The sequence below is a fragment of the Malaclemys terrapin genome, chromosome 2, assembly GCF_027887155.1.
Source record: "Malaclemys terrapin pileata isolate rMalTer1 chromosome 2, rMalTer1.hap1, whole genome shotgun sequence".
Classification (NCBI taxonomy): Eukaryota; Metazoa; Chordata; order Testudines; family Emydidae; genus Malaclemys; species Malaclemys terrapin.
This window is the reverse complement of record NC_071506.1, coordinates 18,318,817-18,462,995: the sequence shown is the minus strand read 5'-3', so window position 1 is coordinate 18,462,995 and position 144,179 is coordinate 18,318,817. Positions and strand designations below refer to the sequence as shown.

General features: G+C 43.0%; 1 protein-coding gene across 4 annotated transcripts; it reads right to left on the bottom strand.

Moving 5' to 3' along the window:
• Window positions 1-57,302: 57,302 nt before the first annotated feature.
• CYRIB (CYFIP related Rac1 interactor B) lies at window positions 57,303-143,473 on the bottom strand. 4 transcript variants are annotated; one of them, XM_054018588.1, is made up of 12 exons: window positions 143,423-143,473; window positions 125,396-125,432; window positions 105,888-105,970; window positions 91,808-91,929; window positions 88,420-88,525; window positions 83,463-83,599; window positions 66,541-66,618; window positions 65,893-66,009; window positions 64,119-64,198; window positions 62,584-62,710; window positions 61,178-61,248; window positions 57,303-58,097 (listed from the first exon to the last, which is right to left on the bottom strand). In XM_054018588.1, exons 3-12 carry the CDS (start codon window positions 105,958-105,960, stop codon window positions 58,034-58,036), a joined length of 975 nt encoding a protein of 324 aa, XP_053874563.1. In that variant the 5' UTR covers window positions 105,961-105,970; window positions 125,396-125,432; window positions 143,423-143,473; the 3' UTR covers window positions 57,303-58,033. The 4 variants fall into 4 exon arrangements, with proteins under 4 accessions (XP_053874563.1, XP_053874564.1, XP_053874565.1 ...); XM_054018589.1 differs by lacking the exon at window positions 105,888-105,970 and adding an exon at window positions 106,976-107,058 and having other exon boundaries at window positions 143,423-143,443; XM_054018590.1 differs by lacking the exon at window positions 143,423-143,473 and having other exon boundaries at window positions 125,400-125,432.
• Between the last annotated feature and the right edge of the window lie 706 nt (window positions 143,474-144,179).

The window sequence follows — 144,179 nt, the reverse complement described above, 5'->3', positions numbered from 1 at the left end:
TGACAACACGCAAAGAAGGTACCAGGGTGAGATTTCTAAAGACAGCTACAGCACGCGACCCAAGGTTTAGGAATCTGAAGTGCCTTCCAAAATCTGAGAGTGACAAGGTGTGGAGCATGCTTTCAGAAGTCTTAAAAGAGCAACACTCCAACACGGAAACTACAGAACCAAACCACCAAAAAAGAAAATCAATCTTCCACTCGTGGCATCTGACTCAGATGATGAAAATGAACATGCGTCGGTCCGCACTGCTTTGGATTGTTATCAAGCAGAACTCATCATTAGCATGGACGCATGTCCCCTGAAATGGTGGTTGAAACATGAAGGGACATACGAATCTTTAGCGCATCTGGCACGTAAATATCTTGCGATGCCGGCTACAACAGTGCCATGAGAACATCTGTTCTCACTTTCAGGTGACATTGTAAACAAGAAGCGGGCAGCATTATCTCCTGCAAATGTAAACAAACTTGTTTGTGTGAGCAATTGGCTAAACAATAAGTGGGACTAAGTAGACTTGCAGGCTCTAAAATATTACATTGTTTTATTTTTGAATGCAGGGGTTTTTGGTTTTTTTTACATAACTCTACATTTGTAAGTTCAACTTTCATGATAAAGAGATTGCTCTACAGTATTTGTGTTAGGTGGATTGAAAAATACTATTTCCTTTGTTTTTTTACAGTGCATGCCCCCCCCCCCCAACTTTTTAACGTGGGCATACTTGGGAGGGGCAAAGTGTGGTATTGCCCCCCTAAACTACAAGCCTCAGGCAAGCGTGGAGCGGTGCCGGGAGCACCCCCACTGCAAAGTGCAGCCCCTGCCAGCGCTGCTCCAGGCTTGCAGTTTTGGGGGCGGAGGGCAACATCATTCTTGAATTGTGGACACCAGAACTGGGCATGGGATTCAGCAGTAGTCACATCAGTGCCAAATACAGAAGTAAAATAACCTCTCTACTCCTACTTAAGATGCACCTATGCACACTGTTTATGTACCCATGGATCGCATTAGTCTTTTTGGTCATTGAGTTGCACTGGGAGCTCATGTTCAGCAGATTATCCACCGTGACCTCCAAATCTTTTTCAGAGTCATTGCTTCCCAGGATACATGAACCCTATCCTGTAAGTATGGCCTACATTCTTTGTTCCTAGATGTATACATTTACATTTAGCTATTTTAAAATGCATATCGCTTGCTTATGACTGGCTTTCCAAGCGATCCAGATCACTCTGTAACAGTGACCAGTCCGCTTCATTATTTACCACTCCCCCAAATTTTGTGTCACTGGCAAACTTTATCAGTGATGATTTTCTGTTTCCTTCCACGTCATTGATAAAAATGTTTAATAGCGTAGGACCAGGTCCTTACAGGACCCCACTAGAAATACACGTACTCAGTGATGATTCCCTGTTTACAGTTACACTTTAAGACCTATCAGTTAGACAACTTTGAATCCATTTAATGTGTGCGTATAATCCTGATTTTATATCTTTCTAGTTTTTTTATTCAAAATGTTGTGAGGTACCAATCCAAACATCTTACAGAAGTCTAAGTATATTAGATAAACACTATTATCTTTATCAACCAAACTTGTAATCTCATCAAAAAAATATATCAAGTTAGTTTGACAGGATCTATTTTCCACAACCCCATGGTGAATGGCATTCATTATATTACCCTTCCTTAATTATTCATTAATCAACTACATATCAGCCACTCCATTAGCTTGCCCATGATTGATGTCAGACTGACAGGCCTATAATTTCCTGAGTCAGCCCATTTACTCTTTTTAAATATTGGCACAACATTAGCATTTATCCAGTCTTCTGGAACTTCCCTATTGTTCCATGTTCCAAGACATATTGAAAATCAACCTTAATGGACAGGGAGCTCCTCACCCAGCTATTTTTAAACTCTTGGATGCAAGTTATCAGGACCCACTGATTTAAAAAATGTCTAATTTTAGCACCTACTGTTTAACATCCTCCTGAGACACTAATGGAATGGAAAGAGTGTTATCATCTTCATATGATATAACTACATCATATTTTTCCTAACTACAACTTTTCTGGATTATTATTGACAATTCTACCATTTCTGTCTAGTAATGGACCAGTACCATTGTTAGGATTATTTTTGTTCTTAATATACTTCAAAGACTCATCCTTATTGTCCTTAACTCTGCTGGCGATACATTTCTCCTTGTGTCCCTTTGCTTCCTTTATCAATTTTCTACAATTCCTAGCTTCTGATTTATATTCATTTCTATCCATTTCCCCTTTCTTCCATTTGTTATATTTTATTTTATTTTTATTTTTCATAGCTGTCTTCACCTCCCTTCTACATCAGATCATCTTTTTGGCATCTAGTAGTGTTCTGAAATAATTCTCAATTATCATTCACATTTTTCTGATTAAATTCTTCCTCCCAGGTGATTTGGCTCATAAGTGTTTTCAGCTTTTTAAATTGGCACTTTAAGAGCACCAGTTTATACATATTACTTATTTGGACTTTATTCTGTTTTCACATTATAAATGTGATTGAGACATGATCACTTGTATCTAAGCTACCATTAATCTTTAGTTCTGAGATCAGTTCCTCTTTATCTGTCATGTGAAAGGAATGGTTTCAAAGAATTTTTTAACTCAAAAATATTCGAAAAGATGTTTCAAAATTGTAAAGACATTTCATTTCAACATTTCAACACACAAAAAACAGTTTTCCTGTTCAAAAATACTTTTTGTAACAAAAATGTAAATTAATTAATAGTAAAAAAATAAAATATATTTTAAAATGGACAAAATTGACACAAAATATTTTGATTAACCCAAACCAATTCTTTCCCCCTTCCTGGATCACAGAAATTTGAGATTTTGACTTTTTCCCAGTTGAGAATGGGAAGATTTTTTGTGATGTCTCAAAAATTCTCACAGGACAGGAAAACCATTTCCTGCCAGCTCTAGTCCTTCTGTGCAGGCAACTCTCCAACTATCCCAACTTATCGACATATTTAAAGACCTTTATGCTTTGTCTACACTAAAGATAATTTATATGTTCCTCTAACATACCTATAACATAACACATGTCCATAAAAGTGCTCCAGAATGCCAGGATTTCCCTACACCGCCCAATGGGGTGTAATTCCCCCCCGCCCCCGAATTTCCCCAAAACCCTCCCCCCCCAGTGGTCAACTAGTTACATGCAGTGTTGCCAATTTATTCATTGTTTGGAAATTTGAATTGAAATTGAAACATTAATACATACTTTAAAAGCATATAAAGTGTATGATAAAATATTTGTACCTGAAAAAAGTATAATAGGTTTGAAAAGTATGAACAATGAATAGTTTCTCCACACAGCTGTTGTTTTTTCTGCCAATGTTGGCTCATTCATTTCGGCAATGTTGGCCAACCTTATAATTTCAAATGATGATTTGTAAGCAAGGTCTGAATGAGCTCTCCCCTGATAGCTAGTGATGAGCCAGGGGAAGGGGGAAGGCTTCAGGACCAGACTGTATTTACATGAACTCACCTACTCTGCCTAGGTATACAGCCGACAGAGCTGGGTTGCCCAAGTGACCAATTTTGGCTAGTGTTGGGTTACAAATCACTTTAGTCTTGAATGTGGGGCTCATGAAACGTTGTTATCCTTATTGTATGAGTAAAGGGCAGCAGAACTGTACTTAGCCTGTCCTGATTGAGGGGGCACCCTCAATGCATCATTTCTGCCACAGCTGAGCCCTGGTACCTCTAGGCTCGGCCGTTCATAGCCCTGGGACCTCTGGACTTGCCACATCAGTTATGAAAGTAACAAACTTGCTTGAGCCCTTACACCTCCTTCATTACAAATTAAGCACTGGTCACCCTCAACTGAACTGCACTCGCTAAGCAAGGGATTTGGATGGCAGATCCCACTGGAGGAGGGGCGGGGGGACAGAGGTTTTGCTTGGTGGTATAGGCTATGCCTAAGAGACACATGCACTATTTGACTTGCCCCTCTCCCCTATTTAAAGATAGAGTTTATTAGGCTCCATAGAGAGTCTTTTGTTTTGTTAAGTGACCACTAGAGCTGAAATAATTAATAATCTGGTCTAAGTGTTTAGACCTGCTGCAGCTCAGCATTTCTGTGGAAAAGCCAACCCAGCCTGCACTCACTGTGAGGTTCTCCCACTGAGAGCTGAAATCACTGAGAGCTGGGTGGAACGTCAAGAGACTGGCTCGCAGGGGTCACAGTGGCAGGTGGCAGCAGAAGGTGATGGCGCAGGGCCACCAGCGATGGAGTGGTAGAGCAAATGGTGGCGTGACAAACAACAGAGCCCAGAGTGAGCGGCCAAAGTGAGTGGTGAGCAGCTGCAGGAATGAGCGAGGTGCTTTTTCCCCTGCACCCTCCCAGGATGGGAGGTGAACTCATGCGAAAGCACCTCTGAACTCTGGGTCTTCACTGACCAAAGACAACAACTATGAGTGGGGTGCGGTAGAGGGAGAAGGGAGGGGCACATTAAAGGAACATTTGTTTATTGGACTACGTTTTAGTGACTTTGCTCCAGAATGCTAGATTTGTGACTGAGAAACTTATGTAAATATACATTTCCTAGTAGGCCAAGATTTTTAAAACACATTACTTGCCAAGGTCAATATCTCACATTGTTCCTATCTTGAGAGGTCGTTAGCTTGTGGAGTTTCTGTACTAAACATTTTTATTATATTACAATTAATTTTTACATAAGAACGCCCATATTGGGTCAGACCAATGGTCCATCTACCCTGTCTTCCCGCAGTGGCCAATGCCAGGTGCTTCAAAGGGAATTAACCGAACAGGGCAATTATCGAGTGATCTATTCCCTGTCGTCCACTCCCAGCTTCTGGCAAGCAGAGGCTCTCAGAGTGTGTTGTTGCATCTCTGCCCATCCTGGCTATAGCCATTGATGGACATATCCTCCATGAACTGATCTAGTTCTTTTTTGAACCCGTTAGAGTTTTGGACTTCACAACATCCCCTGGCAAAAAGTTCCACAGGTTGACTCTGTTGTGTGAAGAAGTACTTCCTTTTGTTTGTTTTAAACCTGTGGCCTATTAATTTCATTGTGTGACCCCTAGTTCTTGTGGTATGTGAAGGCGCTTATTCACTTTCTCCACACCAGTCAAGATTTTATAGACCTCTATCATATCCCCTCTTGGTTCTCTCTTTTCCAAGCTGAAAAGTCCCAGTCTTTTTAATGTCTCCTCATATGGAAGCTGTTCCATACCCCTAATCATTTTAGTTGCCCTTCTCTGTACCTTTTCCAACTCCAATATATCTTTTTTGAAATGGGGCAACCAAAACTGCACGCACTATTCAATAAGTGAGCAAACCCTGAATTTATATAATAAAAGTGGAGGAGCTTGGTTTGCCAGACAAATCAGCAAAGCCAATGCTGACAAACTACATGAAAAGGCTGCAAAACACCAATCCTCTGGACTGCATCGACATGCAGAAAACCTTATAAGCCAGTCATTGTCAAAGCCAAGTTTAGAAGTACTTAACGAGGATGTGAAAAATGCTGGAGACACAACACAGTTTATTCAAACAAACATGGCTGTGGCATCATACTTTCTATTTAAGCAAGAGATACCACACACTACAAACTGGAGGCCAATGTTAAGTGCATTGTCATTTGTTAATCCTGAAGTTGGACACTGGTTCTGACCAAGACCCGCAAATGCTCACTATCTTTCTGCAAGAAATTCAACTGACTGGTTAGAAGCATGCAGTGCAACACTGAAAGACTCAGCAGGTGAAAAAGTGAAGAACTCTCTCACCACATTCAGAAAATGTGCATATATGGCTGATGAATGAACTGATGCAAATGGGTATCATGTTATCTTGATGTCAGTGGTAGGCCAGTAGATGAATTTCTAGATGTTCAGGTTATAGAAGACACATCAGCTGCATCTCTGACAACCCACCTGTTAGAAGAATTAAATGCTTGTAAACTGAGTCCCAAAGAGATGGCTGCTTGTGCATTTGATGGAGCTGCAAACTTCTCTGGAAGACATAGAGGAGTACAAGCTTTGCTCATTTAAAAGTGTAACTCTAAACTCTCCTATACACACTGCAGAGGTCATCTACTCCAACTAGCACTAGTACAAGCAGCAGGATCTTCAAAAGGCATTTAAAAAGCTATAAATTTAATGTCTTCATTTTACTTTTTTTTTCAGCAAGAGTCCAAAAGGACTGAACATCTTGGAAAATATAGACGATACACTGGGACTGAAATTAGTCCATCCTGAGAAAACCTGCTGGCTTTCTAGTGAGCAATCCTTGGCAGTTGTCTTAAAATTACTGCAACCATTATTATTGGCTTTGGAAAATATCGACCACAATGGGACAGATCTAAGTAGTGAGGCTGGTGGACTACTTTTGCTACTAAGTTCAGAGACGACAATCACCATTCTCTCATGTAAGTCTACTGTTGAAACCACTTGGGCCATTAAACAATGCCATCCTGGCATCTGCTCCAACAGTAGCAGAACTCTGTCCAGCAATGGAACCTACACTTGGATCAATCAGAGAGATATCCATTGAAAACGTACTGAAAGAAGCAAAGACTTCAATTCAGAAGTTGACTAATTGGGGCACTTATATTGACTTCTTAAATGAAGAGGGCAAGAAGTGTTAGTTAAGCCAGCTGAAAAAGTAAAGTACACGGACTTGATTCTTACATCTCTACAACAGCAACTTCGGTGTTCTATCAACCTCTACGTAGTTTTTATAGATGCCTGTCTTATAAAACACCTTCAGTTGAGTGGAGTGAGGCACTACCAGCAATGGGGCTGCCATGTGATCAGGAAAGAATAGAGAATTTGAACACAGAGTGGAATATCATACGATGAATGAATGAAGATTTAACTTCAACTTCTTCTTTATCATCACTAGTGGTTCGACCCATTTTTTGTGCTATGTTTCCTGGGATGAAAGAAGTAGGAATTCATCTCTTTCTAGTCCCAGTCACAACAGCTACAGCTGAGCAACGCATTCTTTTTCCTCATTGAATAGGAATTTTGTGTTCTGAAAGAAGTCACCTTCTGCCTGATCATGAGCATATCATGAAGGACTGGAAGTACTGGACACATGAGAAGCCACCAAAAATGAATGCACTGCATTCAAAAAGTTCTTTAACAGAGTTGTGCAAAGTTACAACAAGAAACCAAGAAGGATGTAGATATAGTGCTTCATAGTAGTTGTGTGTAGCCAACTTTAATTTGTGTGATGATTTAAAAACATGAGTTAAATCTAATAAAATGGTCGTGAAACGTTTTTCAGCTGTACTATGGTGCCATACAGCCCCCCTTCACCCTCACGGTCTCTCCCCTCATCGGTCCTCATACATACACACCCCGTATTTTTCAACACCCCCCCTAGTTTCCATTCCTGGGGAAAACACGGGACAGGTGGTCACACCAGTACTATGAGTAACCTTGTTTAGCACAAAGCTAAGCACCTTGTGGTCTTCCACTTTACCAACCTGAACCGGCACAGTGCCAGTACAGAAGACAAATGCTGGCCTAACAGCCCCAGAAGTGCAAATAGTTTTCCCATTGCTATCCCACAGTGCCCCAGGCCAGTCCACTTTCTACAGCATCACAACACCGCCATGAGCTAGATTAATACCAAATTATCTTCCCAGTTTTAGAGATAACCTCCTTGTGCCACTGTTGAACTAAGTGACAGAGCCAAGGCCACATAATCAGTATCAAAAAAGGAGACAGCATCAAAGCTAGGAATAGAATCCAGGAGTCCTGACACCAGACCATTACTTTCCCACTGCCTACGGAGAAGAAACCCATGAAGATTCTCTGCTCTCTTTATTTTATACTTCTGCAGCCTCTTAGTATACTGACCATCACAGGGCTACTGCAGAAAACAAAACACAAATAAAATTACTTCCCCATGCAATACAGCTTGCAGCAATTTTTCATGAATTATGAGTGTCTATGAACCTTCCTCTTCCCATGGGAAACATAATAACCTTGACCATCAAGATGTCTACAGAATCACCCAGAGGCTTTATATACCCTGGATATAGGAGGTCCCTTGAGATTTTGTTTCTTGCAGAACTTCCTCAATGCCTTTTGGCAACACAAAAAGTTCTAATGCTATACATCTCCGTGTCTTTGATCATCCTCAAATTCTAAGACGGTTTAAAAGGAATCAACAGCATCTGCATGCATCCATTTGTGGATGAAGAACGCGAGCAGCGGACAGTGCAATTTATTGTGGGAGGGGCCAGAGGGGTTGAATTCATGAATGACCCTCCACGACGTCAGAGGCGTCTCAAAACGTTGTTAAAGAGAGACTAATTCATCTCATTCTGCAATAATGGCTGTGCCTGTGCAATCACAGTGCCATTTTACAATGACCCAAACATTCTATTTTGCTCATCTTAAAGCATGCAGTTTGTACTCTGTTCACTTGTAATATATTTGACTTAAAAAGAGAAGCTCATTTTCTGAAGTGTCCATCATACCAGTACCGTGTTTGCCAGGTATGTTGGGGCTGCTCTGGTTTCATATGGTGAATAATAAGGAAAAGTAATAAATGGTTTTGAGGGGGGGGTTGGTTTAATATCTTCAGGGGGGGGGTTTCACATTAGCCTGCATGTAGTAACAAATGTCAGTTACACCCTACAGACTCAGACCAAGAAAGAGATGCAGAGAGGCAAAATCCATAGAATCATAGAATAGAATCATAGAATATCAGAGTTGGAAGGGACCTCAAGAGGTCATCTAGTCCAACCCCCTGCTCAAAGCAGGACCAATTCCCAGCTAAATCATCCAAGTACATATTAGCTTTCTATGCACATCAAAATATGCAAAGACAGCAAAATTTAGGGTGGAGTAGGACGAGGAGGACTGTTCAGTTTGTGGGTTCCTGTTTGCAATAATGACAATGTGTGTGTGATTTTCTTTTCTTCTCTTGAGTTTGAATACACAGTTAGCAGATGCTTATTTAACTCACTTCAAGATCTTGGCAGAGAGCCTTAAGTTTTTTCAGATGATAAGTGTAGTTAGAGTGGATCTACTTAATCACTTCAGTAAGGACAGAATGACCCACACTCAGCTTCTGATCTGATTTATAAAACAATTACCTGAAATAGAATAAAGTAGTGGGCTGATACGATGGTGGTCCACATAATGTTCAAGCACAAGACTCAGAAGAGAGACAATGCAGCCTAACTGGACGGCACAGAGTAAGGATCCTGCCTTCCCTGTAACATCAAACCTGTATGTTAAAGTCTCAACATTAAATTTACAACTGTAGAAAGCAGTTCAAGCAGGGAAGGATGGGGTAAAATGGAGCCCAGCTGGGGCCATCCTTGCCTCCAGTCCCAGAACTATGCAGGGGAGACCCTCACAAAACTATGGGGACACTCGGACTCATACAGCGTCCATCCACCCCTCCCAAATCATTGTAGTTCACTCTGGGTGTGTGCTTCTCCCCTTTCCCCTACCCTGTGTCTGTGTAGTCCATCTGGGCTGTAATATCTTTCAGGCAGGAACTGTCTCTTATTCTATGTTTGAACAGTACCCAGCACAAAGGGGGTTCGTTCTCAGCTGGCCACTAGACACCGCCATAATACACACGATTAATCAGTTCATTTCACGCTTCCTTTTTGACAGGCCTATGTGACCAGTTTCTCTTCCTGCTGACTCGGAGACTGGTTGCTCAAAGAGCGGAGCTTCCTTAATTCCCACTCACTTCAGTAGGCATTGAGAGCCCTCAAACACTTCCGGGAGGCACTTAGTACTTTGTAGTATTGGCCCCCTACTAAACGTATTGTTGACATTATTCCACTAGGCTAATGCATTCATCCAACCACAGCAGGGTGTCTCCCAGGCAACGCTGAGGATCTAGTTTTAAACAGGCCTATGCAGATCAAGTGCTTGGTCTTTAGCAGAGAGACAGGAATATTTAATAAAGGTGATTTTCATGTCTTTTGTTACCATCCTTTAAGGAATCCATGGCCACATACATATGAGGCCACACTCCTCAGCAAAACAATCTCTTTGGGTGTGTCTACACTGCAATTGGGCCAACTGCAGGTGTTTATGTCAGCTCACTCGGGTTCATGGGGCTTGAACTGTGGGGATGTTTAACTGCAGTGTAGATGTCTGGGCTCGGGCTGGAGCCTAGGGTCTGTAACCCCACGGGTAGGGAGGATTACAGAACCTGGGCTCCAGTCCAAGCCCAAACATCTACACCGCAAATAAACAGCCCGGCAGCCGGAGCCAGCTGACACAGGCCAGTCGTGGGTGTTTAACCACAGTGTAGATGTATCCTTGATGCCTCAGTTCCTCATCTGTAAAATGGAGATAATATAATACTTCCCATGTCTGTCTTATCTATTTAGACTGCAAGCTCTCTGTGGCAAGGAATGTATTTGTACAGAACCTAGCACAATGGGCCTCCAATATTGGTTGGAGATTCCAGGTACTGCTATAATATCAATAATTAATGATACTACTAGGAACAAGGGGAGGAGATTGAATATATAGGCCCAAATTCAGGAAAACACTTAAGCACGTGCTTAACTCTAAACATGCACATGAATCCAATTAAATTAAGCACATGCTTAAGTGCTTTGCAGATAGGGATTACTCTCTGGAATAGGAGCTATAATTAGGAGGATAAAACACAAATAGCATGTGCATTGCACCTGCCCAGTGAAAGGAAACAAAAGGGGCTTTCTGCGTGAATGGGCTCTGCTGCCCATCAGACACCAGATGATGAGCACAGTACAAGAACCAGAACTGAACTCAATTCAGTGAAAACAACTACATTTACTAAGCTTTTGCTTTTCAAAAATGACAGTCACAAATATTTACCAGCAGCAGGGGTGTTCTCCTACAAGCTCTTACTGAAAACCTGATCTTCCTATCTCTGGAATAACATCCCTGATTCATGCACTGAATGCTGCTTCCGAGCCTAAATCCATTGATCCTTGACTAACCGGAGAGAATGTGGCTGAGCAACACACAGCACGCTCTCTCCAGCCTGATCCAATGCACACTGAAGCCAATGGAAATATTCTCATGGACCACAATGGATGCTGCATCAGACCTTTATAGTCCAAGGGGTGAGCCCCAAAAGCTGGGAATTTAACCCATGTTTCTAACATGTCACAGTGCACAGCATTGCTAGCCAATTTTTCTGGTTTCTTCTTTATCTGGTTATTTACTTCTGAACTGTGGTAATAATCCCATCTACAAATTCTTTTATATAGGTTCATAGGTTTTAAAGCCAGAAGGGGCTATTAGATTATCTAGTCTGAACCCCTGTATACCACAGCCCATCCCATTTCACCCCGTCACTCCTGTCCTGAGCCCGCTGTGCGGGATGAAGGAGAAAATGTTGGGTTTTCTTCCATGTAGCTAAAACCAATGAAACTCCTTGTTCCTAAATTCCAGATGATCCCTTTAGGTGCTTTCATTATTGAATCGCCAGCTCATTTACCAGGACAAACCGTGCGTTTTGGTCCCTGCACAAAAGAGCAGCATCTCCAACCAAACCTTGCATCCCAAGCGCAGTATAATTAATTCAATCTTCCACTACTCAAATGTTCTCCTGACTGAAAAATCAATTCTAATAAGGAGCCTTGGGGGAAAAGTGTGTTGCTGTCTGATGTCAAATGGACTAATTTTAACCTGCTATCTAATGACTTTCAGACTAACAGGCTTTAAAGAACCTACAAAGCCAACAAAGAGGTTTTTAAGTGTCCCTTTCCCAAACAGCATTCTCGGCTGATGAAGGCATCTAAATGCATGAGGATGCATTTTTATTCCAGCTCAGTCTCTCCATCAAGAATACTGGGTGCAAAGACTGAAGTGCCAATTGTATTTTAACTTTGTCAGCCATTAGACCCGGGTGCAGGGAAGAGCCAGGTAATGCAGATTTGAAAGACCAATCTCAGCCACTCAGAAACACTAACAGGTTCTGAATTCATTGCAACCTGTGAGGAAATTGAGCTTGGTGTCAATGTGTGCTCAGTGAATAGATCTGCTCCCTGCACAGTTGCAGCCCAAAGTGCACATAAAGTGTTAGGCTATATTTAAAAGAGGGTGAATAACAACATGACTTTTATCCACAACACCATTGCTTAGCATCCCTCTACTAGCTCCCCCATCTCCACGGCATCAAACAAAAGCTCCTTGTCTTCGCCTTTAAAGCCCAGCATGATTTGCCCCCCCCCCCCATCAGATCCACTAGCTTACCAAGTCCCAGTCCTGCTTAGCCACTTCTCACTCGAGCACCTTTGTGCTTCTTCTCCTGCTGCCTGCCCAAGTGTGAGGCAAACTCCCCTGGCAAAATCTGTGAAGCAGCCACATTTTATCCTCTTTCAAATCATTCTTTAAAGCCCACTGTTGTTGTGATGCCCACAGATCACTCCAGCCTGCCATCGGTTAGGCACGTGGCAAGCGGTGCCATTTTGTTCTCTGCTAAACTCTATTCATTTTATTGTTACCTGAGTCTTCCAACCCATTGGTTTGGTTTTTCCACCCCTGTTGTGAGCTCTCTGGGGTAGGGACTGTCTTCTTTGTTACATGTCTGAAGAGTGCCTTGCACAATGGGGCCTTCATTGTCAAGGGAGGCTCCCCGTACCATTAGACTATAAATAAATAACTATTACTGTTATTACAGTCTATCCTCACTTTGAATACTGCCTTCATGTTTGGTCACTTCATCGCTAAAAAGGGCCTAGCTAAAAAAGTCCAGATAAAAGTAATAACAACAATTAGATGCATGGGAGAGAGGGAGTCATTAATTTACTCCTGCGCGGTAGATATCATCCTCATTTTATTACATGAAAAAACTGGGGCACAGAGAGATTAAGCAATGTGCCCAAGTTCCCACAAGAAGTGTGTGGCAGAACTAAAAAACAGCACTCCAGTCTCTTGGCTCCTAATGCTGTGTGCGAAGTGGGAATTTTCTGTAATATTTTTATGAAGCCTGTTTGTGCCTCAGTTTCCCCTATACAGAGTAATGTTACCCAGTGGGTGGGAAAGGACTCTTTGCTCTCAGGGCAGGCTAAGAGTCATAGGTATGAATGTCACCTTACTGTCTGGGTCACTGGGAAAAAACTAGCCAAGGCCGACCTCATATTAATGCAGAATCCGTGAAGACAACGGCAAAGCCAGTCACCAAAACACTGAGACCTAGCAACCAACAATCCAGAGGGAGATGGCATTCCCCAAGTCTCAGCAGGGAAGCTGAGTGACATTCCCCAGCTCAGGAACAAAGAACTAGAGAGGAGTGAGGTAGGGGGGATAAGTGTTGGCTGATGGCAGGAGTCAGGGCTCTAACCTGGGATCTGACAAAGGAAGTCAGACCGAGAGACAGACAGAGATTGAACAATGGAGATCACTACGGGTTGACCGGGCTCTTCACTAAGCAGAATACACCTAGGCTATACTTTAACCTTCCTTTCTCTATGCTCGCTTAAGGACTTCCTATGCTGTGTTCCAGTCGACTAATAAATCCTACATTTTGACAACTCTGTTTGAGTGTCACTGCAAATGCTTGCTTCCATCTCCAGAACGAACTGAAGTGAAATGAGACCCCCAGCTGAAATATTGTGAACCTTGTTTTATTGTGTAATTGTGAAAGTGTACTTGTGTTTTAAGACTTGAAGAGTGTAAGTAGCGATTAATAAAGGACATATTTAAGGAGACGCCAGAGATATCTATTGAACCCCTATCTATGCACCAATATAAAAGAAATACTGTTACTTCTTTTGCCATGCTTAACACATAATGTTTGATGACTTTCTACAACTGCGGAACATAGATTTTTGCTCTCCCTACTACTGTTTGTTTTCCCCTGTAGAAAATAAAGGATGCCCCCAAAGAAGCCTGCAGGAGCTCAGTATTGCAATCTAGTTTGCAGCAAGGGGCAAATTTGATGGGAAAATATCTGTAATAGAACAGACTTGTTGAACTAAAGGACTAGGGTTAACGTTCTAAGGCTGTCACCTACTGTAACACAATTTAATACTGGTCCACCCAATGTTGTTGCAGAGTTCAAGTTTCTTGATAATACATTTCAGTTATTTTTAAAATTTAAAAGTTTCTATACGGTTAGAGGATATGATTTTTTGATTTGCTTATATAGGGCATGAATAAATACAGATTTATAGATCATAGCGTGCCAATTTATCGTCTTAGATAACAGGGATAAATCATGTGTGCAAATTGTGCATCAAAGTCGTGAAATGGGCTACAAATGCAATAAAAATAAGGTATTCAAAAGTTTAACAAATGGAGGGGGGTGCTGAAGATGCTCCTCGCCTATGGAGCCATTTGGTCTAGGTCTGGCCCTGCCAAGCAGTCACACCTAAATGCAAGCTAGAACAGATTGTTTAGCATAAGAAGTTAGTATGTTTTAAAATGGACCATTCAAGGTAGAGTGCCTACAACGGCACTGCATATACTCAGGACAGGCAGCTGTGTTCCTTCTTTTTGCCGGAGGGGAAGGCTAAACCTGTGCATATGGACTTTACTTCGCCCTTCACAGATTCAAACACAGCTCATTGGTGCTGCCAATTTTCTCCACTGCATAAAATCTCCTCCTGATAAGCTTTTCTGAGTGGTCTCTCATGCTGGCACAAACAGGGCATGTATGGTATTTTGGTTTGTCTGAAGATCTGAGGTTATGGTTAACTTCTGACAACAGTGAGGTTTAAAACATTGTAAAAGAACAAGTTAGATTTTTCCTCTTGGCAAAGTCACATGATGGGATTATGATGTAGCAGATACTCATTGCATAATGGTTGTAGAGTGCAGCCATATTTCAAATCAGAACTGTTTGGTTTTATTCCACCTATGGTAATAAACTGACCAGTGTGTGTGTGTTTTCACACTGCCGTCTCCTAGTTATTAAGCTGAACTTCCTAGTTATTTGTCACAGGTCCTATCCCATTAATACTTAGCAAAGATATTCCTCAAGCAGTGAAGGCTGTGTTCATAGAGCGGAAGGATTAGATTTGAGTAGAGCTGGCTGGGAAATGGTTTCACATCCCATGAGAATATTTGAAATTTTGAAAAAAATATGTACCACCCGGAATCGGGACAAAAAACAAAAATCTTAAAAATTTTTGCAAACCAAATATCAGCTCAGATCAACTGAAATATTTTGTTTCAACAATGCAGAAAGATTTCATTTTGATTTCAAACTTTTTTATTTTTTTTACTATAAATTAACTTAAATTTCAAAACAAAGTTGTATCAATTCCAAAAAATTAGAACTTCTTCGTTTAGAAAATGTTGAAAGTCAAGGGTCTTGTGATAATTTTGAAAATATATTTAAAATTTTTTGTTTAAGAGGGAAATTTGTTCCAACCATTCTTTTCCCGCGAACAGCTTCAGTTTCAACGCATCTGCATTTTCCAAGGGAAAAGCCTTTCATCAAGAAATTCCCACCCCGCTCTAGATCTGAGGTTTAGCCCCACTGCTGCTGTGAAGCTCCAAGTGTCCAGGACACAACAAGTATGAGCTCAACTATGAGCTCCAAGGTGACCTCTGGCCAGGGCCGGCTCTACTGTTTTTGCTGCCCCAAGCAGTGCGCCAAATTGCCGCCACGGACGGACGGGGCAGTCCGTGTGCCGTTAGGGCGGCATGCGCATTTCTGCGGCGGCGGCAATTCGGCGTCAGTTTCTGTCTTCAGCTGGAAGACAGAAGCCGCTGAATTGCCCCCGTGGGCAGCTGAACATAGAAGCTGCCGCCGAATTGCCACCGCGGGCAGCTGAAGACAGAAGTTGGCGCCGCCACGGAAACATGCGTGCCGCCCTAATGGCACACACACTGCCCCCGCTGTCCGCGGCGGCAATTCGGCGCGCTGGTTGGGAGCAAAAACACATGGACTGCCGCCCCTTGCAGATTGCTGCCCCAAGCACCTGCTTGGAACGCTGGTGCCTGGAGCCGGCCCTGCCTCTGGCTACTTGCTTAATACAATCCCACTAAAAGGCTAGAATGTTGACTGCAGATCATGGCAGTGTCTGTATCCAATCAGTCTCTTTCAATCTCTCCTGTTGGAGCCATTCCACTTTGTATAAATATTAATTGAGCCAGAAATGAAGATTGACTTTATAACCTGGTGGGTAGGAGCCCTGCGCTGACTGATTCAGTTCAGAGACCTGAGCTGGGTTCTCCCACATCCAAGAAGACTGTCCCAACTACTGGTTATTCTGGGGCCTCTGTCTCTCTTGTTTTTTCACAACAAATTTCAAAAGGCCTCATTTTCCTTCTGCATTGGAATGAAAACAAACTTCAAAACCTAGCACACTTTTGCAAAACAGAATTGTTGTTTTCCAGCCAACCCCAGCTACTGCCCCTAATGCACGTTGTGGGTCATGGAGAAAAACAAATACATATTCTATGGCAGCCACTTCTTATGCCTGATGGCCTTACAATGCCTAGCCCATCATGACAGAGTGGGAAGAGGGTTAGGCAGGGGCACCACACAGCCTCACAGTTCAATTCTCTCTGAGCGAAACCATAAAATACCTTTTCTTCTCCAACAGGAAGCAGCTCTTTCTGTAGCATTGGGCTTTGCATTGTAAAATCACTGCTGGTCATGCAGCACTCTAGACTATTCTAGCTATTTCTTCATCAACAAAAAAATAAAATAAAAGGGGGGGGGTTGTTATTACCACATGAGAACTAATGCGTGTTAGCTCGCCCACACTAAAAACACAGCAGGCACAAGTCGCTGCAGTTTTTACCCTGAGGTAGACGAGGCAAGGTCAGCCCTGGGCAGAAGGATAACGCTGAGCTTGCTTAGTTACCTCATATTAAACACTGCAGGTTTCTTGTCTCGACTTCCGATTTTACAAAGAAACAACTATCACACATTAGGTATCCTGGTGTACGAACTCCGTCGTTTTGTCAGTGAAGACAAAGACTTGGACATAATGAACCAAACCTTTTCTCCAGTGCAAACATCAAAGGGGGCTGGACACAATCCAGCCCATGGTACAACTGACTGGTTGGGCCTGATTCTGAGTTCCCTTGCACTGGTGTCAGTCAGAAGTCAAGAGAGTTATGCCTGATAGGAAAGCAGCATAGGATGGGAATCATGCAGTGTGTCTGTACCTTTCCGTAGGTATAAATGGAAATGCACCAGCTGCTGTTACTAACCGGACCCTAGTGCTGCTTCTTTCAGTGACGTTACATCTCAGAGCTTCAGGTTTCTCGACAACCCATCTTTGCGGGATAAGCCTTGTGTCCTTTTGTACTTGGCTTTGAAAAGGCCAAGGAGGGAGAGTGGGGCATTTTCTCCGCTCAGTGCCAGCACTGCTTTCTCTGGACCAGTATTGCTGACAGAATCCTGCTGGGGTGAAGGAAGGAAGGAGAGGGAGAGACAACAGAATAGCACGAAAGGAGAATAGTGGAGCAGAAACGGCAGCAGAACCTCACATTAACAAAGGTACCTGCTATATACCTGGCTGCAATGGCGAGACTCTGACTGCTAAGCCCAGGCCAACGCATACAGAGACCATGAGGTAATGTAAACAGGTTTGAGGGAGGTGGTAGACTAATGTCAGATACCTTCCTATACCGCAGCTTACTGTTCTGCTGTGGTACACACCAGAGTTGAGACTTTATATGCACACACACACACACACACACACACACACACACACACACACACACAAGTTTAAGCTGATAAGCGAGTCACACAAAAACTCTAAATCTATATTTTTATCTCTGTATGTGTGTGTGTACATACATGCATAAAATTTACCTATAACCCTTGAAACAAATTTAAATGTTGTCAATAGCAACTCTTTTTAAAGACAACACTTCAGTAGCTTTCCCTCCAGGTTAGTACTTGTTACTTTCACAAGTTCAAATATAAAATATAATTAGGTGCACAAATGTACATGCACTCCCCTAGGGCTCGTCTCTGGGTGATTTACCCTTGCCAGGCTCTGTGGAATGGTGTCCAACCCCTCTGTAGAGCACACAAGCTTCTTAAAGTTGAGAACAAATGATAATCCCACAGTTTCCTTCAAACTTCCTTTGAGTGTCTGCAAGGACAGGCTGCAGCAAAGCCTTGTCCTTTTCATTTCCAGTGGGTGAGGGAGCCTGCTGTCTAAATCCCACAAACTGGTAAGCCCTTGGTACACAATCATTACAGCAGACCTTTGTCATCCTCACCCTGCTTCACCTTACTCCCACTCCTATTTATGAACTCTTCCTCCTCCCCTTGAGCACCCAGGGGTTCCACTATCAGGGACTGGCTCTGAGTGTGCCCTTCCAGGCTGCTTGCCCACAATGGAAATCATCCACGTAGTTTCAAACAGCTCATGAGCAGGTTTAGGATTTGCCACACCCAATTTCTGAATGATTCTGGCTCATCCAGTGGAGTGGCCTCACCTAGCTCTGGCAGTTTGCATACACAGAGTCCTTAAAACAAAATAAGAAACTGTATCTTCCATACTGTTTTTTCCCCTTATTTACACTACTAACTCCTGAAATGCAAGCGTATGGGTTATAGTAACACAGCATGCTGCAGGCAGTTCTAGGCATTCTGTTGGGTAGGGAGCCTGGAAGATACTATTAGGTCATAGTATAAACTCAGCAGGCAGAATATTGCAGTAAATACCTATTGGTTTGTTACAGTGGACTTTTACCTCTTCTGTACCCTGCTAGAACAAGACAATGGCCCAGACTCTATGAATACATTATTGGGGGCACTTTTCCTGGCCTATTTATCTCAATTTTTATTTGGGTTTCCCCATCAATGAATTTTCACTGATGTTGAACAGAGGGAAAACCCAGGGGAATTTTAAATGAAACTGTATTAGTGCCATTCAACCCGTCCTCCCTACTCCGTAAGATATGTTAGCAAATTCAGAGACAGGAAGAGCATGTAAACAGTATTTCTAAGGCCTGGCAAAGGACTATGGAGGAGATTTTCAAAAGGACCTTAAGAGAGTTCAGCACCCAATTCCCATTGATTGAGATTTAGGCATTGGAGTTGCTTGAATATCTCAGCATGCATAGAATCATCTAATTGTAGGACTGGAAGGGACCTCAAGAGGTCATCTAGTCCAGGCCCCTGCACTCAAGGCAGGACTAAGTATTATCTAGACCAGGGGTAGGCAACCTATGGCACGCGTGCCGATTTTCAGTGGCACTCACACTGCCCGGGTCCTGGCCACTGATCCCGGGGGCTCTGCATTTTAATTTAATTTTAAATGAAACTTCTTAAACATTTTTAAACCCGTATTTACTTTACATACAACAATAGTTTAATTATATATTATAGACTTATAGAAAGAGACCTTCTAAAAACGTTAAAATGTATTACTGGCATGTGAAACCTTAAATTAGAGTGAATAAATGAAGACTTGGCTTCACTTCTGAAAGGTTGCCAACCCCTGATCTAGACCATCCCTGATGGGTGTTTGGAGACTTTTAAGAGCAGGTTAGACAATGACAGAGATTCCACAACCTCCTTGGGCAATTTATTCCAGTGCTCAACTACCCTGACTGTTAAGAAGTTTTTCTAATGTGTCCAACCTAAACCGCCCTTGCTTCTTGTCCTATCCTCAATGGTTAAAGAGAACAATTTTTCTCCCTCCTCCTTGTAACAACCTTTTATGTACTTGAAAACTGTTATCATGACCCCTCCAGTCTTCTCTTCTGCAGACTAAACAACCCACTTTTTTCAAGCTTCCCTCATAGGTCATGTTTTCTAGACCTTTAATCATTTTTGTTGCTCTTCCCTAGACTTTCTTCAATTTGTCCACATCTTTCCTGAAATGTGGCGCCCAAAACTGGACACAATCCTCCAGTTGAGGCCTAATCAGTGTGGAGTAGAATGGAAGAATTACTTCTCGTGTCTTGCTTACAACATTCCTGCTAATACATCCAAGAAGGTTTGCTTTTTTTGCAACAGTGTTATGCTGTTGACTCATGAGTAGGGCTCTACCAAATTCACAGTCCATTTTAGTCAATTTCACGATCACAGGATTTTAAAAATCATAAATTTCATGATTTCAGCCATTTAAATCTAAAATTTCACAGTGTTGGGGTCCTGACCCAAAAGGAGTTGTGCGGAGGGTTTTTTGCAAGGTTATTGTAGGGGTGATTGTGGTACTGCTACCCTTACTTCTACACCACTGCTGCTGCTTCCTTCAGAGCTGGGCAGCTGGAGGGTGGCGGCTGCTGGGCGGGAGCCCAGCTCTGAAGGTAGAGCCGCCGCCAGCAGCAGAGCAGAAGTAAGAATGGCCTGGTATGGTATTGTCACCCTTACATTTGCGCTGCTGCCTGCAGAGCTGGGCCTTCAGTCAGCAGCCGCCACTCTCCAGCCGCCCAGCTCTGAAGGCAGCAGCGCAGAAGGAAGTGTGACATGATATGGTATTGCCACGCTTACTTCTGTACTGCTGTTGGTGGGGCGCTGCCTTCGGAGCTGGGCACCTGGCGAACAGCTGCCACTCTGTGGCTGCCCAGCTCTGAAGGCAGCACCAAAGTGAGGGTGGCAATACTGCCACACCCCTAAAATAACCTTGCAATCCCTCCTGCAACTCCCTTTTGGGTCAGCACCCCCAATTTGAGAAACACTGGTCTCCCCCATGAAATCTATATAGTATAGGGTAAAAGCACACAAAAGACCAGATTTCACACAGGGAGACCAGATTTCATGGTCCGTGACGCAGTTTTCATGGCTGTGAATTTGGTAGGGCCCTATTCATGTGGACAGCTGTAAGGCCTTCTATCCACCAAACACAGGACAGCAGCAAAACCTTTTCATACTTTTATTAAAACCAGCTCGCAGAGGTCTTCCCGGGGGTATGTCAACTCATCTAGATACTTGCCAAGACAATGACTTGTTTATACTGCTCCATATACTAGATCAGTGTTTCTCAACCTGGGAGTCGTGATTTATTTGATCATTATATGGTAAAATGAGAAAGTAAGCAATTTTTCAGTAATAGTGTGCTGTGACACTTATGTATTTTTTACGTCTGATTTTGTAGGCAAGTAATTTTTAAGTGAAGTAAAACTTGGGCATGCAAGACAAATCAGCCTCCTGAAGTAGGTATAGTAGTGTTGAGAACCACTGTTCTAAAGAATATGCAGATAGGCAGAACTCTCTCCCGTCACTCACACATACATAAGATGGATATCAATCACTGATTTGGCAATGTTGCAATATTGTATTGACAAGACACCCATTTAATTTAACGAGCTATTTCAATGTTGGATTGTAGCTCTTTTTCCTGCATAAGTTTGGGTTCTATTCCAGCCTCCAGCTCTTTTGAGGTTAGCCCATCATTAACAATCTAAAAGTCCCATTGACAGTGTCCCCCTCATTCAGGGATGGAAGAGATCCCATGTAACGAATTTTGACAGGAATTGCAGAGAGTTAGGCCCAGATCCTTCAGGGGCATTTAGGCACCTAAGTCATATTGAAACCAACAGGGGCTTGTAAGAGGATGAGGGAGGGGTATCCTACCCACTCAACCCTACCATCTCCCCTCCCAGAAGAGTCTATGGAGGTGGTTTTCCGTAATAAGAATCCAAAAAATGTCAAGGAAGATTTGTTTCATCAACACAGAGCCTGTTTGGGCTCCTCCCTTAGGGGAGAAGGGGACCCAAAAACAAACTTAAAAGGGGAAATTCCCCAATCATTCAGAGTCCCAAAAAGCCTGTCCCAGGGCGTGGCTCTTACCTCAGAGCCTGGGTGAGAAAAAAGATTTCTTCACAGAGTCTCTCATATCACTTCTTTTGAGATGACCCGTGCTGGGTTTGACTTGCAGCTGCCTTGCTCACAGCTGAGTCCCTTGCAGCTTCTCAGAATCAGTCTTCCCTACCCCCCACTCCAAAACCACTTCAGCTCTCCTATGAGGAACCTTCCCCAGGTGTCTCTGGCTGGCTCATTTAGCAAGCCTGCTCCAGGCTTCAAGTCTTCTGCAGCAGCTCTTTCATTTCTTTGCTTTGAGGATTTGGGCCCTCGGCACCCAATTCTCACTGAATGCCAGAGGGAGCTTGACATTGAGCTCCCATAAACTCTTCTGAAAACCCCAGACATTAAGTTCATCTTGGAGAACTTCAGTGTCCATTGACTGACCTTTGTAACACATACCTGCCACCCTCTGCTACTGGAGTTAGTGGTTAACTTATTTTGGACAGAAGAGATCACGCTTTCCAGCGATGCTTGATTATCTTCAGGTGACATTACCTGAGAAAAGTATAAATAATTTTGAGCTAATGTTGAAATGCCAGACTATATTGACATTTTGGGCATCCTATGGTCTGCAATTAAATTAACAGAGTGTTTGGATGTAGCCTTAATGATTAAGCATTTGGGGGCCAAATTCAGAGGTTAACCGATTACATTAATTGTTAAATTGTGTGACTGACATATTGAATGGGCTGAAAAAATGTGAAATTATACCAATTTAGGCTCCTTTAATTTCATTGTGGCTTAGTCTATGCTAGAAAACCTTTTCTAATATAGCTGTACCAGCATATCCTCCTAGTGTAGACATAATTTATACTGACAAAAGAGGGCCAGTATAACTTATACCAGTTTCTTGAGTGAAATAAATTCTAACATCAAAAGGACTTTTTGCAGTATAACTGCATCTACACTAGGGCTTTTGCTGGTATAGAAATATTAAAAATAAAAAAAGAATCACACATCTAACCAACATTTCTTTACCAGCAGAAGTTTCTTCTGTGGATCTGGCCTTAGAATCACCTTTAAATCTGGCCTTTTGTGTGTAACAATTTCCAGCTCATGGAGAAGACGTGTATTCCCATATTGTGTGACTGAATTATCCCAGTGTGGCTACAAACCCTTTGTTCCTGTGGCATGGAGTAAATTATTTACTCCACTTAACTGTTCATTAAGGAGTAGTTGAAAAGGTATCTGTATTTGCCACACTGAATTACCAGCATCAGAAAATTAAATGATTCCGTATCACAGATTCAGGGTATTCTTGTTCATTTAAGTTAAACCACTCGTCGAACACGTTTGGGCAATGGCACTGCTTCTGCAGCAGAATAATTACTATAATTGTCACAAATTGGTAACTCAGTGGGTGACAGGGTATAGCACCATTCGTTCAAAAATGAGCTACACAATCCATGCAGCCCTTTAAAATCATCTCCTTTGCTTTGCTGAATAAATGTAACTGGAAGTCTTACACTTTATCCTACTTGCTGCGAAGCTTAACTTCTTGTTGTTCCCAGAGCACTTTGGTACCCACTGAGGGAAGGTGCTCCAAAAGTGCAAAGGATTATTCATTCTTATGACTATTCTCTCTTCAGTTTGTTTCATAGAATTCTCACCCTGCTAAATCTGAAGACCTTAAAAGCAACCTGTCATGGGGCGCACCACTCACCGCTATCTGGCACCTCCTCCTCGCCACTTTGGGGATTAGCCTGAGGTAGAGGACTTCCTTCCACGGTTGCTTTCCCCCATCTTGACTGCTGTTCCACTCTCTCCTGGATCTGCAGTTCTCGCCTCCTGACTGGGCCCTCCAGCCAGGTCACTTAAGTCCTCGCCTTCCAGGGAATCACAATCTTTCCTGACCCTGCTGTCTTTTTGGTGTCTCCCACATCCTTAACCACTACCCAATGGCTGTTGGGGTGGATGGGACCTAGGCCCATCCACTGCTAAGGGTCCCTGCCCAGGGACCCTCTGAACCACAGTCACCTACTGCGTTCCTTTACCTTGACTACCACTGCATTTCTCTAGGCCATTCCCCTGTGACCACAGCACCCTACTCAATCCCAGCAGTGCATCCGGATCTCCTTCTCTACTCCCCAGGTCCCTGCCTGCACTGCTCTGTCCAAGGTACTACAGGGTTGCAGCTTACTAAGGACACAAGTTCCCAGCAGCCATTGATCCTACTCTGCCCTGCAGCTCTGCTTATATGGGCCTGCTGGGCCTGGATCGGCTGCTTCTCACAGCCCCCCCTCCTATTGGTCGCTTCCCTGCCCGGTCTCCCTAGGCCTCTTAACCCCTTGCCAGTGTGGGGTGGACGCCCCATTACACAACCATCAGGCATATTCAGCAGGCTGGTTTGCATCACTGTATCCCAACTCTCATCTGAGCTGTGTTTTCCTTGCGTAGCTCAGGGTTCAGTATGCACAGCAGGCCTCTGGCAGATATTTACTATATTTTAAAAAACAGTCTATTATAGCCTGCGCTGATGAATTTTCTGCTACCGGTGAGTTGGGAATTCAGTTACCCAGAGTTTCCCTGCTGGTTGCAAAACATAATGGGCAGATTTCCACAGAAGCAATGGATGAGTCAGGCAGAAGGGGACAAAATGTTCCGCAACCCTTCCCTGCTACTATACACAACAGCGCCTAAGCTGCCACTGCAATTAATCATAAAGCTATCAGCACCTGGAGCAACTTCTCCAGTGAGCCATTACAATTCTGGAGGCAGATAATAATACCAGTGAAAACACACAGGAACAATGTACTACAGATGAGTAAGAGAGCCTGCCTGGGACTAGCTTAGCATGTCAGCCCTTTTCTTGTTGTGAAACTTAGGAATCAGATTAATTTCATTACAAGCAAAAAGCTATGACTAGAAAAGCAGCATGGTCTACTGGGTAAAGCCATGGCCAAGCACTCAGGAAACTTGGGTGATATTCCCAGCTCTGACACTGACCAGCTAAATGACCTTGACTGAGTCCCTTCTGCCCTCTGTGCTGCTGTTTACCTTTCCACTTTCTGCCTATTTATTTAGATTGTTTAAGCACCTTGAGGCAGCAACTGTCTCTTACTGTGTGTACGTACAGTGCCTAGCACAATTGGACCTTGATCTTTGTTGGCATTTATAGGTGCTACTGAAATGCAAATCAATAGTAATAAAAGTCACACAATAACTTTTTGATACTCATTTAAAAGTTTTTGTATCAGTATTTTTAATTTTTTCCTACCAGCAACCATTCCACATTGGCTAGTCACATTGTTACACCTTTGGCTCCATTCAAATGCTTTGGCTTCTGTTCCTGGATTTCAAAGTAATTAAAGGATATTCATGAATTAATCCTCACACTATTAGAAGTGAAACACGACTGTCCGACTTTTCCATCTGGGGGAAACCAAGGAACAGAGTCTGGGACTTGCTAAAGGCAACAGAAGAAGTTAGTTAGTTTCAGAGCAAAGATTAGAACTCAAGGGGTCCTGGTGCCCAGTTGAGTGTTCAGACCATTAGATCATCTTAAATTCTGTAAACCAAGGTAGATAGGATCCTGAACCTGCACCGGGATCCACATGGGCAGATCCCTGAAGCAAGGAACTACGCCCAGGTCCTCAAAGGTATTTAAGTGCCTGACTCCCTTGATTTCAATGGGAATTAGATGCCTTTATACCTCTGAGGATCTAAAGAACATTCCATCAGAACAATTTAACTTCCAGACAGAGGACTGGAAAAAAGGAAGACGGATGCTCCCTCCCCCCAAGTACTTAGCACAGGATGTTACTGGAGATGATGGCAACAACTTGGTGCAACCTTTATTCCAAAACTTGTGTCAAAACTGGCTGTAGAATAATGGGCTGTGCAAGCAGTCGCTATACTTTATTCTCTTTGCTTATTAATTTGGTAATGCATAAGGACAGTCCTACTTCAAGCTATACTTAGACAGCAGCATGCCAGCAATCAACTATTTATGCTTCAGACATGCATAAATAACACACTATGAAGCATTTATCAGCCAAACTGATTTTTCATGAGTATACGCATCTGCCCATAGGTATCTGTGTCTATACACTGGTTGCATTAAAAGTTGTGTTTTGATTGTGCCTAGTTTGCCTACCGAATCGGATCACACCTCCTCCGTGATCTGTTCTCATCGTTATTTACCACCCCACCAACCTTTGGGTCATCTGCCAACTTTGTTGGTAAATATTTTATATTTTCTTCCAGGTCATTGAATATTGAAAAATATCGAATAGCACTGGGCCAAGAACCAATCCCTGCAGGAGTCCATTGTAAACACCCTCACTCATTGATGACTCGTCCATCCGGGTGGATATTTGGAATATGAAAAACTTTCCTGAGAGTCTACAACCACTTCCATGGAAGTTATGGGAAATGATCTGCTGTTAACAGAGTCCTACAAAATGTATACAATCCAATGTCCCCACAAAAGAAAGGGTCTTCAGCCAACCTCTGGTCTCCTGTGAGTGGCACATCTTTGGCTCAGGACTTATAATTTCTCTACCCTCTCCTCCTTTCCAAGGGAGGGAAAAGGGGTCTATGTCCCTTCCATGAAATAGGTTGTTAGTACAGGTGCCCAGGCCCTCCCTCTCCACTGGACGATCAAATGCCTCACCCATGATCAAAGGGTATTAAATCAAAGGAGTCTAGTCTTAGGGAAAGGCTGGCCTCTCCTCTCAGGCCTGGGGTAGTTGCTGCTAGCAGAATCTCTCTGCAGCCTGGACTCCTGTTGCAGCCTTATTCAGGATCTCCTGAGGTTAGTCTCTTGTTCTCTGCTGTCTCTCCCCGTTCTGAGCTGTCTGGCTCTGTGAGTGGTGTGTCAGTGCAAAAGTGTCTGCTCTATCCAAATGGGGACGGGAGCATGGCTCCGACTCACTCAGCTGAGCAGGGCTGTCAGTCCACTCTCCTGGTGTCCAGTAACCTGGACATCTTCTCTGTTCTCTGTTGGTAGGGGAACATAGGCCTACCCCCTCCACCGGTTCCAACTCAAGGCCCTCAAGCTAGACAAGGAGGGCTTGCTGACTCTGACAGTCCCCTGAGCATCTTCCTACTTTCCCTCAGGCCTCTGTAGGCTCTTCAGTCAGTTGGCCTGTTTGCCCCTTTCTGGGGTGTTGTCCCTGGGCAGCTCTCTAGCAGTCTGCTGACAGGAGTTCCTTTCTCCTGCCTGCTCACTCGTCTTTAGCCGCCCTGCCCGTTTGCTTCCCAGCCCTTTTCTCTTCCCATCTGCTGTTAGCCGGGCCAAACACCCCCCCCACACCCCATTGTAGGGCGAGCTCCTGCCTCCATTCCCTCAGTCTTCCTATGACAGCTGTTCCTTGGCAGCTTCTCTTTGTCAGGTTTCTCTTTCTTGTTTCAGTGCCGGTATTCTTCCATTCCCATTGGTGGCTACACAGTGGGAGGAACCCTCGCTGCACCTCTGGTCCAACAGAATAGCAGGGCTCCCTCCGGTGGGTGGAGTATCTTGGGTGCCAAGGCAGGGTGGTTGATCCTAAATTAGGTTGGGGGAGAAGGAGAGAGAGAGAGACTCATCCAGATGGGATCAATCTCAGAGGAGTTGGCGAGTTTCAGCAGGGGCCCCTTTACCAACTGAGGTCAGTCTCAAATGGGAGGAGGCTCATTTCTTCCAGGAGCCCCTTGCCCAGCTTCTATCAGTGTCACTCTTCTATTGGGTCCCACTTCCCAGCTGGGTTTCCTTACCTTTCTGATGTAGCAGCAGTTGGTAGAGCCAGTAAATCCCCTCTCTGGCTGCCAGTTGATGTCCTTGCCTGGGTCACTGATGAACAGAGCCAGATGAGCCACGAGGTTCCCCATCTTGGGGAACTGTGCTAAGTTCCAATGGAAGAGAGAGGAGAGGGGGCTGGAAGAGAGAGGAGAGGGGGCTGCATCAGCATTCTACCATCAGCTCCCAGTCTCACCCCACTCAATGACTGTTGAGTCTGTGGGTCAACCTGGCAGCACAGTAAAGCATCAGAGACTGCTCCCCATGCCACACTCAGTTTTTCACAAATGAGAAGATTTTAAGGCCAGAAGGGACCATTAGAGCATCTAATCTGACCTCCTGTATGTCACACTAGCTAGTTTTTGACCAAAGCACGTATCCAGAAAGGCATCTAGTCTTCACTAGAAGACATCAAGAAATAGAGAATCCACTATTTCCCTTGGCAGTTTGTTCCAATGGTGATTCATCCTCACTGTTAAATATTTGTTTCTTATTTCTCATCTGAATTTGTGAGGTTTCGCCTTCCAGACACCGGGTCTTGTTATGCCTTTCTCTGTGAGATTAAAGATTGAGTTCTTTCAATAGCTCACAAGAAGGCATTTTTCTCCAGCCCTCAAAACATTTTATGGCTCTTTGCTGCCTCATCTCCACTTTTTCAATGTCTTTTAAAAGTCTGGACACCAAAACTGGATGCAGTATCATCTCCCTCCTGCACTCACTATTCTGTTCATATGTCTAAGGATGGCTTTAGCCCTATTGGCTACGGCACAGCTCAGGGAGTTCACATGGAGTGGCTTGCCCCGTATTGCAGCCTTCAACTACCTGAAGTGGGGTTCCAAAGTGGATGGAACTCAGCTGTTCTCAGTGGTGGCAGATGACAGAACAAGGAGCAATGGTCTCAAGTTGCAGTGGAGGAGGTATAGGTTGGATATTAGGAAACACTCTTTCAGTAGGATGGTAGTGAAGCACTGGAATGGGTTACCTAGGGAGGTGGTGGAATCTCCATCCTTAGAGGTTTTTAAGGCCCAGCTTGAGAAATCCCTGGCTGGGATGATTTAGTTGGGAATTGGTCCTGCTTTGAGCAGGGGGTTGGACTAGATGACCTCCTGAGGTCTCTTCCCACCCTAATCTTCTATGAGTCTATGACCCCTACATCCTTGTCAGAGTCACTGCTTGCCTGGATACAGTTCCCCATTCTGTAGGTGTGAGCTGCATGTTTTGTTGCTGGGTAGATGACCTTGCATTTGGTGCTGTTAAAGCTTGTTTTGTTTGAATGGGTCCAGTTTACCAAGTGATCCAGATCGCTCTGTATGACTGCCTTGGCCTCATCATTATTTACCACTCTGCCAGTATTTTGTCACCCACACATTTTAACAACAGTGATTTTACGTTTTCTTCCAATTCATTGATAATAATTATTTTTAAAAATTAGTTCTTGAGAGCCTTTTCAGGCCCTTAGTACCAAGGACCTTCTCCCTACAGCACAACGGGGAAAGCCCATCCAGCCCTGCTGTTACATAGGGGCTAAGCATAGAACAAACAGATGCTTAGGAGCTGTGTTCTCCATAGGCTCTGAACAACTCATGGTGGTCTTGTAGTGTAGACATGCTCCAACTGTGTCTCAGTCTCTCACCCTGTAAAATGGGGATAATAAATGAAACCTTGATTATCTCTCTTTTATAGTTGGAGAAACAGAGGCACACAGAGGTGAAGAGACTTGCTCATGGACACACCACCAGGAATAGAAAATGGCAGCTCTTCTCCATATCCTTTAACTTCACATCACTGCAGAAGAAAGATATTCTGTTAGCCATCTGGCTCGAATGCATGTGGATGTCTTTCCAAAAGTCGTGGTTTGGCTCAGTCACATGTTATGGGTTTGATGGAGGAACCACTTGGTGATAGTCTGTGGCCAGGTCAGACTAGATGGACATAATGCACCTTTCTGACCGTAAAATTTATGCATCTATACATTTTCCTGCTGCTAGTAAGGTAACTCTGGTCATATTTTCTATCATTCACTTTCAGTTGGAATAATAAAGCAATATTCACAAGCAAACTCTACGCAGGGAAGTTTATCCAGCATTGGCTCCTAATACATAACACCAAATTAGCCTTCTTCCTGCCTCCTTTACCACCTCCTCCCCCACTCTCTCTTCTAATGAACTACCAGCAATTTGCATTAGTACAAGGTAGAAGCAGGCAGAGTTATATAAAGACAGCGTGGGAGAGAAAGGGTGAGTTAGCAGCAGCTACAGACTGATTATAGCGGCCTCTGTTTCTCTTTATTAATGAACAATCTCACAGAGGGTTGCATATATGTAGCCCTGGAAGAGCAATTCCATGTTGTCTGCATCCATAGAGTAGTGTGCTATTGTAATATTTCACAGGCTAAACAGCGTCAGGGTGGATTGGTGCTTGGATAAGTGACCGCTGAAGAGAACAGTGTGCTGTTAGGAGTACTGTGTATGTTTTAGTAGGAAGCAATTCTGATGAGTTAGTTTGAAATAATTGTGCCAGCAGGGTGCTGTTAGACATGCAGCTTTTTGGAAGAGATGGAAAACGATGCTACTGACCTCGCTGGTGATCAAAAATCCTAATCCCAGTCTCCTGGCCAGATGCCAATGTAAGAAAGCTACAATCTGCCTACCCAAACCCCCTTTGAATATAGTATGCTTTGTTAAATACCTGTCTTCAACAGTTTTTCAACAGCTCATGTTAATGCTGCACAACTATCAGCTTCCACCCAAGAGGTAGCTGCATTTCAATAGAAGATAAAATGGTTCCTCTTTTATTAATCTGATTCCAAACCCAGTGAAGTCAGTGAAGTTGACAGAAAGACTCCCAGTGAGCGTTACCACAGGTCCTATATGCATTAAGGAGCGCCTTATGAGATCACAACCTGATCAGACCTTTCCAAGAGTTACTTTGTATATGAAGAGCCTACTCTAAAGGCTAATCCTATGGTAAGGCATTTATCAGCCTTCTGAAGCTCCCTTGATTATGTCTGGAATGGATTTCAAGGCAGCGAAAAAAGCAAAGGATTCTGGAGTTTAGACACTTCTATGAAGGGCTTCATTGTAAAACAGGAAAGAGAATGTAAAGAATATCCTACTCCTTTAAGGGGCGAACACAAATACAACTGGCCTTCTCTAAGGTGTATAAAGCCAAGAGCAGAGCAAAAGTCTAAAGTGCGTGTGGCCCTGGTCCCTTCTCTTGCCTATTTCCTAGAGATTCTACCACCATCATTTTTCACTGCCAGATCACCGTACAGCACGTTCTTCTTACAGCGCGGGGCGGGGAGAAGGGAAGAGGATAGAAGAATTAAATCCCCACAGCTGGCCAAGCTTTGCAACCCTACAAATCAAGTCATTCAGGACATTAGATAGTCATGGTGGGGGAGGTAATATCTTTTATTGGACCAACTTTCGGTGGTAAGAGAGACAAGCTTTCAAGCCACACAGAGGTCTTGAGGAAAGATATGCCAAGTAGCAGGGCCGAATTTAGGGGCAGGTTCTAGACCTCTGTAGGATCACATGGAACCTTCCAGACTTTCTGAGAACCTCCTAGAATGTTGTCAGCCATGATCTCGTGGGTATATAAGGGGCAGGGTGTCGCCCGTCAGTCAGTGAGATATAGGAACGAACTGAAGTGAGAGCCCCGCTGCGATATTGTGAACTTTGTTTTATTGTATAATTGTGAAAGTGTACTTGTGTTTTAAGACTTGAAGATTGTAAGTAGCAACTAACAAAGGACATATGTAATGAGAAGCTGGAGATAGCTATCAAACCCCTATCTATACAACACTATAAAAGAAATACTGTTACTTCTTTTTCCAGGCTTAACACATAGATGTTTGATGACTTTCTATGACTGCGGAATATAGACTTTTACTCTCCCTAATACTGTCTGTTTTCCCCCATAGAAAATAAAAGATGTCCCCAAAGAAGCCTGCAGGAGCTCAGTATAGGAAGTGAAAAGCTCAATTGCAATCTAGTTTGCAGCAAGCCGCAAATTTGATGGGAAAATATCTGAAACAGAACACCACAGACCTTTTGAACTAAAGGACTACGGTTAACATTCTAAGGCTGTCACCTACTGTAACACTATTTAATGCTGGTCCACCCAGTGTTGGTGCAGAGTTCAATTTATTGATGTTAGTACGTTTCAGTTATTCTTAAAATTTAAAAGTTTCTATAAGCTTAGAGGAAATGATTTTTTTATTTGTTTATGTATGGCATGAATAAATACAGATTTACAGATCCTAGTGTGCCAAATTTATCATCTTAGATGACAGGGATAAATCACGCATGCAAATTGTACATCAAAGTTGTGAAATGGGCTACAAATGCAATAAAAAATAAGGTATACAAAGTTTAATAAATAGAGGGGGGCACCAAAGACACTCCTCGCCTGTGGCACCATTTGGTCAAGGGCCAGCTCCCAGATAGTGGCAACTGTTGTGTAGAGAGGAAGTAGACTGTTTACCAGTGTGTCATCTCAAAATAGGAATAAATGATGTGATAGTAAAAGAAAAAAAAAAAAAAAAGACTGTCTCTTTCTACACTGCAGCTCTACCAATGGTAGTATCAGTGTGCAGGAAAATGCACACAAATCTTCCTACCGCATACAAGATGCATGAGCAACCTGTCTATCATCTGCACTGACACCCGAAGCAATCCCTAGTACACACCTTCCTTTGAAGCTTCTGGCTTTGACCACTGTTGGAGACAAGTTACCAGAATAGGTGGACTGATGGACTGTTCTATTTGTTCCTACAGTTGCTTCCAATTGTTTACAAGCAATGTGATATCTAATTACATGATTTCTCTACTGTCATGTTAACATTTTAATTGATATTAGTACAAGCAAATGCAGTGAAGTTTCTTTTAAGGAACCCACAAATCAGGTGGTTTTGAATCAAAACGTTGAACAAATTGTGCTTGAATTTTTATGGTTAGTTAAGTGGTCATTTCAGACATGAAAAGAAAGTGTTTTTCCCCAAACCAAACCACCAAAGGAAAATTGCTGCCACAAAAAGAGAGGGAGGGAAGAAAGAAATATGGTGGAAAATGCAAAATGTTAAAGCTAAATTAATTTTCATTTCTTTCAAGAAATATACTTACCTTTTCCCAACCAACTCCACTCTCAGCAGTGACATGCATTATCCTCATTTGACCTTAACACAGCGCCCCAGTGTCCCCCATGACAGCTCTTGTCCACAGATCCATCCCTTGTACAGCTGCACTCCCATCTCATGGCCCTCCAAAGAGCCCTACTCTCCTTATGGCCCCGGTGTACAGTCCAGATTGCCACGATCCTCCCACACTCCACAGCATGCCTGCCAAATTCATTTTTAAATGTATATGTAGATCAGCGCAGGTCCCAGGTTAGTGCAGTTTACACAGCACCTGTTTTCAGAGCTGTGCCTAACATCACAATCTAGCCTCAATGAATAGTAAGACAGTGTGGAATAAAATGGCAGCGCGGGGGGGGGGGGGGAGGGGAGAGAATCCACCCACCGCACAGTATCCTGGGTTTTAATTTTACCTTTCAGTATGTATCTGTGAACTTCTGTGGATGACTAATTACCCAATTTCTTCAAAAATGCCAGTTAAAAGCACTGATGAATTGATGTGATGCCCAACATTTAGAACAAGTTAAAAACTTTGCAAGAACACAGCAGTAGAATTTCCCCCATCAAAACTTTTGGGGGTTTACTTCGCGGCCATATCCCTTTGCGGAAAGGGTGAAAGAAACCAAGCTTCTGTCCGTCAAATCCGTTTTAAACTCAGAGAGCCAGACTAATAATATCCGTATCTAGTTTATCAGCTAGATCTTTTGCCTTATAAACCTTAAACACAGAGCCTATTGCCATGTGAACATCCCACAGGAATACTATTTCATTCTGCGTGTGCCTTGCTATCACACAAATAATGCTGCGTTTGACAGAGCGACTCATGCCAGAGCTTGTGAGTCTAATCCCAGAGGAACTGAGGCCTCTTGCAACAGTTCTGTCTACCAAAGAATTGATAATTAAAGTTTCGCTCTCTTACAAGACTCTTCATTTCGTGACTTGATGCTTTATGTTGCCTTCAAGTGACTTCTGAGAAGCTGAGCTCAGACATTTGGAGAACAATTCAATTGTCTCCTTTGAAAATCCTGCTGATGTAAGAAACTACAAACATACAACATCCCAGCTGCAGGAATTTCCGTCCCTGAATTCTGAATTAACCCACGTTCTTTGTTTGTGGCTTGAGGTGACACTCCTGGTGCACAAGGGAACCCCCTTTTTATCTGAAATGGTCTCCAGAACCAAGGATTTAGATTACTAAGAAATCATTATTTCTGACTTCTTTACCTACTTGTAGCATTTAACAGAGATTGGTTTGGTAATGCAAAAATTACAGCACAGGTTCGATTTCATTTTGTGTCCCAGTTTGGTATTGAGAGCTGCCAAGATTTTAAGCTCGTGGTGATGCAGCTTAATCTAGTTGATAGGACCCTAGACTGACCACGGGCAAGTCACTTCTCCTTTCTGTGCTTCTGTTGCCCCACACACCCTTTGTATGTTTAGAATCTAAGCATTTTGGGGCATGGGCTCTCTTTCACAACGGGTTCTCTAGGTACTTCTGCAAGACAAATAATACTACTGGCATATTGACTGATGAGAGTCAGTACTACACAAACATATATATCAAAGACTCACCCTATCCCTTATTGGTGAGTCTCCATCCAGGCCCTGGCATGCTGCCACGGCTCTTCCCTCTTTCTCTGCACAGTGAGGCCTGCCCTCATGACAGAGGTTTATTGTAACCCCAGCTTCACTGGAGAGCAGAGACTGTGAAACTGGAGGATCAGTGAGCTTTTTACAGAGGCGGTCTTGGCCGGGTAAATTGGTACAGTTACCTAAAAGCAGAGCTGGATCCAGGCACTAGCGTTCCACGCAGGTGCTTGGGGCGGCAATCTGCAAGGGGCGGCAGTCCATGTGTTTTTGTCCCCAAGCAGCACACCGAATTGCTACTGCTGGCGGCGGGGGCAGTCCGTGTGCCATTAGGGCGGCACGTGCGTTTCCGCGGCGGCGGCAATTCGGCGGCAGTTTCTATGTTCAGCTGCCCACGGCGGCAATTCGATGGCAGCTTCTGTCTTCAGCTGGAAGACAGAAGCTGCCGCCGAATTGCCGCCACCGTGGAAACGCGCATGCCGCCCTAACGGTGCACGGACTGCCCTGGCCATCCGCAGCGGCAATTCGGTGCACTGCTTGGGGCGGCAAAAACAGTGGAGCCGGCCCTGTCTAAAAGCGGTGATTCAGTGCCATATCGAAACCCCAGTCAGGAAGACCGGGATCCGCACAACATTCTTCTGTATTTTCATCAATGCCAAGAGGCACATTTGGAACACCATCATCCAGAGTCCAATAGGTCCTATTTATCCTATGAAGGCCACAGTTATGTTGTAATTCCATTACAGTCAGCAACATCATATGGAAAATATACATATGGGGATCTTTTTAATTTTCTGTTAATTTCCCACTTCCCTTTCCCAATTACTTTAGCAAACTAAAAACTGGGTTCTATCAGCCATGTTTAGATTCTAGCCCCACAGAAGCATCCCATGAAACTGAAAGACGGCAAACGCAAAACTGATACAAGGACATTTTTTTCCACACAACGTTCAGTGATCCTGTGGAACTCATTGCCACAGAATATCACTGACACCAAGAGCTTAGCAGATTCCTAAAAGGATTAGCCATTTAGATAAATAACAAGAATGTCCAGAGTTGGTATAGTAAATATTTTTAAAATAAAGTGGAGGGGATATAAATGCTCATGATTCATGCCTACCTCTAACTATTGGGCATTAGAAGGAAATGTACCCTGGCTACAGGTTATCCCTTAATTGCTTACTGCAGGATTTCTTGCACCTTCTTCTGTAGCATCTGGCACTCACCACTCAAACACTGATCCAGTATGACAGTTCCTATGTTATTAGAAAAGTAATTGTAACTAATCATTGTCTGCTCCAAACATCTGAATAGATTCAGTCTATTGTACAAGTGAGGTGTGTGTATTTTATATATATTATGTGTAGTCTCTAGTGCCCTCTACTGGAGAATGACAGACTGTCTTAGCTAGCATAGGAATGTTCCTGCACAGAAGTCTGCAATTCAAATCCTTTAATGGTGCTGCATAAAAGTGGAATGTTTAAAGCCCATAATGCAATAGTGCAAGTGACCAACCACAACCTATTACAATACACTGAGACCTCCACTTATTGTATGATAACTTGCTTACTTTATTATTGCTTTATCTCATCCTCCTCCATTTCTTTATCTGATTCACCTAGTGCATCTTGTCATTACCAGAATGGTGTGCTCTTTTCTTAATGCATGGCTGTAGAGAGACCAGAACAACGGGGCCCCATATGGTTGGGACTTTTAAGTGATACTTTAATACAGATAATAATAATAATGAGACCCTGAGGCGTAACTGATGTCTCCTAGGAACTACTGCAATGCAAATAAATAATAAAAGTAATTTTACATTTTCTTCATTCACAGTCCCCCAGGTGCTTGTCTGCATGTGCATTACCCAAACTCAAAAATCAAGATACAAAATGTTTCTTAGAAGTATTTCCTAGAGAAGTTGTGCAGATGTTGCTGGGGTTTCTGAGCTCGACGCGCTAACATTTGTTCTGAATTCCTGGCTTTATCAAAGCTTCAGATGCTGCCGGTATCAGAACTCCACTCGCCTGCTATCAGGTTTCATCTTCTATTATATCCCCTTGAGTGGGGTGGACCTCATTTCTAAATGTCTGGAATCTTCATTCTGAACAGGAAACAGCACAGACCGACCAAATTCCAATCCCATGATATAACATTTCTGAGCCACTCCTGGTACGGGTTAGCGGAGCACTGAGCTGCTCGCTGTAAATGTAAAAATACTGCTAGGATTAAGGATTCCAAACTACTTGTATACAATCAAAATCCAGTGTCACTTACTGTCAGGATACTCCTAGCACCCAGGCAGCATGAACCCAAACTGGACATGTTGCATCAGGCTATGTGCAGTGATTAATGATTTTTGAAGGGCTCCGGATGGAAAAGAATGCAGGCCGAATCCCAGAGCAGAATGTAGGCCCTCAGCAGTACAGAGTTACACAGTCTGGCGAGGGTAGTTCTGAAGAATGCATCTCCACAGCACCTGAGATCATCCTATCACTTAAATTCTACATGGATGGGCACCACAGGACACTTTAAGATAGCTGGAGAGTATCTGAATGCCGAACGGAGTCACTTAGTTTCCCATAGTACTCCCCAAGATGACATCATAGCTGATTCTTCCTTCTCCCAGCTCATAGAAAAGGGCCTTCTGTGATTTGGGCCTGAAGGTCTTGGTCTCCCATTGGCTGGGGCTCAGGCTTTCAGACTTGAGCCTCCCATTCGACCAGTTCTTCACCTTCATCTTAATAGTAAATGGAATTCAACTGGTCCTGAATGTGTATAAATTATTTCTGAGCATAAAATACCTTTTAAATGGCATTACACAAAATCAGCACCCTAAAAAGTTTCCTTAGACCAAAAGCATATCAGAATCTGAGCTCTGCCGGCACCTTGTCAGCAGTATCAGCAAAGAGGTCAGGGATGAGTGGGCAAAAAAAGATTGCCCCTCCAGGTCAGGGTGGAGGCCTTTAGGCAGCGTACTTTGGGGTTGTCTATCCAGCACCTTTCATAACAACAAAATCCACTAGATAAAAACTAAGTAACATATCCGCTTAACAGAACACTTCCAAATGACTTACAGATCTGTAGATGCTGACACAGAGATATTTGATTTTTTTTAATAATATGATTATTTTAAATGGTCTTGTCACTTTACAATACAGACCTGGAATTTGTCTGCAGCACCAAGAGCTCCTCATTTGCAGAATCAGAGAATGAAGCAAGTTGTGGCACTGTGTTGAAATGAGGAGGAAATAAAGACAGTGATGGATCACGGAGCCTTTGAAAGGAAAAGTTGCACTATAGTAATTTATGGGAGGGAGAATTCGTAGGTGGGACAGCCACTAACAGAATGGTGGCATTTAGCCAGTAAAAGATCGCTCACTTCAATAGAACTCTACTGCCATCTTCAGGACAGTCAGTTTCTCTCCACTGAGAAATAGAAATTTATTGAAACTTTGAGTTTTGTTTTTTTTTTAAGCTATTTTTATAGGCTGGAGAAAGCTTTTATTCCAACACTATAATTATTCCTGTTGCATGTTATCAACGTTTGTTAGATCATGCTTTTGTTCAACACTCTCCAACCTCTGAACTCTAACTGCCAGAAACTAGTTAGGAATCTTTTGACTTAAATTGAATCACAGATTCCCAGAAATCTGAGATGGGAAAGACCTATTTACGTCATCTAATCCATCCCATCCCATGATGCACTGTCCTCCCTCCCTCATATCAACAGCAAACAACCCAGTGTTTTTCAGGCTGTGACGTTGCACTCCATATGTTTTATGGAAATATGCTTATGAGTGTGAATATGATGTAACTGGAATATGCTTTATGCAAAAGGTCTCTTGTAAGGTATCATTACAAAGCTTATAATCTACTGAGTGTGTTCATCCTATTTATATTCATGTATCATTCTTGTATCTGAAACTAGAAATATAAAGTGTAACTTTGCAGATATGGGATGACGAGCAGTGGCTGCAGAACTTTTGAATGCAGAAGGCCACCTTCCAGAAACTTTGTGCAGAGCTTTCCCCTGCCCTGCAGTTCAGCAACACAAAAATGAGAGCTGCTCTGACGGTGAAGAAGCTAGTTGCAATAGCTATTTGGAAGCTTGCAACGCCAGACAGATACCGGTCAGTGGGGAATCTATTTGGAGTTGATGTGCTCCAAGTGTTCAGGGCCATTAATCGACTTTTGCTACGAAGGGTAGTGAGTCTGAGAAATGTGCAGGGCATAGTGGATGGTTTTGCCATGATAGGGTTCCCTAATTGTGGTGGGGTGATAGATGGCATGCATATCCCCATCTTAGCATAAGAACATAAGAAAGGCCGTACTGGGTCAGACCAAAAGTCCATCTAGCCCAGTATCCTGTCTACCGACAGTGGCCAAAGCCAGGTGCCCCAGAGGGAGTGAACCTAACAGGCAATGATCAAGTGATCTCTCTCCTGCCATCCATCTCCATCCTCTGACAGACAGAGGCTAGGGACACCATTCCTTACCCATCCTGGCTAATAGCCATTAATGGACTTAACCACCATGAATTTATCCAGTTCTCTTTTAAACTCTGTTATAGTCCTAGCCTTCACAACCTCCTCAGGTAAGGAGTTCCACAAGTTGATTGTGCGCTGCGTGAAGAAGAACTTCCTTTTATTAGTTTTAAACCTGCTGCCGATTAATTTCATTTGATGACCCCTAGTTCTTGTATTATGGGAATAAGTAAATAACTTTTCCTTATCCACTTTCTCCACATCACTCATGATTTTATATACCTCTATCATACCCCCCCCTTAGTCTCCTCTTTTCCAAGCTGAAGAGTCCTAGCCTCTTTAATTGTTCCTCATATGGGACCCGTTCCAAACCCCTAATCATTTTAGTTGCCCTTCTCTGAACCTTTTTTAATGCCAGTATATCTTTTTTGAGATGAGGAGACCACATCTGTACACAGTATTCGAGATGAGGGCGTACCATCAATTTATATAAGGGCAATAATATATTCTCAGTCTTATTCTCTATCCCCTTTCTAATGATTTCTAACCTCCTGTTTGCTTTTTTGACCGCCTCTGCACACTGCGTGGACATTTTCAGAGAACTATCCACGATGACTCCAAGATCTTTTTCCTGACTTGTTGTAGCTAAATTAGCCCCCATCATATTGTATGTATAGTTGGGGTTATTTTTTCCAATGTGCATTACTTTACATTTATCCACATTAAATTTCATTTGCCATTTTGTTGCCCAATCACTTAGTTTTGTGAGATCTTTTTGAAGTTCATCACAGTCTGCTTTGGACTTAACTATCTTTACCAGTTTAGTATAATCTGCAAACTTTGCCACCTCACTGTTTACCCCTTTCTCCAGATCATTTATGAATAAGTTGAATAGGATCGGTCCGAGGACTGACCCTTGGGGAACACCACTAGTTACCCCTCTCCATTCTGAGAATTTACCATTTATTCCTACCCTTTGTTCCCTGTCTTTTAACCAGTTCTCAATCCATGAAAGGACCTTCTCTTTTATCCCATGGCAGCTTAATTTACATAAGAGCCTTTGGTGAGGGACCTTGTCAAAGGCTTTCTGGAAATCTAAGTACACTATGTCCACTGGATCCCCCTGGTCCACATGTTTGTTGACCCCCTCCAAAGAATTCTAATAGATTAGTAAGACACGATTTCCCTTTACAGAAACCATGTTGACTATTGCTCAACAGTTTATGTTTTTCTATGTGTCGGACAATTTTATTCTTAAATATTGTTTCGACTAATTTGCCCAGTACAGACGTTAGACTTACCGGTCGGTAATTGCCGGGATCACCTCTAGAGCCCTTTTTAAATATTGGCGTTACATTAGCTAACTTCCAGTCATTGGGTACAGAAGCCGATTTAAAGGACAGGTTACAAACCTAAGGCTAGGTCTACACTACCCGTCTGAATCAGCGGGTAAAAATCGACCTCTCGGGGATCGATTTATCGCGTCCCAACGGGACGCGACAATCGATCCCCGAATCGACGCTCTTACTCCACCAGCAGAGATGGGAGTAAGCGCCGTCGATGGGAAGCCGCAGAGGTCGATTTTGCCGCCGTCCCTACAGCGGGGTAAGTCGGCTGCGATACGTCGAATTCAGCTACGCTATTCGCGTAGCTGAATTTGCATATCTTAAATCGACCCCCCCCCTTGTAGTGAAGACCTGCCCTTAGTTAACAGTTCCACAACTTCACATTTGAGTTCTTTCAGAACTCTTGGGTGAATGCCATCTGGTCCCCGTGACTTGTTAATGTTAAGTTTATCAATTAATTCCAAAACCTCCTCTCGTGACACTTCAATCCGTGACAGTTCCTCAGATTTGTCACCTACAAAAGCCAGCTCAGGTTTGGGAATCTCCCTAACATCCTCAGCCGTGAAGACTGAAGCAAAGAATCCATTTAGTTTCTCCGCAATGACTTTATCGTCTGGCACCAGACCACCTTGCCAAAGAGTACATAAACTGAAAGGGATACTTTTCAATGGTGCTGGTGGATCACTGCGGGCATTTCACCAACATCAACATAGGATAGTTGGGAAAGGGTCATGACGCACGCATCTTTAGGAATTCGGGTCTGTTCAAAAAACTGCAATCCGGGACTTTCTTTCCGGACCACAAAATTAACATTGATGATGTTGAAATACCTATAGTTATCCTGGGGGACCCAGCCTACCCCTTGCTCCCATGGCTCATGAAGCCATACACTGGCTGTCTGGACAGCAGTATGGAACAGTTCAACTATAGGCGCAGCAAGTACAGAATGGTGGTTGAATGTGCCTTTGGTCATTTAAAAGGGCGCTGGAGAAGTTTACTAACAAGGTTGAACCTTCATGAAGAGACTATCGCATAGTTCTAGCTGCCTGCAGTGTGCTCCATTATATTTGTGAAAAAAGGGGGAAATTTTCCGCAGGGGTGGGCAGTTGAGGCAGATTGCATGGCAGCCATTTTTGAGCAGCCAGACACCCAGGAAATAAGAAGAGCACAGCAAGGGGCGCTGCGAGGCTTTGAAAAGCCATTTCAATAATGAAGCACAGTAATGTGAGCTGCTTGTCTGCATTGTGCTTTCCAAAACCTTCACCTGCCTTGTATCACTGTCCCTGTAAAGCCAATGCCCCACCCAAGCCCCCTGCTTCTACTCAATAAAGAACATTTACTTCTCAAATCCATTTACTTTATTTAACAAACATAAGTAAAGAGGTAGAACAGAAAAGTTGCAGGAGAGTCCCGTACCAATGTTGACTGGCCCAATCCGGGGCTATGAGGATAATCCACGCCCCGTCTGCCTTTACCTTCTGTAGGACCCTGCCTATCAGGGGGAAGGGCGGGAAGGCGTAGAACAGGCGGCCCAACCATGGAATTAGGAACACGTCCGATATCACCCCTTCGCCCTCTCCCACACTGGAGCAGAATCGTGGGCATAGGCAATTCAGGACAGTGGCGAACAGATCTACCTGGGGAGTGCCCCAGTCTAGGAAGAGCCGCTTGGCCATCTCCCTGTGTAGAGACCACTCGTGTTGTTGGGAGAAAAACCTGCTTAAGTGATCCGCGAGCGTATTGCGCTTGCCGGGCAGGTGAAAAGCCCTCAAAAGGATGTTGTGGGCTACAAAGAACTCCCACAGGAGCTGGGCTTCCTGGCACAAGGCCACGGAACGCGTGCCACCTTGCCTGTTGACATAATACATCGTGGTCGTATTGTCTGTGAGGACTCTGACCACCTTCCCCACTAGGTGCTGACTGAAGGCTACGCACGCCAGGCGCACCACCCTGAGCTCCCTGACATTTATGTGCAGGGACAATTCCAGGGGCGACCATCTGCCTTGGGTTTTGAAGCTCCCCACATGGGCTCCCCATCCCAGGTCCAAGGCGTTGGACACCAGATCTAGTGAGGAAGGGGGTTCCCTGAAGGGGATACCCTGAAGCATGTTGCTCGGAGGGACCCCCATTGCAGGTCAGCCACTACATTGGGTGGCAACGTGACAACCTTGTCCAGGTCGTCCCTGGCCTGGGAATACTGGGAGGCCAGCCAGAGTTGGAGGGGCCTGATCCTGAGCCTGGCATGTCGTACCACGGAGGTGCATGCTGCCATATGGCCTAGGATTTGAAGGCACACCCGTGCCATCATCACCAGGAAGGCCATGACCGAGGCGATGAGACCTTTGAGTGTCTCGAACCAGTCCCGGGGGAGGGAGGCCGTGGCCCCCAGGGAGTCTAACAGCGCCCCTATGAAGTGTATGTGCTGAACTGGGACCAACGTGGACTTTTCCTCGTTTACCACCAGGCCTAGACCCGTGCAGGTGTCTAGCAGGAAGGCCATCTGCATCTGCACCTGAGACTGAGACTTGCCCTTGAGCAGCCAATCGTACAGGTAGGGGAAGATCTGCAGCCCGTTCCTTCTGAGGTGGGCTGCAACCACCGCCATGCATTTGGTGAAAACCCTGGGGGCCGTAGAAAGACCAAAGGGACGGACCGTAAACTGGTATTGGTCTGTCCCCACTAGGAAGTGGAGGAAGCGCCTGTGGCCCTCGAAAATGTGGATATGGAAGTACGCATCCTGGATGTTCAGGGCTGCGAACCAATCTCCCGGGTCTAGGGAGGGAACAATAGAGGTCCGGGACACCATGCAGAATTTGCAGCGAACCAGAAACTGGTTGAGATTCCGGAGGTTGAGGATGGACCCAAGCCCATCTTTCGCCTTTGGGATCAGGAAATACCGGGAGTAACTCTTTGCCCTGGAATTCCCGAGGTACCCTCTCCACCGCATCCAGGGTGAGGAGGGGAGTCACCTCCTGAAGTAAAAGGAGGGCATGTTCCGGGTCCCCCGGGGCATCCCAGGACAGAGGATGGGGCGGTGAGATTGAGTCGAACTGCAGTCTGTAACCCTCAGAGATGGTACTGAGGACCCACCGGTCCAATGTTATATGGGACCAATGCACTCTGAAGGCCGATAAACAGTTGCCAAAAACCAACTTTATTAACTGGGGGGTTTCCCTGGCAACAGACCAGGTGGCCCCCCCACAAAGAGTCAAAAACGCCTTTTGCCCTGCCTCTTGCCCTTCGAAGGTCCAGGGCGCGGACTCCACCACCAGTGAGTTCGGGGTAGGGTGAGTGTACAAATACTCATGCCCCTTTGTTGGCACAAAGTATTTCCGCTCCGCCTTCTTGGAAATGGGCGGCAGAGAGGCCAGGATTTGCCATAGTCCAATAGAAATGTTGGCTACCCCGTGGTGAAGTGGTAGAGCCACGTGGCCCGGTGCCGAGGAAGTCAGGATATTAAACAAATTGTCCGACGGCTCCTCCATCTCCTCCGCCTGGAGCTGGAGGTTGGTGGCTACACGCCGGAGGAGCTCCTGATGAGCCTTGAAATCCTCCTCAGAAGGAGGGGGCGCTATGGACTCGTTTGGAGCCGACAAAACGATTGGCACGGCCCTGAAGGCATCGGGTGGTGCCGGTAGGCCGCACTCCGCGTCTGGGCCCGTGTGTGGTGCCGGTGGTTTGGTACCTGAGGACTGCTCTCGGTGCCGAGGGCGCTTGGGGTGCCCCAGCCACGCAGCGGGGGTCTCAGCGGTGTGGGCGCCTGGAGCCACAGTGCCCACTGGCACCACTGTCCTTGCCATGGTGCCCCTTGCCACTGAGCCGTCTGAGGTCCTACCGGGGTTACATGTTCGTGGGGGACAGTGCGGCCCGGGGAAGGACGGCTGGGAGCCAAGGCGGAAGTGACTGAAGAGCGCACGGTGCCGTAGGAGCGGCTCGATTGATCCCGGCCATGTCGGGTCCGGCCCCGGGATTTAGACCTTGACGATGATGAGACATACACGTCGGAGGTGCTATCTCTGGAGTCCCCTCAGTGACCGTGGCTACAACGCCTTGGTGCCGGTGATTGTCGGGATGCACTCTGAGCATGGCGTGCTCCGTGGTATGATCGGTGATGCCAATGGCGTTGAGACCTGCTATCACTGCAGCTGGACGAGGAGCATTGACGTTTTCTGTCCCGGCGCCTGCGGTCCCCATGGGCCAAGGAAGACTTCGGCGACTCGGTCCCAGGTGACCCCGACAATGGAGTGGAGGTCTGTCGCGGGCTACGGGAAGGCCCCGCGGATCGAGCAGGGACCTCAACCTCCGACCTGGCCGGTGAGGGCTGGTGGGCGCCCAACGGTGGCTTCCCTCAGGACCGGGGCCCCAACTCAGGCGGCCCGCTCGGTACCAGCATGACGAGGATGTCGCGCGCTGCCTGGGCTGCCTCCGGCATCGACGGAATCCTCAGCGTCGGGGAGGCATGCGCGGACGGGGCTGAACTACTCCGCTCCACACAAGTCGGAGGTCTGGGTCCCGAGGGGGATCATGGGCTGCCCAACTCGGGTCCGGCCTCACCCCTGTCCTTGTCTCGGCGCCGCTGGATCTTGCCCTGTTTTTTGGCAGGGGAGCGGTGCCGACTGGTGGATGGGGCTTCACTCCGCACCGAGGATGCGGTGCCCGGCGCCGGGGCGGGGCGCCAGCTCGGGTCAGCACGCTGGTGCTGGGGCCAGTGCTGGAGTCGGATCTAACGTTCATGCTTAGTCCGGGGCTTGAAGGACTTGCACAATTTGCGGTGCTCACTTATGTGAGCCTCGCCCAGACAGCGAAGACACTCGGAGTGTGGATTGCTTCTGGGCATGGAATTGCGACAGGAGTCGCATGACCTGAAGCCTGGGGCTTGGGGCATGCCCCGAGCCAGGCCACTAACTGTAGAACTACTAACTGTCGAAGATCGTACCTAGGGTTACCATATTTAAAAAATAAAAAAAGAGGACACTCCACAGGCCCTAGCCCCGCCCCTTTCCCACCCCCGGCCCCGCCCCAACTCTGCCCTTTCCCCAAAGTCTCCGCCCTAACTCCCCCTCCTCCCTCCCAGCCACGCGAAAAGGGCTGCCCGAGCGCTACCGGCTTTACGGTTTGCCGGGCAGCCTCCAGACCCTGCGCCCCCGGCCGGCGCTTCCCCAGCGCAGCTGGAGCCCGGGAGGGGAAGCGCCCAGCCGGGGGCGCAGGGTCTGGAGGCTGCCCGGCAAACCATGAAGCCGGTAGCACTCGGGCTTCGGGCAGCTCCTATGCCTCCAGACCCTGCGCCCCCGGCCAGGCACTTCTCCTCCCCGGCTCCAGCTGCTCTGCTCCGGCGGCGCAGGGTCCGGAGGCACGGGGGCTGCCCAAAGCCAGTAGTGCTGGCTCGGGCAGCTTGGCTCTTAAACAGAGCCGAGGTCTGAGTCAGGGGCGGAGCAGAGCAGCTGGAGCCCGGGAGAGGAAGTGCCTGGCCGGTATTTTTCCCAGACACGTTCGGCTTTTTGGCAATTCCCCCCGGACGGGGGTTTGATTGCTGAAAAGCCTGACATGTCCGGGGAAAACCGGACGTATGGTAACCCTATCATACCACTAAGGAAAGACGCTGCAGCAATGCTGGAGCACAAGTTCCGACTACCTTCACTGGCGGCAAGAAGGAACTGAGGGTGGGGGGAGCACGCAGCCCCCTTTATGGCATGATATAGAGGTGCCACTCCAGAGGTCAGAGCGGAGCTCCCCCACTACGGGTACTGCTAAGGGAAAAACTTCCGGCACCGGTGCACATGGCAAGCACGCACACCTCCTGTGGAATACACATGAGCAATCACTCGAAGAAGAACAAGGACTACATCTTATGATTCAGCAAGACATGTAGGAGCCTGCCTATGGACAGAGCTCTAAGGGCTAGTCTACACTTGCAATGCTAAAGCGCTGCCACGGCAGTGCTTTAACGTGCCTTGTGTAGTTGTGGCAGACAACTAAAAAACCCACCTCCACAAGAGGCGTGGCTTCCAGCGCTGGGGCACGGTCTACACTGGTGCTTTCCAGCGCTGAAACTTGCTGCGCTCAGGAGGGTGTTTTTTCACACCCCTGAGTGAGAAAGTTGCAGTGCTGTAAATTGCCATTATAGACAAGCCCTCAGGCTTCCAGACCATGTGCTGGGCAGCTTGTGTTTGGAACAAAGGAAATATAAGCTGTCAAAGTCAAGCTGTGTGGCAAAAGACTATAAAATGCAACTGCATCTTCTCCATATTGTCTTCAGTCCGGCTTCTTGTCTTCATTCTTGCTTATCTCTGGCATAACCTTTCTACAGAGGAAGCTCTGAACAAAGGACTGAATGACCCATCCAAGCTGTGGGTGTACCAGAGGGACTTTCAAGCCAGCAAACTCACCCATACTTCTAGGAACCTGATATATGGACTTTGAAGTGTTTGTATGCATGTGACTGTTTTACAATTTAACAACTCTCTTCTTGTTTTTTCTTTATAATAAACCTTTAGTTTTAGACACTAAAGGATTGGCTGGCAGCCTGGTAGTTTGGGTAAGACCCAAACCTATACTGACCTGGCAATGTGGCCGAGCCTTTGGGGACAGAAGAACATTTTGTATAGTGAGCAGAGTTTTTTAAATAACTTCTCACTGTACTGGACCTAGGTGCTGACTGGGAGCCGAAGAACTGGAATGCAATAAAGGGGCTGTGTGATTTCTTTTTTGCTTCTTGACAACCAGTGTGGGGGGATCAGAAGCACAGCTTGGTGACTGGTTGGGGAGTTTAGCTTCAGTGTTGTCCACAAGTTTGGGGAGTATCTGCTCTCCCTTTTGCAGCCTGTCCTGCCCTAGGCACCCTGGGTCACACCATTGACTTAAATTGTAGCTGTGAGTGCTTAGAACTTCTACAAATCTGTCTCCACGTATCTCGCATTAGGCACCCAAAAAAGGAGAAACATACAATTAGATTATTTATTGACATTAGAAAATGAATGAAAAGTTTGGTTTAAATGATTTGCCCAGCATCACACAGGAACTCTGTGACAGAAGTGGAGATAGAATTCACTTCTTCAGGGTGTCATAAAATAATCTTATTTATAGGTTCAGAGATTTCAAGGCCAGAAGGGACCATTGGGATCATCTAGTCTGAACTGTATAACACGGGCCATAACAATTCCCCAACTTCACTAGTTCATCCCTTTAATGCACCCAACATTTTCTGGTAAATAAAATCCTGATGTGGTTTATGAGCAACAGAACAAAACAGATGAACATTTGTTTTTCAATAGCATTACTGGGAACAAATGATCCCAAAATAAAAACTAAGGGCCAAAACATTTTTAACCCAGCCTCCTTTTCTACACACACACTATTGTGTTTTTAGCACATTTTTAAGCACTATCACTTGCAGTCACATAAAATAGTCTTAAAAACACATGCAGAAGTGTTTTCCTGTGCAGAGGTGCAGCTGTAACAACCCACTGTATGTGTCACTGGGGCAGCGGTGGCTCCAGGCACCAGCGCTCCAAGTGCCTGCCTGGGGCGGCAAGCCGCGGGGGGCGCCCTGCCAGTCCCTGCAAGGGTGGCAGTCAGGCAGCCTTCAGCGGCTTGCCTGCGGGAGGTCCACCGGTCCCACGGATTCGGCGGCAATTCAGCAGTGGGTATGCCGAAGCCGTGGGACTGGCGGACCTCCTGCAGGCATGCCGCCGAAGCCGCAGGACTGGGGACTTCCCGCAGGCATGCTGTCGAAGGTTGCCTGCCTGCCGTGCTTGGGGCAGCAAAAAACCTAGAGCCGCCCCTGCACTGTGGAGGTGTGAACTCTGGTTCTTTGGCACTAAAAAACATGGACCCATGCCACTTGAACCAAAGGAGTAACTCTAGTGGCTGGCAGACGTAGAAATCTGTAATCCTATCATGTGGACTAAGCCACATAATAGAGGGAGAGAGGCCACATACTGTACCGGTTATTCATGCATGCAAATGGAAAGCATGCGATAACAATTTAAATGCTGGTAGTTGCAGTCTGCTTGCCCCCTGTTCCAAAGTCAGTGAAATACACCTCAGATAGCTCTAGGATTAACAGGAACAACTTAGTTGCATAAAGAAAATATCATTTGCAAGAGGCTGGCAGCAAAGTGCTGGGTGCCGAACCTGTAACTCAGAGACACCAACATGCCTCCAGTTCAGAAGCTGAACAGCTGAGACAGGCCTGCCAGATGGGAGAGGGACTAGCAAAATCAAAAGCATGCCAGTGGTAATCTGTCTTCCCAGCTGCATATGCCAAGAGCAATCACAGACCAGAAAGGTTGGAAAGAGAAAGGAAAGCTCTAATTATTCTCAGGCTGCAAAGGAATGATGTTTAAAGGCAGAGATTGGAGGGAGAGCAGAAACTAAGAGCTGTCCAAAGCAGTCAGATTTAAAAGGCCTCATTGTTTTAGTCAGTACTCTTTCAGGCAGCACAGAAAGAAAAACCTGATACACTTAAATCCTTAAACCATAGCTTCCCTGCTGGATTTACTCTCTTCTAATGTCTCAAGCCCTCTATAATGAGATCTTAAATGGGGCTGACAAATTACACTTTAAAACATGCTCTCCAAAGAGGGGTTTCCTCAAATATGCCTTATTTCCAGTAATAACACGAAGCAACAAAGCACACCAGGGAGTGGGATTGTGTCTCCTGAGATCATTACTGGGTAACATTCATTGTGACAAGGCAAGAGGCAAAACTAATTGCTGCTGATCCTTGATGGTGGTGAAATCATCAGGATGGCAAGCTTTCAGGTACCCACGATGCGATTTCAGCTGTGCTGTCAGGAGGGCCCATGCACACATCACACAGAAAAGCTCCGGGTGACAAGCTAAAGGAGTAGAAACCAGGGGTCAAATCCATCTGTGGGGTAAGCAGTCAGTGTAGTGGATTGGATTTGATCTATCAGCTCCTCAGCAGGTGTCAGTCAGTTCAGCGCCACTAAGGCTGCCTACAGAAATACTGTTCTGCTCTTCTATAAACCCTTTCCCATGTATCATGTATGTAGTGTAGCAGAGACAGTTCCCTACCTGTGCTGTAAATGTAGTTCTTCCACTCTTCCAGATGTGAGTGAAGCCATGTATACCACTCGGGTGCATGCACACCCCGCTCATCAAAGCCAGAGAACTTTGCTTAGAAGTACCCTTATGGGAAGAGCTCACACCCTCCAGGCTTCAAGCCCCTCCCTATTTAAGCGAGCACCACCCCAATCTCCCTCAGTTCCTTAGCACCGAACATTAGGAGTTGGGACTGATACAGAGGGGATGGAAGGTGGGTTGAGGAATAAGTCTGCACTCCCATCTCAAAGAACAGGTGCCCGTCTTTTCTTCTTTGAATAGTTGCAGAAGTGTATTCCACTCAGGTGACTCACAAGCAGTATTGGTAGGAGGTGGGGCTTGGAGTCTACTTAAAGAACAACTGCAGAGCTGCTTTCCCAAAATTTGCATCTGATCTAGATGCTGTCATAACAGCATAATACTTGGTAAAAATATGTATGGAAGACCACGTAGCAGCCCTGCTGCAAATCCTCAATGTTGAAAAGTCACTGAGAAATGCAATCAATGTCACTTGGGCCCTCGTGGAATGAGCTCGTAACCTCTGTGGAGGCGAAGTCCAAGCTATCCCATACCCCATTGTAACAGAAGAAATCATTTGCGTGGAGACCGCTTGACCGTTCATAAGAACATAAGAATGGCCCTACTGACAGTGGCCAATGCCAGGTGCCCAGGAGGGAATGAGAAGAACAGGTAATCATCAAGTGATCCATCCTGTGTTGCTCATTCCCAGCTTCTGGCAAACAGAAACTAGGGACACCATTCCTGCCCATCCGGGCTAATAGCCATTGATTGACCTATCCTCCATGAATTTATCTAGTTCTTTTTTGAACCCTGCTATGGTCTTGGCCTTCGCAACATCCTCTGGCAAGGAGTTCCACAAGTTGACTGTGCGTTGTGTGAAGAAATGCTTCCTTTTAATTTGCTTTAAACCTGCTGCCTATTAATTTCATTTGGTGACCCCTAGTTCTCGTGTATTGAGAAGTAGTAAACAACACTTCCTTATCTACTTTCCCTACACCAGTCATGATTTTCTAGACCTCAATCATATCTCCCCTTAGCCGTCTCTTTTCCAAGCTGAGAAGTCCCAGTCTGATTAATCTCTCCTCATATGGAAGCCGTTCCAGACCCCTAATCATTTTTGTTGCCCTTCTCTGAAACTTTTCCAATTCCAATATATCTTTTTTGAGATGGGGCAACCACATCTTCATACAGTATTCAAGATGTGGGCGTATCATGGATTTATATAGAGGCAAAATGATACTTTCTGTCCTATTATCTATCCCTTTCTTAATTATTCCCAGCACTCTGTTTGCTTTTTCGACTGCCGCTGCATATTGAGTGGATGTTTTCAGAGAACTATCCACAATGACTCCAAGATCTCTTTCTTGGGTGGTAACAGCTAATTTAGACCCCATTATTTTATATGTATAGTTGGGATGTTTTCCAATGTGCAGTACTTTGCATTTATCAACATTAAATTTCATCTACCATTTTATTGCCCAGTCACCCAGTTTTGAGATCTCCTTTGGTAGCTCTTCACAGTCTGCCTGGGTCTTAACTATCTTTAGTAATTTTGTATCATCTGCAAATTTTGCTACCTCACTGTTTACCCCTTTTTCCAGATCATGAATATGTTGAATAGGACGTGTCATCTGATCTGTAAAGGAAACAAAGTTGAGGCAATGAGCAAAATTGCTTAGTTCTTTCATATAAAACATCAAGCAAAATCTCACCTCCAAGGAAAGAAGACGTTGTTCATCGTATATTGTCTGGTTATGATGAAATTGTTCTCTCACTTTAGGCAAAAGCTTAGGAAGAGGCCACAAGACCACCTTATCTTTAAAAAGCTAAAAATACAGAGGGTCCGCGATTAGGGCCTGCAGCACATTAACTCTACTCGCAGAAGTCACGGCCACAAGAAATGCTGTCTTTTGGCACAGGAGACACAGAGAACAAGTTGCCAAGAGCTCAAATGGAGGACCCAGGAGGACACAACCCAGTGTTAAGATCCCACTGAGGAATCACTTCCTTCACAGGTGGAAAGAGACGAATGACCCCTCTCAGAAATCTGATTGCCAGCATGGAGGGGGGGGGAATAGCTCAGTGGTTTGAGCATTGACCTGCTAAACTCAGGGTTGTGAGTTCAATCCTTGAGGGGGCCACTTAGGGATCTGGGGCAAAATCAGTACTTGGTCCTGCTAGTGAAGGCAGGAGGCTGGACTTGATGACCTTTCAGGGTCCCTTCCAGTTCTATGAGGTAGGATTGCCGTGGAGTTTGAGGAAACTGATTTCCCTTGGACCAGAGGATGAAACATTGAAATTGCCACCAAGTGACAGGCCAGAGGACTGAAGGTGTAACAGGTACTACAAAATGTCCCAAATGCAAGCTTGCATTGGTTGAATTCACTGGGCTAGGGGTGAAATAGAAAAAAACTTTCCATTTAGCCAAACAGGTAGCCCTAGGGCTTGCTACTATTAAGTAGGACCTATCGAACAGCTTCTCAACACCACTCCTTTTCCTTATTTAACTGCAGCATCCATGCTGTGAGGCACAGAATGTTCAGGGCTGGATTTGAAATCTAACCATGATACTGAGCCAGTCAATCAGGATAAGAAAGAAGAATGGTTGGATGAACAAAAAGACTCAGGTCAGAAAAACATTGCCTTGGACAACCATGTGTGATCAGAATCAGTCTGGTATGATCCATCCTCAACTTGAGACTGACCAGAGGGATGATTGGGGTTTTTTTTTTTTTTTTTTTGGGGGGGGGGGGGGAGGGGAAGCATACATCAGCATCAATCCCCAATTCAGATGAAACATCAGTAAAGAAACCTGGACTGAGACCATTTTGAGAGCAAAATTGATAGCACTTTGTGTTGTCCTTTGTTGCAAACAGGTTGATAGCAGGAATGCCCCATTCTCTGAAAATGGACCTCACCGTGCTGGTCTTCAGAGACCACTCGTGATTCTGGGAGAAATTCCTGCTAAGATAATCGGCCAAGTGATTCTGTAACCCTGGGAAACAAGCAGCTGTGGGAATGATGTTCTCTTTGATGCAGACCTGCCAGAACTTTATTGCCTCCTACCTAAGTTGGATGGATCAGGCACCTCCCTGCTTGTTCACATAAAACATTTCAGTGGTGTTACTGGTGAGTATATGAATTGTACCCTTGATCTGTGCTCAAAAAGTCCTGAACACATTGTAAATGGCTGGCAGGATGTCTATATGAAAGGTGCTTCCCGCTCTGTCCATAAACCTTGAACCTTCAATTCCCCCAGATGGGCTCCCCAGCCTGTGGTGGAAGCATTGGTAACTATTGTCCTGGTTGGAGGAGGACAAACAAAGGGAACACCTTTGCAACGTTGACCTGATCCATCCACCAGTCTAAGCAGTCTTGACCTGCTGAAGGAGCAATGGGCTTGTGAGAAGGGATGTGGGAGGGGAGGTGGGAAATGAGGGATGTGCAGAAATTGTATGGCATAACCCAATCTCATGGTGCTTGGGACCCAATTGTCCATAATTACTGTGTCCCAAACACTATACAAGTGAGACAGCCTGTCCCTGAACTGAGGAGATTGGGATGGGGAGGTCACAACTGGAATGCTGTCCAGGAAATGACAATCAAAATGGCTACTTGCTTAACATTGCTAGAGGTCAGGTTGGCTGGTTAAAATGGACCCAGAAGGTCTTCTCCTCTGTGACCTATCACTCTTCCTGGAGAAATCTTGCTGCCCAACAAAAAATGGAGAACGCCCAGAAGAACTGCTGTGAGCAGTATTGCTGCTGTTGTTCCTGACCTCCATAATCATGTCTGTTTGGGGCTAGGGAATAAACTCCCAATTAATGTAATGTAGGATGGGAGTCTTTAAAAGAATGTAAAGTCTCAGCAGTTTTGTCAGAAAACAAAACCCAACCAAGTCTATGCTCTGCTGACCCTCATGAGCAACACCGGAATTCTATAACAATGAGGCCCTTCTCATAGTCACAGCTGATGCCATAATATTGGAGAAAGCATCTGCCACAACCAGAGCTGATTGCACTGATATTTTGGCCACCAGATGGCCGTTTGCAATGAACACCTTAAACGTTTTCCCGGAGTATTCTGGCAACTTATCAGTGAATTTGGACCCAGCATCCCAACTGATGAAGTCATATTTAGATAACAATGCTTGCTGATTTGCAGTGAGCATCTGTAATGATGTAGTTGAATACATTTTTCTGCACATCAGCTCCAGCCTCTTAAGAGTCCCTGTCCTTACGCGTGGACTTGCTTCTCCCCCGCTATGATCTATTGTTTGCTGCTGCTACAAGAGTTAGGGGATGCCTGGGTATAGAAGCACTTGAAACCCTGCATAGGGACATATCATCGTTTATCAGTACACATTGCTGTAGGTGGCAATGAGGGACTAGGCTCCAAAAGAGCTTCATCTATCTGGAGAGCTACACACTAACATGAAAATCAATGTGGGGATGGAAGAACAGTCAAAGACTTAAGTACCAAAAGAGACATCACACTTCCACTCAGCAGCGGAGCAGATAGTGATACTGAAGCTGGAATCAGTACCGATCCTGAGGATGAGGTCTGCACTGAAAGTATCGTTGATCCTGACGATATCGCCCTCAACAACAGATCCCTCAGTTCTGAAAAGAAGGCAGACCTGAATGCTGCATGCTGCACCTCTGGTGGTGCAGAATATGGTACCGGCAAACAAGACAATTCTGTGACCAGGTCAGATAGTGCTGAGGACACAGCCAATGCAGAAGCAGCCATGGCAGCTGAGTGCTCCTGAATTATTGGAGAATCAGTAATGGATAGGCAGAGCAGGTCTGATACTATCTGGTATACCAATGACGCAGAGACAGTCTGTGCTGACACCAATGTCACCAGTACCAGACTCAACAGATGCCCCATGGCTAGTACTAGAACCAACAATACAGTGTCCAACTGATCTTGATGCAGTAATGGGGAGCAGTTAGATGGCTTAGCTCCATCCCAAGTATCTGAGGAATCATGGTGTCGGTCACCACTCCTCTTAGAAGACAAGGAGGAATCTCTTTGAATCCTAGAATGGTCTCAGTCTTGACACTTCTTCCTTGGAGAACCAGAAGGAAAGCAATCCCTCTCTTCCTCCTAAGGGAATTATCAAAGCCAGGGCCTGGAACAACATCTCATATTGCTTTTGAAGGGCTCTGCAAGTCTACATAACCTGTGGAGGTTCCCAGTGACAATGTGGGTCTCGAGGCCTGCTCCAGAAAGTACTGCTTGAGGTGCAAGTCCCTCCAACTTGCATTTTCTTCTTGAATGACTTGCAGATGGAGCACCTTTTTTTTTTTTTTTTAAATGTGCCCCCTCCCAGGTGAAATAAGTACCCAGTGTGGGGGTCGCTATGAGGAATAACCACCCCACATGGCAGGCAATATTTAAAACTTAGTGAGGTCATTACACCAGGCTAAAAACTGCTGCTGACTCCCATTAATGAATAAAAACTTAAGGGTATTACTAAACTGACTTACTATATACAACAACTCCAGAAACTCTGGACAGAAAGAAGCACGAGGTAAACCCCACACAGAATGCTCTGACAGGCCATGGGAGGTGAGAAGGAACTGAGAGGGCTACAGGGCAAGGGGTTACTGCTAAGCAAAGTTCTCCAGCTTCGGTGCACTGGGTGCTTGCAGATCTGAACGGAATACTCATCTGCAACCACTCAAAATAGATCTCAGCATTTTTCCAGTGAATCCTGAAAAGCAACAGAGCGAATAGCCAGCTCTTTTTAGATGTCTTACACTTTGCTTTACTAAGGTTCTTGGGCAGCAGTACAACCAATGAAAACAACAAAAAAAAGTCTGCCAAAAAGAAAGAGCAATGTTGTTAGAATGTCATTCTAATGCATTTTTTCTTAGCTTTTCCAGATTTATGTCATTGAGCTATCAAGGAAAACAAAGGCAATAAGTAATCTGGTATTATAAGAAAAGGTCATGGATTGTTCTCAGAGAATGTGTCGGCTCTTTCAGCAAGAAAGAAACTAGGGGAAAGTATAATGAGTTAAGAGCACTATCTAGCTGGGATGGAAGGAGATGCAGCAAACACAGTTAGTAGCAAAATGATCACTTGAGGGCCACAGCTGCTTGTTTCTATCACATTTGAAGGGCCATCTCCTCTTCCCATGTTGGGAAAGAATTTCTATAGGACAACCATGCTGCCCTGGGGAGGGCCAATAGGGACCAGGCAAACACAAAGGAAGGTGCTCCTGGAGTAGGGGTTGCTTTTGCCTTTTGTACCATTTTCTGTACCACAAAGTCAGAGGGGTGAAATATTGGAACAGCCTTCCGAGGTAAACGGTGGGGGCGACAGACCTGTCTGGCTTTAAGATTAAGTTAGATAAGTTTATGGAGGGAATGGTTTAATGGTAAAACATAGTAGTCAAGGAAAACCAAGCAATGGTAGGTAAATAGTTCAATGGCTAACAGGGGTCAGGCTAGAGACTCTTGCCTATATGCTCGGGGTCTTACTGATCGCCATATTTGGGGTCGGGAAGGAATTTTCCTCCAGGGTAGATTTGCTGAGCTTCTGGAGGTTTTTCGCCTTCCTCCGCAGCATGGGGCAGGGATCACTAGCAGGAGGGTCTCTGCCGATTGAAGTCACTAAAACACAGGATTGGGGACTTCAACAGCAGAGTCCAGGGAAGGGGTAGGGACGGTTTTATGGCCTGCAGCATGCAGGGGGTCAGACCAGATGATCATAATGGTCCCTTCTGACCTTAAAGTCTATGAGTCTATGAAGTTTTATGCCTGCACATTGCATCTTAGGCAGAGGGTGAGCCCCATACTCTCCATAATAGGATGGCTGCAATTGACTTATTCATGCTCTTCTAGCTAAACAGTCACGATTAGGGACTTCACTCCTCCAAAGAAATCTCATTGTTTTGGTTCTGCTGTGACCCACAGATTACAAAATCTCTCCAATATTTTGTTGTCTGACCATTTTGCAACTTTCTTCTCATCGGAGAGCAAAGACTGCATAGTATTTTTTTGAATGCAGGTCTCCTGGTAGGAATCCCTGACATCTAGTCATCAGTTTAAGCCTTCCGATGCTTGGAACAAGCTTCCTTCGACAATCAGTATGTGATGGGTCACCTGAGTCGCATGGTATTTCTGCCTTCAATTGTAAGACAAGATGAGAACAGATGGTGAAGACCTGCCAGCAGATACTATTATTCCTGCACAAACACCCTTGTTTGCATGTGGATATGGGCATTCATTCAAAACCAGCCATTCCCCAAGTATTTGTATTAACAAAGACTTGTTCATGTGAATGTTCACAAACATGAGATACAATCATAGTCAAGCTAACAATAGCTTTACAGATTTCAAACTGCTAGCAAACAATGCTTTTGATCAGTTCAATCAGCTTTAGTCATGAAAATTTTCTAGATATTTTCTACAGAATAAACTTATTTTAAAAAAAAGTGTTTCAATCCCTTCTAGTTGGGAAGGTTCACAATATAAAAAGGTACAGTTATGTTAATTAAATACTACATTTGGAATGTGAAATTTGTGAAGTTGCCAATAAGCATGTATAAGGGTTAAAGTTTGAAGGATTTTTTTAAAATGAGAAAAGAGTTTATTCTATGCAAATGCCTACTTTAATCTTTTAATAATTTTGCCACAGATTATCAAATATTAAAACAATCTCAACTAAACACTCTCCATTCTGCCGTCCCCATGAGTACTGTCTTCTCCATTTCAAAGAGATTTTAATTTTGGGGCGGGGGGAGACAGGATGACTTCCGTGTTTTGAATAGTGCTAGCACACTCACTGTTTAAATTTTTAAAAAATACACATGGTAAGTTTTTTCCATTGTTCTTTACTGGGAGAGCACAAATGACTACGGGACACAGTGAAAGAAGACTGTGATGTTTTGGGCTGCTCGGTTAAAAAAACTCCTGGACTAGCTGAATTAACATGATTTTTTCCCATCCCTCGCTTGTATGATTGTAATGGGATTAGGAAATAACCCATATCATACTATATATTGTAAATCAGGGGTCCTAACAGATCATGTTAGGCTTAACTAAGCACTGATTCCATTTCAGGTGATTACATGTAATGAAACAGCAGCATAGTTTTCACTATATAAAATGTATATATTTACTTTTCTGGTAAAAAGCCAAAAAAATCATGGAGACGTCTCACTCAAAACACTGGTAAAACAAACCACACTTAGAAAAATGAAAGCTGATTTTTATTATTTTATCCACAGCCAATCATTTGACATGAACATGCATACGTAATTTTGCTACGCACACACCACATTTTTTAACGTTAGTTATTAAAGGTTAAACATACAACATACATCCTTACAAAAATGAGTCAAAATGCAAACGTAACTTTTAAACAAAACAGTCTTTACTTATTTAAAAAAACTTTTGTGTTGAGTACCATTTTGTACAAACACAGTTAATTTAAACAAATCTGCTTTTATGTTTCCTCATGGTTGCACATGAAAATAAGCCGCAATAGAAAATGAAGTCATTGAGGGTTTTTTAAATAGCAGAAATAGGCAGTTTTGCCATGCAGAAGAAGCAATATTAAATATTAGTTTTTCAAAAAAAGAAAAAACCACAAGTTTAAAAATATTTAGTTCAAGTCACAGAACTTTCCCCAGTACAGAGAAATCCAAACGCAACGCATAATTAGCTGCCACTTAAGGATGGCTGTTCTGAAAAGTACAAATACCTTCCAGAATTGATCATTTTCATTGATTTGGCACAGAAAAGAAGTCTGAGCTTACTTAAGAACAAGAAAGTGATTAAAAAGGGAAAAGAGGAAGAGAGAAGAAAATAAAAAGCAAGAACGAATGAGATAGTAGTTGCAATCACTAAAAAAAAATCTGTGCATCTCAGTCATTGCAGAATACTGTCTTCTGTTTACAGCAGGTGCTAATTCCAGGTAATTGTTATTGCAACATAGATTTAATTTGCTTGGAGGTAGTCTCATCATTCAAATGCTTTGTTGTGTACCTAAGAATGAAAAAGAATTTTTTTTTTTTACAAAAGCACACTTACAATTCTGTTGTTCTACAATAGACAAAGCAAGTAATTGATGGAACAATACCAAATTTATTGTTTAGTTACAGTAAACCCTCACCAATGATTGGGAGATCTATTTATGTACTTCCTAACTAGAAAAGTGCAGTAATTCTCATTGAAAGTAACATATTTCTATCAGAAAATTAAATTAATAAAATTACTAAACAGATAATGTTACTCAAGATTATGTCCAACTGTTCTGTTACTAAAGGAGATTTTAAATGGATACGTACATGGATTTGGGTAAAAACCTCAGATCTCCTTTGAGTTGGATAGACTAGAATCAGTAAGGAACACTGACACATTAGAGACTATTAAACTGTCAGTCAATGACATCTAAAATGTGTAGGTCTGGACTGAGATTAAGGTTTGATGATGATGCTCTACTTGAGTAAAGACACAAGTTTTGGGAATTTCCTACTGTAAGCAAATGGCTACTTATAGAATTTCTTATTCCTGAATTCTGTTTAATGCAGTAGGTAACACTGAACTAAACATTTATATTTACATAGTTCCTGTATTTGGAAAATGTGGAAAAAACATTTAATATGGGTAAATGGCAAGTATTTAAGTGAGGCCATTGTATGCGTGAATTACTACAGGAATTATCTAAAGTGTGTTTAATCTCATAATTGATAACTTATATGTGCTTCAAATTAGGTGGAATACAAGGTAACAGACATTTAAGTGTATTTATGTGGGGACTGTTCCTGTTCTATCATCACTGGAGGAAAACTGAATTTAATTCCTGGTCTAAAACGTTTTTCTTTTCTTGTACCCAGCTCGCTCGCCTGTCTTTTCCCTTTAATTTTATGTTCACCAGATAATTGTTTTTTGCTATTTATATTGGTTATACCAGTAGCTCCTTTGTACAGTATGTTCTTTTTTATTTTTATGATTGAATGTACTGAAATTATGTTCAAGTGTTTTGTTGATGAGTGGGGGCATGCTTCTGATTCTTCCCCCCATCTCAGGACCTGAGACGCTCATCTTCTGAAGCCCCACCTCTGGAGTGTCAGAAGGTTTCTGGAGGTGGAAGGAATGGAGCAGCCACTAAGCTGCACTCTTCTGCTGACGTTCTCAAATTTCCAAAGTAGATTTTAACAATGATTCAAGCAGCATGAACATTTAGGGGCCTACCTCCCCCACTTTAAGGCTGCTACCATGCAACCCTTGCTGCTGCTAGCTCTTTTCTCAAAGCAACAGGACAGCTGCACAGAACAGCTTTCAGGAGATCTGATTGGGGGGTGGGGGAGGAGCTGGCTTTTCCACAGGGGACAAGAGGAAATCCCCACTGATGCAGCACGAGTTGGAGGACAAACTGAAACATCTTACTCATTTTGGACATATTTGGCACATCAAAACTTCTGACTACAAAATCTGGCTAGGATCCTCTAATGACAATGAATCCAGCAGATATTTTTGGCTCAAATTTTCATTCTGACTGCAAGTTGTGCACCCCTGCATAACTAAAGAATCTACTATGCACTGAGGTGCACCATTTCCCCAAGAATCTATCTATAACAGGGGCAAGTAAACTTTTTGGCCTGAGGGCCGAATTGGGTTTCCAAAATTGTATGGAGGGCCGGTTAGCGGAGGCTGTGCCTCCCCAAACAGCCAGGCGTGGCCTGGCCCCGCCTTCTATCTGACCCCTCCTACTTCTCACCCCCTGACGGCTCCCCCCGCCCCCCCCCCGGGACTCCTACCGGGCAGGAGGGTCCCGTGGGTCGGATGTGGCCCGCGGGCCATAGTTTGCCCACCTCTGATCTATAAGGTCAACATCACAGTATTTTCCAGTTCTATGCAAACACTGGCCATTGTTTATCTTTAAACAATAGGAGAATATTGTACACAACCAAGTTTATTATCTATGTATAACACCCCAGTTATTTCATATTGGATTTATACTTTACTAAACTCACATTTAGACTACAGCTTAAATTTATTCCTGTAACTTAAATTTGTTATGCTAAATTATTAGCCACTTGTCTGCCTGTGATTCTACGTTACACAGATTTTGAAACTGGTTACTCTGATGTGTTGTTGTTGCTATCCTAGTGAACAAATATAGTGGTGCTTTCTTCCTAGGGTAATTGTAAACACAAATGAAGTCAGATTTCAATCCATTCTAATAATGTATGTTCTGCACAATAAGAGGACTAAGGTTTTCAGAGATCCAGAAGGATTATACTTCCTGGACATTCTATAACAGATTTAAAAGTAGCCATACTTCAACAAAAAAACTTCAGAAACACTTCAAAGAGAAACTGCAGAAATAAAATTAGTTTGCGAATTTAACACCATTAATTTGGGCTTCAATAGGGACTGGGAGTGGCTGGCTCACTACAAAAGCAACTTTGCTTCTCCTGGAATTGACACCTCCTCATCAATTACTGGGATTGAACTACATCCACCCTGATTCTATTGGCCCTGTTAACACTGGTTCTCCACTTGTGAGGTAACTCCCTTCTCTTCATGTGTCAGTATAATAATGCCTGCATCTGTAATTTGCACTCCATGCATCTGAAGAAGTGGGTTTTTTACCCACGAAAGCTTATGCCCAAATAAATCTGTTAGTCTTTAAGGTGCCACCGGACTCCTTGTTATTTTATCCAGTGATAACTCTCACCTAACGTACACAGTTGTGCAGTTAGGTGGCTAACTGACTATGGAAATGGGCAATACAAATGGTATATGAAAGTTCCATGTTAGTAAATGCAAATTTTGAACCAAAAAAACCACCATAAAATAACTTGATGAACAGCAGGTAAGTTCACTGGCAGTTGGAACCACGAAGCACGGAATGAATGGGCCTGAAGACTTGACTATTGTTTTACCCACAAAGGTAGTCAACTTCATGTTAGGATCAAGGCACACTAGTGAGGAAGCCTGCAGAACAGAGGCTCATCTTTTATCTGTTATATTGATAGAAGACTTCATCGTCCAGGTGTCTCTATTCAGCACCTTCTAAAAAATTCACGTTAAAATCGTTTCAAGTTAAAAATAAGTACCTGAGAGCATTTAGAAGGCCTTCTACGCTGTTAGGAGGCTGGTCTTTAAGGACTTTGATGCATCCTTTCATCTGGAAATTAAAACAAGTTAATACTCTATATCATGTGAACGCCATATAAAAATACCTTGCAAAAAATATAGTTCCCCAAGGCCTAACACTTAACTACTTTAAAGGACTGCAGAGAAAAGTACAAATGTACACGTTATTCTTCTGGATATTAGAAAGGTAGCAAACATCTAGTACTCTGAAATCTTCCCTTAATGTAGAAAGGCTTATCTAGTTATTTGCCATCACACTGAGAATTCCACACATCTACAAGCAGTGAAATAGCTACATCAAAATCCGCTGTAAGGAACTGAAAGACTTTTACCTAAAGGACAATATATAAGGTTTCACAGGGTTTTTTGCTGGTTTGTTTTTAAAATTAATACTTGTTTTGTCAGTGTGCTCAGAACAATACAGAATAAAAACCCTGACCCTGGTCCAAGTTCCATGGGACAATATTTCTTTTGATGCATCTACTACACATTTAACAAATAAAATATACATGCAGTAGTATAAATCCAACAGAACATTTCAATTACAGAACAAAAGGGGACAAAGTTGAAGGTTGGAGGACAGTGCAACCAATCCAAGTTGGTCTGGATGATCAGGAGGGATGAAAAATTATGTGGCCAGGGGGACACACTGGACCTACTAGCCCAGGGGTTGGCAACGTTTGGCATGCGGCTCACCAGGGTAAGCACCCTGGTGGGCCGGGCCAGTTTATTTACCTGCTGACATGGCAGGTTCGGCCAATCGCGGCCCCCACTGGCCGCGGTTCGCCGTCCCGGGCCAATAGGGGCGGCGGGAAGCCACGGCCAGCACATCCCTCGCCCGCACCGCTTCTTGCCGCCCTCACTAGCCCGGGACGGCGAACTGCGGCCAGTGGGGGCTGTGATTGGCTGAACCTGCCGCGTCAGCAGGTAAATAAACTGGCCCGGCCCACCAGGGTGCTTACCCTGGCGAGCTGCATGCCAAACGTTGCCGACCCCTGTACTAGCCTTTCATTTGCAGATATTCTAACCTTGGTTATTTAAAAGATAGATACATTGTGTAAATAAAGTATAATATTGTTTCTGGGTGTTATCTGGATTCCACTGAAATTCACTTTGTACCTTAACTCTTAAGATGCCTTTTTGTGCATCTGAATGTATATTGGGGATTGCTTGCTGTGTGACATCATGTATACGGTAGGCTGGTAGTATATGCCAACCAATTAGGAGCATCCCAGAATGTACATATGCTTGTTATGGATTTATTTGGACTCAGAAAATTCATATTACAATGGGAGGGGGGGGGAGAGAGAGTCTACGTATAACTTTGGTTTAAACATCCAAAGGCGATGAGCAACACAAAACTTACATCAATTTTTGAAGTTTTGGCAAAGGCGCCCACTGGATGCACATGGTCGTAGAGTATGATGACACCCACCATTACCCTCAGACAGAACGATACTGTTTCCTCATTTGTAAACCTGCTTCTGTACTCACTGGAATTTTAGAACACAAAACCATCTATTATTATATTAAACACCAAAACTGGCCTTGGTCTTTAACACTGGAAAAAAGGTCACTTAGGAGGGGAACCTTCTAAAAAAGGAAAGTTTCTTCAGAGAAAAATGCAACTATTTTCCACCAACACAGAAGTCAAACCATTGCTTAGAAAGCCCATTATTTGGAAACTGGAAGAATAAATCTCTCTCAAACCCAAACTGGCATATTGCTGTTAATTTCAGGATTTTTCGTATTAGCTGTCTTGGCTTCTTCCAAACAAGCGAACATTTAGTTTATACCCAAAGAAGAAAAACACAATTCACTTGTGATGTATGCATGGAATAAGGATGCCAAGTCTTTATGAAGCAACAGAGGGTCCTGTGGCACCTTTGAGACTAACAGAAGTATTGGGAGCATAAGCTTTCGTGGGTAAGAACCTCACTTCTTCAGATGCAACCTCTTGCATCTGAAGAAGTGAGGTTCTTACCCATGAAAGCTTATGCTCCCAATACTTCTGTTAGTCTCAAAGGTGCCACAGGACCCTCTGTTGCTTTTTACAGATTCAGACTAACATGGCTACCCCTCTGATACTCAAGTCTTTATGAGCAAGGCTTAACTGCTTGTCTGTCAGTGGCACAAATTGTCCCTGAAGTTCAATGTTTGGAGTCCCTCCTTCTTATACCCTCCAATAAATCGTGCACTGTGGTATTCAGCCCAGTCCTTGTGTTACTACTCCATTCCTGAACAGCTATATCAATAGGAGCCTCTTCAGATCCGGGAACAGCTGGCTAGAAAAACTTAACACACGTTTGACTTTTCCTTCACCTGCCAATAGTTTGTCACATTTACAGTAGACTCGAGTAGCCCAAGCCTGCAAATTGTTATATTCAATATGCAAACAAGGACCCAGACAGTAGACTTGGTGGAGCCACCATTCACCCATTGAATTTTCCTTTCATGTAGTGGTTAACAAAACAGGAAAGTACCATTACTGCATTGCTCAAGCCATTTTTCAAAGCACGCTCTAGGCAAGTGTGCTCAAATTTTTATGTTTTCCTGAATTATGCATGACATAAAGGCATTTACAAAGGTACTGAGAGATCTGCTAACTTTCATACCCATTCTACTTTTAAATACTAAACAATATTCTCAGAGAAAGTAGACAATGGGATGTGTTTAGTGCATGAAACAAATAAGCCATAGCAAGGCTAGAAAAATGTTATGGAATGTAGTAAAAAACAAAAAAATTATTTGGCTCCCATTTTGTTGATTTTCCTATTTTTTCCCCATTCATTTTATGCATTATGGATTATGCCTTACATGCATACTTATATTTTCTAGACACGCTGTGCACAAGAGGCCTATAAATGAAGAACTGAATTTTGTCACTCAGCTCATACTTACGGGGTTTCCAACATGACTCTGCACACACTAGCCATGGTGCTTAAACAATCTGTGGTATTTTCGATTGGTAAATTTTTATTCTGTGAAAGGAGAAATAAGTAATTCTATTCAGTATATTGAAAGTGTAATACTGTAAAACCTAGTACAATTCGAGGTCAGTGAGCACTACCTTAGACTGAGTGCTCTAGTTTAAAAACACACCCACACCCACCCCTTTAGGGGTTAAGAAACACTGCAGTACCGGTAAACCTCGCTTTACCAATAAAACATTTACAATCAGTTGTTTTAAAACCATAGTGATTATACCATTTCCACTATTACAGACACCAGGCCTTATTATAGTTTTCATTTTTACACAGAACTTCTCATTGATTTTTGGGGAGTTTATTTTTGCTATATTGATTTCAGTGGGGAGCTTAAACAGTGGCATGACAGGTCCATTGAGAAGGAAGAAAAATGTGACCTTAAAATAAGATTCTCCGTCTTTGACTGGAGATCATTATGTATTACAGTATTAAAAGTACATTATTATTCATTTGAAAAAGTAACATATTTTGTTCAAAAAAAACTGTATACACCTCTACCCCGATATAATGCGGCTTGATATAATATGAATTCGGATATAACGCGGTAAAGCAGCGCTCCGGGGGGGGGAGGGGGAGCTGCACACTCCGGCGGATCAAAGAAAGTTTGATATAACTTGGTTTCACCTATAACGCAGTAAGATTTTTTGGCTCCCGAGGACGGCGTTATATCGGGGTAGAGGTGTAGTTTTAAAAACAAAGGTTGATTTTTCTTAGTTGCACATGGGAAACTGTGGTAATTAGTGAGCCAAGTCAATAATAGTGGTGTTGTGGATATCATGTCAGATACTTCAATAGGTAGTTCCAGGACAAATGGGAAAGTAATTGGATACTTTGATCATATTCCACAACAGGTTCAAGATTTATTCTAACACACTTGTGTATATAATCAAGTTTATGCTTGTATTGTTGTAATTACATTTTAACTTCTATATATACACCAGAATAAAGCTCTCCTGGGACTCTTTCTTTAAAAAAAGCACATCACTTCCTTTTAATTTGCTGCTTAATTTCAAGCAGAGATATTCAAGCCCAATTTGTTTCACTCTGTTTCCAGAAGCCCTTTTCAAGTATGGATATATGATTAGAAAAAGTGACTAAAAATGCAGATCATCAGACAATATAACCAAAGGCACACCACCACCACAGGCATGTTTTTACTAGTAACAGTATAGGCACAGGTATTGGACAACAGCCTACAACAGAACTGTGGGAAGGCCAGCTGAAACTTATTCTACTATGCACAGCATCAGCAAGACTGGCTGTATCTAAATTTCTTCCGATTGTGTAAAAGGCAGAGATTCAATTTACAGATTGTAAATTACAGGCTTGTATACATGGTGCCAGCAAAGCCCAGTAGAGGGTTGTGATTTGTAGAGTGCGCTAATGCGCTGCACTGTAACTGCCCTGTGTAGATATGTAGACTGCTGGTGTGCTCTAAAAGGCACCTAGTTTGTGTTAACGCAGTCCTGTGCGGTTAGAACACAGAATTTTAGAGTGATCTATAAATCATTCCCCTCTACCGCTCTGGTGCACTTTGCTGAGCCATGTAGACAATCCTTAAGTCTTCAGCAAATTTCACCTGGGACAGAGATTCCCACAATAACTTCTTAAGAGTTGTCTTTCAGAGCATAGCTGCATTTTACAGTGCAATATCCAAGTCAAAGAAAAACCTTCTCCCATATGCTTACCTCTGACACAAATTTTGTCGTGGCATCACTTAAGGTTTTCAACATTGGCGTCGCTTCAGCATAAAATAAAGACATTCTGTTTGCCAATTCGTTATTTACTTCATTTTCACCCTCTGCCTATAAACAAAGATACAAAATTATATGTACAGTAAAAGCTTTGTTATCTGGCATGTTGGGGGAAAGGGGGTGCTGGTTAGTCAAAAAATCCAGTTAACTAAGAGGGAGGCAATTTGGGTGTGGGAGGGGGTGTGGGCTCTGGAAGGGAGTTTGGGTGCGGGAGGAGGCTTGGGGCAGGGGGCGCGGGAGGGGTTTCAGAGTACCAGATTCGGGCGGCTCCCAGCCAATGGGAGCTGCAGAACCAACGCTCAGGGTGGGGCAGGGCAGCGTGCAGAGCCACCTAGCCACGTCTCCACTTCTGGGGAGTCATGCGGAGCCAGGTAGGGAATCTGCCGGCCCTTCGCCAACTGGACTATAAACCAGACTTTCAATGAAGATCAGAAATGCCAGTTTAGAGAGCTTTCCAGTTGGTAAAGTGCCAGATAACACAGCTTTTACTGTAATAGTTTGTACCGTAAAAATCTGGATAAATAGTACTAGAAAGAAAGAATTTAGCATTTAAGCGTTTTTTCACTTCTAGAGGTTACCTACTGGAACATTATTAATCCTCATACGGCTCAAAGTTCTTCTGTAGTAGCTGAAGTCATTCTGTATAGCAGGATTTGTCATCTACAAAAAGTGAGAAAATGAATATATTTTAGTGACAGATGCTCAGTTAGGAGCCGACAACAAACTTTATGGAGATATAATACTAAGAGGTATAGAGCACACTCAACTGTCATTGAAGTCACTGGAAGTATAGAGCACCCAGTACCTTGCAAGCCCTGGATGTCTTTAGAACAGAGGTTCTCAAACTGGAGGTCCGGGGGGAGGGGCACAGAATGTATTGCAGGGGCATGAGCTTTATGGGGGGGAAAAAAGCTTACTGTGCACATTCAGAGCTGGGCAGCCGGAGAGCTGCAGCTGCTGGCCGGGTGCCCAGTTCTGAAAGCAGCACAACTACCAGCAGCAGCACAGAAGTAAGGGTGGTATGGTATAGACACCCTTACTTCTGCGCTGCTGATTGCGGCGGCGCTGCCTTCAGAGCGGAGTGCCCAGCTGCAGCTCGCCGCTCTGCCTTAGGAGCTGGGCAGCTGGAGAGCAGTGGCTGTTGGCCAGGTGCCCAGGGTAGGGGAGTGTAAACTACTACAGACCCAAAGGAGGGGGTAGGATTAAATAAGTTTGAGAAGAGGAGGTTACTCACCTTGTGCAGTAACTGAGGTTCGAGATGCATGTCCCTAGGGGTGCTCCACTCCAGGTGATGGTGCGTCCCTGCACATCTACTTGGAGAATTTTGCAGCCGTGCCCATACAGGTTGCACGCACATGGTGCCTGCCTCATGTGCCATCGGCACTTCATCTAGCTTGCGCACAACCCGGAATCCTCAGTTCCTTCTCTACTGCAGAGTCTACTTTAAACTCCGAAGTAGAGAGGAGGAGGATGGGTAGTGGAGCACCCACAGGGACACACATCTTGAAGAACCTCAGTTACTGCACAAGGTGAGTAACCTTCTCTTCTTCTTCGATGATGTCCCTGTAGGTGCTCCACTCCAGGTGACTGTAGAGCAGTGCCCTCCTAGGATTGTAGGGGCTTCGGAATTGGTAGGATAATCGCCGATAATACAGCTCAGCCCAACCAAGTATCTGCCTTAGGGCCTTGTGAGATTGCATGATGTTTGGCAAAGGTGTGTTCGGAGGCCCCAGTGGTGGCTTTGCATATGTCTATAATTGAAACATTTAGGAACACTACTGACACTGATATGATCTAGTAGAGTGCGTCTTCATCCCTGCTGGAGGTTATGTGCGCCTTTTAATTGATAACACAGGTGAATGCATCCAGATATCCATTTAGAGAGTCTCTGTGTGGATATGGAGGTACCTTTAGAGCTTTCTGCGATGGATATAAAGAGTTTTGGTGAAATTCTAAATGGCTTGGTTCTGTCCACATAGAAAGAAAGCTAGTGCTCTTCTAATGTTGAAGGTGTGCATCTTAGGCCTGGTCTACACTAGGGAGAGAGAGAGAGGGGGGGAGGAAATCGATCTAAGTTATGCAACTTCAGCTATGTGAAGAACGTAGCTGAAGTCGACATACTTAGACCTACTCACTGAGGTGTCTTCACTGAGGTGAGTCTACTGCTGCCGCTCCCCCATCAATTCTACCTATGCCTCTCGCGGTGGTGGAGTACAGGAGGGTGCTCGAGGGTCGATTTATCGCGTCTAGACTAGACACGATAAATCGACCCCTGCTGGATCGATCATTGCCCGCCGATCCAGCAGGTAATGTAGACATACCCTTAGCTTCAAACATGTTCTTGTATGGTTTAGGAAAGAAAGTTGGAAACTATACAGCTTGATTAATGTGGAAGGATGCATGTACTTTGGGGACAAATTTAGGATGGGTTTGTAACGTGACTTTATCTTTAAAAAAGTTCATGTATGGTGGATCTGCCACAAGTGCCCCGATTTCTCCCACATGTCTAGCTGATGTGATTGCTGTTAGGAATGTCACTTTCATGGATAGGTATAGTAGGGAGCAGTTTGCTAAAGGCTCAAATGGTTTCCGAGTGAGGGACATTAAGACCAAGTTTAAGTCCCAGGGTTGTGTGGGTGCTCTTACGTCTGGATAGATGGTTTGGATGCCCCTGAGGAATCGCTTGGGTGAGCAAAGATTGTCGTGTCATTGATTTTTTTGGTGAAAGGAGGTGATATGGCCAGGTGTACCTTTATTGAGCTGATGGAAAGGTTGGATTGTCTTAATTCCAGGATGTAGTCTAATATCAATGGAAAAGGTGCAGATGTTGCATTGGTTTGTCTGGCAGTGCACCATGCTGTAATCTCTACCACTTATATAGGTAGGTGCTGCATGTGGTATGTTTTCTACTGTGGAGTAGCACCCTCTGGACCTGTTGAGAGCAACTTAGTTCATCATTAGAGAACCATACAGGAGCCATGCCTTCAGATGTAGCATCTTTATGTTCAGCTGTTGCATTTGGCCCTCTCATTGTGTTAATAGGTCCGTCCAGAGAGGGAGTGTGATTGGGGCACATGACAACATCCGTGTTATATATGGATACCACACTTGTCTTGGCCACGTGAGGGCTATTAGGATGACTGGCTTTGTCGGTCCCTTTTCTTCCCTGTATTACTCTGGATAGTAATGGTATTGGTGGGAATGCATAGAGAAGGTCTGTGTTCCACCTAGTCAGGAATGCGTCCCCCATCGATCGCTTCCCCAGACCTGCTCTGGAGCAGAATTTTAGACACTTGGTTTTGCGGGCAGTCAAGAACAGATCTATTTGTGGGTGGCCCCATTTTTGGAATATGCATTCCAGTATCACATCGTTTAATTCCCATTCATGGTCCTGGTGAAAACGTCTGCTGAGTTCGTCTGCCGTGGTGTTCTGGCATCCAGGTAGGTAGGAAGCTGAGATATCAATATTGTGTTGGATGCACCAATTCCAGAGTCTCATAGCCTTGGTACATAGTGAGTGTTATCAGGCTCCCCCTTGCCTGTTTATGTAAAATATGCAAGCGATGTTGTCAGTCATTATTCTTGTGTTTTGGTTTCTTATGAATGGTAGGAAGTGGAGGCAGGCACTGTGGACAGCACAAAGTTGAAGCAGGTTTATGTGTAGCCTTGTCTCGGGTGTGGACCATAAACCCTGAACTGTGCCATGTTGCATGTGTGCTCCCCACCCAATTAGGGATGCATCCATTGTGATCATCTGTGATGGAGGATCTTGTGTAAACAGGATCCCCGAGCAAAGGCTGTGTGGTTGAGTCCACCAGGCTAGTGAGTCCTTGACCTTGGGAGGGCATTGTTAATCATATGTTTAACCTGTGTTTGTTTGGTCTGTAGATGATTGCCTGCAAGGATGGCTAACAATGAATGAGCAAGCATGCGTGTTTGACCACAAACGCGTATGCTGCCATGTGGCCCAACAGTGGTAGGCATGTGTGGGCTGTTCCGCACTGTGGATATGAGTGTCTTTATCATGTCGAATCTGTCTCGTGGAAGTGATGCCTTCACCGTCACCAAGTTGAGGTAAGCGCTGATGAATTCTAACTGTTGAGCTGGTTCTATTGTTGTTTTCTTTTTGTTTATTTGTAGACCAAGACTCTGGAAGCAATCTATCATTGTTTGGGTAGAGCGAATGGCGTCCGATCGAGTGTGTGACTTCAAAAAGACAGTTGTCGAGGTAAGGAAATATTATTCCTTGTTTTCACAGGTGCACCGTTACTACCACGAGGATCTTTGAGAAGACGTGAGGCACTGTTGACAGGCCAAAAGTTAAAACCTTGTATTGATAGTGGTATCTGTCCTAAGTAAATCTCAGAAAATGCCTGTGGGCAGGATGTATGCTAATACGAAAATAAGCATCCTGCAGGTCGATGGCTGAAAACCAGTCCCCCTGCTCCAGCGCTGGTATTATTGTTGTTACAGTGACCATCCTGAACCACTGCTTTCTCATGAACTTGTTCAGTCACCTGAGATCGAGAATAGGTCACCATCCCCCATTTTTCTTTTGTGTTAAAAAATAGTGGGAGTAAAATCCCTTCCCCGTGTTGTGCGGGAACAGTCTCCACTGCCCATAATTGGAGGAGATGATATACCTCTTGGCATAGCAAATATTCATGAGAGGAGTCCCTGAAGATGGATGGGGACGGTGGGTGGGTGGAGTGTAGATATAGGAAAGGAATGGTATAGCCCATTTGGATGACTTCTAGGGCCCATTTGTCCATGGTGATGGCAGCCCATTTCAGGTAGAATGGGAGCAAAACTGTCTCCAAATAGATGGGTGGATGGCGTAAGCACTGGAATGTGGGAGAGGTCTTCCAGACCCTCAAACAAGCCTTCAAATTTATTAGAGGCAGTAGGTTTAGATGCCGCTGGTGGTGATGGACATCATCGTTGTGGTCTCTGTTGTTGTTGATGGTGTTGTTGCTCGTAAGGCCTCTGGTGTTGCTGTGTGTATTGTGTTGGGGCAAGGCCAGATGGCTACAGTAAAGTAAAAAGAAGAACAGGAGTGGCACCTTAGAGACTAACAAATTTATTAGAGCATAAGCTTTCGTGGACTACAGCCCACTTCTTCGGATGCATATAGAATGGAACATATATTGAGGAGATATATATATACACATACAGAGAGCATAAACAGGTGGGAGTTGTCTTACCAACTCTGAGAGGCCAATTAATTAAGAGAAAAAAAACTTTTGAAGTGATAATCAAGATAGCCCAGTACAGACAGTTTGATAAGAAGTGTGAGCATACTTACAAGGGGAGATAGAATCAATGTTTGTAATGGCTCAGCCATTCCCAGTCCTTATTCAAACCGGAGTTGATTGTGTCTAGTTTGCATATCAATTCTAGCTCAGCAGTCTCTCGTTGGAGTCTGTTTTTGAAGTTTTTCTGTTGTAATATAGCCACCCGCAGGTCTGTCACTGAATGACCAGACAGGTTAAAGTGTTCTCCCACTGGTTTTTGAGTATTTTGATTCCTGATGTCAGATTTGTGTCCATTAATTCTTTTGCGTAGAGACTGTCTGGTTTGGCCAAAGTACATGGCAGAGGGGCATTGCTGGCACATGATGGCATATATCGCATTGGTAGATGTGCAGGTGAACGAGCCCCTGATGGTATGGCTGATGTGATTAGGTCCTATGATGATGTCACTTGAATAGATATGTGGACAGAGTTGGCATCGGGGTTTGCTGGTTGCTGGTGAGTATTTGCTTTAGGTTAGGGGGTTGTCTGTAAGCGAGGACAGGTCTGTCTCCCAAGATCTGTGAGAGTAAAGGATCATCTTTCAGGATAGGTTGTAGATCTCTGATGATGCGCTGGAGAGGTTTTAGTTGGGGGCTGAAGGTGACAGCTAGTGGTGTTCTGTTATTTTCTTTGTTGGGCCTGTCTTGTAGGAGGTGACTTCTGGGTACTCGTCTGGCTCTGTCAATCCCCCAACCTAAAGCAAATACTCACCAGCAACCACACATCACTGAACAAAACCACTAACCCAGGAACCTATCCTTGTAACAAACCCCGATGCCAACTCTGTCCACATATCTATTCAAGTGACATCATCATAGGACCTAATCACATCAGCCATACCATCAGGGGCTCGTTCACCTGCACATCTACCAATGTGATATATGCCATCATGTCCCAGCAATGCCCCTCTGCCATGTACATTGGCCAAACCGGACAGTCTCTACGCAAAAGAATTAATGGACACAAATCTGACATCAGGAATCAAAATACTCAAAAACCAGTGGGAGAACACTTTAACCTGTCTGGTCATTCAGTGACAGACCTGCGGGTGGCTATATTACAACAGAAAAACTTCAAAAACAGACTCCAATGAGAGACTGCTGAGCTAGAATTGATATGCAAACTAGACACAATCAACTCCGGTTTGAATAAGGACTGGGAATGGCTGAGCCATTACAAACATTGATTCTATCTCCCCTTGTAAGTATGCTCACACTTCTTATCAAACTGTCTGTACTGGGCTATCTTGAGTATCACTTCAAAAGTTTTTTTTCTCTTAATTAATTGGCCTCTCAGAGTTGGTAAGACAACTCCCACCTGTTTATGCTCTCTGTATGTGTATATATATATATATCTCCTCAATATATGTTCCATTCTATATGCATCCGAAGAAGTGGGCTGTAGTCCACAAAAGCTTATGCTCTAATAAATTTGTTAGTCTCTAAGGTGCCACAAGTACTCCTGTTCTTCTTTTTGCAGATACAGACTAACACGGCTGCTACTCTGAAACCTACAGTAAAGTAGTGAGGAACAGGTATGTTAGCCCCAGGCTAAACAAATCCCTGGTACCATGGTAACCAAATGGCAGTTGCTCCAGGTTAATCAAGACACCTATGGCCAATTAAGATCCTTCTAGAAAGCAGTGGAGATAGCTAGATTGATTGGGACACCTGAAGCCAATCAAGGGCTGGCTTGAACTAGTTAAAAGCCTCTCAGTTAGTCAGTGAGGCGCGGGTATCAGGAGCTATAGGAGGGAGCCGTGCTGTTGGAGGAACGAAGCAGTACAAATCCATATCATGTGCAAGAAAGGAGGCCCTGAGGTAACGGTGAAGGAGATAATGAGTGTTGACTGCTATGGGGAAGTAGCCCAGGGAATTGTACACGTCCTATTTCCAAAAAGTCAGCTACCATAGCTGCTAATTTTAGGGTACCCGGGCTGGAGCCCGGAGTAGAAGGTGGGCCCGGACTCCCCCCTCCCCTCCCTGATTAATCACTGAGACTGGGAGACAACAGAGACTATGCGAGGGAGGGTTGCTTCTCCTCACCTCCCTTGTTAGCTTATGATGAAAATGGCTCAGTTAGCTGTGACCCTTGCCTCTAGAGAGAGAAGGGCTACGTGGAGGGTCACAGTGAGCCTCTGAGGCTAGCAAAATCTGCCAGGAAACGCAGGACCCATGGAGTCAAGGACAGAACTTTGTCACAGTATGTTGGGTATCTATTCCTCTGATATGGTTGATACTTGTATTGTCTCCTTCTTGTGGCAGGTGTATGAATGCAGAGGGACTGGAGAGTGGCCCGAGAGTCCTTCATAGTGTGCATTACCTCATTGGTTTTGGCTGCAAACAATTTTTCTCCATCGAAGGGGAAATCTTCGACTATATTTTGCATCTCCCATGGGAATGCTGAGGAGTTAAACCATGAGGCCCGTTGCATGACCTCAGCTGTAGTGGTGGACCTGGCGGCCATGTCAGCAATGTCTAGTGAGGCCTGTAGAGCCGTGCATACAATCATCTGTCCTTCAGAGACCAGAGATTTAAATTGTTGCCCCTTTTCCTCTGCGATCTTCCTAATAAAGACCATAAATTTGCCATAGTTCCTGTGGTCATATTTGGCAAGTAGTACTGCGTAATTTGCCACTCTGACTAGAAGCATGGATGAAGAGTACACTTTGTTGCCAAATAGGTCTAACCTCTTACTCTCTTTATCATAGGGTGGATCAAAAGTACTGTTTGCCCCTTTGGTTGACTGCAACCAGAGAGTTGGGTGCTGGGTGTGTGAATAGAAATTCTGATCCCTTCGAGGGAACATAATATTTTAGGTCCGCCCTTTTGCGGGTAGGAGGTATGGTGGCTGGAGTTTGCCACACCATCTTGGCAGGTTCCATGATAGCCCCATTGATTGGCAATGCTCTCTTGGAGGAGTAAGATGTCTAAGATATCAGTTAGCTCATGTTGAGTTTCCAGCACTTCCTCCAGAATAATTCTGAGCTCACTGACAACTCTTTTGAATAAGTCTTGGAAGTCATCCACCATGGTTGGTGGTGGAGGCATAATAGCCTCGTCCAGTGAGGAGGATGAATTGTTGTTGGTTGGCGAGGCATCGGGAGCAGTGTCTTCTTCTTGCTCTGCCATGGATTCATCTGTCTCTGTCACTACAGTCTCTGAAGGTGGAGGTGAGAATCTGGCGTCTTCCCTACATGGGCGTGGCACCTGCTGTAGTGTCTTTTGTAAGACCCCCCCAGGAGTTCCAATATGGCCAGTGACTAGGCTAGGGTATGGCTGGTGCCATCCATGGGTGGCTATACTATGGTGGCATGTCATGAGCATATGAGGATTGTGGTCGTAGGGGTCCAGTAGCCATAGTCCTGTAGCTCAAGAATAACTGAAACTTAACTTGTCTAAACTCTCCTAACTCATTAATTTATCTAAACTTATCAATGTGAAATGAAGGTTTTCAACAGGACTGCTGAGCTCCGTGTCAGGCCAGGGATAGTTGAGAAGGAACTGAGGAGTCCGGGTCGCGCGCATGCTATATGACTCGCCAACGGCGCGCGAGGCAGGCACCGTGCAAGTGTGACCTGTACTGGCACTGCTGCAAAACTCTCTGAGAAAAGGCGCAGGGATGCACCATCGTCTGGAGTGGAGCACCCACAGGCAGATCTCTCGAAGAAGAACCACTGCTTTAGAAGTACATAGAGCACGTAAGATTTCCTGCTTTGATCTACAGAAATTTTCAGAATAAAAACTATGTGAGAGAAGAGTGGATGTTCTGATCTGCTCCAGTTTGCCAGCCTTATTGCCATAGGATTAGACCACTATGTCTAGACCATTGCTACTTGGTTTTTGGGAAACTACAGGTACATGGAAAATCAGATAGATAGATACATACACACATACATTCTTATCCTATCTATCTATATTACCAGAGGTAGAAACTTTCTCTTGATGAAGAGGTATGTCAGACTAAAATGGGGATACACGGAACCACAGAAATGTAGGGCTGGAAGAGATCTCAAGAGGCCATCTAGTCCATCCCCTTGCACTGAGGAAGGATTAAGTATACCTGTACATGGTTGATATTAGTCTTGAGCAACTGGAATAATACACGTCTTTAGGACTTGTCTGCATTACAGATTTTTGCACCTACAAAGGAATGTTCAAGTAAACACTCTGTGCAGGTGCACTACACCAGGATGACTTACTCCAGGAGGTAAGTCACACACTGGCATGCACCTCACTTTACAATGAAGCGGCACATGTACACTGTCGGGTTTGCATTGGTGTAGAAACAATGGTACAAAAATCCCTAATGCTGACAAGCCCATAGTTTGGAAAATATCCCCAGTGCACAATTACTTGTGGACAAAAATAAACTTGGTTCCAGGAGTATTTTTTGTAAAGCCAAAATTAAAATTGGTATTTGGGGGCTACTGATTCCACAGGAAGATAAGAAAACAAATATTTATTATTATTTGTATTATAGTAGCAACTAGGGACCCCAAGAAAGATTAGGCTCCATTGTTCTAGGCACAGTACAGCGTTAGCAGGTCTTCACTAGACACGCTAAATCAACCCCTGATGCATCGATTGCATCTATTGCCAGAGCATCAATCCTGCGGTAGTGTAGACATAGTGTTACAGACTGTACTTGCCTGAAGAATTTACAGAATTATTGATGGGTCTTGACATTTCCATTATGTTCAGACTTCATTATCAGGATCTAACACATTATCATTAATATTTATGCCAAGTAAAAATTCTGTTTTCGTGTTCAATGTTAGCAGGCAGTTTGAAAATATTCAAAACAGAAAAATGAAAGGGATTACATTTCGAATAGGTTTTGTCTCCCAATATTTTTAAAGTCTATTTTCAAAAATTAAACCTGGAAATGGATCAGGCAAAAATAGTTCTTGTTCTTTTTCAATCAAAACAAAAATATACAGAATTTCAAAAATTTTGTTTACCTGCTTACATGCAATAATTTTTAATTTAAAGGCAAACAGTTTGAGATTTAAGCACAATGAAAGTACTCTCTCTGTAAAGAAATCACAGAACAGATATATATGGAGGAAGTTCGCTTCATGCAAACTGACAAGAGCCAGGGAAACCCACAGACCATCCATTTCAGTCATAAGTTTCCTAGCTTTTATTAATTGCTTTCTTCTCTTTTAATGTTCGTTAAATATTTCTTCCATGTACTTAATTATATTAACTATTTTCAGGAATATGGGGCCAGATTTGAGGCATGCAGCTACTTTGTACCACGCTGACAGTGTAACCTGAATCTACAATCAGTTTAATCAGCCCAAGGGGATTTCACCTGTGTATGGGTGAACTTCAAATGGCAGAGAGCCAATTTATGGGGCTCTTATTCTTTTGACCACTCTTGACATTGCAGGGAAAGAGGCATGGTCAGATGAAAAGGTCATGTGCTATACTAATCCTCGGCTGCATTTTCAGTACCCTCTAGCTGTTGCAGCCTGATGTTAAAGTAGCCATAAGGGGACCTAGCCTGCATACAGCTGCAGCAGGACCAGGGGAGTGAAAAAAAGTGAGCTTTAAGCTTTCTTTACCCTCTCCTCGCCCCTGACATTTGACCTGTGCAATTCAACCACATTCCAGAATCTGGCCCATGAGTGTTGACAATTATATACAACTTCTATTGCACTAATGAAGCAATTCTCAATATTTCCATTATACTTGATGAATGCTAGCATTCAATGAAAGAAAAGACGGTTACTCACCGTTGTAACTGTTGTTCTTCGAGATGTGTTGCTCATATCCATTCCATTAGGTGTGCGCGCGCCGCGTGCACGATCGTCGGAAGATTTTCTACCCTAGCAACACCGGCGGGTCGGCTGTGGAGCCCCCTAGAGTGGCGCCTTCATGGCGCTGAATATATACCCCAGCCGACCCGGCGCCCCCTCAGTTCCTTCTTGCCGGCTACTCCGACAGTGGGGACGGGGGGCGGGTTTGGAATGGATATGAGCAACACATCTCGAAGAACAACAGTTACAACGGTGAGTAACCGTCTTTTCTTCTTCGAGTGCTTGCTCATATCCATTCCATTAGGTGACTCCCAAGCCCAACTTAGGTGGTGGGGTCGGAGTGAGACATTGCTGTGTGCAAAACCGCTGATCCGAATGCAGCATCGTCCCTGGACTGTTGCACTAGTGCATAGTGAGCTGTAAACGTGTGGACTGATGACCAAACCGCCGCTCTACAAATGTCCTGTATCGGAACATGTGCCAGGAAAGCAGTCGAGGAGGCTTGGGCCCTCGTGGAGTGAGCGGTGAGGTGTGGTGCTGAGACACCTGCCAGGTCATAGCAAGTCCGGATGCAAGACGTAATCCAGGAGGATAGGCGTTGTGAGGAGACCGGTGAGCCTTTCATTCGGTCGGCCACTGCAACGAAGAGTTGCGTCGTCTTTCTAAAGTGCTTTGTGCGGTCAATATAGAAGGCCAGGGCCCTTCGTACGTCCAGGGAATGCAAACGTTGGTCCTGGCGAGTAGCATGTGGTTTGGGATAAAAGACCAGGAGAAAGATGTCCTGGTTGATATGAAATGGAGAAACCACCTTAGGGAGAAAGGCAGGATGTGGACGAAGCTGCACTTTATCCTTATGGAAAACTGTATAAGGGGGCTCGGATGTAAGCGCCCTGAGTTCAGAAACGCGCCTTGCTGAGGTGATGGCTACGAGGAAGGCGGTCTTCCAGGATAGGTACAAAAGTGAACAGGTGGCTAGTGGTTCGAATGGAGGACCTGTGAGTTTGGAGAGAACCAGGTTGAGGTCCCACGTCGGGACAGGCTGACGCTGTTGTGGGTACGTCCGGTCTAAGCCCTTGAGGAATCTAACGACCATCGGGTTAGAGAATACCGAGGACGCGAGTTCCCCTGGGTGAAAGGCCGATGTAGCGGCCAGGTGAACTCTAATTGAAGATATCGCCAACCCCTGCTGTTTTAGGGAGAGGAGATACTCCAAAATGAGAGGAATGGGTGCCTGCAACGGGGACGTGGCTCGTTGTTTGCAACAACAGGAGAACCGCTTCCACTTGGCCAGGTACGTGGTGCGTGTTGAGGGCTTCCTATTGCTCAGCAGAATCTGTTGGACAGAGTGCGAGCATTGCTGCTCTGCCTGGGTGAACCATGGAGCAGCCACGCCGTGAGGTGGAGTGATTGCAGGTCGGGGTGACGCAGCCGGCCGTGGTCCTGCGAGATGAGATCCGGACACAACGGAAGCGGGATCGGTGTCTGAACCGAGAGTTCCAACAATGTGGTGTACCAATGTTGTCTCGGCCACGCTGGAGCGACCAGAATTACCTGTGCCTGGTCTCTGCGCAATTTGAGCAGTACCTTGTGGACCAGAGGAAACGGAGGGAAGGCATAAAACAGGTGGTCTTTCCAGGGAAGGAGAAACGCATCCGAGAGGGAGCCCGGAGCTCGACCTTGTAGGGAGCAGAACACGTGGCACTTCCTGTTGTCTCGGGATGCAAACAGGTCTATCTGGGGAAACCCCCACTTCTGGAAGATGGAGTGTATGATGTCCGGACGGATAGACCACTCGTGCGTCTGGAAGGACCTGCTGAGTCGGTCCGCTAGAGTGTTCTGGACTCCAGGGAGGAACGATGCCGTGAGGTGGATTGAGTGGGCGATGCAGAAGTCCCACAGGCGAATGGCCTCTTGGCATAGAATTGACGAACGTGCTCCTCCTTGCTTGTTGATGTAAAACATGGCCGTGGTGTTGTCGATGAGAACTAACACACATCGGCCACGTAGGAAGTTGAGAAATGCCTGGCACGCCAGTCGTACCGCCATCAGTTCCCGAACATTGATGTGCAGGGCTAGCTGGGATGCAGTCCACAGGCCCTGGGTATGGTGTTCGTTGAGATGGGCACCCCAACCCAGAGATGAAGCGTCTGTGACCAGGTGCAGAGAGGGTTGTGGGGCGTGAAATGGCATCCCCTCGCAGACCACATTGTGATCTAGCCACCAGGTGAGGGAGGTCAGGACCGAGATCGGGACCGTGACCACCATGTTCAGGCTGTCCCGATGTGGTCGGTATATTGACGACACCCAGGTCTGGAGTGGGCGAAGCCGAAGTCTGGCATGCCTGGTTACGTACGTGCAGGAAGCCATGTGACCCAGCAGGGTAAGGCACGACCTCACCGTGGTAGTTGGGAAGGCCTGGAGCCCTTGAATGAGGCTCGTGATGGTGCCAAATCGGTTGTCTGGCAGGATGGCTTGTGCACGTCTGGAGTCTAGAACTGCGCCGATGAATTCTATTCTCTGGGTAGGTTCTAGAGTGGATTTGTCCTTGTTGAGTAGGATGCCCAACTCGTTGAATGTGTGCCCTATTATGTGGACGTGAGCTCGAACTTGCTCTTTGGTGCGACCGCGTACCAGCCAGTCGTCTAGGTACGGGAACACCTGTATCCCTTGCCGACGAAGGTACGCTGTCACGACAGCCATACATTTCGTGAACACTCTTGGGGCCGAGGATAGGCCGAAGGGAAGGACTGCAAATTGGTAGTGCACCGCGTTTACCACGAATCGCAGGAAGCGTCTGTGAGGTGGGTAAATTGAGATGTGAAAGTATGCGTCTTTCATGTCGAGGGCGGCGAACCAGTCTCCAGGATCGAGGGAAGGGATAATGGCCCCCAAAGAGACCATGCGGAACTTCAACTTTACTACGAATTTGTTGAGTCCGCGCAAGTCCAAGATGGGCCGCAGACCTCCTTTGGACTTGGGGATCAGGAAGTAACGGGAATAAAATCCCCTGCCCCTTAACTCTATCGGAACCTCCTCTATGGCCCCCATGGCCAGGAGCGTAGAAACCTCCTGTATAAGAAGTTGCTCGTGAGAAGGGTCCCTGAAGAGGGACGGGGAAGGGGGGTGGGAGGGGGGGATAGAAGAAAACTGGATAGCGTATCCCCTCTCCACCGTGCGGAGGACCCAACAGTCCGAAGTTATAAGGGACCAAGCGCGGTGGAAGTGGGAGAGACGATCCTGAAAGGAGGGGGCTGGATCCTGGGGGATGACTGGGGCGCCGTCCTCAACCGCACCTTCAAAAGTTCTGTCTAGGACCTGAAGGTGGTCTTGGTGGCCCCTGGTTCTGACCGGGTTGAGGGCCAGCCCATCTTCTCCTATCACCTCGCCCTCACCTCCGGGCCGAGTCTTGTCTCTGACGAGGCGGGGGGGGGTAGAAGCGCTGAGGCTGCGGCCTAAATGGTCTGCGCTGAGGGCCCACAACATGCATCCCCAGGGAGCGCATGATTGTTCTCGAGTCCTTGAGGCTCTGCAGGCGAGAGTCCGTCTTGTCTGAGAACAATCCATGTCCCTCAAAGGGCAGATCCTGTAGGGTTTGCTGCAGCTCCGGAGGCAAACCCGAAACCTGAAGCCAGGAGATCCTGCGCATAGCGATACCCGAAGCCAAGGTCCTCGCAGCTGAGTCTGCTATGTCCAAGGAGGCCTGCAAGGAGGTCCGAGCCACCTTCTTGCCCTCCTCTACCATGGCTCCAAACTCTTCCCTGGACTCCTGGGGAATCAACTCCTTAAACTTCCCCATAGAGTTCCAGGAGTTAAAATTGTAGCGGCTCAGTAGCGCCTGTTGGTTCGCCGCTCTAAGTTGCAGCCCTCCGGCTGAGTAAACCTTACGGCCAAACAAATCGAGCCGCTTAGCCTCTTTTGATTTAGGCGCTGCAGCCTGCTGGCCGTGGCGCTCTCGTGCGTTCACTGATTCCACCACCAGTGAACACGGTTGGGGGTGGGTATACAAGTACCCGTAGTCCTTAGAAGGGACAAAGTATTTCCTTTCCACCCCTCTCGCTGTGGGTGGGATAGAGGCAGGAGTTTGCCATATCGTATCCGCATTCGTTTGAATCGTGCGGATCAGGGGTAACGCCACCCTCGATGGGGCATCCGCTCCAAGGATATTCACGATCGGGTCGTGCACCTCCACTATCTCCTCCGCCTGCAGGTCCATATTACGGGCCATCCTGCGCAGAAGATCCTGGTGAGCCCGAAGATCTATTGGAGGTGGGCCTGTGCACGATGTGCCCGCCACTGCCTCATCCGGAGAAGAAGAGGAAGATGCCTCCGGTGGAACAGGATCCAAGGGCTGGTCCTGGTCTCCCTGTTCCTGGGCTGGAGCATCACCTGTGCCTGGGTCCAGGGCGTCAGGTGGTGCGGACCCAGAAGCCTCCATGCCCCCTGGCGGAGGCCGAGAAATGGTGGACTCCGGGGCCCCTCTGATGGAGTGACCGGAGCGAGAGGTCGAAGCAATTGGAGCCCCTTGCGCCTGATGGTACGCCCACGGGGTCCAAAACGACCAGTGAGATGGGCCATGAGAATGGTCCCCTGTCGTGTCCTGCCAATGTCCCAAGTCCTGTTCCTCGGCTTGCCCCTGAGGGGGGTATGCCGATCTCGAGAGGTCCTCCGAGGAGTGGGACACCGATCTCGATGGCCACGGCGGTGCCGAGAGCGTCGAGACGATTCCCATTGGCTGCGGTGCCGCACGGTGCCGGTCCGGAGATGATCTATCTCTACGTGGTGCCGGCGATCGGTGCCGGGACCGCGACCGGTGCCGATGACCTCGTCGGTGCCGGGAGTCGGATCTGGACCTCGACGAGGACCTGGAGTATGCCCGGTGCCGGGAGCGGCCTCTCGACGTCGAGCGTCGACCGTAGCGGTGCCGAGAACTACGTCTCGACGTTGATCGGTGCCGACGATCATAGCGGTGCCGAGACGTAGAGCGGTGCCGCGAAGATGATCTTGGCCGCGAGTACGACCGGTGCCGAGGCGATATTCGGTGCCGGGACTGCGAGCGGCGTGGGGACCTGCTTCGGGACCTGGATCGGTGCCGAGGTTCCAGCCCTTGCGATGGAGGGCGCATCAAGGCAGGTTTCCCCCTCGACTGGACCGGGCGAGTCAACGGTGCAGTCGGTGCCGGTGGTTGAGGCGGTGCCGGCTCCGTGAGAGCTATTAAGTCTCTCGCCGCCGCAAAGGTCTCTGGAGTCGACGGGAGGCACTGTATCACCGCCGGTCTCTGTGGAGACGCTATCTGCACCGGACTCAACGGCCTCGGCGCCGGAGTCGACGGTGCTGGAGGCACCTGTTTCCGGTGCTCCACCGGCGGACGCGGCTCTACCCCCGGCACTGGGGGAGCCGGCGTCTTCGGCACGGATGTCCCCGTCTTATGGGCTTTTTTATGCCCCGGGGATAATGACCGGCGCCGAGGCACTGCTTGCGGTGCCGACGAGGTCCAGTGCCGGGGAGGCTTGTCTGACGCCACTCGCGTGGTCGTCATAGCCGGTGCCGCCGGGGCACTGCGCACCGAGGTGCTAGGTGCCGGGGCCTGACTTGTAGATGGAGCGTCCGGACTAAGTGCCGCCTCCATCAGGAGTTGCCGGAGCCGAAAGTCCCGCTCCTTCTTGGTCCTTGGTCTGAAGGCCTTACAGATCTTGCACTTATCTGTTTGATGGGACTCTCCCAGGCACTTCAGACAGGAGTCGTGCGGGTCGCTCGTGGGCATAGGCTTAGCGCAGGAGGCGCACTGCTTGAAGCCGGGAGCGTTGGGCATGAGCCCGGCCCCGCGGCCGGGGGAGAAAGGGGGAGACGACCCCCTTAATCCCCTGAACTACTTAGAACAACTAGAACAACTTTTAAACTATTTAACTATTTAACTATAAACACTATAACTATAACTATAACTATAACTGATACAACAAACTAAGCTAGGGAGAGTGGAGAACAGCTAAGCAGCGCTCCACAGTTCCAACGACCGTCAGGGGCGGTAAGAAGGAACTGAGGGGGCGCCGGGTCGGCTGGGGTATATATTCAGCGCCATGAAGGCGCCACTCTAGGGGGCTCCACAGCCGACCCGCCGGTGTTGCTAGGGTAGAAAATCTTCCGACGATCGTGCACATGGCGCGCGCACACCTAATGGAATGGATATGAGCAAGCACTCGAAGAAGAATTAACTTTTCATGATCTAGATAGAGTATCTGAGGATTTTAAGTATTAAGAAGCATCACAGAGGGACTGAAGCAAACATCATTCTTTTTACAGATAGGGATATCAAAAGTGATTAAGAAAATTGCCCAATGTCACACAGAGTCTGTGGCAGTGTCTGGAATGAAACCCAGCTTCCTTCAAACCTCAGTCCTGGGCTCCTTTTAGTTGAACTGCCTATTTAAAAATGCATGGAAATTTACCTTGAGCTCATCAAATCGGAGTGTGAAATGAAGAATTTCTGCAAACTGCTTAGCAAGAGCCTGCTCTCGCTCCAGGTGCTGAGTTGGTGAATACGGGGTGCTTGTCAGGGCTCCCAATAGACCTCGCAATCCTGCTTCTAAATGAAGAAAGAAAATCAAAACATGTGAAAGGGTATCTGCTTCTACTATACATTAGTAGTTGACTTAAAGTGCTAAAGTGTATGGTAATTCCATGATCTAAAGTGATTTTAAGATCAAATCCGTTATAATTGGTTTTCATGGGGCATTTATACTGGAGATTACCCATGAATTGCTATTGATACAGAGCTTATATCTGACTGGATTCTACAGTAAACTCATTTTTCAAGTTGTTACATGACTACATTCAATTTTTGTTTGAAATTGACTCTACATTGGTAATGTCAGTCAATATTGCTATATGAAAAGCTATTCAATGTTAAGGAACAGAAATTAACAGTGACGACAAAATTTCCCTATCTTCAAAGGCCATATTAAAAAATTGGAAATGCAGCTAGTAGTTAAAGAGGCCAAGCAGTAATCTCTTAAAATTTGACAGGTTACGTTTTATTTAAACAAACAAAAAAAACCCACAACTGTGTCATGAAATTATCTACTTAATTAAAAGATGCAGTTCTAAGTATCTTTCAATCCACTAACCCAGAATGGAGAACTCTTCTGTCGGTTGAATATCTAATGAAGAAACTTTTAAACCTTAGCAGTAACAAGTGAGAAGTTAAGTTAATAAGTGGTCAGTTTCCTATGTTCTTTAGGCATTTTTATGTAGACCTTCAAATGCTTTTGCTCTACAATTATTTTCGAGGGTTGGGGGAGGTAGGACTGTGAGATGAGATTGCCTGAAGAATGCAGAGTTTACCTTATTCATGAAATATGATCCTGCACTTAGCACTGATTTGCTAGTAATTGTAGAAGTGATATTTACTGTTCAATAGACAGAGCCACCACAAATAGTTCTGAAAGTTCTATCGCTGACGCAGTTCCAGCTAAACATACAAGGGACACTTTGATATATTGGATAATTACCATTTCCTAATACTGTGGTTCAAAGGGACATTCTGAAATCATCTCTCTCTCACCAACAAAAGTTTGTCCAATAAAAATATTACCATCTTGTGTCTCTAAGGCCTGTAAAACTAAGTTAAGATTTCACTTTTTAGTGGATTATATTTTTTCATTGTCAGGTGCAAGAAGATGCTATATTTTCTTGGAGGCCACAAGAGGTTTCCAATGACTGTATGCTAACATACAAGGAAAGTTCATGGAAACATATTCCTGCAAGAAGCACAGTATGGTGAGGATGACATATTTTATCCTTCTTTTCAGTGGTGTAACTGGTTTGCCTCTACAACAGTGGGCAACAGTGCATGTTTTAAAGTAAGTGAAGCACCTCCTAGAGGACAATCAAATACAATTTGATCTGTGAATCCCCTCTAAATTTTCTTACTCAAAATCTAAAGTTGAGTGAAGTGATGGTTCCGTGTGTAGCACAGAAATCTGAGGTAAGTGGAATCTCTCTCAATGGGATTTTGATGGGAAGTGCTATGGCACATTCCATATAGTGTCTTGGACCTGTTTGGTGTTATGAGTTACTTTTGAACTTAGCACAGTATCTCTGATCATGATCTTGAAACAGAGAGGTATTGGTAGGAAAGTGCATAGTAGCTGATCAAGCCATGTTTGTACACAGAACATATGGCTTTTGCCTTGCTTCTGTAGAAGCACATTATGAATGGGCATTAAATTGTAATTCAGTGATGTACTCTCAAGTATACCAATTTATTCACTATCCAATATTCTTCCCTGGCAGATGTGTCACTCTCCCTGGGAGAACTGCTGACCGCTGTGGTACAGAGTATTCTTAGATCTCTCTCCCCTTCAAGGTCATGTAACAAGTCTCCACTTATTGAAGAAGGAGAATGGACTTTGTGAATGCCTCTGGTTCTACCTTATTTAGTTGGGCAATTGTCATCACATCATACGCTACAAGATGTTTGTGCAACATGCTCTTTAATAGTTTTTGTCAGTCAGAATGTTGTGAGTTTTAGTGTTTATGCTCATCTTTTTCTCCTGGCAAGATCAAATGCCCTGCGCTGAATGCTGTCTAAGATGGACTCCTCTGTGCAAATAAGGCTTGCAGGTAGTTCCTATGTGGGAGACAGTGGTGTTACATCCCTGACCATCCTGGCTAATAGCCATCAATGGATCTATCCTCCATGAATTTATCTAGTTCTTTTTTGAACCTTGTTATAGTTGTGGCCTTCACAACATCCCTTGGAAAAGATTCTACAGGTGGACTGTGCATTGTGTGAAGAAATACTTCCTTTTGTTTTAAACCTGCTGCCTATCAATGTCATTGGTGACTCCTAGTTCTTGCATTATGTGAAGGACTAAATAACATTTCCCGATTTATTTTTTCCACACTAGTTAAGATTTTAATAGATCTCTATCATATCCCCACTTAGTCATCTCTTTTTCAAGCTGACAAGTGCCAGTCTTTTTAATCTCTCCTCTCATGGAAGTTGTTCCATACCCCTAATCATTTGTGTTGCCCTTCTTTGTATCTTTATCAATTCCAATACATCTTTTTTGAGATAGGGTGACCAGATCTGCATGCAGTATTCAAAATGTGAGTGTACCATGGATTTATATAGAGAGGCAATATGATATTTTGTCTTATTATCTAACTGTAATGAGGCAGTGTGGCCTCCCTCCAAGCAAGAGGGGGAGGAAGCACCCTCTGTTCCCAAGTGGGCGGAGCCAGTTCTGACTCACCTCTCCCACTGGAAGGGGATTACAGGAAGTATAAAGGGTGGGGCCTCCAGCTCAACTGGTGCTGAGACATTGAGGGAGGCAGACAGATCCTGTTCTTTTTTGGCCACTGACACTGCTGCCGAGCCCAGCGGCACCCTGCTCACTGGGGAACTTGCATTCACCACGGATCTGCCAGGACTGCTGCCGGCCACCTACCCAGACGAGACGGAGGACGCGCCGCTGATCTAGGTACACCCCGAGGGGAGGGGAGGAAGAGGCCCAGAGCCAGCCGACCTCCGTCGGGCTGTAGATCTGCCTGAGGCATGGTCGGTGTGTTGGGGCTGGATTTCCCGCTGACCCAGCGGTGGACCACTCCGCCATTGTTAGGACCGTGGGTCGGAGTCCAATGCAGTAGGGAGCACCCGGACCCCGCCTGCCATCCCCCCCCGGGATGGCAGCCTCCCCACACCAAGTCCAGTGACCTGTGTTCGTTGGTCGCACACCAGAGCTAGGACGCCCAACTACTGGCTTTGATCTGGCTCTGCATTAAGAGCCCTGAGCTGATCGACTATTGGGTTGCTCTGTCCCTGCTTCAAGGACTCAGAGCTAAGTGACTGCTGGGTTTGCTCTGGTTCCTGCCAAAGGGACCCCACCTGCTTAAGAAGTCCAGGGGTTATAGACTGTTGGCTATTTAGCCCCCCACCTAAGGCCCCAGGCATTCACACTCGGGAGAACCTGTTTCTGCCTACCGGCCAGAAATCATTGCCTATCTGGGGGTTTGGCCCCGTTAGGCCAGTCGGGACATTAACACCTAACTTGCTAATTACCCTAAGAGTAAGCAGAGATCCCGATGGCGTAGTGAGGCAGTGTGCCCTCACTCTGACCCAGAGGGGGAGGGACGACCACCCCTGACTACACTAACCCTTTTCCTAATGATTCCTAACATTGTCAGCTTTTTTGACTGCCACTGCACATTATGCGGATGTTTCCAGAGAACTATCCATAATGACTCCAAGATCTCTTTCTTGAGTGGTAACAGCTAATTTAGATCCCATCATTTTGTATGTATAGTTGAGATTATGTTTTCCAACGTGCATTACTTTGCATTTATCAACATTCAATTTCGTCTGCCATTTTGTTGCCCAGTCACCCAGTTTTGTGAGATCCCATTGTAACGCTTTGTAGTCTGTTTTGGATTTAACTTTCCTGAGTAATTTTGTATTGTACACAAATGTTGCCATCTCACTGTTCATCTCTTTTTCCAGATCACTTATGAATATGTTGAACAGCAAAGTACCCAGTATTGACCCTTGGGGATATCACTATTTACCTCTCTCCACTGTGAAAACTGACTATTTATTCCTACACTTTGTTTCCTAACTTTTAAACAGTTACTGATTCACGAGAGGATTTTTCCTCTTATCCCATGACAGCTTACTCTGCTTAAGAGCCTTTGGTGAGGGACCTTGTCAAAAGCTTTCTGGAAGCGTAAGTACACTATATCCACTGGATCACCCTTGTCCATTTTTGTTGACCTCCTCAAAGAATTCCAATATACTGGTAAGGCATGATTTCCCTTCACAAAAGCTATGTTGACTCTTCCCAACAAATCACATTCACCTATGTGTCTGATAATTCTGTTCTTTACTGTAGTTTCAACCAGTCTGCCTGGTACTGAAGTTAGTCTTACCAGCTTGTAATTGTCAGGACTGCCTTGGGAGCCATTTTAAAATATTGGTGTCACTTTAGTTATCCTCCAGTCAACTGATACAGAAGCTGATTTAAATAATAGGTTATATACCACAATTAGTAGTTCTGCAATTTTATATTTGAGTTCCTTCAGAACTCTTGGGTGTTCCAAAACCTCCAAAAAGACATCTCAATCTGGGACAGTTCCTCAGATTTGTCACCTAAAAAGAATGGCATAGGTGTGGGAATCTCCCTCACATTTGCAGTGAAGACTGATGCAAAGAAATCATTTAGTTTCTCCGCAATGGCCTTATTGTCTTTGACTGCTCCTTTAGCACCTCAATTGTCCAGTGGCCCCACTGATTGTTTAGCAAGCTTCCTTCTTCTGATGTACTTAAAAAATTTTTTGCTGTTACTTTTTGAGTCTTTGGCTAGTATGAAGGATATCAATTCATTAGTTTACCACCTTTCAACTTACCTAGCCTTTGAGAAAATTCATAGAATTTCTTTAGCTTGCCTACTAGTGGAACGACTGCACCCCATGCCTTCTCCTGCAATTTTTCGTCAGTGGGATGTTGTATTGCCTTGAAAATTGAACACATAGATAAAGAAAAAAAAGTCACACCTCGCTTAACAACAGGAATCAAGACTAGGAAAGTTTTCTTTCATTCAAAATATGTATTAAAAGAGGTTGATCAGAGGTACTGATGGAAAACAAAAGAAGGGAGCATTATTCTTTAGATTGTAGGAAGAGAACAGTTTCCCCCGACATTATGGTTGCAACCAGTGTCCTATTATGAGTCAGATTTTATTGAAAATTATAAACTGGTGTCTTTCATCACATACTGTACCTGTTATGCACATTCTTTACACATACACAATGTGAAAATAATTAAGCACACTTTATTATCATAATACTTTATAGGATGTAAACACTATTATACAATTACTTATATGTAGATGATTTTTAAGTTGCCTAAAATACAAAAAAAGAAACAATTTACACAGTACAATCTACTTGTTCAAAATAACTGCTTTAACGGGATACTCCAAGGGAATGAGTTTAGCCTAGTTTAATGATCATGGCTAGTACACAGAGTTAGTTTCAGCTACAGCAATCAGTATCAGGTAATGGGGAGAGAGAACCAACCAGCTCATGGAATTTTTATACAACCAAGTCAATACTCCTGGAAGAATATGACACCAGGGAAAAGTGACTAGACATCTCAGGTAGTTGAGATTTTTTGGTGTTCTGACAGTAGCGCTGTGTCAGAACATTTCATATATAAACATACTATATTAATTGCAGTTAGCTTTGCAGTATTTTGTCACATTTTATAGGAAAACATCTGTTCAAAAAATTAACTGTATAATTGAGTTCTAGATTAGCAAGTTATTCAACACTGTCAATCAAGAACTACATTTGCTTGTATTTGGAATTTTGCTTAAAAGAGGAACACTATTCAATTATCTGACCCTATTTGTACTTTTCAGATCATATAATGAGAAATTCAGATATGTTATTTCATGCAGAATTTTAGTATAAACAGTATATTTAATTCTATAAAATTATTTAGAAAAATTTTACTGCAGTAAATATTAAAGTTTAGAGTAATTTCCTTTCTTTCCAAAACTAACAGGAAGCATAATGCATGCAAACAATCTTATTGATTTTTTTCTTCCATATTGTAAGGTATTTGGGGAATTTAATTTTCTTTTAAAATGTTTCCTAGTCTTAACCTTCCCTTCCCAGTCAACTTAGATGAGAAGTGTACATATATCACATATATCTTACAGGAAGGATACTGAAATTTTGAAAATAGACACTCTTGGAAAGAGTTGCTGTGTAAGATACCAACAGGCAGGAAGTTTAGAAATTCTAATGTTCCGGCATAATATTTGTGAACTGATGCACTTATTTTCATGTCTAATTTATACTGGTTACTACATTGTTTTACTTCTTGTTCACTGTTTTCTTACCTATCTTGCTGCAAACCTTGTGTTTCAGTCATTACTTTTGAACTAATTATTATTTGTAAAAAATGTTAGCTGATTTCTAACAGTGTGGAGGTATAAGGTGGGAGTTTTTGTATAAACACTCCACTTCTCTCTCCTTCCCTGGTTCTCATCATTGTGGGCTCAGATTACTCAGTGGTGTCCCAATACAGTAACTCCTCACTTAAAGTCGTCCCAGTTAATACTGTTTCATTGTTATGTTGCTGATCTATTAGAGAACATGCTCATTTAAAGGTGTGCAATGCTCCCTTCTAACGTTGTTTGGCAGCCGCCTGCTTTGTCCACTGCTTGCAGAAAGAGCAGCCGGTTGGAGCTGGCTGGTGGGGGCTTGGAACCAGGGTGGACCGGCAGCCCCCCATCAGCTCCCCTAAGTTCCCTGTGTAGCAGCCGCCCAGGAGGCTATCAATTGCCGGGCAGTTCAGCTGTCCCTCCCCCCACAGGGTACAAATATTTGATAATGGGCTCTTCAATCTAGCAGAGAAAGGTATAACACGATCCAATGGCTGGAAGTTGAAACTAGATAAATTTAGACTGGAAATAAGGGATAACTGGAATGGCATAACTTTTTAACAATGAGCGTAATTAACTCTTGGAACAATTTATCAAGGGTTGTGGTAGATTCTCCATCACTGAGAATTTTTAAATCAAGATTGGATATTTTGCGAAAAGATCTGCTCTAGGAATTATTTTTGGGAAAGTTCGATGGCCAGTACTACACAGGAGGTCAGACTAAATGATCACAATGGTCCCTTCTGACCTTGGAATCTATGAACATTGAGGTTGTGCTCAGCTTTGCATTAAGAGCTGTTCAGGTCTGCAAAGTTTGACTTTTTTCTAGTCTATATTTCTTTTAAATAAGTTGGACTTAAGAGCAGACCGGAGAAGTACCGTATGGTGCCTTTTTAAACTCCACTGATGGTGATGTGTATATAAAATTAGTTAACAGGTCTAGGCCATTTCCACAGACCTTTAGTTACTTGCAGTAAGATTACCTCTGCAGAAGGGTTGTCATATTGGCTTGGCTGTGGACAACTATAGGACTTCATATACTTTTGGGGCATGGTGCATCAAGCTGAGAACTATGAATTCTCTCGGAATGTGAGGACTTCCGGCTCCACCGTTTTATTGGAAGCAAGGAACAACTGGAACAAGCTATTAGAGAGGGAAACCACTACCCCAAATCTGATTCTAGTTCAGATAGGACTATTACAATGTATTATGGGGGCATTTCTTGTCTCTCAAGATTTGCACAGCAATTTTTCTCAGCAAGCAAAAAGATGGCTCCAGCCCTGCAAACTCACCTATGAATCTGAAAGGCAAGTTATGTTCTTTCTGGCTCATGCATTATTATAAGTAATATCTGCAATTTCATCTTAGTTAACAACCCTTACATGTGTAGTCAGACAAAATCTTCTATAGTCTCCAACAGCTGTGTTAGCTTGCAGTGGTAAACAAGAAATAAAAAAGTTGTTTTAGTCAGTCAAGTCAGCAAATGTTAATGAATACACACAGAAAGCAGATCTCTGTCTCAGGTTAGTGACCCAAGATCCAGCAGCAAGAATCCTGTTAAGATAAAAGCTTTTGAGGAAACATCTTTTTATTACTCAACTATGTGCATTTAATATAAAAGTTATTGAAGACAAATATGGTAGCCAGTGATTTTTTTTTTTAAATCACATTTTAAAGTAGAACCATACTTCAAAGTAATATTTTCATTTCAGATTATTAATACAATAGTTCCTGCCAGAGAAGCTGAAAATCAGTTCTTATCTATCTGTTCCAGGTTATGTACACCAATAACACTCTATAGAATTGTGTGTATGATCACAAAATATTTAACAATGCTTTACCTCTCGTATTTCGTGGCCAGCTCCTCTGTATGACTGTAAGTCTTCCAGGATTCCTTCTGCATCCTTTAGCACTACATTCACCTGATTATAAATTTCCTTTTCAGATTCTGTAGGCTGGGCATCTAAACAGTAGGAGAGCATATTAAATAATTTAACTGAGTGAGTTTTTAAGAAGTCCACCATGATCTATAGGACAAAGTTCCTAATGAATTCTTGTATAACTATTATTCCATTTACTGCATAAAGCTACCACGATATCTCTGAGAAACTTTACAAAGATAACTACAGTCATGTATATTCCCCCATCATTGTTTGGATTTGGAACCTTTCATGTATGAGGTATACAAGCAGCAGGGATGTTAAAACCTTCCAGATTACCACACATTATTAACCATGGTTAGTTACCATTTTAAGGGTTTTTTATTAAAATTTACAAGTTTTAATACGTTTTTATTTATCAAACCATACTATGATTTATTTTCACCTTTAGGATGCAGTAGGAACTCAGTGGAAGAGCCATAGGTGAGTTATGGAAAGACACACTGATTAAGGATACACTAAAAGTGTTATAAAACAAGGTAATCTTATCTACTTTCATTTTTAAAAAATTGCACGCTTTTATATATTTTAAGTTTTGGGGAGCAGGAACTGTATTTTTGTGTATTCTTTATAGCCCTGTGCACATTCTCAGTTCTGAATATATTAAAATATAAATGCCGATTAAGGGCCAATAATCTAATTGGTCATGAGAAGATCCATTGTAATTGTCTCAAAGACAGATGCAACAAATTGTTAAAGCCACCTGTGCAGACTTTCCTGTATACTGTCTATAATTGGGATATATTGTTATCCCACTTAATAGGATAATTAAATCTCTTTCTTTCAGATATAAGACACTCTCCATCTCTGGGTATCATTTAAGTAATGCTATATTTGCCTAATAAACACAAAAATAATTCATAAAAACAATGTATGTTTTAAGAAATGTAACATTTTTGTGGTCTAACAGTTTTTTTTTTGTTTGTTTTTTGTTTAAAATATTTAGGAGTATCATCCCGAATCCAAACGTTTTATTTCATAAATTATTTATCTGAGGTGAGATCAGATTGTGAGAAAAAAAGTTATAAAAGAATACAATTTTGGATCCTTTTATATCCCTAGCTGGTAATTATGCTGTCAGAAAGAAAAGCTATTCAGACCAATGAAACCGGTCATTACTTCTGAACTCTGCAACTGTAACACTGACACTATTTCTTAGCTAGCTACACTGGCAAAATGAGTTAGGAAATAAACTTTCAAAGGTAAATTAATCTAAAATTTTCAAAGCACAAAATCCAGGTAATTATACTGACCAAATAAAAATTATTTTTCTAGGAAGGATTATCTGCAAACAATTGATCACTAATGCTTATATTTCATGCTTTACGGTGCAGCTAGGACTGTAAAAGTTTAATGTAACTAATCAAAACCACATTAAACGTAAAATAGTGTAAAGGATCTTCTCTCCATGATACAAATGTATAACTCCCATGAAAGTTGATGGAAGTTGCGCACACCCATCAACTGGAGCGCACATCCGTTAATTTTACACATTGTGGAAAACGCTCCTAATGCATGGATCATGATTGAACAAAAAGGTTACACACACATTGTCTTTCTGGTTTTGGTATATTCAGTTTTGTTAAACCACAAAAATAGGACATCTATGTTAAGTGTATAAAAATGGGGCATTGTTAGCAAGTGCATCTAAGTAGACCTTGCAACAGTTTATTAATACTTAACATTTCAATATTAAGAAGTGTCTGAACACAAGGAAGCTTGCTGCTCCCTTTCTAAAAGGAAAAAATAGCACCACATTGATTAGGCCTTGACTACAGAAATAACTGGCCAACATTTTTGAGACTGTCATAGAAAAGTCAGATTTATAATTTTGAAAGCTGCTGAAGACTGCTGTAAGAAATGAAGATAAAAAATGGGGGAAAATAGCAGAGAGGTAAGCAGCAGTTTATTATTAATAGTTCATGTACAAACATGAAATGCTACAGTACATGAAATACTATAGGACAGTACAGACTAATATAAAGCTCTGTAGCATTCCAGAGTATTTGCATTGTTAAATAATTCAATCAAGACTTGCCACTTTGGTTCTCTTATACTGAATACATCTCCTGTAACCTTAAAGCGTTTCCATTACTCTTCCTTGCTTCACCCTCCTTATAAAGGGTGCTCCTTCTAGATACTGACAGAGTAGTAGAAGGATTTGTGAATATACTAGCCAATATCAGAAATTCTACACAGAATGGATATGTTGAATTGATGCATTCGGGTAGATTATGCTCTTCATTTCTGAAGTCATCTGAGGTGACACCACCTAGATATTCATCTCTGGGGATTGGAAGTAGGGCTGTTTCAGTTAAGGGTCTCTGGCTAAGGAGCTTGTTCCCTCAGGATGGTTCAGGCAGTGAATGAGGAGAGGGAAGGATATTTATGCTGCAGTTCATTTTAAAGACAATCATTTAATGACTGGTTGAATTTATCTATGTCATCCACCCAGAACAGGATGAGGGGTTGATACAATTATTCATTCTAAAGCAAAGCTGAAAGAACTCCCACTCTTGCTTATATAACAAGATCAGGATTCTATATTTCCCTTGTAACACCTGATGACAGCAAAAACATCCAAAGCTCTCTGAAATGTTTAAACAGTTGAGGTCAATTGTTTCTGGGGGAAATTACAACCTTAGATCTTTCAGGTAAACAGGCTAACTTCACCTTATACTTGCTGTTACCAATGCAGTCCTGGGATGCACAAACAGGGGAAACTTGAGTAGTAGAGAGATTATTTTACCTCTATATTTGGCACTGGTGTGACCACTGCTGGAATACTGTGCCCAGGTATGGTGCCCATACGTCAAGAAGGATGTTAATAAATTAGAGAGGACTCAGAGAAGAGCCATGAGAACAATTGATGTATTAGAAAACATGCCGTATCGTGATAGGCTCAAAGAGCTTAATCTATTTAGCTTAACTGAGAGAAGGTTAAAGGGTGACTCGATTACAGTCTACAAGTACTTATACAGGGAACAAATATTTGATAATGGGCTCTTCAATCTAGCAGAGAAAGGTATAACATGACCCCATGCCTGGAAGTTGAAACTACACAAATTTAAACTGGAAATAAGGTGTCAATTTTTAAAGATGAGAGTAGTTAACCATTGAAACATTTTACCAACGATCGTGGTGGATTCTCCATTACTCAGAATTTTAAAATAAATATTGGATGCTTTTTTAAAAGATATACTCCAGAATTATTTTGGGGAAGTTCTATGGCCTGTGCTATACAAGAGGTCAGACTGGGTGATCACAATGGTCACTTCTGGCCTTGAAATCTATGAATTTACTTTTCTAAATTAGAAGCTAGAAAGACTGGCCCATTTATTTCAAGCAACTGATGAGTTCTTTTAGAGCTAACCTTCAATTAATTTTAAAATATAATTGGTATGGGAATGCACTAGATTCAATATATATCTAGGAATTCAGAAAAACTATACAGTATTGCATTGAAGTAATAAGAACTAGTAAGAATATGAGCGCTGTCACACGGGCTGAATAGTGGTTGAAGGACAGTACATAAGAGTATGACAGACAGTTTATCAAACACCGGGGATGTGGGTGCCCATTGTAGTGCCAGAAGTGAATCTAACTTAAGAGGGACAAGGATTATTTAGGATAGTTTCAACAATGAAATTGAGCAACAAATAATTTACGCTGCATATCAGTAAACACTTCCCTAATGTCAAGTTCTATTGCACTGTGAAATATTCTCCCCAGAAGTAGCAGCAAAGGAGCCAGGAAAGAGAGCTGTAAAAAAGGGGAGGTTAAGTAGGAATTCGTAGGGGGAGAGAAAGAGAGAGAGATGGGGGGGGAAGGGTTCCCACTCTTCTTGACAGGCACTTAGGAAGGAAAGCTATGACTGCTACAGAGACAGCAGTGCTAGTGACCCAAAGAATGGAAGAAACAATTAAGATGAGTGGATGTGGAAGCCATGGGATTTACATTATTCTGGAGTGGGTATCTGGAAGCTGCTTTGCTTGTATAAAGTGCCACCTGAAGATCTGAGATTTGGAGACGCAGCTAGAAACTATGGTTCAGTTTTGAAGGGGATTGGAGTGTATGATGAAGGGAAGGAGAGAGGAGGCTGAAGGGTAACCTCAAGACTTGGAGATGGATGCTGGACCACTGTGAGGTAGACTGCTGGATGAGGAAAGTGGCCAATGAAAGCATGCGACTATGAGAACAAGGCAGAGGAAAAGATTGGCTAGAGCAGTGGTCTCCAAAGTGGGGTGTGCAAGAGGATCCTTGGGGGTGCGTGGCAGGAGGAGCGCTTTTTGGGGGAGGGGAACTCCGTCTATTCAGGCAGGAGTCCGAGCGGCTTTTTTTTTTTTTGCTTCATCAGTTCGGGTGGGAGTCCGAGCGGCTTTTTTTTTTGCTTTGGCAAAAATGGTAGAGCTGGTGCGGCAGGGGGTACGTGCTCAAAAATTTTTTTTACTGATGGGATGCGCAATCACTAGAGAAGTAGAAACAGATATGAGGAATAGCTTACTGAGATGGAAAATAAAATGGAGAGACAGGCAGTAACAAGATGAGAGAGCAAGGAAGAGAAGAGCTCCCTCCATTTTAATTTATTTATTTATTTTAGCTAATCCTACAATAAGAGGGAAAGACAATGGAGATAGCCAGAATTCAGAGTCCCAGAAAGAAAGAGGATGATGCACAAAAGACTGCAAGTGAGAAAAGAAGACAAGAAGACTTGCTGCTAGAAAGAACAGAGAAGGGGGAAGGCTGGAGAATCGCACCCATACCAGAAAGGGGCAGGTCTACTAATTGGGGACTCCCTACTAAGAAGAGGAACAGACAGGCCTGTAACCAGAGCTGATCTTAAGAACAGAAGGATGTGTTGTCTGCCAGGAGCTAAGATACAGGACGTGGTCCTGAGGCTAAAGAAGATCCTAATGGAAGTGGGAAAGAATCCACTGATTGTCCTTTATGTCAGAACAAATGATACTGCTAGTCTTCCTTGATGCATCTCAGCAAAAACCTGTGCCAGGTTGGGGAAGACACTTAAAGAAATGGAGGCTCAGGTGATCTACAGTGGGATTCTACCTGTCCCTAGAAAAAGAGAGAGATGAGACAAGATTATGGTTATCAACAAATGGCTTAGCCAAAGGTGCTATAAGAAGGGCTTTGGGACATTCAGCCACTGGGAGGCATTCACAGACAGAGAACTGTTCTTATGGGATGAACTCCACCTGAACAGGAAGGGAAATAATTTCTGGGATAGAGTTGGGACAACTGATTAAAAAAAAGCTTTCAACTAGGAATCTGGGGGAAACAGTTGGGAGATACTCATATTATCTCCACACGTGATGCTAATACTGAATAGTAGGAAAATTAAGTAAAAGATGGAGAAAGGAACAACAAAGGGTAGGAAAATAGGCAACAAGAGGAAACAGTGTCAATACGAATGAAAACAACAGTGAGGTAGGCTGTAGCTAGTTGGGCAAGGAATCTGGGTAAGGCCAAGCAGAAACAACTAAAATGTCTGTACACCAATGCATCGAACACAGGTAACAAAATGGAGGAATTTGAATTACTGGTGCAGGAAGTGAAACCAGATATTATAGGGAAAACAGAAACATGATGGGATAATAGTCGTGACTGGAAAACAGGTATTGAAGGGTATGTGCTGTTCAAGAAAGACAGAAATAAAGGGAAAGGAGGTCAAGTAGCATTGTCTATTAATGACGAGGTAGACTGTAAAGGAATTAAAAGTGATGGAATGGAAAAAATGGAATTTGTTTGGGTCAAAATCACTTTGGGAAAGAAAGTTAACAAAAGCTCCAGTAGAATAGTGCTTGGGGTCTGCTACAGACACCCCCAAGATCCAATTTGGATATGGATAGAGTCCTCTAATATTTTTAATGACATAAATACTACTGGGAATTGTGTGACTCTGGGAGACTTTAATTTCCCAGATATAGATTGGAGGACAAATGCTACTAATAATGGTAGAAAACAGATATTCCTGGATGTGACAGTTGACAGATTTCTTCACCAAATAGTCATGAACCAACAAGTGGAGAAGCCATTTTAGATTTAGTATTGGTAAATATTGAGGAACTCTCAGAAAAAAGTTTCCTGCTTTTCGTAACTGTTGTTCTTCGAGATGTTCTGCTCATGACCATTCCACTCTAGGTGTGCGCGTGCCCACGTGTGTGGGTGTCGGAGATTTTTTGCCTTAGTAGTATCCATAGGGTTGGCAGCGGTGCCCCCTTGAGTGCTGTGCTCATGCGCTGGTATATCAGGCACCGCTGAATCTACGCCCTCTCAGTTCCTTCTTGCTGGCAAATCCAATAGGGGGCAGGAGGGCAGGTAATAGAATGGACATGAGCAACATATCTCAAAGAGCAACAGTTACGAAAGGTAGGTAATCATTTTTTCTTCTTCAAGTGCTTGCGCATGTCGATTCCATTCCAGGTGACTCACAAACAGTGCCAATGGAGGTGGGTTTGGAGTTCATGGTCTTGCAGCACTGCCCTGCCGAAGCCAACATCATCCTGGGCCTGCTGGGTCAGCGCATAATGGGACGTAAATGTGTGGACAGACGACCAGGTAGCCGCTCTACAGGTCTCCTGGATCAGCACCTGGGTGAAGAAGGCTGTAGATGATGCTTGAGCTCTAGTCGAGTGTGCTTTAACTATTGCCGGTGGAGGCACACTCGCCAGCTCGTAGCAGTATCGGATGCAGATTGTGACCTTTATTCCTGTCTGCCATGAACAGCTGCGTTGACTTACGGAACGACTATGTCCTATCGATACAGATGGCCAGTGCTCTCTGGACATTCAGGGCGTGTAACCTGCGCTTCTCTTCTGATTTATGGAGCTTCAGAAAGAAGACCGGTAAGAAAATGTCCTGGTCGATATGAAACTGGGAAACTACCTTGGGCAGGAACATCAGGTGCAGTCGCAGCTGGACCTTATCTTTGTAGGACAGCATATAGGGTGGTTCTGACTTAAGTGCTCTGATCTCAGACACTCTGTGGGCAGACATAACTGCCACCAGGAACGCAAACTTCCAGGAGAGAAGGAGAAGAGAGCAGCAAGCCAGAGGTTCGAAGGGAAGCTCCATGAGCCTCGACAACATGAGATTCAAATCCCTGGGAGGGACAGGATCCTGGACGTGAGGATAAAGATGCTCCAGACCTTTCAAGAACTGGGCCTTCATGTCATGAGCGAAGACCGACCTGCCTTGGAACGGAGGGTGGAAAGCCAAAATAGCAGCTAGGTGGACGATGACTGACAACAGGGACAAGCCCTGAAGTTTGAGGTGCAGAAGATAGTCCGGAATCACCTGCAGCGAGGCCTGCGAGGCCCGGATGTGCTGATCCGAGGCCCAGAACATGAATCTTTTCCACTTAACCCAGTAGGTTGCTCTGGTGAAGGGCTTTATGCTACCCAACGAGAACTGTTGCACCCGGGTCGAGCATTCCTGCTGTTCCACATTTAGCCGTGCAGCTGCCACGTTGTCAAGTGCAACACCTCCAGGTTCAGATGCGGGAGACTGCCATGGTTCTTGGACAGTAGGTCCGGCTTGAGACGGAGCCGCAGCAGCTAGGCTAACGAAAGGTCCAGCAGCATCCCGAACCAGTGCTGGTGAGGCCACTCGGGGGCTATCAGGATAACCCTCACCCTGTCCTGTTTGATCTTCACGAGGACTCTGTGGGGTCAACGGCACTGGCTGGAAGGTGTACATCAGGGCTCCCGGCCACGAACGCAGGAAAGCATCTGACAGGGAACCCTTGTCCATCCCCTGGAGTGACCAGAACACGTGGCATTTCCTGTTCTGGTGGGACATGAACAAGTCCACCTGGGCAGTTCCTCACTTTCCCCTTGCCCAATGATCCATGGCCCTTGTTGCCCAGTGCCAGGGAGCCATGCTTTTTGGTCTTCTTTTTGGACACCAGCAATGGGGAATGGTGCTAGGGGTGCACTGTACACCGAGGCCGAGGTACTTGGCGAGTCCTGGCAGGGCTGCACGGAGGTCGGATGCAGGGCAGACTCCCTGAGAAGAGTCCGTAGCCAAATAGCCCGCTCCTTTCGTGTGCAGGGCCAGAAGTTTTTACAAATTCAGCACTTCTCTCTAACGTGTGATTCCCCTAAGCACTTGAGGCAGCTGCCATGGGGGTCACTTACAGGCATAGGTCTGTTGCAGTCCACGCAGGGCTTAAACCCAGGAGTCCGGGGCATGCACCTCCTGGGGCGAAGTCCCTGCTGGAACCCTAACTGCTAACTACACTTAACAACTACTTAACACTAACTACTATAAACAAACTATTTATAAGGCCGTCAGGCTCGAAGTCAGTAGACGAAAAACCGCTAGCCCTTGCAAGGCAAGGAAAGGTGCTCTAACTACCACGGGAGGTAAGAAGGAACTGAGAGAGCATAGGGTCAGCGGTGCCTGATATACTGGCGCATGAGCGCGGCACTCAAGGGGGCGCCACTGCTGACCCTATGGATACTTCTAAGGCAAAAATCTCTGACAACCACGCACGTGGGAGCGTGCGCTCCTAGAATGGAATCGACATGAGCAAGCACTTGAAGGAAAAACTGCTTGTAGAAGACAATCAAAGCTATGTGCACACTACCACTTACTGTGGTATAACATACGTCACTCAGGGGTGTGATTAAGCCACCTCTCTGAGCGACGTAAATTACGCCAACCTAAGCGTCGGTGTGTACAGTGCTATGTTGGTTGGAGAGCTTCTCCTGCTGACATAGCTACTGCCACTCGCGGGGGCTGGAGTAATTAAGTCGACAGGAGACCTCTCTCCCATCAGTTCAGAGTGTCTGCACTAGCAGTGCTACAGCGGTGCAGCTGCACTGCTGTAAGCTCTGTAGTTTGGTCATAGCCTTAGTTCAAGTGATCAAGAGTTAATTCAGATTAAATTAAACAGTAGGATAAACAAAACTACGTCTTCAACTAGGGTCCTTGATTTCAAAAGGGCAAACTTTAAAAAAAATTAAGGGAATTAGGGAAGTGGACTGGACTGAACTGAAGACCTCAAGGATCTGACTGTGGAGAAGGCTTGGAATTACTTTAAATCAAAGTTGCAGAAGCTATCTGAAGACTGCATCCCAAGCAAGGGAAAAAAATTGTAGGGAAAGGTTGCAGACCTAACTGGATGAACAAACACCTTAAATAGGTTATTAAGAGAAAGCAGAAAGTCTACAAGGAATGGAAGAAGGGATGGATCAGCAAGAATCTCTTGGAGGTCAGAAAGTGTAGGGAAAGTGAGAACTGCCAAAAGCCAAGCAGAGCTTGACCTTGTGTAGGAAATTAAAACCAACAGTAAAAGGTTCTTTAGCAATACACACAAAAAGAAAACAAGGAAAAAAAGGAGTGGGACCACTAAGCACTGAGGATGAGGTGGAGATTAAAAATAATGTAGACACGACCCAACACCTGAATGAATATGTTGCCTCCGTTTTTAATAAGAGTAATGAGGTGCCTGAGGACAGTGGTAGGGTGACTAATGGGCATAAGGATATGGAAGTAGAAGTTACCACATCCTGTGTGGAAGCCGAACTCAAACAGCTTAATGGGACCAAATTGGGGGACCTGAATGAAGTCCATCCAAGAATATTAAAGGAACTGGCACATGAAATTGCAATCCCAACTGGAAGGATTTTTAATGAATCCAGGACCCCGGGGTCATACCTTCTGATTGGAGAATTGCAAATAAAAATACCTATATTTTAAAAAAGGAAAAAGAACAGTTATCAAGGAAACTACAGGCTCCTTAATTTGACCTCCATTGTATGCAAAGTCTTAGAAGAAATTTTGAAAGAGAGAGTAGTTAAAGATATAGAGATAAATGGTAACTGGGATAAAAAGAACGTGGTTTTACAAAAGGTAAATCATGCCAGACCAACCTGATTTCATTCTTTGAGAAGATAACCAATTTTCTAGACAAAGGAAATGCAGTAGATCTAATCGATCTGATTTTCAGTAAATCATTTGATACAGTTCCACATGGAAATTAGTTGATTTGGAGAAGATGTGAGAACTGGTTAAAGAGAAGACTACAACAGGTCATACTGAAAAAGAGAACTGTCAGGCTAAAGGGAAATTACTAGTGGAGTTCCCTCAGGGATCCATCCTTGGACAAATCTTATTCATTAATGATCTTGGCACAAAAAGGGGAGTGTGCTAATGAAATCTGCGGATGATACAAAGTTGGGAGGGTCAGCCAATACAGAGGAGGACCAGAATATCATACAGGAAGATTTGGATGACCTGAAAAACTGTAGTAATAGAAATGGAATGAAATTTAGTAGCGCAAAGTGCAAGGCCATGCACTTATGGACTAACAACAAGCTAGGGATGTATCAGCTGGAAGTGACAGGGAAGGGCAAAGACATAGGTTTATTGGTTGATTACAGGATGACTATGAACCACCAATGTGATGTGGCCATGGAAAAGGCTAATGAAATCATAGGATGTAGCAGATGAAGTACCTTTTGTAGAGATAGGAAAGTGTTATTACCATTATACAAGGCATGGGTGAGACCTCCTCTGAAATACCGCATGCAATTCTGGTCTCCCATTTTTAAGAAGGATGAATTCAAAATGGAACAGGTGCAGAGAGAGGCTACTACGATGACCAGAGGAATGGAGACCCTATTTTGCCAGAGGAGTCTTAAGGAGCTTGGCTTGTTTAGCCTAACAAAAGAAAGGCTGAGGGGAGTGATAAACACCAGGGAGGGAAAGGAGTTATTTAATTTAAGAGCCAATGGTGGCACAAGAACAAATGCATATAAACTGACTGTCAACGAGTTTAAGCTTGAAATTAGATGAAGTTTTGTAACCATCAGAGGAGTGATGCTCTGGAACAGTGGGGGCAAAAAACCTAACTGGTTTCAAGTTTGAGCTTGATCAGTTTATGGAAGGGGTGGTAGGATGAGATTGCTCAACGGCATATGGCCCATCCACAACTGCTATTAGCAAATATCTCCAATGGTTGCAGATGGGACACTAGATAGGGAGGGCTCTGAGTCACCATAGGAAGCTCTTTTCCAGGTGTCTGGCTGGTGTGTCTCACCCATATGCTCAGGGTCTGATTACCATATTTGAGGGTCGGAAAGGAATTTCCGCCCAGGTCATATTGGCAGAAACCCTGGTGGGTGGGGGTTGCCTTCCTCTGCAGCATGGGCCATAGGTCACTTTCTGGCTTTAACTAGAGTAAATGGTGGATTCTCTGTAATGTGAAGTCTTTACATCAAGATTTGAGGACTCTGGATTCTATTTGTTTTTCATCTTTACTTGTTGAGTACTAATCAATATTTGCTCTTTTGAAGCAATTACACCAACCTATAAGGTGCACTGTCATCACCCTCTACTGCCTTGTTCCAGCGGCTCCTGTATGTGCTTTCACAAATAATCACACCATACTGTCCCCACTATAGCTCTGCCCCTTACACTGGTGGTCTTATAATGTTGGTGCACAGTAGGGTGACCAGACAGCAAGTGTGAAAAATCATGACGAGGGTGGGAGGTAATAGGTGCCTATATAAGACAAAGCCCTAAATAGCGGGACTATTCCTATAAAATTGGGATATCTGGTCACCCTAGTGCACGGACATAAGTAGAAAACAAAAGGCCACTATTGGTTTTCAGATATTTAAGGAGTATTACAACAATGCCAAGTTTAAAACCACCAGTGTTGCAACACACTGACAATATCTAAAGGGAAAGCCAACAGCCCATCATACCAACTTCCTTGATATTCTCTTTGCATTCTCTGAAAGCCAGTGAGATTGCTATCAGTGAAATCTAGCACCAAACAAAATTAAGTCTGGAAGTCTCAGAGACTGGCGTACAAATCCATACTACATCTTTCAGGTTCAGCATGTATCCTTAGAAACCCTCATGGAGATTAACTTTGTGCTGTGTACTGCATTATCTGATAATATGGGTGTTAAACAACTAACCTTTTCAAGAGGTCATTGTGAAGTGTGTTTATAGGCCTGAATTATACGGAACGATGACCCAAAAGTAGCTTGTTTTATAACACTGATGGGCCAAACAAACATAGCAGCTAGCAAATTTGTATTTAATATAAAGCTTCCTCACTTGCCCATATAAAACACATTCAGTTTATCAAAAGATCAAGTGCCAAGTCTTGAAGTATAAGATCTTGACTGTATCAAAGCCAAGATTCTGTAAATGCAAGCCATCTGAAACAGAACAGAGAGAATAGAGAGAGGCATGGACACAAAGTACAGCTGCAGAACCAAATGCAAGTTCAAAATGAACAAAGTACATGACCTAAAATTCAGCCATAATATAAGCTGCTTCATTTGATTGCATATGTAAACGCTTTGTGTCAGCAACCTGCTTATCCCCATGCCAATTACCCTTTTTCATGCTGAAAACATGCACTTTGCAATAGAACTGATCATTTTAAAAGGTCAAAACATTTTAAAAACTTAGCACAGATTTTTATCACATTTTAAGTTTGCTGGATGTATGATTCTTACCACTAAAGTAATTTGATGAAGTGCTATTAAATAGCCTAGAGCATGTGGCGTGCATCTTTATTCCAACATTCTGATACATAACTCAAAATCTCCAACAGTTAATATATTATTGTCCCGAGACTACATGATAATTCGTAAAGTATATTAATAATATTAAAGAATTTAAACCAAAGAAATTATACATAATAGGGAACTATGCCAAGATAAGGAATGTAAATAATTCAGGAAAGTCAATACTTGTAAACTTCAACAATAAACGAAAGACAAGTTTAGATTTAATTATTCTTCTACTGTTTTAAAGATTAAATTTAACTTTTTAAACTAGTTTTTTCACATTAAAACCAATACAACCAAGATGGCATTGTTTGGCCAAAAAGGGGAAATTAAAAAAAAATGGAGAGTGCACTTCATATTTGCTCTATATCAATATTTGCTCTCAATATTTCACTTACATATTATTGATTATATTTTACTAAAAGGGCAACCTTCTTTCCCCACAGATTAATACCATTAGTTTGCTTTTTTTCATGTGCTTTGGTGCACATCTAGTAAGTTAAATAGCAAATCAGTTAAACATGCATAGTAGCAGCCAATAACACTTACCTGCCATTCTTAGCCCATATTATGTCATGCAATGTGAAGCAAACAAAAAGCAGAAATAATCAAAAGATATGTGAACCTTTCAGGACATTTGGCACTGATCAGGAAAGGAGATTTTTTTCCTTGCTAAAAATTACAGAAGTTCTGCATGTGGATCTGGGGTTGGTTTTTTTTGGTGAACTGTAGGAAGCACTTCTGTGCCTAGTCAAGTTAGGTTCACATGTAATGTACCTTTTACATGCTGCTGTTAGAGAGTTATGAATGGCTTTTGTGAACTGATTAGCATGGTTAGCATACCAATGATTGTTTCAGTGTGTATTGGTATAGTGTGGAAGAGGGGATTCACATTAGTATTCTAGTTCTGGAATCTGTAAGCAAGTTTTGGCAAGTCATTCTACGATTCTTTTTAAGTTATGACATTTTGAGAGGATTATTTACCTCTATGTACTTAAACGGTTTTGTTTTTTTTAAAAGGGATGAACGGATCATTATATATGCAGGCTCTTCAGCTGTTTTGCAATTAGTGAAGTCTCAAATTTACAAGGCATAACCTAAGGGGCAGATATTTTCTTTAAAATGTATTAATGTCTAGAAAAGGCACAAAAACATATCAGATCCCTATATCAAAAGCATTATCTAATACAAACTCACTTCTGGCTTTTTTTTTTTTTTTTTTTGTTAAGTTAAGCCTACCTTTGTTAATCTAAATATAGTGGGATATAGACAATTATTTTATTTTCCAATTGTTCACAAAAGTATTCATAACTCGGTCATGCAAAGTAGTTAGAAGGATAGCAAAGTGAAGACATACGTTTAGAATGAGACATAAATGCAGTCTACTGCAGGCAAAGAGAAATAGATATATAAAATCATCTTCTCACTTTCAAAATCAAGGAAAAAATTTGGCCCCTGCTCAAGGTCTGTGCATGTCAAAACTTTAAGAAGGTTCCCCATGTTAAGGTACCTGTCGAGACAAGAATGAGAGAAAAGAGAATATCCCTTTATAAGAAGGAACAGCCCAAATGTAGTAGAATGAAGGTGGTGGAGGTGGGGGGAAAGTCCAAACAGTTCCATCAGACATAAAACCATCCTTCAGGCTCCTGCTATGGTGCATGCTGGTGGAGGGTGATCCCCACCTCCAAGGATGTGGATTTCCTGTAAAAAGTGACAGACATGTGTCACCCACATCTTCATAGTCTCTCCTGTGAGAAAGAAGAAGAGCTCCAACTGAAGGCCTTATAAGTGAATAAATTCCATCTCACTGAGCCAGTGTCCTGAGCAAGTGTCTATGTCTTCAAGGATAAGTATCCTATATGCAGCACGGCTACTATGTTAATGTTGACTCAGACTGTGTTTGATGATGTGGAGGGGTGGAGAGCTTTATTTTTTTCCCTTTACAATTTTGTTAAAGGAGAAACATCATAGAAAGCTGCATCCGGACACTTTTTTCATTTCAGTTTAATGTGTACAAAAAACAACATAGCACCATATGTGATCCTAGAGATCCTGTGATCTTTAGGTAATGCATCTGAAAATTAACAGGTGCGACTCACAAATTCACTTCCATTCATGAATTTAAATCCTGGGTAAAAACAATACTAGCCCTGCTATGAATGAACAAGTTGGAATCAGACAGGGATTTTACTGTTCCTTCATACAAGTCTGTAAATTTCACTAAGGCACACTGATAGAATTTTTCATTGTATGGCTAGTTGATTTGCAGGCAGATGAAAGGACATCACTGACCAGAGAGAGACCCAAAATGATTAAGCACATGAAAATCAAGAATTACACAGTAGCATGATGGTGGCTTGGCTCTACTGAAAAAAAACAAAACAAAACATGCAACCCTTTCTCAGATTGTGCTTTTGCAACTGATGTTCCCTTCACCTTCACTGTGGTGGAGGGCACACGCAATCCTACTGTTACCATTTTAAATGCACCAGCTGTGAAGGGCTGAAAGACTTACTTTCAAAATCCAAGAAAAAATGTGCTGCATTGTGGTCTATGTCCCTGGTTAGCACTTTAATGAGATTACCCATGCCAGCAAACCTAAAAATAAAAATGGCAACATTGTTTAGTTCCAGTAATTGTTTCCTTTTCTTAAGCAGAGGACTGGGGTCCATTTATGGCTGGCTCCTTTGTGGTTTCACACATGTGCTGATTCACCAACTTGTGGCTTGGACAGGGCTAACATGCACTTTGTGCAAGTGCCATTTCACCTATCCAGTCTCAGAAAGAAGTGGTTAACGAAAAACAAGGTGGCAATTATACAGAAAAACTAAATTCTGCCATTATTTGTATCCAACTATGACAAACATATGTATCCAACTATGGAAGAGCAAGGAATAATTCTAGCATTGTAGTTGCTTAATGCTGAGTAGTGTGTGATTTGCAGTGTCCCATGGGGTGGTCAAAACTGTATCACAGGCTGGGTGGAATCATGGTGTCCATTATAATACAATTTTCTTCCTCCCTCTAAAATCCAGAAGAAATGCAATTCTGGCTAGAAATCTAGTAGGAGTAATCTGCAGCAAAGGACAATTCCCCCTCCCCCCCAAAACTGAAGTTAAATTGACAAGCCAAGTAAGTTAAACTTTATTCCCCCAAAATATGAGCTAATCATATCTGAAAGATTCTTCTTATGCTTTTCTGCTGCATCTTAGCTAAAACAAACAGAGTGAAAGAAAGATTAATTGTGGTTTATTAGATTCATCTAGTTGAGACATAAATCCACATGATGAAACCTCAAACATTACCAGCAAATTTTAGAAATAATTAAATGCTTAAGAAGGAATGCCAGAATGGCCCATCATGAAAGGGGAGCATTTTCAATGCACATCAATAGTTCTAAGACCCACATATAGCTCACCACCACCAGCCTGCAAACATGCTTTGGCAAGATCTGCAGAACAGCAATGAGCATGAGCCAACCTAAATTCAATGGGGTGCTTTAACAATGCTGCCGCTACAAGGCCCAAATGCCAATACTTACTACCAGAACTATCCCATTTCAGGAGCGTCACTAAACTAAAACATGTGAGATGTGGATTTCAAGCACTTAAAAATAAAAATGTTAAATAAGGCCAGATCAATAGTCTGACTTATGGGTTCAAATGGAAGGAGCCAGGAAGGAAGTTGATTGATCTTCAATTCAGTGAATGCACTTGTATAAAAATCACAGAAATCCAGTGTTTTTCATTAAGGTGCTTTAATTTCTTTAATCATGGCAGCAATGTTTATTTGGAGAGGGAGAGCACAAGACAATTCACTCTGAATTATTAGTGACCTGTGGAGTACACGATTGAAGCAGCAGCCAGGCAAGCCGTTGGATCTCATAGTACTTGGAATCAGGATAAGGAATGTGTGTAATTTGGAAAGAAGTCAACTAAAGACACTGGAAACAGGCCCACTACTCCTATCCATCTGATTAGATAGTACCCCAGACTGCATCAGATGATGTGAGAACCAGTGGGGGGGGAAATTAATCCAAACATGCGCAAGGGCATAGGTGTTTTCTACGAGCTCTACTTACAGTGTTTTGTTTATATAGGGGTAACAAAGCAGTTCAGAAGCCGTTTACAATAAAGTCAGACAGAAGGCAGGCAATTATGAAATTGTTGGACAGTAATGAGAAAATCTCTCTCCATAGCCAAGATTTATACATGCTGCCCAATTTTAGCCACTCTCTAAAGTCCTCAAAAATAGGTCACATGCACCTCAAATTTTGAAAGTCTGATCCATATTTTTGCAATATGGAACTTGAGAAGTCAAATAGCTGGTAATAATCTTTTGAAAATTCTCCCTCTCCTTTGTGCCATATACCTCATATCAAAATACAGCTTATCTTAAAAACTCCATACGAAGTTTATTTTTAAGATCTCAGCAAGATATAGTACTCAAGACCAATAAGGGGAGCAATAGGGGGCAAAAAACCTAGCTGGCTTCAAGACTGAGCTTGATCAGTTTATACAGGGGATGTTATTATGGTCAGACTGACTACAATGGCATGTGGATAATCTGCAATTGCTAGTAGCAAATATCCCCAATGGCTAGCGATGGGATACTATATGGAAAGACCTCTGAGTACTACAAAGCAGCGGTTCTCAACCAGGGGTCCACAGGGCCCTGCAGCTGAAGCCCCGATCCCTGGCTGTCCCCCAGGAGGGCTGAAGCTGGGAGGCGAGGGGCTGAAGCCCTGATCCCCAGTGTCCCCTGGGGGGCTGAAGCTGGGAGGCGGGAGGCTGAATCCTGGAGCCCCGAGCCCTGGTGCTCCCTGTGGGGCAGAAGCCCTGAGCCCATGGGCAGAGTTGGGGACATGTAGGGCATTGCGCCCCCCAAAAAACTGCAGCACCAGAGCACGGCATTCCAGGGGGCAGCTCCACACCTCCCCCCCACAATCTCCTCTCCCCACTCCCTGGCCACGTCGGAGGCAGGAAGCCGGAGCCGGGTAGGGCAGGGCAGCTGCTGCTCTGGCTGGTGCCATGGAGGAGGCAGCAGTAGTGTTCCCTCCTCTCCTGTTGGTGCTCCACATTGAAGTTGCTCCTCAGCTCCCAGCCCCCTTTGCTCCCACAGAGGCAGCCGATAAGAGCCCGCCTGGGTGGGGAGACCCGGCTCCGTGGCTGGCAGAGCCCTCCGGGAACAGGGACTGTACGGGAGTCCTCCCAGCACATAGCCCCTAATACCCCTCTCCCTATACCTGAGCTACATCCTCCCTGCACCCTGAGCTGCCCCCTACCCACACACAGCCCCTAGCCATCCCCTCCCTGCACCCTAAGGTGTTTTCAAACTTTTTGAAGTAAGCACCCCACCTTTGAGTTATCATTTTTGCTTGAAGTTAAGACAATAATGAACTATGTATTTTAGTAGGTTAAAGTACCCCCAACCCAAGGTAATTTTTTGGCATTTTTGGCTTTCAAAAGCTTGTTACCATAGAATAGATTAATTTATTTCCCAGCTTACTGAAAGGTCACCGAGATCTCTACAAATATCACTACAAATGGTTTCCTACTGGTTAATATCTAATTAGAATTTGCTACGTTTTAAAGAAACACAAGCTTGATAGTTACAAAAGTAAACATAAGCACTTATTGACACTTCTGAAAGTCAGGTCACCTATTCAGGTGCCTAAATATGGACTCAGAAGCCTAACTTTAAGCACCTGTTTAGGAAAATCTTGACCTTATTATTTCAGCAATGTAGTTAGACTCATGTTTTGAGGAGTTGTTTAGACGGATTAATTTTTTCCTAAATACACACACACTTTCACAATGCCCCTTGCCAAAACATCTGAGCCTGTCACAAATTTTTGACTTTTTCCTCAAAACCCACTTGTGAGGCAGCGAAGTAAAATGAGGATAACTACTACATGCTTACCTCACAAGTGTATTCTGAGTACATATTCATTGTTTGAGAAGTGCTCAGATACTACAGTGATGAGCATTATAAATAAAATGAATTCATCCTTAGAGTTTCAGATGGGGAATTAAGACAAAAGTGTAACTTCCCATTGTCACACACAAAGTTTGTAGCAGAGCCAGAAGTAAAACTCAGATCATCTTCTGAATCCCAATCTAGTGTCTTAGTTAAAAAATTATCCCTCCTCTCAAATGCTTATGTTGCTGCATAACTTAGGACACTTTTGTTACCTGCTCAAAGAGAAACAAATATTTAAGTTTAACTATACATAATAAATATCCTTATGCACATCCTTAAGCCACCCAAAAGTTCCCTCCAATACTTTCAGTTCTAAAATTATATATATTTTTGTTTTCTGACTTGTTTTGTTTTGGGCCAGACATTAGTTACAGAAGCAGGAATTTTCTGCCATCATTGCAACCACATGGTCAGATTAAGTGGGTCTGCGAAAGTGTACTGCTAGGTTGAGAAGATAAATATTCTAGGAAAAATCTATAGCCATCATCTGAGGGGAGTTTTAAAAATTGTGGACTGTTCAATAAAATCCCTCTCTCTTCCTAAAATAAGCTAGAGGGGAAATACAGTTTTGTGCCTAACAACTCCTCAGTCACAAGTGTCTTCATATAATAGATTTTCATTTCCTGCAGGAATCTACTGTTCCAAGTTTCTTTTCTAGGAATAAGGTTAACAAATAAAACTGTTGCCATGCTTCATTGAAGCCCTATGGTGAAATATCACAGAACACATGCTGGATTTATAAACAGAAATGTGATTACCTAAAGGTAAACTGCTTAGTGCACTTTTCCCACAAAAGAGAAGCACACATAAGGAATTCGTCTCTCTCAATTTCTACTCTGACCAAATATAGCCAGAAGTAATGTGCTGCACAAATACAATGATGCCTGGACTTGTCATTTTGTGCCAGTTAGAATTTAGAGGTGAGCAGACTTCTCAGACAATGAATTCATGAGTAAATAGAGCGTTTATAAGATATATTTTAACTATCAGCAGAAAAAAAATCTTTATATAGCATTTGCTCAGGCAACCATTATGATTCCTTATGAAAGGCCTAAAACTATATATATTTTAAATTTCAGTTTAAAATTAGAAGACAGATAGGCTTGGGAGAAATATTCGTTATTTAGACACTAAATAGTATCAACTAAATGAAAAATTGTTACGCAGAAACAAAAGACAATCAAATTAGAAAATATTTGGTTTTGCTAGCTAGTTTCAGAACAAATGTGAAAAAAATTACTCAAGGCTCCCAAAAGTTTTCATAGTATATGAAGTCTGGGCTCTTGAAAGAAAGTAATGCTTTCTGCATTTCATAACAGTGGATTATGACCACAACTCCCCACTTTGAATTCTCAAAAATTTAAGCCACCTAGTAATGTTCAGAATATTTCCTGATCAACTAATTTTCAATGCATCGCAAATATAGGATAAAAAAGGGGGGGAAACCTAATATACTTCAATACATAGGAAAGGCTAATTTGCTTTTTAATAACTGTGTGCCTGTCTTATGAACAGATAGGAGCTTGGGGTTTACAGGAGCACCAACAGCCCTAATATAAATAATTTAGACAAAGGCCCAAATAGCTATGTATTCTGAAGAAAAAAAGGAAAGCCTTACCATCATACAACAGTGAAAAAAATATACTGTATTCAGCTTTCAAAAGAAAAGGCTGCACCCAATTTAAGTGCCCCAAAATGCAGTAATTACATGCTCAGTTCAAATACGGATATACACAAGGCTAGGCAAAGTTGGGCTAAATCAGTTCCTTGTTGATTGATCTCAACAGAAAACTAAGGAGTTACAGGAAATGGCGCTGGTGATTTGAGAAATAGCTTTCTTCCTTCCATGTCTGCACTGATCCAATGGCCCAGAATGGGATTAAAAGACACTATGCTACCAAAGGCAGGGGAAATGGTTTTGGATGAGATTTGCAAGGAGTGTCTTGATCATTAGGAAAAAATTCCTTGTGCTCTTTATAAAGTCTAGAGATATGAGTTATGGTCCTGGCCAAATTCAAACAGTTATATTTCAACTACTAAAATATCACATCACGTTTTACAAAATACTGTGTTCTTTACTCTTTCTTTTCTTAATGTGTGTGTTTGCTAAATATACACAGTTGTTTTGTTTCACCCTAAGGTAGATTCTATAATGGGACCAGTGATACTCAATTTGTCAAGTGTTTTGGGATCTATTAGGATGAACAGCGCTATTATTTATATTAGCGTAGGACCATGGACCAGACTCCCACTGTGCTAGGCGCTGTACAGAGAAAAAAGATGGACCTTACCCCAAGTTGCTCATAATCTAAGGGCTGGTCCACACTAAGCCCCCAGTTCGAACTAAGATACGCAACTTCAGCTACATGAATAACGTAGCTGAAGTCGAAGTATCTTAGTTCGAACTTAAAGGTACTTACCATGGGTCCACACGCGGCAGGCAGGCTCCCCCGTCGACTCCGCCTACACCTCTCACGGAGCAGGATTACCGGCGTCGACGGCGAGCACTTCCGGGATCGATTTATCGCGTCTAGACAAGACATGATAAATCGATCCCAGAAGATCGATTGCTTGCCACCGAACCAGTGGGTAAGTATAGACGTACCCTTAGTAAAAGGCATGAGATAAATGGATGCAGACCGGGAGAGAAGGGGAATACAAAGAGTCATCATGATAACAGTGGTCTCAGCACACCAGCAGCCTATATTATAAATAAGTGCAACATTTCTTAAGCCAGTACTGGTCACTTCTGAAACAGGATGTACCAGCAATGCCTGTTCATAAGTAGATTTGGAAAGATTAGATTATCAGTAAATATCAGTAAATATTGATTTCACCATACACTCACAAACCAACAAAAAAAATTCCATTGATAATAACTGAAATTTACAGATAGGCAAAGTTAGAAAGATGCTACTTGAGAATTTGATATAAGGGTATTTAGACATGTGATGCTGACAACTTGTGTTTTATAGGTTGCAAAGATTTAACTTTTTGAATCTCAACATCTGTCTTCATTAAATAATTGTCTGACCCGCCCATAATTTCCCACAAATTTGAAAATGTAAAATCTATAAAAAGGAAAAAGAAAAAAAAAAGGCTTTGAACCCATAATTTTGCACAACTCAGAACATTTTAATTGATAAAAATTGAAAAGAGCTTAAAAAAATAAACATATTACCCATCAAAATTATTTAAAAAAAAAATTAAAATTGAATTCTGCCAAGCCTCTCCATAAGAGATACTATCTATCATCACTGAACTTTACTTTTTTTTAAAAATAGCAATTACAGAAAAGCCAGTCTTGCAGAGCTATGTAGTGCTGAAAGGCATCAAAAGTTTCAGAGCTCTGTCCATTATAAGGCTAACTCCTCTCGTTTTAAGCGAAAAGTCGCTGAGCTGCACTTTGTTGAATTTGAGCTTGAGTCCATCATCATATGACAGTTCAATCAATTCTTTCTTTTCCTCAGCTGAGAAGCCATCTGGCAAGGTGTCTTCTATTGAAAATGGGTCTCTGATCCTTACCTGGGCACCAGGCAACTTGAGCTCCAAGCTGCTCTTATTCCCAGTTCCCCTCCAGTTCCCTCTGAGCCAGAGAGCTTTGCCAGTCCCACTGCAGTCCCTGGAATCTCTGGAAAGTCTTTCCTATTAGTCTCCTCATGTGCTGATCTCAACTCCTTCCCGGGGTTCAGGGGCCCCACGGCCCTCCAACTTGGGCTGTATTGTGATTCTAGGAGGCTTCCATCCCAGGGAGCCTCTCTCCTGACTCAGTGCTCCCCTGCAATTGTCCTCTCCAAGCTGTCTGCCTTCTTTCTCCTCCTGGGAGTCACCTAACAGCTGGGTTGTATATTAAAGGAGAAAGCTACCTGATTAACATCTGGCCCATTCTCCATCTAGTCTGCTGCTCCCTTGAAGCAGATCTTTGTTTCTACAAAGGGGCTATATATTATGGAACAGGGATTAGCTGGCCCTGGGTTCCAATACTCCTTAAAGGGGATAGTCATAGTGTACCACTTTCAACAAGCTTAGGTCTCACAGTTTGGGGACTGCAAATGTATAGCATAACTATCACACTATGTGTGAAGATCTGCAACACCAAGTTTTTGAGGACAGGTAAGAATGTCATACAGGCCAGAATGATGTCTCTGAACTAATCATGTGATTTGGGGACCAAGTTCCTTGAGTCTGTAGGTGCTCCAAATGAGCTCTCCAACCTGTCCCTTGGGTTCCAAACACTAAGCCAGCTCTGCAATAATATGTTGTGGTATTAAGACCCTCTAGTCTGTCTGACATTTCACCAGATAATAGACTGGTCTGAGCCAGTGCTGAAAGTCTGGCAAGTGTCATCAAATCATGTACATGAATGCCAGCATGTGGCCTAGCACTGCAAGACATGTTCATATTGTTGTAGCTGGTTATGACAACTAGAGAATGAGTGAAAGCTTGTAGTGATTGGAACCTGTCCTTGGGCAGGTATTCTTTTTCAGATCTGGAGTCAATCGAGGATCCTATGAACTCTATCATATGTGCTGGGGTAAATGATTATTTTCAGTTCTCTAGAAAGCTCAGCTGGATGAAAAGGGGTAGAGCACATTACAGGTTTGTTACTGCCTCCCACTATGATATACCTGTCATCTGGCAGTCCTCCAAGTATGGGCAAATGCGGACTGCTACCACAGCAAGGCATTTCATGAAGGCCCTGTGTGCTTTGGAGAATCCAAATGACAGTGCCTTGTACTGGTAATGATTTGACTCCACTGTGATACCCAAGCACTACCTGTGGGGTGGATGGATGGCTACATGGTAGCAAGCATCCTTTGAGAGCCACAAATTCGTCTTGAACCTGACAGGAATAAAAAGATTGAGGCAACTGCTACCATCCTGAAACTGAAGTGGTATATACATTTGTTCAGTCTCTTCAAGTCTAGGATAGGACAAAGACTCCCAGTTTGTACTTTGGAGAAAAGTACTAATGAAGTAAACACTTTTCCATATTTCTGTAGAATCTCTTCTACGGCTCCTAGATGAAGTAACAAGGGCACTTTTTGTGATAGGCTTTTGAGGGAAGGGAGATACATGTGGAAGTGAATAGGATAAGAAGAAGTTACTCACCTTGTGCAGTAACGATGGTTCTTCGAGATGTGTGTCCCTATGGCTGCTACACTGTAGGTATATCTGCTCCCCCACACCTCTGATTGCACATTTCAGGTGTTCAAAGGGTGGTCTAGTTAGGGTCTTTAGAACTAGACTGAGGTCCCATGTTGGAGTTGGGTGTCTGGTGTGCAGGAATAGTTTTCCTATGCCCTTGAGGAATCTTCATGTTTCTGGATGGGTGAATACCAAATATCCATCCACCTGCTGGTAGAAGGCCATTATGGCCCAAAATGTACTTGGAGTGAGCTAAGAGAGAGACTAGCCCTTTTAACAACTAGTATATAATGTAGGATTAAGGGAAAGGAGGAAGATGTCAGAGCAACTTGTTTGGAACTGCACCAAATTTGGAATTGTTTCCACTTTCGCAGGTAAGTGCGATGAGTCATAGATTTCCTACAGTGTAGTAACACTTCCATCACCTCCTTGGAGCAGCAGCTCTCTCTGTGTGGGAACCACAAGGAGCCAAGCCTGAAGCCGGAGGATCTGTAAGTTGGGCTGATGGATCTGTCCATCATTTAGGGAGAGTAGGTGAGGATTGGGTTGAAGAAGAATTGGAGGACACATTGCTAGCTATGTCATGCACGGGTACCACACTTGTCTCGGCAACGTGGGCACAATCAGTATAACTCTTGACTTTTCCTGAATTATTAATAGGACCTTCGATATCAGAGGGAATGGAGGAAAAGCATATAGCAGGTCTCTGCCCATTGAAGGAGGAAAGTATCTCTTAGGAACTGTTTCCCCAGTCTGGCTCTGGAACAGTAGCGGGGACATTTCTTGTTCCGGTAAGTAGCAAGCAGGTCTATTGTTGGGGTTCCCCATCAACTGAATATGTTGTGAAGCACTGTTGCGTTCATTTCCCATTCATGATCATGCCCAGTCCCCAGAATCACGGGGGTGTTCACTTCCAGCTTCCCTCTCAGCCCCACCCTGTTCCAGTAAGGAGTCAGACAGTGACCAAGATTGCAACCTCTCTCTGGCCTCATACCTCTAGCTGCCTACTTCCAGTTATTTTTACTGATTTAATTTACAAACTTAACTCAATATTAGTGAAAACTGAAGTTCTTATTTTTTTAAGATCTCCTCAGCATTACTGTAGATTAGAACCTCAGAGTTAAGAGCAGCAGAGTTATGAATTGACCAGTCAACCACACACCTCATTTGGAACTAGAAATACACCATCAGGCAGCAGCAGAGACAAGACACACAAAAAAAGAGGCTGGTGGGGTGTGTGTGTGTGTGTGTGTGTGAGGGAATAAAGTACAGTACTATGTTAAAGGTAAACTACTAAAAAAATAAAGGGAAAGTTTAAAAAAGATTTGACACAGTAAGGAAACTGTTTCTGTGCTTGTTTCATTTAAATTAAGATGGTCAAAAGCAGCATTTTTCTTCTGCATAGTAAAGTTTCAAAGCTGTATTAAGTCAATGCTCAGTTGTAAACTTTTGAAAGAACAACCATAATGTTTTGTTCAGAGTTTTGAACATTTCAGAGTTACGAACAACCTCCATTCCTGAGGTATTTGTAACTCAGATTCTACTGTACTTTTTTCTGTTGCCACAAAGCTAGCAAGATAAAGCTAGAGAGAAAATAAATGCTACTACTTAATCACTCAGTCCACAAAACTCTGACTATCCCTGTGAAGCTGCCCATAATCCCTCCTGGCACTCAAGGTATTTTTCCCAATGCTTAGGCCACTGGAACAGGTTGTGGGAAACAGAAGGGCTAGCTAAGAAAATGGTTTCAAACTTGACCTACTTTCAAAAAATAAGACATATGGAATGCCACATTTGATTACAATGATTTGGCCCATTACAGCCTTATGGGGCTGTATGATGCTGAGTGCAATGTCAAGATCAGACAAGCGGAAAGCAAAGGCATATTTTCAAAACAAAACTCGCACGCATGCCCTTCTTATGCTGAAAACACCCCTGACAGATTTCAGTTTTTTTACTGAATCCAGAGGAAATTTAATACAAGTACATGATTTAACCAAATTCCCAAGCATTACAGACCGATTCTCTGAGGGGAACTGTATATTAAAGTACTTTGCTCTCAACTGGTGAACAACAAAATATATGCTCATGAATGATAAACCCCGTTTTAGTATTTATGTAAGAAAATATGAGAATCAAGAATGGTGCCCAATGTAAAAGATGTGAGGTATAAAATTGCCATGATTTTAACTCATATAATGTACAAATACAGGAAGATATATTTGTAATCAACGAGGCTGTTTAAAGAATAAATCAACTCATCTTTGTAGAGGTAAAAAAGAAAATACTAAAACATTCCTGTGACGGTTTACTATTTGCATTTAAATGCACATTAACACTGACAGCTATGATGTTTAAAATCAATAGCAATGTTCAATATATTTAAGGTGTTGTGCTTAATTACAACCAGTTACCTTAAATCCAGGCTCGGTATTCTGGTTGAGCTTCCTCTCCCAACCCTCAGACATGCAAGAATACATACCATTAAAAACATGAAAACCATTTATTTTCTTTGTTGGGAACTGGATCCTATAGAAGTTTTTAAGTCAGTCAAGCATTTGTAACTGAGAATCCCCTCATCTCTTCAGCATGCTGTTTGTTTGGCCTCTGGAAAAACAGCATGCTACCAGTTGGAAAGACACATTCCACAACATCACATACCTGATAGACCACCCATATCACAATAAAAAGGCAGAGACTGACAGACAGCTGGAAATCAATTTGGCAACTCTGTCTTTTAAGGCACACTGAACATGTTTTTATTAGAATGTATCACAAATAGATAACCAGCTCTTCCCTGCTTAATGAACAACAGTTATTTTCTGAATATATGATGTCCCAGAATTAGATTAGTCAGCTAATGGCCTGAGCATGACATCAGAAAGTAGCTTCCCAATTGGTCTGAATTATTTGCTTTCTTCCCTCATGAAATATACAGTTTGTGATTGGGAGGGAAGAGGAAATGGGAAGTTGAGGTTATACTCTGAAGCTTCCCCATCAATATTGTGGAATTCAGAGGAGCTAGCTACATTCAGCCTTCAAGGCTGATGGCAGGCTCCAGGAATGCAGAGAGATTTGTAAGCAATCATACTAGTTAATCCTTTCACAGAAAGGGTCCAGAAAGATCTTAATATTTTACTTGGCTCTAAATGCAGTCCACATTACTGTCCCAACTCCATAGCTATTTCCCCCCCTCTCCAATGGAGCCATATGAAGGAACAGGAATACTAAAAAATGTAACCATCTCCATCTACTGAAACACGCTGAATACTAGTATTATAGATGTTACCTAATGAGGTTCGCCTAAGGGAACTAAGGATCTAACGTCGTAACTCAGGAACTGCATTGTGCAAACAAGCTTTAACGTCCAGCTTGGAAAGGATTATTCCAATAGATTTTTAGCTGAACATCTAGCAGCTATTCAGACACTTCTACAAGCTTATAAATAAACTGCTCAACTGCTCATTGAGAATGCTCAATTTATAGAGTCGGAAAAAAACAGACCCCTACTAATGTTTATAGATACTATTGATTTAGGCTGCGTAACCACTCAACAACAGAGATGCAGGTTTAAAATCCAATGACAGAACAGCTCTCGTTGAATTTTTATTTATTTTTTAACACGGAAAAGATGTAAATTTAGAGTTATGGACACTTACTTATTTCAATGCATGATTCAGATTAAAGAATGGAAACTATTATGAATTTCATATGAGCAACTCAGAAATCTATTTATGCTTTAGCTATTTAATACACAAATTACTTAGAGCATATTTTACTGTTTAATATTCTCCCCATGGAATTTAAGTTTTGTGTATTCTTTTCCATGACTGACATCTAGTGGTACCTCTTAAAAGAACCACTACAAGAACTCCATAATAGTTTTCACACAGACCACTTTATCTTGGAACAATATTCTACTAAACTACAATATTTTTCCATAAGTGGCCCTTCAATTCTACAGTTAGAATAATTTATGCATTGTTCTTTGACAAGAAAAATATTGCATTCACTGAAATTAAAGCAGTAATGGAATAGGGTTCACAAAAGAACTAGGCAAATTCATGGAGGACAGGTCCATCAATGGCGTCCCTAGCCTCTATTTGCCAGAAGCTGGGAATAGGTGACAGGGGATGGATCACTTGATGATTACCTATTCTGTTCATTCCCTCTGGGGCACCTGGCATTGGTCGCTGTTAGAAGACAGGATACTGGGCTAGATGGACCTTTGGTCTGACCCAGTACGGCCATTCTTATGTTCTGTTCAAATTGTTATCTACTTGGAGTGTTCCTCATAAGAAGTTTGACATCAGATTATAGGACTGCACAGCTGAGCCGTTCTTTATTAATATCTGAGTTGTGAATAAGTTTCCTTCTAATTTCAGAGGAAAGTAAAACATTTGTTTTTACTTAAACTATTTTGATGGGAGTGACATTTTTATAGTAGTATTAATAGTCTCTCATGTGGCAGAGTTTAGAGGGTTCAAATCACGGACCTTTCTTCCCAGGATCTCATCATTTGCCAGCGGAAATGGCTTAGTGAGCAAAGCAACACCTATATTCCCTGAAATCATAGTTTCAAAGTTTTGGCAGGATTGATTCCACTCCCTTCATTTTGAAAGAAAAATGGAATATCATGTTCTTTCTTGTGTATGAATCACTGATGAGACCTTGAGTTGAATATGGTCTATTCTGTGCAGACACTAATGATTCTGTGGAACTTTCTTCAAGAATTGGAGAAGTGGGGGCCAGCGGAAGGCCTCATGTACACAGGGAAATTGGCTAGCATAGACATTGCAGAATAAGAAAAGTTCACCATGTAGACACTGCTGCGGAACAGAAGTCACTTTTATTCTGGAATAATTACTACGCTTTGTGAACTGACTTACCCACAGCCAAAAACTGGGTGCAGTTCATCTTGGAGTGTGTAAATCCAGGGTTAAGACAGACTTGACTATTAACAATGTACTTTTTCTTTTCATAAGGACGTGAGCTAAAGGATGTACTCTCTATCTTACCTCCAGATCTCTGTTGGTTAGGTGTTCCAAACACACATTTTGCATTTAGTTTTGTATTTGCATCATGATTAAGTTGTATTTTTTTTTTTAAGATGAAAAAGTTATTCGCCAGTCCTTATTAAGTTAAACAGTTTGTACTGAAAGATCACAGATCTAAATAATTCTTAGAATAAATAAATGGAAAAGAGGAAACAATTTTTCAAAGTTGAGTTCAGTGCCCGGTGTAAACAGTAGTAATATTACACCACCAGTCTTAGTTACAGCACATTTACATTCAAGTGCAAGCAGTCTGTGCCTTCAGGTTTCAATCTTTCAAATAAAAATTCTCTTGTAGTAATACATCTCCACCTGGAGAGGTCATTCATTTACAACTTGACCTTGCAGACCAGGGGAAATACTCATCACAACATCAGAGAAACAATTATCATAGTAGATTTTTCTCTGCATATCCCCAGGCATGCAGTTCCTCTTCTTCTGCACAGTATACTGTGTCAACCAAGATCCTCAAATCACTGGTACCACCTTGTGACATTAATACATTTGTTTCCTTTCAAAGACACTTAAAATTTCTTCATTCTATTAGTGTTTTACACAGTCATGGGAAAAGTATCAAGAAATTCATAAATAAAGCTGCAAGACATATTAAAAATTTTGCAAGGTGCTTTGGAGGGCTCAGTGATTTAGCCTGGGATACAGACCTTCACCCTTGAACCAGATCAGGTTAATAGCCAAGGAGAGAAATCATTACCTCAGGCCTGGTCAGTAGATTATTTGAAATAAATTGATGGGTTTAGTATATTTTCTAAAGGATGGGTGTCCAAGGTTATAGAGCCCATACTACATACTTGATAGTTACAGCTGTAGTGTTAGCCCAAAGGCCATACATTAAGTGATTAAGAATACCTTCTTCACTTTTAGAAGTGACACCTTCACAAAAGGGATGAGGTGGGAAAGCTTGCCTTTTCTGTGGCTAAATTTTGTAATTCTCAGTGCAAGGATTGTCTTACTCTCTTTGTAAAGTGCTATGCATATTTATTGTGTTTTACAGCAGTAATACAGGACTTTCTATTTCAGGGCTGCCAGTCTAGCACCTTTATTGAGCACTAACCACTCCTTAAAAAAAAAAAATCTAACACTTTCACATCATAGGTTTATCCATTTAAAGTTTCAAACTTACAAGTTTTTCCTCAAGACATCATTCAGAAAAAAATTCAAATATTTTCATTCTGAGATCTATTATCTACTGATTTATTGCATTTTTAGTGTGAATTTCACTTATCTAGAAGAGAGGAGTCATTTAATAACTTTTATTCCAACCATATCTTCTTGGAATCAGCAAAACTCCCAGTAGACTTAACTTTATTTCCCCACCCAAATGCCAGTTTAAGTGCCCAGCTATCCTGACGCTAGACTGTGACCTGAACATTCATATTGCCTCAGGTAAAAAAATGTTACTGGAACAGTGGAAAGTACATGAAGGTCTCTGTCCACATGCCTCACTAATCCTGCGATCTGATCAAGTAATGCAAACAATGTGTTGTTTCTATGCACCGTAGCTAGAGAAAAAGTATTAGATAAAACTACAGCAAAACAGGAGAAGATTCTTCAAAATAAATGAAAACCCTTAGTTCACTCTAACCAACCACCATCACAGATCAAAATGGTCATGACTGTGAGAATTATCGATAATCACCTATTTATGTAAATACCTCATTTCCATATTCTAGCTCCCAGTCCTAAGTTTTGTTTGTATATCAGCCAGTAAAGAAGACACATTCAGTATTTGAAAGATATAAAGTTGTTTTTCCTATACATTTAACTATCAACCTATGAGAGTTAACTAGGAAAAATACAGGCCAGCTCCAAGGACAAGAGAGCACTTCAGCTCCTGTAGCCTTCAGAGCCAAGAACCTGAAAAGGCGTGGTTCAATTTTGGTATTGGAAGTCCATAAGATTGACTTGTAGAAGGTCTCCATTTCCAGCATACCTACTAAGTGCAGTCCCATTTGTTTGGCAGAATTTGGATGAGACTGAGCCAATACATCATGATAGATTCCGGCTACGTTAACTGTTGACAGAGGCAGCAGGTTACGTTTGGCTCCTGGAAGGATATTGCTTCCATTCCCAAAATCAAAATTGGAGATTTTCAAATACTAAAATAGCTGCCACAAATCTTTGGGCGACTCAATATGAGGATTTTGAGGCTCATACTTTTTGCATCCATAAAATAGGACAAAAGCTACAGGGATAAAAGCCATCCTTTAAAATGTTGGCCCAACAGTACTCCACTTGTTAAATTTGGGTTGCAGCTCTAAAAGAAAGACTTCGTCTCCAAAGGAAGCCAGTGTTTTATTGATTAAAATATATGAAAGCTTTGAAAAAGAGTAGAATTAAATGGAAACACTAAAGATTTTTAACACTTGGACTTTCATATTTATACTTTAGACTCTCAGGAAGCCAATTTATGTTCACATTTAGACCTTGCTTAGGCCATGTTTTTCCACACTGTCATAACTGCAAAGAACAAGTATAGGCACTTTCACTGTCTTATCTTCAGTTGACAAGAACATAGTTATTGGCTAATACTATAGGAATTAATTTGCAACATTATATTTTGAGAGGTTTTGTTCTTTATTTGGTATGGCAGCTCACTTACTAGGAGTCTTGTCCTTGAACTGTGCCAAGTCACTACCATGGGGGGCAGTTTACACCCTTCTTCTGTAAAAGACTTCTTTATGTTTCCCTGTATACATTCTAAAACAAATATTGAACAAGTTCTCTTGACCTACATATATTACTATTTCCTCATAATCCTAAATTCCACCTACTTGTGATCTTGTAGACTATGAAAATATTCCCTGCTTTGGATATCTGATTTTTAATGAGGAGACAGCCAATATCAGAACTTCCAGGAATCTCACTCCGAAGCACTTAAAATTACATTTAGAGGTGTCAGCGATATATCAAAATTTCTTGTAAAAAAAAAAAAAAAAAAGTGAGACAAGTATGCAGACACAAAAAGGTTTAACCACCTTTTGATGTGTGGACAATGTATATACATAAAAAGCTCTTTTCCATCAAGAGGAGAAGAGACTATAAAAGTCAACAACCAAAAAAAAAAAAGAAGATCAGGAAGCTAGTCACGGATGAGTTACCAAATATGGGGTGAGAACACTCAGTAACTTGCATGGTCACACATTACTGAACTGAAGTCTCCCAGGAATTGAGATGAACACTTAACATTTGAAATAAGCAGATATCTAAAAATCAGTTAAATTCCTCACCACTACTATATTACACTGTGCACCAATCAATTAGTTCACTAGTGACTATGTTTTTACAGTATTACTAGTAAGAACTCATAACCTAAGCTGAAGAATGGAAAGGAAAGATGGACTTATGGTTCAGGCACTGGACGAGGACCCAGGCAATCGAGGCAATTCCTAGCTTTGCCACAGACTTCCCATGTGACATTGGGAAAGTGACATATCCCTCAGTGCCACACTTCTCTATATAGAACAATCTCATAAACTATGTTCCTATCCCCCTACATTCTCATTCCTTAAATAAGACAGTTAGTTTCACTGGCAATGAAGAGACTTCTTGACACTACTCCCAACACTAATCAGACAGGTGCAGGTAATTTTTCCCCCTGTGATTCAAACGCTTTCTTGATGATGCATCAAAACTAAGAGGTAAGGTTCATTTTTCTTCTGTCCGGTGCCAGTGGTATCTTCTTCAGCATCTCTAGCTAAGAGACAGCCAGCAGTGTTGGCACAACACCAGATAAACATGGAGGTACAATAAAACGATGTTCTATGTGCTAACTTATATGACTGCAAGACAAAAAGCTAAAAGGGGTGTGGACTTTATAGTGCGCACCCCTTTCCTCATTTCACAGAATCTTAAAAAGGTGGTAGAAGATGTTGCTTGTTTTGAAGATAAACATCTGGTTTAGGAAAGATCCTAAAGCAGATGCAACTGTAGCCACATTAAGAAAGCATTTTTAGTGTGTAGCAAAGATCTGAAGCAATTAGTTTTCTCTTTGTGTAGGTCTTCCAAAGAGTTTAAGAAACACTGCCCTTGAAGGTCATCATCATTTTTAAAGGCTATCAATGATTTATATGCTCAGAGCCCATGTTTCTTTAAATGAAAGCCATTTCGATGAGCTTTCTTCAAGTTATCTTCTTATTCCTTCACTGTTAATTAAGTTGAAGACTGTGTTAGGATGCTGAAGAAGCAATGCAGAAGCAAGACTCCTTTATCTGTTTTCTCCCTGGCAAGATACTGTATAAAGTGAATCTCAATGAAAAATATTAGTAGATCAAGCATATTTATTCTCTCTCCTACCTTCTGAAGGTTAAAAGTAAGACAATGAATAAATGAGAGAAAAGGTAGGTGGGGTAATATCTTTTATTGGACCAACTTCTGATGGTGGAAGATAAGAAGCTCAAAAGCTTGTATCTTCCACCAGCAGAAGTTGGTCCAATAAAAGATATTCTTTCATCTACCCTGTGACCAACATGGTTGCCATAGCACTGCAAACAACCACGAATAAGTTTCAGGCATTCTTTTCTAGTCTGAAAATCTAAGTAATTCCCAATGAACTTTGTACATTTCTAAAATTAAAGTAGCCAGTTGGAGCTTTTCCTTCAAGATACAATTAATGCTAGCTTAACAATATTCTTCCATTTGCTATCTTTTAAAAGCTTATAGTTTTAGTTCCCTTGGCCAATTCTCTCCCCACCAATGCACTTACACAGTGATAGATAAGTTACAATTCTTACCTACAGCCAGTGCTGCTCTCTGTTTTTGGCTCCCCGTCTGTAAAAAAAAACATACATACATTATGAAATAACATTTTCTGCATCTAGATTTTATAAAGCATTTTAATAAATATTAAATGGTTATAAAAGCCTACATTTAAGATGTTTAACACACACTACCTAGCTTTATAAAAAGAATATATATCTGTTTGATCCACTGTACTACTCTCTTTTGAAACTGTTGAAAGTATAGAACACCAGCGGTGAACAGTACTGAGACCTTTTACAAGTGTGGGGGGTTTTTAACCAAGGGCTCAGTACCACATGCTAGTTCGTTTCACTGATAGATATCAGAATAGACCAAGCAGTTCTGATTATTTTGCAACTCTGATTCAAAATCTGTTTTAGAGGCGTTTGCTAGCTTTAACGTAGCCATTAGTACACATATGCCATCATTACGTTAATCTCTAGGCTCTCAATACAAATAAAGGCAAAAGTTTTCAAATACTGTAAGAGCCTGAGAAGCTTTAAAAGACACTAAATATCATGAGACTCTTCTGAAAATAGAACATGAGAAGGTCTGGCTCCAGTGCTCAGAACATGCTTCTTTTAGGAGTCTGCACCCGTGATAAATACATCAAAGGGTTACATCTGTGCAGTGAGGAAGGCCATATGACTCCTGCACAGCGCTAGTCTGTGCTATATGTTATTTTCATCAACTATCGAACATTTTAGGGTTAATATAAAAAAGAAACACCACTAAAATAGGTTAACAGCATGCCTCAAAAGGAAGCAGGGAAATCCACTGAATCCAATGCAGCTCCCAAGCTAGAATCTGCAATATTTTCTATTGATAACGGTACCAAACAAGAACACTCAGCAGGTACTGTAGCACCAGGAGAGACAGGGATGGAGGGAGAAAGAGGAACCCCAGTTAGTCCCCCGCCCGGCAGTACCCAGATCAGATACTAATGATCTCAGACTACTCTTGTGTGTGTGCATGTGTACACATAGGCAGTATTTAGTACATTAGAGCCCTGATTCCTGACTGGGGACTCTTTGTAAGTGAGTAGCATCTACTTTCTCCTCTACTGACTGGCTATTGGCTCCTGCCCTCTTTCTTACAAATAATAACCAACATTAGCTGCTTCTTCCACTACCTCAGTTGAATGTTCCATGTTAACTGCCTTTTGTATTCGAACAGGGATTCTCAGTCTGGAAGTCACAAAGAGGTTTTGAGGGATCATGACAACCCTACCTTTCCTCTCTTTTTTATGCTTTCTTTAAAAAAAAAAAAATCTTTATAGCCTTCATGGTCACAGACATAACCTCGAACCATGAGTGAGCATACACCAAAGCAGTGATGCCTGTCTGAATCTATGGACAACCTGAAATAATAGCTAAGACATGTGAACTGCCTGAATCATTTCAGCCAGAGCCCTGTGGACTATACAAATCTACAACAATGGAATTTGGCATTTTTCCAGTATAACATAAAATCAGAACTTTTGCCACAGCATTTGCCAGTTTGCTGCAGCCGAGCACCTAACATTCTGTTTAGTATCAGAGGGGTAGCCGTGTTAGTCTGAATCTGTAAAAAGCAACAGAGGGTCCTGTGGCACCTTTAAGACTAACAGAAGTATTGGGAGCATAAGCTTTCGTGGGTAAGAACCTCACTTCTTCAGATGCAAGAGACTTTTTAACATTCTGTTTAGTCTCCCTGCTCTGCTGGGACCTGCCTGCAGCTGCTTCTTGCTCTCCAGTTTTCTGCTCGAGGGTTAAATACATTGGACTATTGTTGCATGTGCCCTACGCTATTCCATGGAGCCTGGCATCAAGGCTAGGCTTGGCAAGCCGGTCAACTGACTGGTCAAATAATGTCATCAGCCCAATAACTAGCCCCCTATTATTTGACCACCTGTCAGATACTCCTATAAGAATGTTTAGATGTAGGCAGTGGCCTATCTTTTTGATTGCACCATGGTGCCATCTGTTACCAAGCCTACTTAAATGTCTTGATCAATACCCTTTATTATATGCTAGTGCCACCTGTTGGGAAAAAGGTGAACCAACTGAAAGCTGAGCATCTTCTTGATGTGTCATTAAATCTTCTAGAACAAACACATTATGTATTTTTATATCATTAATGTACATAGCAGTTTTCAAAGCACAGTAAACAATTTAAAAGACACACTTCCTGCCCCAAAGAAACTAACTCAGAAGGGAGTGGGAGGAGAGGAGGGTTCAAAGTCATTAACCCTCTCCCCCAACATAAAGAGAAAAAAATGTCCAGACATTAAGCCTCTTCCTTAAACAAAAGTATCACAGCTTTTAATTGCCCCAGCACCTCCCCCCGCACTTTCAAAGCAAACAGCCAACATTAAATGCCCATGTAAATAAACCGCCACTCCTCCCCTCAACAAATATCCCATTCATAACCTCCCTCTTGCCTACTTATCATTAGAACCTGCAGGGCTGGACAGGGGGGGTTCTCAGCTGCTGATGCCTCTGCATCACCATAGGAGGCTCAAACTGAGCTTCCATGGGAGGACGCTGTGAGGCTGGGCTTGGCAGGAGGTACGGGCCAGCAGAACCTGAGTGGTGGCCCCTCGCAGCCCTCTGAGTGGCCAACACCAGTACTTAAACAAGGAAGCCATGAAGGGTAGCTGCCTGAGCAACAACACAGACTGCCTGCCTGTCACTGCTCCAGACCCCGGGTTGCGATTGACCCTAATCTCCAGCCTCTGACCCTGGTTTGTCCTCATCTTTGCTCTCTGATTGCTGTCTGTAACCCTGCACCTGATCCCAATCTCCTGGTAAGCTGATCCTGCATGCCTCCCGACACCTGATTCTCGGTTCACTCTCTGGCCTGTCTCAGACTCTGATCTATCAGTACCCAACTCAACCTGGCTCCCAACTTCTGTCCCAACCACTAGATCTGACCACCCTTGTCCCGTCATGACAGACATCCTCAGCCAACCATTACTGATAATATGAAAAGTTCTATGCTAATGAGAGGAGTATGACATCACATTTTGGTAGAGGAACCTCCCTTTCTATTCTGTTCCTCCTCCTCCTGCTTATGAGTCCATTGGTTTGCTACAGGGCTGTCTGCCTCCCTCTCTCTTCATGTTATCTAGAAGTCTATAGGGGTCCTGGAAAGAAGGGGCAGCATGTCCTAAAACACTGATTGGTTGGAATCTTCTGGGATAGCAGCAGTTAGAAATAGAACTGAATGGCTACTGGTTGATTGAAATAGAAGAGATACTTCATATCTAGAGAGCATCCCAGAAATAGTGAGACATTAATAACAGTGATAATGAATTATACAGAGTCCAGGAAAGCCTAAATAATTTGTGGGGTTTTTTTTTTTACTAGACATGGAAAAACTGTTAAAGCTAAGTGCACATTCTATTCTTCTGAGAATGAGACACATGTAGACAGAATGGAGAAACACTTGTTGAATTTTTGTGATGTGTGTGTCCAAACACCAAGAAATGGAAAATTAATCTGCAACAAAATTTGTTTTCTTCTGTGCATTTCCCTACTTCGCTTTTGGCGGCAGCATCAGAAAGCATGTAGTCTTTTGATGAAGACAGTAATATGAGTGACAATTAAAGTGAAGCTAATTCAATTTTTTCATCTTTTAATACAAATTTTACTACTTCATCTGCTATAGCATCAAAAACTCCTAATCCAGAAAAGTCTTCAGATGTTCATCAAATTGGTATTAAGACATTTTTGAACAGAATGTCCAATGACCAGAAAAACAAACCTGACTGTATGTTTGCTAGAGCTATTCATGGTAGCAATACATAATGTCATATGGCTGAAAATCCTTATATGCTAGAATTTTTTCATAAGTTGTATCTAATTTACGAAGTGTCAAGCAGGAAATGGTTGCAGGAAGTCTTCTGAATCCCAAAATGGACAACGTGAAAAAGAGTTGGTGTTCTTATTGCACAAACTCCTCACATGTCTTTAGTGTCTGATGGATGGTGCAACATTCACAAGGAAAATGTAAGCAACTTCATGATGGTAATTCCACAATCAATGCACAACTGAGTTTCATCACATGGCTCAATATATTGCTGACCAATTAAAAAATGTAATCAGAGAACTTGTCCATTAAGGCAATTTCAGTTGTGACTGACAATGCAGCTAATATGAAAGCTGCCTGGCTCTGTTAATAAATCAGTATCCAGACCTTGTGTGTTATGGATGTGCTGCCCAGATAATGCAGCTTTTCACTGGTGATGTTAAAGATCTGATAACTTTCTCATCATGTGTCAAAAGTGAAAAGCATTGTCAAGATTCTCAAAAAAACAAACATTTACTAGAAGCCATTTTTCATCATCACTTAGTACAGCCCTTGATTTTATCCACACTGAGTGAGCCATGTCATACTCAATAGGAAATCTCTATTAAATATCTCAAAGATGCAAGAAGGCTCTTCAATCAGCTGCTGTTGAAGAACGATGTGCTGGATGATGCCCCCGAGTATCCACACTCACATTCTTGATGATAGTATCTTTTGGATGCGAAACTCAAAATTCATTTCACTGCTTGAACCCATAAGCTCAGTCCATTCAGAATATGGATAATGATAGTTCTTGAATGTCAAGAAACATATTTGTGAGAGTACTGAATACAATCCACTTACAAAAGCTAAAGAGAAAATAACAAAATAATATCACAGAAAAATCAAGTGATCACTCCAATACATAATGTTGCCTCCCTTCTGGAGCACATGTTCAGGGCCAAGACCTTTCTGATGATGTATTTGATTCACACTGTGACCTCGTGGTGGCTTTTGCCAATTTAAAGGAAATAGAAACTAGCAATTCTGATGGAGGTAGCAAATTATAAAGCAAAAAGTCATAAAACAATTTGAAATGCAATCCCAGCAGTTGAATCAAAACAGTTTGCTCCTTCATCACGCTGGAAAGGGTTGTGTCCTCCATGCTCTTTAACTACAGTGGCAGAAATTCTTTTTAACACTTCATTGTTCAACTGCATATGCAGAAAGAAACTGGTTGGTTTGGGGAACCATCCATTCAAAAACCCAAATAGACTGAAGACCTCCACTACTGGGAAACTGGTGACCATGAATCATAATTTAGGATTAGAGAAGAAAATGGCAGATGAAGATTTAACTCAGTATTCATCTGATGAAGAACAAGGAGATACTGATGACGTCAACAAAGATATAGACAAAGCAGTTGAAGCAGATAAAGAGATGATAATGAAAAACAAGATGCTTGAAGAACTGGCCCACCACTTACCTAGTATAATTATCATCAAAGAGGCTGATAAAGGAGGTGCTGTTGTCATCATGAACAGGTCTGACTACCAGAAGGAGGCTGCCAGACAACTCTCCAATACCAAATTCTACAGGCCACTTTCCTCAGATCCCACTGAGGAATACACTAAGAAACTACACCATCTACTCAGGACACTCCCTACACTAACACAGGAACAAATCAACATACCCTTAGAGCCTCAACCGGGGTTATTCTATCTACTACTCAAGATCCACAAACCTGGAAATCCTGGACGCCCCATCATCTCGGACATTGGCACTCTCACTGAAGGACTGTCTGGATATGTGGACTCCCTACTCAGATCCTACGCCACCAGCACTCCCAGCTATCTCTGACACCACTGATTTCCTGAGAAAACTACAATGCATTGGTGACCTCCCAGAAAACACCATCCTAGCCACCATGCATGTAGAGGCTCTCTACACAAACATCCCAAACACATATGGAATACAAGCTGTCAGGAACAGTATCCCTGATGATGATACAGCGCAACTTGTTGCTGAGCTCTGTGACTTTATCCTCATGCACAATTATTTCAAATTTGGTGACAATATATACCTCCAGACCACTGGCACCGCCATGGGCACCCGCATGGCCCCACAATGTGCCAACATTTTTATGGCTGACCTGGAACAACGCTTCCTCAGCTCTCGTCCACTCACACCTCTTCTTTACCTACGCTACATTGATGACATCTTCTTCATCTGGACCCATGGAAAGGAGACCCTGGAAGAATTCCACCATGATTTCAACAGCTTCCACCCCACCGTCAACCTCAGCCTGGACCAATCTACACGGGAGGTCCACTTCCTAGACATCACAATACAAATAAGCAATAGCCACGTTAACACCACCCTATACCAAAAACCCACTGACCACTATGCCTACCTTCATGCCTCCAGCTTCCACCCCGGACAAACCACACGACCCATCGTCTACAGCCAAGCGCTGAGGTACAACCGCATCTGCTCCAACCCCTCAGACAGAGACCAACACCTACAAGATCTTCACCAAGCATTCTCAAAACTACGATACCCACACAAGGAAATAAAGAAACAAACCAACAGAGCCAGACGTGTACCCAGAAGCCTCCTGCTACAAGACAGGCCCAAAAAAGAAACCAACAGAACTCCACTGGCCATTCCCTACAGTCCTCAGCTTAAACCTCTCCAACGCATCATCAGTGACCTACAACCCATCCTGGACAATGATCCCTCACTTTCACAGACCTTGGGAGGCAGGCCAGTCCTCGTCCACAGACAACCTGCCAGCCTTAAACATATTCTCACCAGCAACCACGCACCGCACCATAACAACTCTAACTCCGGAACCAACCCATGCAACAAACCACATATCTACACCAGCAACACCATCACAGGACATCTAACCAGATCAGCTACAACATCACCGGCTCATTCACCTGCACGTCCACCAATGTTATATATGCCATCATGTGCCAGCAATGCCCCTCTGCTATGTACATTGGCCAAACTGGACAGTCACTACGCAAGAGGATAAATGGACACAAGTCAGATATCAGGAATGGCAATATACAAAAACCTGTAGAAGAACACTTCAACCTCCCTGGCCACACAATAGCAGATGTAAAGGTAGCCATCTTACAGCAAAAAAACTTCAGGACCAGACTCCAAAGCGAAACTGCTGAGCTCCAGTTCATTTGCAAATTTGACACCATCCGATCAGGATTAAACAAAGACTGTGAATGGCTATCCAACTACAGAAGCAGTTTCTCCTCCCTTGGTGTTCACATCTCAACTGCTAGCAGAGCACCTCACCCTCCCTGACTGAACTAACCTCGTTATCTCCATACTGATTTATACCTGTCTCTGGAAATTTCCATTACTTGCGTCTGATTAAGTGGGCATTCACCCACGAAAGCTTATGCTCCAATACTTCTGTTAGTCAAAGGTGCCACAGGACCCTCTGTTGCTTTTTACAGATTCAGACTAACACGGCTACCCCTCTGTTACTAGAATAATATGTACATTTAAAAAATGCCTGGTTTCTTTTATAGTTCCTATGTTTGTTTCATTTCTGTTTAATTTTTCTTTTGTAATTCTTCAGTCTTTACTAACATTCACATTTAAATGTTAACCTAACCTTTTGTAATTGGGCATAAGTTTCTAAGGCCAAGCCTACTAGAGACCCTGAACTCCTACTCTTTTTTGTTACTGTTCTAATAAACTAATGGATTAAAATATTTGACCATTTTTGACCAGTCAATCGACCAATTATTTTTGGACCAGTCAAATGCCCAACACTCAGCAGGGAGATGATGATAACCTTCCCTTTCCTATCATTCTTCCTTCTTATTGATGTGTTTCTTGCAGTCTGACTTCCCATTCAGACCAAAGAATGAACTAGAATGTTAGTCAGCTTCTACAACACTTCAATGGCGTTGTCACAGCAGTTGACAAAGGATTCTAGGGAGCGCATATGGCTATTAGGAGGAGGAAGCAGTGAACCATTTGGGTACACCACCCTCCTTTAACAAAAGGAAACTATTCCTCAAACAGCCTATGGTTTCACAAAAATCAGGAGACTTACTATAAATGACAAATCTGTAAACATAAGAACTCTCTGAACATCAGACATGGTATCACTGCAAATAGTAAAAGCTTACAAACCTCAGCTGAGGAAACATGGATTGTGCCCTGTGTTATGGGGTTCATTAATGTTATACTGGGAACTGCTCCTGCCAATCAAGTCAAAGCAATTCCTGTATCTGATCATACATTTAGTTAATTAATTTATGACATGGCTGAAGATGTTCAGGAACTGTTTAGGAGAGTACAGGAGAACCAGTAATTTTCAATATAGATGAAACTACAAATGTGTCTTTTGCCCAACTTAACGTTAGCAAAACATTGGCTCAGTCTGAATGGGAAGTATCCATACATTAGGACTTCTCATTTTAAAGTCCACTGATAAGATGTGCTAAAGGAGAAAAAGAAAATATTTACAGCTTTCCAACAATCAGTTCTTGCAGCTGGGTTGGACTGGCATCAGTGTTTTACTATTTGATGGTGTCCAAGCTATGCCAGGAAAACAGCTACCTGACTAGAATCCAATTTACTGCACTGCAAGCCAATAGGACATGTTCAATTCAGCAGGAAGCTTCAGAGATAAAGAAGATTCCAGTGAAATTGAAAGAGATACCTGATAAGCTACTAAAGTTGTGAATTGAAGTAAAAGCATCAAGGCATGCCTCTTCGCTATTTTGTGTGCATTCAGCAGCCCCTCTACTACATCAAAGCTTGCTGGCTTTGAAATGGAAATGTTTTGTAATCCCTTGTTTAAGCTCAGATATCATGCAAAGACTTTCCTTGATGAACACGTCACTGATCAGCATTGGCTTGCATTGAATGTTTCTCTCCAGAGATGTGATATGATGTGTGTTTTCTCAACTTGGGTAACATGGCCACCCTGACCTTTCCACATTGGTAAACGGGAGCAGCCTTGTCTAGAGGGATAAGGAGGACTCAGAGTAGTCCCTATACAGAAAATGGGGTCCCAATATAGACAAAGTTGAGGAGCACTATGTTAGTGATTTGCAGAAAAAGAGCTTCCTTTAATTTTAGTTCATGTCCCCTAGTTTTGAGATTAGAAAGTTAATACATTTACCTATATAAACCCTTTGGCATGTTAAAAAAGTAAGATTTGATATGAAGAGTTCAATAGTTGAATAACTATGGTTATTAGCACACACAATTACCCTGTGTATCTGCATAAACTAGGAGTCTAGGAGCAGAACTGTGCATGTCACATGTTTAAAGTCAGGCCCCTAGAGGATAAAGGAACCATAAACCTGCATAGGGCTTATTATGAAAAAGCAACAGCACTTCCATAGTTAAAATATTAACTAATCCTATTAGAGTCCTTTTAGCTACCCACCACCCAATAACTTTGACTTGAAAATTGCCATACTTACTCTGAAGCCAAAAAAGCTACCAGATTTGCTACAAAATTTGAAGGAGACTCAGACATTTGTTGCATTACAGAAAAGTACAACGTTGTTATGAACTGGGTGAAACCATATAGGTTGGGTTAAAACCCCATTGAAGTCGATAACTGAATGGTGGGTTCACATCTAATGTAACTGTAAACATAAGTCCCGTCCCCCCCCCCCCCCCCCGACAAAAACTGTGCATGAATCCACCCAGGAGCTTTTGGGCTGAGTATTGTTTTGATTAAGTGTACATGAGAGTAAAGCTAGGGAGAATGATTTTGGGTCTGGTGTTGACTAAGGAAGCTTGGAGGGCTGGAAGCTAAGAAACTGCTCCTTTTGATCTTGGTTCCTTCTGTGTTCAGAGACACAGGACTTTGTACATTCCTTGTAAATAAATAAGATTGCATCAAGGAAACACCAGACTCCATCAATTTCTACCACCACCTGGAACATCTCCAAGCCTCTGAACTTTGATTAACTGCTCGTCAAAAGGAGCAACAGTATCAAAATTATTTCTTAAAAACACAAAAAGCGATAAAAATGCTAAGAATGGAGTAATTAGAAGTTCAACAGAAAAAAGTGACCAAGAGCTCTAGAGAAGAGAGAGATTCTGGAATATAGTACTACAGGAAGTCTCAGGTTAAAAGTCTGCAGAAGGACTGAAAGATAAATCTTCTATGCATCTGATGGCAAGATAAATTGTTTGCATTATGATATACTATTTCCAGCAGCATGTACACCACACATACTAGTAGGAAAGCACACCTGGAACTAGGGATGTAAATAACGTGTAAAAGCAGTAACCATGTAACCGATTAAAATTCTATCGGTTAAACATTTAACTGGGGGGGTAGGTTGCTGCAGCACCCCCATGTTTTACACGGGGCCCCACTGCTAGCCCTGTGCCTGGGAATCCCTCCTGGCACGCCCAGCAGCCAGGCGTGCCAGCAGAGTCCCGGGTGCAGTGGCAGCTGGGACCCCAGCTGCACGGCTGCCGCCAGGGTGCAGGGCCAGCCTCTGGGGTGCTAGGTGGGGGAAGGCCAGCCTCTGGGGTGCCGGGCAGTGCCAGCAGCCAGGACCCCAGGCAGAGTTTAATTGTTAGCAGAAAAATACCAAGTGCTAATTATGCCCAGCTCTAGATGAACATATCCAAATTTATACAGTTAAACTAAATGGAGTCAGTTCCAAATATGAAAATAGCTGCTTAAGGTATAACCCAAACTATGACTTATAGTTAAATACCTTATTTAATTCTACTCCTATGTGCTATTCCCAAAAGCACACCTTTATTAGAAAAACAGTAACTGAGTATTATTCATTCTTAAGGCTCCTCAAAGTGCTACCAAAAAACCCCAGACATAGCACAGTGAAGTGCAGCAAAGTATGGGATATATGTTGGCAACCATAAACATGGCACTGCACAATAGCGGAGAAGGAAAATTATGGCCAAGGACACAAGACAACAATGTACTCTTATGAGCAGTGTCATGGAACCCTGAATGCACAAATAGGAGCTCTGTTTTATTTCCATCCCAAATATGCTCAAATAGTAAATTACATGGTACTCACCCTACTGTGAAAAGATGAATAGTTTAAATTCACTGCATTGAAATATAATTATGTGCTTCCAAGGAGTCTAGTTATTCCAGATCTGAAGCTTAGATCACTAGGATATCTCCTGTAGCAGTACATATGCTACTTTGCTTTTAAAGAACACTTACTTTTAGACACTACATGGGTGTGGTGTTTTTTCAAATATTAAAGGATTTTATTACAACAATTTAGAACAAAAGGGAGCTCTTATTCTTTGGAATTTAAAGGAGAATAAACTACAAAAAAACAAACTAAAAAAACTAACAATACTTCAGTTGAATCTAATTTGAACATTTGCTGTTTAAAATGATCCAGTGTTTAAACATTTATCAACAGTGGAGCAGTCTGAATGAAAAATTAGGGCAAAAACCTCAAGAGACTCACTGCTTCTCCTTGCTTCAAGAATTGCCTCTCCCCAGTGCCTTCTATGACCTGACTTATTATGGGGAGGGGGATGAGGAAGAATCAGGTTCAGGGGGATGATCCAGGTGGTTGAATCTCCTCACTGCCAGCTCAGCCTCTTCTCTGCCCAACCTAGCTGCTCTAGGCAGATAGGTATGAAAAGGGGCAGGGAGGGAGTGATGGTGGTGGATTGGATAGGAAGCTAGATGAGCCAGCCAACAGTCCTAGCTGAAGGGCTTTCACCTGGCCATAAAGACAGGAGCAAAGCCACTGAAGGAAACAGCAAGGTGGAGTTAGGATTCAAGAGTTGAAAGCCAGGAAGATATTTTTCTGTCCACCTGCAAGCACAGGGTCATGACCCACAGGTTGGCAAACTCTGCTTTAAGCACACTACACCAGACAGACTAACCACCAAGAAAACATCTGACATCATAGCATACTACTGAGCATGTAGTTACGCTCAACTGCAGGAGTGCGTCAACAGGACATCATACTTATGTCTCACATAACTTGCAACTGAACACATGGAGAGTAGCTGCATTGCCTGGGAACTAACAGCACATGAAGATTTTACTTCGTTTTTTTCCTAATTCATTCTAAGTAGGAACTGTTTAATTTTCACTGTTTAAATTTCAAAGAGGCATCCCTACTTATATTTGAATATTATGACTCTAAGCAAAGGTTTGAATTTTCAAACATTTGGTATAACACTATTCAAACATAATTCCTTCTAGTTTAAAGACTGCTAAAAATGTGCTCCCACACTAAGAAACCAGAAGACAAAGTCTGCCCAAAATTAATTTTTAACACTGAGATAGACAAAAAATTTACGAGTGGAAATAACGACAGAACTGCAGCAGGACTGTGGGGCTAAACTATGCAGTGAATTAGTATGGAATATGAGCCATATTCACCTCTAAGAGCAGTCACAATTGAAAGTTAAGTCACTTATTTGTGTAAATATCAAAAATTCATCTTCCATCCCAGGACCTCTGAATACTTGTCAAATCCTTGGATAAATTCTGCTCCTCTTATTACGTAGTCAATCCAGTGACTTCACATATACTATTAAGGGGATGAATATTTGGCTTAAAAATTGCCTCACTACCCTAAGGAATAGGTAAGTATTATTGTACACATTTGACACATTGGAAAATTGAACCAAAAATGGAGGATTTCCGAAGGTATACAGTGAGTCAATGACAGTGCCAGGAATAGAACACAGAGTTCACCACTTTAGCTATTAAACCAAAGTCTCGGACTCAAATCCATTATATTAATTTAGCACGTTTATACATCAAGTAAAAATGCTAGAGAATGCAATAGCAGGGCTGCTGCAGGCGACGACTGGGGTGCATTGATGCAGCTGTGTGTTGACTACATCTGGTGTTCAGGGCTATTAATCCCTCACTTTTAGAGGCACTACTTTCATTCAAGGTTTTAAATATACCCACTATGACAGTATCAATAGCACAAGTCACATCATTAAACCAGTACAGTTGTGACTAAGGATATTGTTTGTACATTCAGTGCCTACAAATATACCATTGTTGTTTGACATATTAGATGAACATCAGATACATTTATTATGTAGTTTACAATATTAACTGATTTACAGAAGTACTACATTTTATTATAGAAAATAAGAACAGCACATAAATATGCCTAAATCTTTTGGGGTTTTCCCGGTGCTCAGGTCAGATACCCGCATTTCTATAAAATGTGTGTGTGCTGGAAAGACGTTCAAAATTATTACAATGCAAATGAGCAGGCAAGTGTTTTATGGTAAATCTTTTCCAAAAATAATCCATGCCTTTAAAATTTACAAGAAAATTGCTTCCTATCATCCAGCTGCTATGAAGCATTTTGATTTAAATTCAACCAATACTACAAGAACCATACAAACAAATCAACTCCACAAGCTGTCTATATAAAATAAAGTATTTTTTATGCTTCATTGTATTAGTGTCCTAAAATTTGTATTGGTGTCCTAAAATACTATCAGAGAGGATTATTTCTAACTTGTGATGCTAATATAAGACAAAGTTCAAGTTGTTTCACTACCCTGGGAAATAAATATAACATGGGATTTTCCACATATTTCTAGTATGCGATACTATCATTCTGTAGCTTGCTGGCATGACTTTCAGTGAAAAATTATTGTGTGTGGTACTTTGTAACAGAATTTGAAATTCTACAATTAGTATAGCTTACTACATTTTCCATCTTGCACAAAAATTGAGGGATCTGTGCAATTCAGATTTCCTTGATGATAAAATACGTGCTCTAATAAACAATTTTTAAATATTGTTCATCTCTTATTTAGAATCTATTCCCTGATTTACTAAAAGGAAATATTTAATGTTATGGTGTAACAATAAAAGAGAGCCTCATGTTATACTTCTGGCAACACAAATGGATTCTTCTTTTAGTTCCCCACCAATTAAACCAGAGAATTGTCTCACAAAGTTATCAGTCTAACTATACCTCTACCCCAGTATAATGCTGTCCTCGGGAGCCAAAAAAATCTTACTGCGTTATAGGTGAAACCGTGTTATATCGAACTTGCTTTGATCCACCGGAGTGCGCAGCCCGGCCCCGCTGGAGCGCTGCTTTACCGCATTATATTCGAATTTGTGTTATATCAGGTCGCGTTATATCGGGGTAGAGGTGTATATAGAAACTTGTTATCATATGCAAGATTGTGAGTATTGGACAACACTCACAACATCAGTTCTGAATGAGCTATTTTGCTACTTTTTTTTTTCTTGTTTTAATTGTTTTGGGGAGAAAGGGAAAGAAGGAAGGAAAGGGAGGAAATAAAGGCTTGTGCTAGACTGAATGCAAGTTAGAAAGTGACCTACAACAATTTTTCACAGCTAAATAAGAAGGGGGTTGTGCTGAATACTGCAATTGTTTTGGAAAAAAGGACATTTCATACACAATTTAAAAATTTCAAAGGAAAATGGTACACTTTAAAAAAGTTTGTATAAAAAGTCAGCACACAAGTTGTAAATGTGTTAATCCTTGATTATTATGATACCAATGCTAGGACACAAGCTGCATAACATGTTTAGAGCAGTTTGTACAATGCACCATAATAGATCAGCACATATACTCATCATTACAAATGCACGAAACTTCAACTATTTCTGGTAAACTGGCTACATAAAAACAAATCTTTAACAACTTCTAAAATGTGGGCAAGTCACAGGGTTGCAGGTGATGAAATAAAGCGATTTATAAAATGATTACAAGAAAGAATGACCATTCCTGGATTTATGCCCTCTGAAGTAGGAGACATAATTACAGAGATCACAAGTATTCAAAGAGGAGGGAGCATCTTTTCCCCCAATTAATGTCCATAAAATTCAACCTTCTATATTCTACATAAGTATCAGCTACTACATCAAGTAAACAAAGAACAAACATATTTAAGATTCATGTATAATTTTGCAGAAAATTAATCTTAAGCAGTGGTTCCCAAACTGGGGTTTGTGAACCTCTGGGGGTTTGTGAAATGTTATGGGGGTTCTCGGGAAAAAATTCCCTAATGACGGACAGAGCTGTCCCTAGGGACTCCGGGCAGCATGGGGCCAGCAGCCCAGAGCCCCTGGACTCCCAAGAGCTAAGCAGATCAAAGCAAGCATATCTATCTCACTGATGAGATTTAAACTTCAGGACTCCTTATAAATAATGGAAAGGGAGGTGGATATTTTTTGCTGTTTTTAAAATGAAATAGGCAGCTAGTCTTGTTTTTAAAATTATTATGAAGAACAAGTTTAAGCTTTGTTGTAACATGCGTTGTTTGCCTCAACTGTTCAAGACCTGAATGCTTGTGTAGGAGGACCTCTGAGTTGGCTTCTTAAATATCTTCATGCTGTTTCTCATCGGATACTCCTTAATGAAACATAGGAGCCTTCTCTAATAACAGGCTTATTCAAAGTGATACAAGCTATGAAGGTGAAATGTTGGAAGAGTGTGGCCGTTTTCAAAAAGTAATAAAAATACTGTAATGATAAATAATAATTAACAACAACTAGTGTGTAATAAGCATGTTATAAAAACAAATTTTATATTTCCAAGATCACGGCTTTTATAATTTATACTCAAGTAAAGGAGAACATCCCTGGAAATATTCATTTTTAGGAGTGGGTTCGTGAGACAAGACATTTTAGTGAAAGGGGTTCACAGGTTGTTAGAGTTTGGGAACCACTGATCTTAAGATTATCTTTTTGCTCTAGAGCACAATATTTATTTTCCATTGCCTTCAAAATGCAAGATATGTTATCCTTTTTAAGGAAAGGTGGGGTTTTGACAGACTCCATATTCAATAAAAGCTTGGTTCGCGACTTGTCCAGGGTAAGCCCCTGGCAGGCCGTGAGACTCTTTGTTTACCTGAGCGTCTGCAGGTACGGCCGCTCACAGTTCCCAGTGGCTGAGGTTCGCCGTTCCTGGCCAATGAGAGCTGTGGGAAGCGGCCTGGGCCGGGCCACCGCTTCCTGCGGTTCCCATTGGCCGGGAATGGTGAACCACGGCCACTGGGAGCTGTGAGTGGCCATACCTGCAGACTCTCAGGTAAACAAAGCGTCTCACGGCTGCCAGGGGCTTACCCTGGACAAGTCGTGAACCAAGTTTGGGAACCCCTGCTTTAAACAAAGGAAATAGCCTACCTGGAACCAGCTACTTTACTCCAATGGATTTCTTCCCCTTGTATTTCCTATTAATTATTGCTATTAGCTCTCTAACTTTGTTTGCGTGCACAAGAACAGGGCAGGCTTGTCAGTCATGCAGTGACTTAAGCACATACAGTATTTGTACTAAAAAGATAGCATGGTTCAGTTGATTCTAGTTTTTGACCCACAATAGGACTGTGGTTCAAAACCAATGTTGTGAATGCAGTATTTGGGTATATCATCAAGCGTGCCATAGTACAGATAAGAAGTCCCTTCTGCTTGCCCAGATAGAAGTTAAGGGTCCCATGGTGTTTTTCAAAACTAGCAGGGAACCATCCCCCACCTGCATGTCCTAATGGCAATAGCCACCAGCTCAGGAAGCCAGGTGCCTATATCCAAAGCTGTTCAAGCTTTCAGTTACCTTCATAAATTGCTGAACTATAAGATTACAAATCAAGCGTTACGTTAAACTTTGTATATAGGAGATACTATACAACACCAAGATTCATAAAATTTGGCGTCTCCATTTCAAATGGCTAGACAACGTTAACTACTGTGTTTTTCCAGACCCTTGGTGAAACTTTCTTCTTACAAATTTAGCAAACTACTAAGTATGGCAAAGTATTTAAACAATCACCATTCTTCCTCTCCATCTCACCTATAGTAAAAGTTACCCAACCACTTCCCATTATAAAACTCTTTTCAGTTGCTTATAATTTTGCCAAACAAAATCTTTGAGCAGAAATTTTCCATGCCAAGTGTCTGCCCCAGGCTGATTTATTTAAGTTTCAGCTAAAATGGTTCATCCATCTGTCAGAAGGAGTTCAGGGAAAAAAGTTGTTTTGCCCTCTCTTTCATCCTGGAGATCTTTGCAGTACAGTGTCACCATTCATTCCTGTCCATGGCTTGCTCCTCCAATAAATCCAGACTGGTCACCTTCCTGCACATGATGTCCCACCATGTAGTTGGTGGTCGACCTCTAATTCTTATAAGTGTTCCAGTGAGACGCTTTAGAGCTTCTATGCTAGGCCAAGCCCCTTTCTCTCTGTTTCTCCTCCACCCTAATCCTAGGCCCAGTTGTCCACTCTCCCTCTGGATTAAAAGACTCCCACAATCAGCTAGTTTACTTTGTCCCGTAGCTCAAGCAGTAGCAATCTGTGCTGACATGCTGAAGGTTCAGGATTCAAACTCCGGTGCTGGATCACAGTGAGGGGTTGTTACAGTTTTATATATAAAAGAATTTGTTTTTACCATTTTTTCTTTAAAAAGCCTCAGGAAATTGCATATAAAACACTACAGTTAAAGAATGTTATTTAGATTGCAAAGACAAGACACTGAAAAGTTAGGAAATGTCAGCTTTACAGTTGCTTGTGCAATCATAATTCTGCCCCCTCATGCCTATGCATTATCATATACTCTTTAATTACATGATCACATACTATTTTTGCCACAGTGGCTCATTCAGTATACAGGGTGGAGACACAAACTGACAGAAAATACATTTGCCTGTGCAACCTTATTTCTAACTTATGAGTGTTTGACTAAATAACATTTTTTAATGCAGTTTTTTGTATGTGATTTATATCTACACTACAGGAAGGGTAATATTTTGCCACATACCAGTAGACATGTGAGGTTTGAGGCCACATATCAGAACAATAGAATACCTAAAAAAACCTGAACTGTTTATCTTCTTAAATATAGCTATTTTATTCTCCACCTCTGAAAATGCCTTACAGATTTGATATTCCAGCATTAGTTTTATGTTACTACTTCAACTATGCAATCTTTGTGCAATGCGTTTTGTATAATAGATGTTCAGAGAGATGCGAGATGTCAGGGGTCTAGGGAATGTAAAAATTAATCTTATCAGGCAGACTCTAAAAACAATCAAGGAATAGTTACTACTATTTAGAAAACCCACCACCACCTAATAGTTTCCAATATAAACGGTTGAGTGTCAGTGGATAACACATTGATCTTTAAATTTAATTTGGATTCAATGAAGTGTAAAATGCTATTCTTTCACTAAAAAGAAGATAATTAACAGTGTACAAGCAAGGACACCTGAATAAATATTTACCAGTTGATGAGATCTTCTTGATGTCTTAATGGAAAATTCCAACTCCTTATGGAGTTGATGTAGCAGCTTGTCTTCAGAACCTGAAGAGAGAAACAAAATTAAAAATAAATGGCACATGGTCTAATTCAATAAAAATACCAAAATTAATTTTTATAAACTGTAATGTACAGTAACAAAATTAAATTAATTACAGGTTGTCAACTATTTTCATGTCAAGGAACCAATATAATTATTCCATCTTAAAAATAAAACACAGACGACATGCAAAGAGGGATAGTGGGGTATGGAAGAACTTTGTTCCTGCCCTAAGCAACGTCTAACAGCAAGGGAAGAATTCTGACTCAGAAGAAATGCAAATAAGAATCATGATATTTTAAAGTTGTTCATGGAAGTGGAGCAACATCGTGAAATCCTTATCCTACAAATACACATAACTTGAGTGTGACGCAAGACCACAATTCCAGCTATCTTCAGTTGCCTCAGGAATAAAACTATAGGACAAACACATTGAGGAGTCCTATGTTATTTCAAGTTGGATTGGTAATAAAATTGTACAGTACTGAGAACCATTTAAGTGATATCAGAAAACTGATTTTGAAATACCAGCTACAAGTTATACACCTGTGAGATGACTATCAGTTTCAGTGAACTGACAACTTCTTTTTACAATAATTACTCCATTTGTAAGTCAGAAAACTACTGTATCTTGTAAATGATCTTGCTCAAGAGATTTCAATTGCCAGTACACTAGACTATT

Excerpts from the sequence above, each read along its gene's own strand:
- CYRIB (XM_054018588.1), bottom strand. The coding sequence starts at position 105,960 with ATGGGGAACCTTCTTAAAGTTTTGACATGCACAGACCTTGAGCAGGGG. Across the intron at positions 83,600-88,419 it reads TGAATTTTCTCAAAGGCTAG|AAGCAGGATTGCGAGGTCTA; the intron begins GTAAGTTGAAAG and ends TTCTTCATTTAG. Across the intron at positions 66,619-83,462 it reads TCCGATTTGATGAGCTCAAG|ATGACAAATCCTGCTATACA; the intron begins GTAAATTTCCAT and ends CACTTTTTGTAG.